This window comes from Nuphar pumila, chromosome 3 (assembly GCF_984573655.1).
Source record: "Nuphar pumila chromosome 3, dmNupPumi1.hap1.1, whole genome shotgun sequence".
NCBI lineage: Eukaryota > Viridiplantae > Streptophyta > Magnoliopsida > Nymphaeales > Nymphaeaceae > Nuphar > Nuphar pumila.
In genome coordinates, this window is record NC_143251.1 from 111,088,044 (window position 1) to 111,232,222 (window position 144,179).

The window sequence follows — 144,179 nt, forward strand, 5'->3', positions numbered from 1 at the left end:
CTTGGCAAGCCCAAGTGCAGTCCTCAGAGTTTCCAGTTGTTTTTCCTTTCTCGCAGCAATCTGGTGAGTCTGTGTATCAGATATCCTGGACAAAGTAATGCATCATTATTAGAAAATACACATTTTTTGCTGCTGCTCTTTTTTTTTAACAGGAGAAGCAAGCACAACTGCAGCATGTGTATATGTGTGTGTGAGCATCTGAGCAAACACACACGCATAATAGTATCCAGAATGTTCATGTGAACCACTGATAAGTAAAAAGATGGACTGAATATCAAATGAGATTCTAAAGATGTAAGACCATGAGTTACATGTTCCTGTCCACCACGGGGAGCAGGCAGCTCTAGGGGTAACAGCCACTTAAAACAAGAGAACAGTAAATAGATATACAAATCAAAGACAGAATGGATTTCTCGTAATAAAGTCAACAATTGTCGTATGCAGATCAATGTAAATTTCAATAGAAAGATGCAATTATCGAGAACAATATTCGTGGAAACACCTATAAAGCCCTCAAAGTGTGCTTCAAAGCAGGCCAAGGAGCACTAAGAAAACCTGGGAAGCATGACCCATGTGAAAAAGGTCATACTTTTCCCACAGATGATCCAAGGTTCCTGCTACATCTTTCCAGCTCCTAAAGACCCCACTAGTTCCCCCTATTGGCCAAGCTTCCTAAAGGCTTCTCAAGTGCTTCTACTTCCTAAATTGGGACTTTCCCTAGATGCCTCCCCCACTGCTTCCTGCTCAAGAAGCTACTATCAGAAAGAATCAATAGCTTTGAAAACAATAAGACAAAATCACGAATTGCACTTTGTTTGATCAGCACATGGTAGGGAAACAGACAAATAGAAGGATTTTCATCTGAATTCCTCCTGCAATTTATATCCCAGAAAATGGAGCAGGTAGAGAAAACGTTACATTTCACCACTATAAAATAACACATCTCCTTTGTGAGTTTCACAGGAAGGGACTGGGGAGAGAAACTTAAAAAATCTTTCTCTAGGCTTTCTCTAGTCAAGCAAGCAAAAAAAATTCACTAATCAACTTGCGTAATCTAAACAGATGGATAAAAACCAAACAAAAAAATGTTGAGACTCAAATAGAAATGAGAAGGTACAAAAACAATCCAATCTACAACATAAACAGGTCACTCATACGTAATTGAGTTCACAGAAAAAGAGAGCAAGAAGAAAGAAAGAAGCTTACTTTTTTGTGTCATAGATACTCAAATCTCCCCTTTCAAAAGCTGCAGCAGCAGCCGCTTCTAATCCCTTCCTCGTAGCCTCAATTTTCTCCAGAATCTCATCTTCCGTATACCCTTGATCAGCAAGAGTCTCCTCGAGCATGACCAACTTCAATTCAATCTCCCTCCTTCGATCATGCTCCAGAATCTCCTTATTCGCCTTTTTAACCCCACCGGTTCCCTGACCACTTTGAAATTCTTTTGTTTCAACCTTCATATTCTTCGGTCTGACAAAGAACTTGTTAGTCTGGATGTACCCATTTGTTCCTGACCCTCTGGGTGTCTGCAATCCTATTCCATTGTACATCTTGGACCAAATTAACCTATAAAAGTTAACCCCAGAGGTGTCAGAGAATCCTCAAAATTTGGTATTTCCAGTCTATACTAGAAGAAGGAATAAGTTCAGCATCAAATTTATCAAGAACCAAAACCGAACATTGTAAGCAGACAAAAAAGAGGGACGTTTGAACACACTTATTTTTTATAGCAGAAACCATGGTTACCAGAGTAAGAATCGGGGACAGAAGTGATGCATGAAACATGAAGCAAAGAAGCGACTGTTTGAAAATTGACTTAATGAAAGAAACCTGTAACATTAGGACCCATGAGGAGAAGCGACTACGAAGCAACAACAGAAACAATTAACGAAAAAAAAACTTTGCTTTTACCTAAACGCATCTTTAAGCCATTTGCCCACAAATACCTATCGGTACGTAAATTTTACAATAAGAAGTAATTTTACAAAGAAAAAAAGAACTTTCCCAACGTTGGAAGTGCATTTCCAACATCCGCAAAGGCTCAACTTCAGCTTAGTGAAAGAAGCTGAATATCTCCACGATTCAGAAGCATGCTTCCGAGGTTTTCAGAAGCTGCCAATAAGTCGGGGCAGATAACAGCGAAAGAAGAAGCCCAGAAAACTACGACCTGTAACACCAAAAGCGGATCCTAGTGTCAACAAAGAGAGGCGATATCCCAATGCGCTGAAAAGCATGCCGCGATTTAGCCGTGCGGCCAAAGAAGGCGACCATATCCCAAGCAGGAACCAACACAATCCATAAAACCCCAACTAGAAATATCTAGGGAAGAGGGAGCAACAGACGCTCATCTCGAAAGGAAATGAGATTCGCAAACACAAGAAACCCTCCACCACAAGACCGATCGACAAGGTGAAAACGGGTTCCTCTTTACTAATTAACAAGGAATGCAAAGGAAGAGGACTAAATCGAAGAAAATGGCTCTCAACTATGAAACCCCATCTACAAGGCAAACAAAAGTAGTTTCAATAAAATCCAGATAACCTAACCATACAAACTCACTCTAAAACCCTAGAAAACGAGAAATTTCCAACGAGGAAAAAACACATCCGAATCCCTAAAAGAAGGAATTCAAAGAAAAAATCAGAGAGAGATAGAGAGTACGTAAGAATCCTTAAAAATAGAAATTCGGGCAGATAATCGTTCGATTCCTCAAAGAAAAAAAAAACATTGAAAAGAAAAACAAAAGACGAGATTTACCCTACAGAGGGAGGTGCAAAAATCGTCGAATTCCTTCCAAAAGAAAACAGTAAAACCCTCAAAAAACAGCAATTTAGGGGGGGAATTCTCCCTCTTCCAAATCATAAAAAAAAATCATTAAAAAAGAAAAGATAAGAGATTGGACAGAAATTTCAGAGTAAATCAAAAGTAGGAAATTAAAATTAAAAATATATTTAATTCCGCGCTCACCTTCCTCGCTTTCCAGGGATGAGTCGAAGACCGCCGTTCGGGTGAGGGAGGGATTGTCTTTTATAGGGAATGATTTAGATGACGAAAACGCCTTCAGAGAATTAACCATATTACGTTTTTGTACTTTCTGACCCACTCATGCTGGACGTAGGGCTCACCCAGTCAGCAGCAATCTGGCTTGTTGGGTCCCTATGCTTGGTTTGACCACCCGAATGGCAGCGGGCTTGGGCAGAAGGTGCTGACCCATTCTTCTCAAGTTCGACTCTCATTGAGTAAGCGAGCGCCTTTAATTGGTGGGCTTCGTAAGGGCCCACCCGAGGTTTACGTTGCACGGAGGCAGGCCCATTAAGTGAACCGCTCTCCGTGAGGTTTCCTTGTCATAAACTAACAAAAAATTTCACGTCCAACACAACCTTGGTAATAATATTAAAACTTATGTATCAAACAAACAATGTTTTACCTGAAAAAAAAACGAGGAAAATGATATGTACTAAACATGCTTAAATTAACCAGAGGGGCTCCGCAAGGTTGGTAAGAGCTGTCAGTGAACGTCTCCGTGTGGTGGAACGTTGCATGTTCAAATCCCAGTGGTACCTTGAATAATAATGGGTGGGGTCTGCCTAACCCTAGCTTACCTTTAAAATATATATATATATATATATATATATATATATATATATATATTATAAATTTATTTTTTGTTTGTAATTGAAAATAGTCAACTTGCAATTTCTCACTCAATTTGCTTTCATAAAACACACCTTCCATGTAGCATATAGGTCGTTTTTTTTTTATTTGAATAATTGATAGCTTCAAATTTGTGATGATTAAGGCCATGTTTTTGGAAACAGTATTAAAGCAAAAATGAGAGAGACCATCATAATAGACATGAAAACTTGATAGGAGTGGAGTTGTCAACTATATGTACTTATGAGAAGGACAAGACAGAAGGTTTGTCCCCTCATTTCTTATATGGAAGCTCTCAAGTGCAATAGTGGTAGGAAATTCAAGAAAAATGACTATAATGTACGACAAAAATGATGTATTTTTAAAATATCTTATAAATTACCAAATCTGTCAAATAAACAATGTTGTAGGTTTTCATATTTTTGAATGTTTTTTACAATTTACTCCTCATAACTGCGAATTAACAATTTTTTGCAGGTCACGACGTTTATAGTGGATAGACCCACAAAACTCGTTAACAAAATCACACTTGTGGTTGAGATATTTTTCAAAAAGATTGCAAAATTTTAAAACACTTGTAAAAATCATGACGAGTTTCGCATGACACGTTGTCTAGTTCACTTATGTGAAATATCAAACGAATATAGCAAGGGTATTGTGAAATTCATTTTTCTTACAAAATTTCGTTCTATATAAACGAGGCTTCTTTTCTCAATCCCTTGTTTGCATTCAGATGCTTTATTTTTGTAACTTTAGGGTTTCTCTTGGTCTCCAACCAGTGGTCTCCGATCCTTTCGGCAATTTTTCGACAACATTCAGGCTTTACGAAAATCCCTCATCGATGGTGGTTCATCATCGACAGCAGTTCATCGACAGTGGTAAACCTAAAAAGCATGGGCGATACTTTATCTACAATGAGTTTTTCTGGTAAAAAAATGGGTGACACTTTATCGATGGTGAGTTTTTCGGTAAAAGCAAAATATAAGGCATTTTTATAAAATGCCTATAGTTATGTCATTTTCTGAAATTCAAGATATGTATGAGAACCCGTGTTTGAAAGAGTAACGGTGATTCATTAAGCTTTTAGGGCCCGTTTGAGTGCTGTGCAAAACTGGGGAGCTTTCCACTGAAACACAGCATTCGTTGTGCTTCTGTGGGGGGCACCATATCAAAAGCAAACGTGAACAAGACTCCCCTTTTCAACGACAACGTTTTCCGTTGGAGTGGGGCTCCGATTCATTTATCGTAGGACATTCCGCGCTGATTGCGGTGCTGAGCATCCTTTAACAACATTCAAACACACCCTTAAGTTTTCGCTGCGTTCTTTTCCTTGCATTTTTTTTTATGTGAGATCACCATCTCACATGAAGGATAACTTCTCGAATCAAGGCAATATTTTTGGCTTGATTGAAAGTGGAAAAAGGTGCCTGACCTCTTCTTTAACAAGTAGTGCAACCCAACCAAGGGGGCTCCACTTGTTTGGCAGGAGCAGTTAGTACACGTCAACTTGTGTTGGGACGTTGCAAGTTCGAATCCACATGGTATGGTTTGTATAACTGGTAGGGGTCTGCCTAACCACAGCTCAAAAAAACAGTACAATGGATTCATTGCATGAGTAATTTAGTATAGAATTTATGTTTAAGCTATAGGGGTACTTGGTTGGATAATGATTAATGCCCAACTCTATTTTAGTTAACGATTATTTGTTGACACATGATTGAGATATCACAAATTGATTCAATAAAATTGGTTAGAAGTTGGGTCTTCTGATTCCACCCTATCCAAGGGGATTGCGGTGATATCTAAGCCTTCTATGGAAAAGAAAAAAACTATTTTGCCAAGTAACTTTAGAAATTATGATGTTAAGTTAGTGGTTAGAGTTGTTCACAATGGCTGAACTCATTTGGTAGGGGTGACTTGTGAATGTCACCAAGTTGACCGGATGTCACAAGTTCGAAACCCACTGGTGATGCCTCTTAGCTAAGCTTGTTGTACTCACACCGGGCAGGGGGAACCTCAAGGGTTTTACCAATCAAAGGCCAGCCAATGTGAGTTTCGTGATGGGGGTTTCCCCTTTGATTATCAAAAAAAAAAGTTAGATGTTAGAGCCCAACCCATTAGCTTATATATGTAAACAATACAAGTACCAATGCCATGTATAAATAATAATTTATTATTTTAGAAGTATTTAGATGGAAAATGATTGTACTATAGAGATAATTTGACACGATTTTTTAAAAACCCTATAATTTCTAATATTCTCTTGATATCCAAACTTACAAATATTCAACATCGCTGGGACCTATTTACCTTTCGCAACTGCGAATTGATGACTTATTGCAATAAAATGGTACTGCCCATTGGCTAATGCAAACTCTTATTTAAATCTGAATCGCCTATTTTTTAATGCAGACCTCACGAACTCACATAAATTTATTTGTGATTTTTTGGTGAAACTAAAACCATTAAAATCACAAATATACTACTTTTTCGCATATACATCAACATTTTGCATAAATACATATGTGAACCTCCTCTTGCAAATATCAAACTTTTTTGCATATAATTAACGAAATTGCATAAATATGTGTGAAATGCCATAAAATGCTAAATTTGCATATACTTCATGATCTTGCATAACAATATTTGTGAATCTCCATATATCGTAAATATAGTACTTAAATATTTATGAATTTATGACAAATATATGATATTTATTATTTGTGTGAATTGTTTGAATCATATATAAACTTGTTGTGGTCCTCAACCTGCTTATTTTTGCATAATCTAGGGGTTTTTTTTAACCTGCTTTTCTTCGGCATCTTTTTTCGGCAACTATTTTTATGAAGCACTTTATCATTGTTGAACCATCGGTAATATGTTTTTTCAGTAAGTACAATGTTTCCTATTGTTTAACAGTTGAATCAAACAGTGTTCCCTTTTGTTAGATGGTGACTTGTATGATTAGGGGAGTTACTTATCCTTGCAAATAGTTTGTTAGTGTTTTGCAATACTTTTTTGATATCCCTTGTCTTCTTATTCTAGAATAATTTTAATTTGTTTATTAATACAATATGGCCAATAAGAAGACTGAGTCGAAGGGGTCCACACCCACATCATCTTTTAGTATTGTAGCACAACAACAAAAACCAACGAAGAACAACAAATTAGGTCATCCTTATAATTTTTCAACATGACTTAATGTGCAAAAGTGGGTAGAGAGGGAGTCGCATCAAAAGCCAAAGATGTGGGTGTCTTACATTTTTCAAAAAGAAAATACACCCTTTATAATCATATAAAGTTGTGCTCAAACAACAACAACAAAAAATCCTTCATTGTTGTACAAATAACAATTATAAATTTTGAAGTGGCACATATCCAAGGCAGCATGTGCAAAAAAAGTTGAGCAGTTTATGGGCACATTCTTGTCTCCCATCCAAAAAGCATCTAAGAAGGGTGAGGGCGACCCATTGGCTTACACTAAGGTTGTTGATAACCTCAATGCCTCGATAAATGAAGTTGGAAATGCAGTCACCTACAGTGACAGTGGTGAAAGGGCAGAGGAGGTACCTAACCAATGGGCTAAGGTTAATGTGGATCATCCTCATGAAGTGGATGTAAGTGAGAGTCATGTGGCTAGATCGGATGCTAACCATATTCAGGAATTTGATATTGGTCCTCATGCGAAGGAGAAAGTATAAGCTCTAACAAAAAGGTCATAGTGGGAAAAAAAGTTTGATGCTCGTGTACATGTATTTTGTTTATTTATTATTTTATAATAATCAGTTTCAATTTTGCATTCAATCATTGATTAAATTGTGACATATATATGCATTCAATCATGATTAGTTTAATGTCGCTACTATCCATGAATGCAATTGATTAGTTTGTCATGTATGTGTAGAACATGTAAAATTCATTGAAATTGACTAATTTCAGTACAATTAATTTTGATTATAGGATCCTCAGCCAATTGACCACCAATTCTACTAGAACCAAGCACACCAATGGTTTTTAACACTAACGGAGGAAGCGAAGAAAATGTTGGATTGAGTGCATTTTTGTAAATTTTGGGAGATCACACAATGAAACATCAATTACCCCCTCTTAGAGGTCGTTGTGCAGTTTTGAAATCCGACAACCAACACATTCCAGTTCAAAGATCTTGAGATGACCATCATGTTGGAGGACGTGAAACGAATCATCAAACTAAAGTACCATAGAAAGCCAGTAAGTGAACAACAGTGAAGAGATTTGAAGCACATATGTGCTATTTACTTGCAAGCAAATGATGATGTGTTCAAAGGTGAAATTATCACGTTTTCATGGCTTAGGAGCTACTATGAGTAAGGTGAAAAAGATGACGGTAAAACTATAATGTATTAAAGAAAAAGGGCGGTAGTAGGGAGAACATGTTAGTGAGAGTATTTTTGCTATACTTCTCCAGCTCATGCTTATTCATCGACATTGGTAGAAAGTTAATCCATGCATCGTATATTGAATTATTGGTGGAGTTGAATCACTTCGATCAGTATGCATATGAAGCAACCGCACTCTCACACCCGTATACAAGTTTGAATAGTACAAGCAGTGAAAGAAAAAAAAAATTAGGATATTAGTGTTGTTTGAGGTATTTATTAATTTATTGTGCTTAAACTTTTGATTTATACTCATACACTATACTTACATATTATGTATTAATCCTAAAATTTTGATAAATAGATATATACTATGTATTAATCTTTACTAATCATTGTTATGCAGGTTTGAATATGGAAACACATATCCATTAAAAGGCCCTAAATGTGTAATGTTGCCCATGAATTTGTATATGCCACAATGTTAAGTCAATTATGCAGCGAAGAGGGTTGTGATCGAAGATTGGTGGGTCCTCGCATGTTACGCGTCGAATGTGTTGCATTGCTTCACAGCTGACCAAGACAAACATAAGTATTGTTGTTGATATTTCCTATATTTTTTTAATAAATACATGTTTATAGGCATAAGCATAAAGAAAATATAGGTAAATTGGTACCCATATAAAGGTGCATTGGAGAAGAAGGAGAATATTGATGTGGTTGTAGGGGCAAAGTACGTCGCGAAGAAGAATATTTGGTTGCACAACATGAATGAAGTTGAGCATCAAATGGCCAACCGAGTCGTTTGGCAATTTGTGTTTGTTCAACAATCACTCAGTCGCCCTCGCACAGTTAGCAAATTTATGTTGCATTACATCAAGGATCAAATGAATGATTACCCCACGGTATTCCTCTCTGAACTTTAAGATTAGCTCAAGGGCGGCGAAGACATCAACTTGGAGTCCATGACATGTGCCACCAATGACAATTTTGTAGTGGCCCAGCAGGTTTTATATTTTTCATCCGCAAAGAGGGTCTTTGAGAGCGGCAGAAAGTCAGAGAAAAACCTAAAAAGGACCTTAAGTGGATTAGAGACAAAGTTGACTCTTGCACTTGAAGAAATCTGCATGTTGAAGGATATGACACATACTCAAGTTGATCTTCTCAAGAATGCAAACAAGGTCATCAAGGAGCTATGATTGTGCCAAATTGCCAATGACAACATCCTCGACAATAACTTCACGTGATTGTTTTTTTATGTATTTCAAGATCAACATTGTAACTCATTTATTGTATATAATGTCATTTGAATAAGATTTTCACTGATTATTTTTATGAATTTATATGTTTGTATGAATGAATTTTCATATAATATGCAAATGACATAATTAATATGTTTAGTTTGACCTTAATGTATATTGCATTATTTGCTTACATTCACTGTTATTTGGGCTATTATTATTAATGAGAAGCAGCTTCAAAGCATGTATCTTGCCCTAAAATAGTGAAATCGCCAAAATATCTACTTATTTGCATATACTTTAGTATCTCACATAAATTTAGCTATGCATATCTGCTAAAATCGCAGATATCCTACTTGTTCGCATATTCTTCACGAATTCGCATAAACATATTTGCATAAATCTTACTTTTTTACAAAAATCCTATTGTTCCACATATACTTTGTGAAATTGCATAAACATATATGCAAAACTCTATTTAAACTGAAACCACTAAAATCGCAAATCTCATACTTTTTCGTATATAATTCAAATGAATTCACATAACATATTTGTATAAATCTTATTTTTTTGCAAAAATCCAATTGTTTCTCATATACTCCATGAAATCAGATAAACATATATGTGAAACTCCACTTATACTGAAACCACAAAAATCTCATATATCGTATTTTTTTACATATAATTCAAATGAATTCACATTAATATTTTTGCAAAAATTCCTACTTTTTCAAAAAATCCTACTTGTTTGTATATACATCATGAATTTGCATAAACATATTTGCGAAAATCTTACTTTTTTTTGCAAAAATCATACTTATTCAAGAAAATCCTACTTTTTGCATAAACATATTTATAAATCAAAACAATACAAACATAACATATGTCTTTGCAATATTGCAAATATCTGCATTTACAACAACATTGTCCAAACCATAAAAAGCATCCTTAATTTACAGCGACATTGTCCATATCGTTCATACATGTGTGTGTAAATGTACAAACTATAAACAACATCCTTAATTTACACCAACATTGTCTATATCTAATATGTGTGTGCAAACATCCTTAATGTTTGAAGTTTATTATACAAAGTTATAATGCACACATAATTGTCCACTGCTCAGCTATCGGAACAGACTCTTCCAACACCTCTCTAATCGATATCTTTGCCTTTTCATTATCCTTTGTATCCTTGGATGCCATCTCTTTCATGTGATTATATAAGTTTCATATGATTCCTTATATCAGTGACATCTTACTGAAAATAACTCTTTATTAGCAAACAACTAACTGTAATGAAAATCTCAAAGAAGTGAACTGACATATAAACATATACATGTGTGAACTTCAATCTTTATTTTTTACTTAAGTACTCATATATTGTAATATCACATATTTGCACACTTAGTTAAATTTGAGATTTTTTGAAACATTGGCCAAGTATAGAAAAAAGAATGATAAAATCTTGATTTTAGGTCGATGCTTTTGAGTATGGGCTTAGTGATCATGCATACATTTTGCATTATTATTCATCTTATTTTATGCATGATCCAAGTTAAAATCGCTTTAAAACTCATTTTTATCATTAGTTTTGAGAAACCGCATTGAAATAAAATTTATCAGAAAATTGTGTTTTTCAAAGCTTGCTCTGCGTTTTTCAACATTTTATTTAGTTTAAGAATTTTAATTAGTATTTTTATTAGTTTAGAAAAGTTTAAGTAGAAGTTTTAATTAGTTTAGGAAGTTTGTCTAATGAAACATGTTTTTCAAAAGACCTTTTTGGAAATTACTGAAAAATCATTGAACCTTTTTTGAAAAACTTGTTTTAACCTAATATTATAATATAAATGGTATAGTTTAGGAGGGAGGAAACGTTTTTCCAGCAGCCCTCACACCCCCTCCATCTTTCCCCTCTCTTATCTCTCTCCCTTACTCTCTCTCTCTCCCTCTATTGTTGATTTCCCTTCCTCTCTTCTTCTCTCCTTCTTCTTTTTCCTCCTCCATTTCATCAAGCCTCAAACCCCTTCTTCATCGGCAGCCTCTTCCTCTTCGTCGGGATTGCGTGCACGCAGCTGGAATCTCCATCTTTCTCTTCTTGTCTCATTTATCTTCACGTAGTTTATAGCATTGTAGTCCATAATTTTATTTCATTTGATACATCTCTGCATTATGCATATAGATCTATCATCATCTAAAAACAAAACTAAAAAAATCAAAAAAACAAAAAAAAAACATACTATTTCTTTTATAGCTTTAGCGTCTTGTGATATTTTCAACAGCGTTTCTTTTTTCTTTTGTTTCAACATCTGTGATATGTAGGTACCAACGTCTTTTAATAATTAAGTTAGCATCATTTTCTGTTTTGAATTAGCAAAGGTTAGTTTGGTTTGATATTAAGTCATAGGTTATTAAGTGTAGTAGAGTACGGGTTTTCTGGGTATTGTTAGGTGTTATTGATTTGTGTGTTAATTAATGTCAATAAGGAAGGTAGTTTAACCGTTAGTCAATAGGTCAGTTAGATTAATTAATTTAATAGGTTAGCTAAATTTATATAGGTTAATTTGTTCAGTGTTTTTCTGTTCAACATGTTCTATTAGTTTTTGTTACAGCATTTTGTATTTTCTGATCAGTTTTTTTTACTATAGTTGCATCTTATAAAGTTTTATTTATTCGTTTTTTTTTTTTGTTAGCATATTTTGTCACTGCATGTTAATTTAAGTTCATTCATTTTGTATATAAGTGTAGCGTCTTTTGTTTTTTTTTGTTAGCATATTTTGTTTTGTTTCTTGTTAGCATGCTCCAATCACTTAGGTCAGTGTTATGTGTTACTTAAGTCATTGTTTATTCTTAGTTTTCATCTAGCCTTATATAGTTTATTTGACTAAGTATTATGCTTTGATATTCGTTATTAATAGTTAGCCCTACCTCACGTTTCTAAGCTATTATATTACATGTTGTTGACATGGGCAAGTTCTAGTATTGTAGCTAGCTTAAGTTGATGATGCTTGTTAGTAATTTATTTCCATTAGAATTCAGTCAATAGATAAATAGATTAGTATAGTTTGTGATTTATTCTGTAGTTAGATAATTGAGTTTTAAGAGAATGTGTTAGATGGTATACATCAGACTTAATGTTAGGGCTAACGTGTTTCATAGTTTAGTTTAGTTAATTTAAATCTTGTTTTTGCTGAATTTGTTTAGTCATTAATTAGTAAATTCTTGTTAGTTTCTTCCATACTGTTGTGTTCTTGTTTTTGTTTCTTGCAGGGGAAGCGTTTGGACGTGTGAGAGAAGCGATTTTGAGCCTTTGAAGAACCCTCTGAGGTTCCTAAAAGGTCCCCTCAAGGGACCCTCAAGCCCTCAAAAGTGCCCTCAAGGGAGCCCTCAGAAAAGCAAAAGTTCAAGAAAATATATAGTACCTCAAGAAGGGACAAGAAGACTCGAAACACTGAAGCCTTTTCTTTTCTTTTTAGATTAGGGTTTTATTTTATTTTATTAATTGGGTCTGTAATAAAACCATTTATTTATTGTGGTTAAGCCCTCTGCGTAGGGCAGTACTTTCTTAGTTATTTAATTATTTAATTAATTCTTTTATTTTTGGCAATAAAGAGTAGTTTAGCTTGTGTGTTTGAATACGAGTGTTTCTCGTTCTCTGAGATTGACTCGGACTCCACCACTCGTGCGAGCCGGTTTTTATATTTTTGGTGTCTGGCTTTCACTGAATTTTAATTAAAAATATTGTTTTAAAAAGGGTTTTCATAAAACTCACACCAAATTTTTGGCGTCGTTGCCGGGGAACGGCGAAATACGAGTATTCACTTTATTGCCTTGTGTTTATTCTCGTATTTTAGTTTGTTAGTTTAATTCAATTCTTTAATTAGGATTATTTAGTTGATTAATTAGGACTGATTAGTTTTCTTTTCGCATTTAGGCTTAGAACCGTGTGTGTGCATACCGTAAAGATGAACTTACTTTTTTGCACAACCCACCCACTAGGATCCTCTTAGAGGTGACTGTGTATGATTGGTACCGTGCACATAGATTTCATTTTTTTTTGCATAATCCATGCTGTTTGCAACTGCGTGGTATTTGTTTATTTCTCGTTTTTAGTATTTGTTTTTGTTAACTCGCTTTGTGGTTTGTGTGGTTTGGCCACTAGCGCGTTAGTTAGGTAGAAAGCATGTACTTAAGACGGTTGTTGCACCGGTCTATCTTGTGGTGCATGCAAGGGCGACGCTCGCTTAACCCCGAGCTTGTTTAGTTAGTTGAGGACCCCAAGTCCTTTATTAGGAGCGCCTGTCGATCCGGCCCCATGACCCAAGATGAACATTTGACCTGTCCTCTCAGGGAGTACTTCACTCCCAATACCTATACTCTGGCCTTCTTTATTGCGAGACCCGTTGTGGGAGCACCGCAGTTTGAGATAAAGGCCAACATTATACAAATGTTACCATTCTTCTATGGCCTGAACAACGAAGACCCCTACCATCATCTCGACGAATTCCTTGAGATCTGATCTACGGTGCGGATCAAAAATTTTGGGGATGACACATTGAGGTTAACGTTGTTCTTGTTCTCTCTCAAGGACAAAGCCAAACACTGACTAAAGGCTCTTGAGATGGTTCAGATTACCACTTGGGAAGGAATGCAACACGAATTTCTTAAAAAGTACTTTCCAATTAGTAAGACGAATCAATTTTGCAAAGTCATCACCAGTTTTTCTCAGATTGAGGGAGAACAATTTCACGAAACTTGGGAGAGGATGAGAGATCTTCTTCGCAAGTGTCCCCACCACCAGGTGCCTCGTTGACAACTGGTGTAATATTTTTACGATGGCCTGACTGAGAAGGATAGGCAAATGGTGGATTCATCGTGTGGGGCACTTTCATGCTCAAGAGTGAGGACGAGGTTTGGTCTCTGTTTGAGACCTTGAGTGAAAACACGATGCATCATGCCTTGTCTTCATGGATCGATAGGACCACATATGTGCCTAGTGCCCTTAAACACACCTAGAAGCCTCTAAGAAGGTTTTAGAAAGCCTATTAAAATAAAACTTTGAAAAGGTCAACTTGGATAATTTTAAAATTTTCAAAACTCTAAAGAGAGAAGAGAACCTATATGAGGCTGCACTCTCTTCTCCAGCCCATCTAAAAGGGGCTGGAGAAGGGGCGGCGTCACCCCTTAGAGCTCTACAAATAGATCAAAAAAAAAAAGAGAAAGAGAAATGAGAGGAAGAAGAAGAAGGCTACCTTCAATCATCTGTTGTTTTCAACCATCCATTAGTGTTCTTCTTTCGATCATTGCATAAGGTATGGGTTTCCTCTCTTGAATCAAGTGAGAAATCAAATATAGATAGGATTTTCATGCAATATTTTGATAAAAATCCATGAAAAAAAGTAAATATGAATGTTTACTCTAAAGTACATGAAGGAGGATTCATGGATCCTCTTCCATGAATGTGTTCTTGATTATTTTTATCTTTTCAAAAATAAAATTTTATACACATCTATTTTTATGCTAAAACAAAATTTATTTGATGATACAAATAGCTTGTTATGTGTTTACATTATAGTACTATCGATTTCCATGGATGATTCATGTTATGGAATGTCAGATGCATATAAAAATGTGATGAAACAATATTGCATGCATGTAGATTTTATTAAAAGTTTGTGTAATGGTGATGTAGTTGAGAAATCTGAATATGCATATGTTCTTGAATAGGCATATACATGTTAGCTAAATGTTCATGTTATGTTTCTGAACATGCATGTGTTTTTATTTGTTTTGGGAGCATACGTAGATATAATTGTGTGTAAGTATGCATATTTGAGCCATGATGTTGGTAAATGCATGTATGTACAGATTTGTAGAGGTTTATGGCATGTTCTATTAAGTTAAAGCATTCATTGTTCATACATCGTTTTTCTAAAAAAAGTTATTTTTCTTGGTGACCTTGCGGTCTGGTCGACGATGCTCGATTGGCCAGGTCTGACAGTGCCCTGATAGGCCTGCCACGCCCGGCTAGCCTGGCAAGGCCTGCCAGGCCCAGACCAGCCTCTAGGCAGGACTGGAACAGGCCTGGCAGTCTCTGATCTGGACCCTAGCCAACTGGGTTGGTTGGGTGTAGGACCTTTGAATATATATATATATATATATATATATATATATATATATATATATATATATATATATATATATATGTGTGTGTGTGTGTGTGTGTGTGTGTTTACACTCTTGGGTTGATAAATCTGTGTTTCAAATTTCACTAAATGTGTTAAATTTCCACATTTTGCTAAGTGTGGTTGTTTGATCCTTCAACATGCTAATGAGTGGAATGTATTTTCACATGCTTTAACTTGAGGTGACGTGCTAAGCAATATGCTAGTACGCGGTTTGTTTCAAGTGCATGTGCATGCATGGAATTGATGTGTGTTTATCATGCACGTAAATGCATAAGTGTCCACATGTTCTAATTAAGATAATTCATGCATGAAAGCATAAATTTAACATAAATATGTGCATTAAATGAAAACATGCATTTAACCTGATTATGTGAACTCATGCACATGCATACGAATATTATTATTTTATGCACATCTTTAAACTGACATATGTGAATGTGCATTGGGAAGCATGTGACATCATTGCATATATGGCATGCTGTTATGATTTTTGCATATGAATGCATCGATGATCAAAATGGATCATCATGGGTTGTGTGAGCCTTGAGCATGTGTTGCTCTTTGTTTTAGTTGTTTTATGCATTGCAAAAATCAAATGTGATATTATTATTGCACTGTTCTATATTGTCATGGGTTGTAGTCTCATTAAGAGGTTCACATGTTGATTTGAGAGCTTGTGTTATTAATTATGCATGTTGAATTATAATCTAAATAAGATGAATTAATAACAAGATAAAAGGAATTAAAGAATAATATAATCTACATTTTCTTGATATCCCTTCTATAGTATGAGAATCTTGGATATTGTAGTTTTGGAGATCCGTGAGATTACTAAAACTATGTATATGTTGTTGTTGCCCCTGAAACTGATATTGAGGTTCTTCTCTTGACCACGATTTTAGGAAGAATCCATCACTTTTCCTGAGGCTGGTGTGCATACGCAACTTTTGTTTTGGTTTACCAAGAAAGTGACATTTGTGAATTAGGATGTCCTTAGTGTTCCAACATTAGATTTGGATGTATAATGTTATGAAGGCTATTTAGGTTGAGGGTTAAGTTTGAAACTCAGTAATAAAATACAATTTGTGTGTTAAGTTACCCTAGGAACCCTACTTGACCTAGGAAATTCTTACCTGTTTAGAGTATCTGTGGGCAACGGTAATTAAGGAGAGAAATTTAAATTGCGTGTATTTAATAGGGACATGCATATGAAAAAAAACTCTGATAAAAGATAATAATTTATTCATGTATTGCACTGAAATCATGCATATTCCTGTTATACATTAGATCATGCATATTTACTTATTATTTTAAATGTGATATATTGGTGAATGCATGATAAATGTTTGTATTGCTTAATTTGTGGTATTAGTTGTTTATTAAATTGTCTATCATGCTTAATAATTGTGCCCTATTATATAAATAGTTGATTGAGTTATTAATTTGTTATAATTGCATCTCTCTAAAATATTGCATGCAGCTTATTTATGTTCTTTTTATTTATTTGTTTCATTAGAGAGATTCACACATAGAATTCTTTAAATTTTGTCACTCCTACTTTTATATTTTTCGTAGCCTCAGATGCCCAGTGTGGCGACTTGCATTGAGAGGAGCTACAAAAGGACTACATGACTGCTTGATAGATACCTTTAGACAGTGTGACTCTTCTTTTTAATTTATTTACATTTTATTTGCTTATGTCTAAGACTTTATGTGTTTTAATAAATAAAGTTTGTGCTTGGTTTGGATGATGGATATAAGATCCCTTGTGGTGGTGGTGGTTGTATTTAAATTGTAAGGGCCTCGGGTTTCTGAGAATATTTTTGAACTTGTTTAAAAAAAATTACCACTTTTTCACGGTTACGAGTTGGGCTTGTTACATATACTATATAACATATATACAACTGTCATATATATATATATATATATATATAATGAGGCAATACTAAGTAAAGAACATGTACACGTACAAAATGAGTTAACAAACGAATGCAAAGTAATTACACATTCTCTTATTGAAGAATACCCTCCATGGTCTGCATTGTTTAATCTTTGTAATAGTTAAATGCAAATTGCACTAAAAAAATGAACCTGCAACACATGTGCACAAAAAGAGATAACAAACATACATAACAAAGCAAGCATATTATTGAATAAATTATGTTATCATACTAGTTTTTTGAATTTTTATCTGTTAAATATGTGTTCAGCATGGAATTTTACATCCTATAGTCATTTTTCTTCATGTCAAAATTTTAAAGAACCCAGTGCTCATTGCCTCAGTTGAAAAAAATTAAGAACTATAATATAAATCTAGTTCAACGTCATTGTACACATGAAAAATTATTTATAAGTATGCAAAGTTGTAGCCAATGATACCTTGTCAGCGTAAAGGAAATGATAAAGCAAGTTGTTGCTCTTCAAGTAGTCAGTTGCCCCAATTTGTTACCTGTTAGTTGTGGCCATTTATTGTGAACAAGCAAAGTTTACCAATTTGTTTTTATTAATTGGCAGTAAAACAATATAAACATTATTTTTCAGACTCACAAAAAAATGTGGGGTAAGGTAAAGGGTCTTCAGCAAGTTGTCTATTTCTCTGTCCTCATTGTGGGATAGTTGGAGTATGTCTATGAATATTGCTAGATGCTACATAGTATATAAACCAATTGTAGTAACAAAAGAACAAACAAAATAACTTGCAAACGTAAAAAAAAAAGAAAAATGTGCAAAACTAACACTTATTTCACTTGCTAACATAGTTTTTTTGTCAAACTCATACTCTTTCAACTCTTCTGTGTTCTTTTGTATAATTTTTTCTTTCTCATTAACATGTTCTTAACAATAAAATAAATTGTATATGATTAAGATACATACATAGTACATCAAATATACACATATGATTCAGGATACTGATTATACCTGATGTACCATAATTTGTTCCTTGCTCTTTAAAACTCGAGGCAATTTGTTTCCCTTCATGCCACCAGAATGTGTATGACTGTACAACACAAACTGTCTAAGATATACACATAAAGAGGCAATTCATTAAACAATACTAGATATACACACAAAGAAGCACGTCATTAAACAATATTTGATATACACACAAATAAGTAAGTCATTAAACAACACTAGATATAGACACAAAGAACCAAGTCATTAAACAATATTTGATATATAAAAAAAGAAGCAAGTCATTAAACAACACTAGATATACATACTATTAGTCGTGCTTCTGCCTGTTGTGGCCAATATCATCACATACACTGCACTTGTATGGCATAATATCCTTGTGTTATGTTCTTTGTCTATTAACCTTAGGTTGCCCTGCTTTGCGAACTACTTTTCAACTATAAGAGTAGTTGGAGCGATGTGTGAGACTTTTTTAGTCATTGCGAATAATGAATATTGATTTTATCTTGCTCAATACGATTCAATTGTGAAGAACTTGTCACAATAATCGTCTGGTAGGTTGTCCTCATGTAAAATGGATGTGATCACATGCTTACATGGAATCTCGCTAACTTGCCATAATTTATAAGAGCACAAGTGCCTTTGAAGATCAACACTATAACTGTAAGATCAATCACAGGCTTCGTACCATTGTTGGAGGCAATGCACTGCTTGCACACGTATTTGTTTTATCTTTTTCTTCAGTTCCTCTAGCATTTCTTTTACCTTCGACACCACAATGCCTATCATATGTTACCCAATATTATTTATTTTCTCAAAAGGTTTCATCAATATGAGATGAAGCTTTTTAATAAGAGAAATTAGAGGCTTGTCACGTATGATGGGAATCCAAGAATTGAAGATCTCCACTATATTATATGTTAAGCAGTCATCTTTTTGTTGAAAAGTAACTGTTAGCCCAATGTTTTTGTTTCACATCAGTCATAATATAATCGTATGCATATTTGTTTTGTTCTTTCATTTAGACAAAATAATAATTACATTGTTCTTTATTGTTGCTCGAGTTGTACTCCACCAAAGTTCACTGAGTGGTGAACCATTTTTTTTGAAAAGTTCTCTATCAAATGCTTTATGTAAAATCCAACATGACATCTAGGCCATGTGTGAAAAACAATATATTTTAAACATTTATGCATATCTAAGATAACTGTCACTACTCCTTTATGTAAACTCATCGAATTATATGAAATTATGCTTTATACGCTATAAAAATCATGCCCATGAATCATTGGACTCGTTATCAATAACTGTAAATACTATAAACAATATCGCATCACAATGATCAATACTATGGGCCCACAATAATGTACCCATATATCTTTATTTTAGGAAAGTGTCATCTACCATAAAAACTGAAGGGCATCTTTTCAAAAACTCATCGATGTTTGGTCGGAAGGATAAGTACAAATACCAAAATCAATCTTTTTGATTAATTTTAATATACGCTAACGAATTTTGGTTAGCCTTCAACATATGATCCAAATAGGCAGAAAGCATCTTGAAGGACTCTTCAAATGAACCATATAATATCGCCTTAGTGTGTTTTCATCTACACCATGCTTGTTTGTAAGTAAACCTTCACACCTTCTTCGAGTTATTGTGCATGCGCTTGTAAATAATACTTGCAATCTACTTGGAAGGCACTTTCTCTATTACATGATTGCCTAGTGATCCACTACATGTATGCTTACTTTCATACTTATTCACTAAAAAGAAACATGCTTCATATACCTTTGTGCAATTAATCTTCCATGGGTAATCAACCGGCGTATGCAAATTCTTCTTCGTACATACGACAATAACCCTGTTATTGCAACTTTTAAAAAAAATTGCTTTATAGTTATTCCTGATCACATGATATTTCAAAAACTTACGGTAGTGCTGAAGATCATTAAACCTTTTGCCCAAAACAATTTCTCGATTGTTTGAGTTTTTTAGCCACTAAAATTGTTTAAAATCATTAAGTTTTTCATTATACAATTGGTCATATAAATCAGATGTCTTCTCTTAATTAAATTTTAATTACTCTTCAGTGTATGAGAACCCATTGAATGAGAACCTACTCAACCAATTCTTATTAGTATAAAAATATAAACAAGTTATATTGGTCAACAAATGTTTATATAATTATACAACATATCAAGGGTTAACATTCTCAACTCTTATGAACATGGTATACTCATCGTCATTGATATCATCTAATTCTTCACTGTCAACATGATCGTTGTTACTATTAATTGACTGCTCGATTGTATCAACTAAATCAAAATTTATCGTATCTATCACTTCATTTGCTTCTATGAATGTATCATTTTTGTATTTCCAATATTCAAGATTAACCATCAAAGTATCATATTCATTATCACACCTACATCTCAACCACAAATTACATCAAAATTATAATATATACCTAGCATTATTGTATGCTCGAGAAGGCTGCATGTCATTCAAATTATTGCGATGAATATGACTTGCACTAGTTTGCTCACACTGTTCTATATCCTTTGCAATGATCCATTGATCATATACAACATCAATATCATCCATTGTTTAAGATAGTTAAATAATTGGCAATGGACTCGACTCGATAGATGATGCATGAGATACATGAACATTATCCATGGGATTCACATCATTCCATTCATCAACTATTTATTTCATTCATCAACTACTCCTTGATTAACTTTGCATACATCCAAGTAAACATCACTACTAAATAACATTGATTCAACATCATCATCGTTCACAACATCTATCCATATTTCTTGGTTGTTTAAGTTTGAAAATTTACTATATCGAATGGTCAATAAGTCTTTTACATATCCAATTTTAAGAGATATCAAAGCTGTAAATTCCTTAAAAGTATTGTTTTTAGAGGCCACTATAATCTTTAATTAGTGTAATCAGACCATAGAGATATTAAATGAACGTGAGTTGGATCTGTTTGTACTTGTAAAACCTATAAATTTTGGATATTATAAATGAATAAAGAACTCATTTTTATCTCCAAATTTGAAATGTGTTTCTAGATTTTGAATTTCATTTATTGATATATTACATGTTTATTTGAGCATTTTTGACCAATCAGGGCATAATTTGTACTTATAGAACTATTTTGGGCTATAAATCACTATTTATATATAAATTATATTTAAATATATATTTTAATAAAGTTTATAAATTATTATAGTGTATTTGTGTGTTATGACGTTCTTGGTGATGTTTACAGGGTAATTTATTATTTTTGGCTAATCTTGGTATAATTGGTATCTTTTGAGTTTTTGGCATTTGTGATCGCACACGAAAGCTTCGTTGTATTGCTTGGGTAACGATCTTTGTGAACTTCAAAATCGCTCATTCTTTTGGATTTCGATTCATTATTCTTCATATTATTAATGTAAGTTTCCTTAACTAAACTTGTAGAGAGCATGTTTATGCACTAATCTCGTAAGCATGATCTTGTTGTGCTAAATACTTTATTGAATTGTAAATACAAGTTATGCACACATACCACACTTAGTTGTGGATATCTAGGGATGTTATAGTTGCCTATATGTTTAACTGACTTGAGTGCAGGATATACCAAAAATGTGATACTTATGCTAAGTATCAAAATGGCTATAAGTCAGTGTGCATTGAATGCAATGCAATGCTAAATACAAATAGGGTAAATGCTCATGGTAAGTACGTTGTGCGAATGTTTCACACAATAAATTTATTTTATTATGTGTAACACTTTCATGCTCACACACTTCACTTAGTTGTGGATATATAGGACTCTTGTGATTGTAGTTTGAAGATCATGTTTGTCATGATTATAGTTAGCAAAACATGAAGTGTGTTTGATGCAGGTACACTTGTGTATGAGTTTAAATGCCCATGCACTTATGAATGTATAATATGTACGCAATGTGTGCCATCATACTTTTGATTACTCATTCTATGTTGTTTTGGGTGTTTGTATGAATTTGATACATGATGCACATATAACTACTATGGATATGTGTAAGTCGTGTTCAATGCATATTCCGAATGTTATAAATTGTTTTAAACTTAAATGTCATATTTGCTTGAGAAAAATATGTGTATGATGTATGGTAGGATAATCAATGAGATTTTGACCTACCTTTATTATGCAAGTATAACTAATGTGATATATTGATTCATTTGGTGATTATATATATATATACTTTAATCCTTTGTGCATAACTCAAACTACGTAAGAGTTATATATGTCGAGATTTAATTGCTTCGTATTATGAAATGTGCATGCTCATGTATGCTTGCATAGAACTCATGTTTTGTTTATGCATGCTTCGAGGTTCAATTTATAAAATATAATGTTCCTTGTATCAATGATATGATGTGTAGGTTAATATTCTTCAGTATGATATGATTTACATATCATATGAAGTGATATATGATGTGATGCTTATTGATTGTATACATGTTTGTGCACGTGTTGGTGACTATCGACCCTGAGAGTGGTTAATTGTATAGATGCATGTATGACAATAGTCTTCACTTGATATGGTACCTGTTGATGAGTTGTTCCAAAAAAAAATTGCTGTGAGGGTGTGCATGATCAGATCAGGTAATTCGGCTAGAGCGATAAGTCTTTGTGAGAAAGTGAATTACCTAAGAGTGGGTAGCCCGCGAAGGCGATATATTTCTGTGAGGAAGTGCATTGTCAAAGACTAGGCAAACCATCTGTCAAGGGCGATAATTCCTTGTGTGGTTGTATATTTCCCAAACTAGACGATCCGATATAAATCTTGTAAATTTTTATTATGATTAAATAAAATGTTATGATGAATTGTGATGACCTTTTGAGTTGATTGAGATATCCAGTTATGAATCTATAGTTTTGGCTTTTCTGTTTTAGCATAATTATATGCTGAACTCATATGTGAGAATAAGATCCTTATTGATTTTAGATCTTGATATGAAGTTATGATTGTGATGCTTATGTTAGTGTATAGGTGAATGACACATCATGCCTATAAATGATTAGTTTTGACTTATTAGGTGAATAACACATCACACTTACAAAGTTTCATTGCAAATGACTGCATTATGATTGTCTGAGTGAATATATCACACATATTTATCATGAATATCTAACTAAATTACTTATTAAGTATGTGCATGTATTTTATGCTGGATGGTCAAATATGATTTGACCTATTGTTTATAAGAATTATGAATGCATACGAAAATGATGCAATGACCTGAATGTCTTAGATGCATGTATATATTTGAGCGATGACTTGTATGTCTTAAATGTATATGAATTATGCTTTATGACATGAGTTTATGTTGAATGAAATATTAAATGATATAATGCTTTTAACTATCTTATGTTTAAATGTTTGAATGGATGACTTATGAGATGTTTTCTTGTCTGTCACTTGATGATTGATAAATAATATATCATGTTTTTACCTTTGGATGCTTGATGTATTTTCTGTAAGTTTGAGTTTAGATTGCTCTACCAGACTTAAGCGAGTTTGACCCCGTTTTATGGGGGACAGGTAATGCAGGTAAAGTATGATGAGTAGTTTGAGCGAATGACTGATCAAGCAGCATCCTCGAGTGCTCACTCTTACCTTGCGATCTTGGTAGACATGATCTTTTTGTTTTAAGTACTTGATCATGTAAATACCGAATTATTGTTTTTATACTCTAATTTAAAATAGACATAAAACTTTTCATATTTCAGTCTTGGTTTGAAATGTGTATATCTCATATATTTTGAATTGATTGTTATCTTTAGTGTAACCTTACTCAAAGTCTTAATTATTTTTTAAAATCATTTCTACATTATAAGATCTGATTTATTTATACTTATCAAAAAAAAAAACAATCTTAAAATTTCAATATTTGAACAATAATTATGGTTAGAATTTTGGAGGTGTTACAATACCCTAATTATAGATTGTCATATTAAACAAAAATATGAATGGGGACACACACACACACACACATATATATATATTGTATGAAACTTTATGGGAAAGTCAATGACAAGGATGAAACCACAACTTCCTCGAAATCCAAAGCCAAATTACACGAGAATCGCTGCAAGGGTTCTACAGGGAAGTTCTTTGTAGATACAAATCAAAAGAAGAAACCTTAGGTAAAAAAATGAGTATATATGATTTGAGAACTATGAAAACATTAAGAAAATCATATATATTAATAAATTCATAAATATTTAAGTAGGATATTTGATATTTTATTATTTCCCTTTAACTGGAGGCTCACATATATAATTATGCAATTTGTGATGTATATGCAAAAAAGTAGGATATTTGCGAGTGAAAGTTCACAAATATATTATGTGAAATCGTGAAGTATATGCAAATTGGAATGATATTTGTGAATTTGATGGTTTTAGTTTCATTGAAAATTCGTAAATAAATTTATGCGAGTTTGAGAGGTCTGCATAAAAATACATGAGATTATGGAATTAAGTGGGAATTTGCACTAGCATATGGACAATACAATTTTATCGCAATAAACTATCAATTCGTAGTTGCAAAAGGGTAAAAAAATCCTAACAACGTTGGATATTTGCGATCTTGGACATTAGAAGAATATTATAAATTATAGGGTTTTTAGAAAATCATGTCAAATTATCCATACAGCTCTATCATTTTCAGTATTTTTTATTGCAATGCAACTCCACTTTTGGGTTCTTCGAGTTATAAATAAAAAAAGAAAAAGAAAACATTTGGTGACCATACATCTTAACATTTCTTCGTATAAATACCCAACACTTTTTTCAACTATTCCAAACAAGAGAAATATTTAGAAAAGAATTTTTTTTCTAAAATTTGCAATTTTTATGGGAAAGTTCCTCTACTTGGAAGAGTAGAGATTTTTTTTTTATCAAAAATTATTTTTGATTAGGGCAACCATTCACCCACAACACATCTCATCCCATGGGCTGGCTTCTGCCATCTTGTCTTCCTCATTTGAAGGTCTCTCTCTCTTTGAACGGGCTGATCGGTCTTCTCTCTCTTATTTTTTTTCATATTTTTCATTATGTCTTTTTGCATGCTAGACAAACAAGTGAACAATTTTCGTTTAAAAATTTAATCATATCAAAACTTCCGGTAGGCAAAATTTTATTATCATCTGAGAATTTTTCTTGCTTCCAAACATACCCTAAATAACGTTGGATGTATTTAATAGTCACTGTTTTACTCTTTTTATAATTTATAACAAAAACAATCTCGATGAGAAATACAGGTTTATATATTAAAATTTGTGTTTCTATAGCTTTCGTAACATTTTCAATAAAAACCACTTTTTTTACATATTAATATATCAAACAATATTTATTAAAGAAATTAAATAACGAAAAAAAAACGTGTGCCCTCGTGTCCTAGGTTTGAAAAATATGCGAACTTGCTTTTCCAACTAGTCACGGTTCATGTCCCTGTCGTTGTGGCACAGTAAATTTCCATACCCTTTTTTAAAGTGAAAATATCGGATATTGTTCGGAAGTTGGTAAGGTCAGACCCGAATTACTGATTCATCTGTTTTGAACCCGGGTTCTATATAGGATCCAATCTATCCACGATCGTATCAGACCCGACCCGTTGACAGGATTCCATATATAGCCCTTGTCCCATCTTGACTACTCTTGAGACTTCCCCCGTCGCCTTCTTCCGCACTGTCGCTCATCGCCATCGAGAATGACGAGCCGTTCGATCGTTACCTCCTTGCTCCTGATCGCTTTGATCGTGCAGGTGCTCGTTATTTCTGGATCTTCTAAATTCCCCAAAAAATCGCATTTTTCTTCGTTCTTTTCCAGCTTTCCTTAGACTTTACATATGCAAAATTCTATTTCTTCTTCCTTTGCTTGTTTCCCCTCTTTATCGTGTTCGTAGCTTGGTGATCACGTGGTATCCGACACAAAAATCACGTTATTGAGTTTATAGGATTATGGTTTAGGGTTTCATCTGGCAATTGTTGTCGTCGTTGGTGCTGCGCGGTTGAATTTTGTGTTTTGATCCCCCTTTTAGGTGAAATTTAGGGGTGAGAAGCAATCCCAAGAGTGACTGAGATCTAACGGGATCATGCGTTTTATGAAATGATAGTCGAACTATCTTCATCACAATCATCACCATCATCACAATCATCCATTGATTAACTGAAGAATTGGATGTTTAATTCTGTATTAAACTCCTCTAGCTGATGCTTCTAGTTGTTATCACGACCTTCGTTTTTTGTCAGATAAATTATCAATTAAGTAGTCATGGAGATAGCATCGGTTGTTGCGTGCACCTTAATTGCATCACCAAACGTGCTAAGAACCAAGATCTTGGTAATGCAAGACTATGTGACCACGTCTAATGCTCTGATATTAGCCTTGTTCCGGTATTCCACAAGCTAAATATGTACTGTATCATAATATGTTGCAGCATACTTATAAACCACTGTATTGTAAATTGTATAAAGGAGAAGCTAGTAAAAACAGAAAAACAAAGAAATTAGAAGAAAGTTCACTTTTTTGTTAGTTATTTATTTTGACCATATTAGGAGAAAAAGTCTGACCAATTTTGAGTAGAACCGAAAAAGGAAAAAAAATAAAGGATAGTTGTTTCTGTGTGTGTGCACGTGCACATGTGTCTCTGTGGAAGTATAACATGTCATACAAAACAGTCATGGTAATGTTTCCTGGCTCTGGGAATCATCCACTGCTTATGTTGTTTGATTCAACTATATATTCTTGTTTGTGTAGTGAAAGTGTATATTTTTTTAGTGGGATGTGTCTGCATGTGTATGGTGACTTGATATTGGTGCACTGAAAAGGGAGAACTAGGGATGGCAGTGGGGCGGGGCGGGGGACAAGGTTTCCACCCCCGCCCCGCCTCAAAATTTTATCCTCCACCCCCGCCCCGCCTCCGCGGCGGGGATGGATTTTATCCTCCACCCCCGCCTCCATCCCCGTTTCATACCCTTCATCCCCGGTCCAAACGGGGATGAGGCGGGGCGGGGCGGGGATATTGCAGGGAAAAGTGGTCGGGGCGGGGATTAGGCGGGGATCGTGGCGGGGACGGGGCGGGGCGGGGAAAAGTGCACGTCCACCCCCGCCCCGCCTCCGCGGCGGGGATGGATTTTATCCTCCACCCCCGCCTCCGGGGCGGGGATGGATTTTATCCTCCACCCCCGCCTCCATCCCCGTTTCATACCCTTCATCCCCGGTCCAAACGGGGCGAGGCGGGGCGGGGCCCCGCTTTCCCCCGGTCCACTGCCATCCCTAGGGAGAACCCAGTGTTGGTGAAGTTAAATCAGGCAAAGGCCGCCACTAGTTAAGGTTCACAGACATTCGAAAAACAAAACTTACCAATAGGGTCACAGTAACATTTCCCATCTTGGTAAACTTGAGAACAGTAACGTCTACAGTAGGAGTAGAGACAGATGTAGGTTTACAGTCAATTGGGGTGGATTTATCTCCGAATCTCCAGTTATATAAATGGAGCACTGGAATCAATGAGTCAAGTTGAAGAGTTACATGCTCTAGCTAATAAGAAAGGAGATGGAAATATTGGAGAATATGAGACAATGAAGCTAGTGACCTAGTGAACAACAAGACAGACATGCTTCTGTGGTTTTTTCTGTGAAAGGTGGAAAGTATGATCTTTTTTGTATGTGTGTGTATAATATATATATTGATTATTCTATGAATTATATATATATATATATATATATATATATATATGTATGTGTGTGTGTGTGTGTGTGTGTGTGTGTGTGTGTGTGATACAATCAATTTTTCTGTGAAAGCATATTTTGTTGATTATACTAAATATGTTATGAATAATCAAATATATATATATATATTCTGGTTATATATATTTTGTGAAAGCACGTGTAATTGTGTACTTGTCTGATGAAAACATCTTAATACCAAAAAAATCAAACATACTTTTATGTATATTTTGTATATATTTTTTATTTTTTAATTGGTGTACCGACTAGTCCTAGTCTCGACTAGTCTTTTTAGGTTACTGCTTTTGACTGCATTGATGACAATAGTGTTTGATCTTCAAATGGATTTGGGGTTGACATCGGCGACTGATATTTGCTATGTAGTCAAAATCTCTAGGCAGTGCCTAGTCAGTAGACACTAGACCCCTGAAAAGACTAGTTGATGACTAGGCGGGACTAGTCGGTACCCTAATTAAAATATACAAAGTATACAAAATATACAAAAAAATATGCTTAATTTTTCTAGTAATAATATGTTTTCATCACACAAGCACAAAATTACACATGCTTTCACAAAATATACATAACCAGAATGTACATAATTGCATGCACACATATATTCAATTATTCACAATATATTCAGTATAATCAACAAAATATGCTTTTAGCTGATTTTAACACACATATTTATCATATTTATAGCATAATAAAAAAATGTGTATATGTGTGTGTATTTATTTATTTGTTTATTTATACAAAAAATCATACTTTCAGCCTTTCATAGAAGCACAGTAACACAAGCATATATAAATAACATATTACGTAATTAGTAATACTAAACATGCTTTTAAGCATTTATATAAAATTTCATTAGAAACAAAGTAACACAAATGTAAAAAACATGATTAATTAAAATTAACTGTGCATGCTTTCAATGTTTCACAAAAAAAATCCCAAAAGCAAAGTAACACAAACACATATTCAAAACATAATCAATATATATATATATATAATTAACTAAGCATGTTTTCATCATTTCACAGAACAAATCACACACACACATATAATTATATATATACATATACAAATTACAAAAAATTAACATAATACATATAATAAGTTAATAACAATAAAATGACTATACTTCCTTCATGCCTAGTCCCGGGCAGCTTAGCTGCCGACTAGGTGCCCTGGTCGGTGCCTATTCGGAAAAATTAATACCTTTTAAGGTACCCATCTAGGATTTGCAAAGCCTAGTCCTTTTACTTATGCCAAGGCCGACTTGGTGAACTAGTCGGTTTCTAGTCAGCGTTTTTTACTGCATAGGGCGTTAGCAAACTGTATGACTATCACAGTTATCATGTTTACAACATAAGAAACACATGGATCTAAGATGACAATAACAAAATTGATGTTCAAGTGCCATATAAAGATTAGGGACTTGACATAGAAAGAATCGTCATATTCCCATTAGTAGTCTATGTCACATGGACACTTCCCCTAACGCGTGTGTCTCTTGTCAACACAACACTACACTAGACACCTCAAGACACTTTGTGGATACAATCAACCAATGTTTGGACATGGTCAACATTGTATCCTTAAATTCACAATGATCTGGAATCTGGATCCCTTTTCTGTAGTAAATTTCATTTTTTCTTTTAAAATTTGTCATTGGTTACAGGCATTTCAAATTTAGCTTAGGTTAGTTATTTAATATTTAATAATTATAGTGAACTAGTACTGTTCAAGAATCTGCACTTAAGAATATAGTCATGCTTCATTGTGTACATTGTACATTGTGCACACTTTACTTTTAACTTTTTGTTATTTTATTTGTATCTGATGGCCCACGTTCCCTGTGTTGTAGCTTTTACTGAACTCTTGTATTGTAACAAACGTGTCCTGTCCCATACCCACGTCCAAGTCTATGTGACATAGTCAATGATTAGGAGACAAATGAAACCATTACATAGCGCATATTACAATATTAAATAAAAAAGAATAAAAAGGCCAGCATAGCTCTAGGAAACAAATAGAAAGATCAAGCATATCCTACTCTATGATGATTCAACATAAGGACTAAACTGTTCCTTACTTGACAAGGTTATACAAAGTAAAGGGAAAGAAACATAGACAATCAGTTTCACATACACACTTGGTTGGTTTGATAACATCCAATTTATTCTTATTTGCTTATATCTTTTATTGATATTTTAATAACCGTCATACTATCTCAAAATTCAAACCTTCATAGGAAATTGCAACCTATTTACGCATTGGTTACCAGGCAGTTAATTATGTGCTTGCATCATAATATATTAAAATTTAGTACTTCGTAGTTAATATTATTTCAACTGATTTTGTCTGATGTTGTTCAGGTATTAGCAGCTGGAGTGTTAGGAGCTGGTTGGGGTAGTCGAAAGACTGGGAAATCTTCTGTTTTTTCCCTATTTAACCTTAAAGGAAAGAGCAAATTTTGGAATGAGGATGTAATTCATGGTGGTAAGCTATCTATGTGGATTTGCTTTTTCTTTTCTTTCCCCCTACATAACAGGTGTCATCGATCACTGTATTGATGGTTTGGTATTGTTCTAAAGGAATAATTGTGCATTGAACTGGTCTGGTAGATATAATAATGTCATAATCATGGAATTTATCACCTAATGTTTATACTTCTAGAATATGGTGAATATGATGATTTTTTTTCATTTTCCATCTACAAATGCAGCCTATAAAATATAACATAACATAGTCCAAGTGAACCTGCTAATGGTAAATGTATTGGAGAGTTCTAGGTATCTTACTATGTTTTGTTAGAAAATATTTGTGCTTGTTGTTTTAGGTTCTTGGTTATTACTATGTGGAATATGCATTCTATTGATGAAAATTCCGTTGGTGGATGACATCAAGTTCCAGTAGCTTGCTTTCACTAGTAATTTTCAAAACTCATAGATGCATGCATGTATATGTTCATGCTTGCACACATGTTTTCAAAGAAAAGGACAAGGTAATTGAGCATGAAGTTCTATGCCAAGTGACAGGACGAGATAATTGAGCATAAAAATCTATGCCAAGTGACAACTGTATGTCATCAATTCCAAATAAGACAGTTGCTGTAGTTTGCCAACTTTTGTTTGGATTGGTTTTGTTAAACTGATACTCTTGATGTTGCAGGTTTTGATGATCTGGAAAGTATGGAGTCTTCTAGCTCCAGCAAGATGGGTGTACTTAACTACACGAGAGCAGGTAAATGTTTGGGTTATAGAGTTTTGCTTAGTCCACTGGAAGTTTCATTGTCTAAATAAGTCACAGTTTTGTTTTTCGATAGCAAAATGTTTCTTTGAGGGCATAAATATAAGCAGCCTCTTCTACCCTTTTCAAATGAAACCAATTAAGTTCTTTAGAAAAATAAAAAGAAAGAAACTGGAAATGGGTTATCTTTCATTTGACTATTTTATGTTTGATACTTTGATCTGGCTAGTTCCATGCTATATGCCTTCTTTCTGCACTTGCATTCTTCTCCTGGGTCTTGAAAAGTGCTTCACAGAAGTGTTCTTTACTTACATTTGATGCTTTATGAATTGCACATAAAATATGATTGCTAGAATTACTTACAACAGTTAGCCTGTTGCAGCTGAGCTGTTTGCAATCAGAGTTATACCAGCATTTGCAATAAGGCTCAATAAATTTTAGTTCATTTTGTTCATGATCATTTGACTTCAACTTCCTTTGTCTCAGGAAGCATTGGAAACTATTTGAAGCTTTCAGAAGTTGAATCCTTGTACCTTCCAATCCCTGTCAATTTCATTTTCATAGGGTTCGATGGAAAGGGAAACCATGGTGAGTATCCATTATTGCAGTCATATAATATCTTGTCATCTTGATGATTTTTGTATTTTCTTACATGTTCTCTGTAACATTTAATTCCGTACTTTGGTTGTGGATAAATAGTGGCTATTCCATAACTGTAATCATTCTTCGGAGGCATTATAAATCTTTTGTTTTTTCAAGTATGACCTTGATGACATAAATATTTTTCAGAATTCAAGCTTGGTCCTGAAGAGCTAGAGAGGTGGTTTACCAAAATTGATCACATTTTTGAGCATACTCGAGTTCAACAGGTTGGGGAGCCTTTGAGACCATTTTCTAAGACCAGCCTAGATGGACAAGCAAGCCACCATCTTCCCCTTGTTAGTCATGTAAATTACAAGTAATTTGTCTATGACCTTCTTGCCTCTATATTTGGCCTTAGATATTATATTTGCCATGTTCTTTCATAACAGAATTGGTCTTACATCTGGTTGACCATTTGATATGATTGATTCACAACACTTTTACAGCTTCTCTGTGCATGCCATCCAAATGGGAGAGAAAGTTACTTCTGTGTTTGAGCATGCCATAGAAGTTCTGTCTCGCAAGGATGATGTATCGGATTCTCGGTAAACCAAGCAACATAACTGCCTTTGATAGATGCTAATCTAATTCCATATTTGCAGTCTGACTTTTGATATTCATCTAGTAGCTATAATAACTATTGCTTGCGACAGATTAAATGTGATGATTTGGTACTTATATGTATGAGTGTGCAATTGGCAATGCAGTTCCCAGAGTTTTCTGTTACTGCAATTAGATCCATGACTATATGCTTTTTCTTAAACTTTGTTAGTTTTTGTCAACCATCAGCATAGCCAGCATACTGTAATGAAATATGCTGAAATACAAAACAAAGGCCTCTCAGGGCTTACATGATCATTAACACGAAGTGAAGATGCACATACACAAGTCAAACTAAGGGACAAGTAGTCCCTTTATATACAAAAGGCTTAAAGCCATTGGGAGCTCCCAACAGTCATAAATGTGACCTTTGGGGCTCCCAAGTTCCCAACGACTATGGTCCCAATTGAAAAGAAGTCGTCATTATGTATATGTCTGACCCGATCCATTTATATAATGGATCGGGTCCAAATCCAATTAGTGTATAATGTAAATTAGCATGCTATTAAGGGGTATTTCTGTACCCTAGTTTTATACACTTAACACATTAATAGAATGAAAGGTGCAGCCACGATGGACTGACGCCCTTTCTCTGAAATCTCTCTTTCTCTCTCTCACTCGATGGCAGGCCTGTACAGAAGAACAAGGGCTCCCTTTTAACATGGTATCAGAGCCGCGTGACGTCTGAGAGTGAAGGGCTGCCTCGTTTTTCAGTCTATCAACTTGAAAGCCAACAGGTTCCCCTCTCTTTCTGTGAGAAACTCGACTACTGTGGAAACGTAAAGTGCAAGTGCGTGGATCTGCGTGGATCTAACCAAGTCTGGGTGTAAAAAGGTTGAACTCAGTTTCACGATGACAGGTTCCCCTCTTTTTCTGTGAGAAACTCAATCTCCACGTGAATCTGGAAACGTAAAGTGCAGGTTCCTCTTTCTTCCTGTGAAAAACTCGACCTCTGTGATTCTATTTGATTTTCTGTGATCCTCTTTCTTGCTGTGAGAAAACTCTATCTCTGTAGAGATGTAAATCTGTTTTTTTTTTTTTCAGATCACTGTGATTCCCTTTGATTTTCTACAATCTGCACTTCTGAAATTTCTGTTAATCTGTGATTCTTCTGTTAATCTCTGCTGATTTCGTTGGTTCTGAAATTATTTTTGTTTTTCTGACTGCCAAGTATCACCTGGTGCATCAGCTGTTAGCCGAGCCCTCTGCATCACCTGGAAATCACGTGAACTTGGTACTGGATTTTACTCAGCCGAGTGTCTTGTTAGCCGAGCCCTCTGCATCACCTGGAATTCACGTGAACTTGTTTTCTCTTTCTGTCACCTGTCAGCCGAGTGTCCTGTTAGCCGAACCCTCTGTTTTGTTTTTCATACCTAAGTGTCAGTTCAGATTTTCCCTCAAATGGATTTTACTCGTGCGCAATCATGTCTGTCCTCAAGTTTTCTCGGTCAACTAGTCTCTGAAAAACTGAATAACTTCAATTTCTTAACCTGGAAAAGACAGATCATCCCATTTATAAAGAGTCAGGACCTCTCTGGTCATCTGGATGGATCGGTTCCACCGCCTCCAGAATTCTTTTCGCAGGAAAAAGCAGACGATAAAGGAGAACAATCTGTTGTTCTCCACAAGAATCCAGAATATGTTGCTTGGATAAAAATGGATCAATCGCTAGTGGCATACATCACTTCAACTCTCTCACAGGAGGTTCTTATTGCTCTTCCTGATGATTTTTCGGCCAAGGAACTGTGGGATACGCTAGTTCAAACATATTCACAAATTTCTGAGGCAAGAATTATGTTTCTTAAGCGAGAGTTTCAAATGCTGAAGAAAGATTCCATGTCTATTATGAAATACCTGAATAAAATGAAAAGCATCACAGACCAGCTGGCTGTTGTTGGGTGTCTTGTCAGTGAAAAAGATAAAGTGCAACAAACCTTGAGTGGATTGGGGCCAGACTATCATGTTATGACGACAACCTTACTATGTTTACCAGAACTTCCAAAGTTTGAAGATCTTCGTGCAAAATTATTGCAATATGAGATGACTCTGAAAGGACCTTCTGAAGATTCTCATGGGCATTCAGGAACACAAGATGTGCTAGCTATGGGAATGAGTTATGGTCGAGGACGAGGAAGTTCTTTTCGAGGAAAAGGAGGCCAAGGGAGAAATACCTATGGAGGTCGTGGCATACTTCCAACACCCAATATCCAAGGACAAAGACCCATTCCCACCTGTTTCCTATGCAACAAGAGAGGGCACATTAAAACAAATTGTTGGTTTAATCCTCAAAACAAAGGGAAAGCTCCACAAGCAAAGGTTAGGAAGGATGGAGAAGTAAAAGAGTTGCTGTTGGCAGCCTTGGCAGGATTGAATATGAAGCAAAATGACAAAGGAATTTGGTAAGTCGACTCCGGAGCAACTACTCATGTCACGGGTGATGTAGGTAAACTCTTGACTCTTACTCCTTATGTTGGTAAGAATAGCATAGTCACAAGAGATAGATCTCATCACGCAATCTCACGTACTGGAAATCCCATTATACACATGTCAAAGTCTTCTCTTAAACTTCAAAGTATCATCTATGCACCTAATATTCAAAAGAACATTGTTTCTGTCTCAAAACTTGTTGATGATGCTAATGCTTCAGTTGAATTTACTCCCTCTTCTGTTTATGTCAAGAATCTTTGCACGAGGAAGACATTCGCTGAAGGAAAACGATGGGGCAATATGTACATCTTTCAAGAAGATCCTTCATTCATTCATTCCGACTATTCATCCTTAAAGCCTCACCAACGTCATTTTTTTGATCCTGATTTTATATTTACTATTTCTGAATGTAATAAGCCAAGACTTTGGCATAGTCGTCTTGGCCATTGTGGTTGCCATTTTATTGAAAAACTTGTCTCGAATAATCTCATTCCAAAGTTCAGTCTGACTTCAGAAGTCGTTGATACAAAGTGTTCTAGTTGTCATTTATGTAAAATTCATGTTTTACCATTTACTTCTATTAATAAAAGAGCTTCAAGGCCATTCGAGGTCATTTGTTCAGATGTCTGGGGTCCTGCCCCACTTACTTCTCTTTCTGGCAGTAAATACTATCTTATTTTCATTGATAGTTACTCACGTTATACTTGGATATTTTTTATAAAGCACAAATCAGAAGTCTTTGGATTGTTCCAGAGATTTCATTCTTTTGTTCAAAATCATTTTTCTACCAACATTCTCAATTTTCAGTGTGATGGAAAAGGTGAATTCTCCTCGAGTGACTTTGTTAGTTTCCTCCAACATAATGGGATAAAGAGAAGAGCGTCTTGCCTGCATACACCTCAACAAAATGAGATTGCTGAGAGGAAGCATCAACATATTGTTGAGACTGCAATGAGCATGATGCACAGGAGCAATCTCCCTGTATCATTATGGACTGAGGCTTTTCACTCCACAGTTCATGTGATAAATCGATTGCCCATGAGTATCTTATAAAATAAGTCATCATATTTCTCTCTTTTTGGCATACAACCTGATTATCATGAATTATGTGTGTTTGGGTCTGTTTGCTATGTTCACATTGCAGAAGACTACAAAGGGTACAAGTGCTATGATCCCCTGAGTAAGCGTGTCAAAATATCAAGGAATGTAATTTTCGATGAAATGAACTTTGATGATCAGGATGCTAATTCAACCCTTCATGCTGATAACTCAAGCCCCAACATTGATGTATACTACCCATGGTTAAATTCAGAACTCTTTTCCAATGGTAAAGTCGACTGTCCAGAAAATTGCAGTGAGAAGGAGACACATGAGGAATCAACCAATGAAACTCAAACGGAGGAGACTGTTACACATGACATGGAGCCAACAAGGTATAAGGGTATTGTGTACACCCGACGAGAGAAAGAGCCCTCATTCATTTCTTGTACGAGTACAGATCCATCTGGATCATCCGCTTCGCAGACGATGGATATCAGAAGATCCTCACAAATTCGACATCCGCTTGACAGGTGGGTAAGTTCTAAAAAATTTTCACTGGATTTTCAGTTGTTCTTGACATCCATAAGTAAAGAGGATGAGCCCCTTATGTTCTATTAAGTTGCGAGCTCTAGAAGATGGGTAGAAGCAATGAATGAAGAAATGGAGGCCTTACATGAATGTGGGACATGGGAGATTGTACCTAGACCACTAAACAGAAATATTGTTGGGTCAAAATGGGTGTACAAGATAAAGTATAAACCAGACGGGAGCATCGAAAGGTACAAGGCTAGGCTTGTAGCCAAGGGATTCACACAAGAGGAAGGCCAAGACTTTGATGAAACTTTCAGTCCTGTAGTTAAAATGGGGACCATTCACATTGTGTTGAGTCTAGCCATTAAACATGGATGAACATTGAGCCAGCTGGATGTAAAAAATGCATTTCAGCATGGGGATTTAAAAGAGAAGGTCTACATGGAACAACCCACTGGATATGCAGAACGAGACGCCAAAAAATATGTATGCAAGTTAAAGAGAGCACTCTATGGTTTGAAACAAGCTTCTCGTTCCTGGTTCGACAGTTTTTCTCTAGAAATACAATGGCATGGCTGTTAGTTTGGATCATGGATCCGACCTGCACCACATTCCAAGGATCCACCTCGGGATGCGTGGGCGGTGGCATGTTTGTAATTTAACTTTATTACTTGTGTAATGTTATACCCTGTATAACACTTATAAATAAGAAAAGAAAAGGAAAAACCCTATTGTCGCCGACTCCTCTCTTCTCTCTCTTCTCTCTTTACCTCATCTCTAACCCTTGCAGGTTGACATTTCTGACATGGTATCAGAGCACAGGCGCGAAAATCAATCATCTAGAAGGCCTCTAAAGACCAACACGTGCTGCTAAAGGACACATGTTTTATTTCTGTTCCTTTTTCCTTAATCAAATTTGCTTTTTTCCTCTTTTTCTTAATCCTCTTTCACGTCATTCCAGTTTCTCTTTCGATTCTTTTCATTTTCAGTATTTTCTGGTACGCACGTCTTAACATTCTGTTTTCAGTCTGTCGAATCTCTATTTTTCTCCCCAAAACATTTCTGTTCAATATTCTTCTGGTTCTCACGTCACTATTCCTCTGTGTAACGTGTGTGTTAATATCATTTTCTGTGTAACGTGTGTGCTGATATCATTTTTTGTGCAACGTGTGTGCTGATATTATTTTCAGCACACAACATTGCTGTTTTCCCTTCAATGCACTGTTAGTACAATCGACATTCAATAATTTTCTGGCTCGCACACCACTATTCTTCTGTGTAACGTGTGTGCTGATATTATTTTCAGCACACAACATTGCTGTTTTTCCCCTCAATACACTGTTGGTACAATTGGCATCTCATTCTTCATATAATCCATGGATTCCAAGTTGAATCCTAGTTTTCTTACCACCTCATGACCCACAAGTTATCTCATGATAACTACTTACTTTGGAAACGTCAGATTATGCCATTTATTTGCAGTCATGGTCTTTATGGGCATCTAGATGGGCGATCACCCGCCCCACCTACACATATCATGCAAGAAATAACATGTGAAGATAGGAAGATGAGTCAACTTCGAATCACCAATCCTGCTTATGACGTATGGATACAACGGGATCAGACATTAGTTGCTTACATAACTTCCACACTTTCTGATCGTGTTTTACAAACTATTTCTGATGATCACTCTGCTGCCGAGTTGTGGAATGGACTAGCTCTTTCTTTTTCTTAGGTTTCCGAATCTCGGGCTTTACAACTCAAGTGGCAATTTCAATCCATGCGAAAAGGAAACAAATCCATTACAGAGTTCATGGGGGATGTCAGAGTGATTACAGATCAGTTAGCTGCAATTGGAAGTCCTGTATCAGATAAGGATATGGTACAACAGGTATTAGGTAGCCTTGGACCTGAATATCACATGTTTTGCACGACACTCCAGGTTGTTTCAGTTCTTCCATGTTTTGATGATCTTAAATCTAAACTTTTGCAATATGAGGTCAGTTTAAATTAGAAACACGCGTCAGATGATGCCCATCCTGTGATGATGGCACATACGCCTATTCAAACATGAGTCTTATTTACTCCTCCTCGTCCCAATGGAACACCTATGAACAAAGGAGGATTACTACCTACACCAGGTGGAGGAGGTATTGGTTCAGGCAGTGTACCACGAGGGGGATGTGTTCCTACCTGTTTTCTGTGCAACAAGCGGGGACATGTTAAAGCACATTGCTGGTACAATCCTCAGAACCAGAACAAAACAGGGAGGTCAGATAGTAGGCCAGGGTAGAAGGCAACTCATCAGTTTGCTCGCACCTCTCAGGGACAGGTTCTTCCACAGGACGTACAAAATATCCTTATGACTACTTTCAATCAGATGAACTTGCGCCAAAATGATGAAGGTATATGGTATATTGATTCAGGGGCAGCAACACATGTTACTTCTGATGCAGGTAAATTTTCTCACTTGACTCCTTACACTGGAAATGACACTATAGTCATAGGAGATGGATCTCACCACCCCATCTCTCACACTGGAAATGTCTCCCTTTCTTTGCCTGAATCTCAATTACCCTTGTCAAATGTCTTACTCACACCTGCTATTTAAAAGAATATTCTATCTGTGTCAAAATTAGTTGATGAAACAAATTCTTCCGTTGAATTTACTCCTGTTTATCTTAAGGATCTTCACACCAAGAAGACGCTCGCTAAAGGTGACCGGCGCGGGAACATGTACGTCTTTAAAGAATCTCATGTGCCTTTAAAGACGTCGTCTTCCGTAGCCGTGGCTTCTTCTGCTTCTTCCTTCCCAACATTTTTGAGTCGATCTACAGATCATAATTCTTCATCTAGAGTCTTGAAACTTAATAAGCCAGACTTATGAGATCTTCGTTTGGGTCATTGTAGTCAAGTTTTTCTTGACAAGTTGTTTGCTAAAGGTTTAATACCCGCAGTCAGTTTAGAGTCAAAATGTCCAAGTTGTCACTTATGCAAAAGTCATGTACTTCCTTTTCATAGTATCAATAAAAGAGCAACAAAGCATTTTGAGATTATATGCTCAGATGTTTGGGGTCCTGCGCCCACTGCCTCTCTTTTTGGATCTCGATACTATGCACTCTTTCTTGACTCTTACACTCGTTTTAGTTGGATTTACTTCATGAAAAATAAACATGAAGTTTTCAAGTTGTTCAAACAGTTTCATGTACTAGTCCAAAACCAATTCAATACCAATGTTGTATATTTCCAGTGTGATGGGGGGGAGAATACATATCCCATGATTTTAGTGAATATTTGAAGGAGCATGGCATTACACGCAACATTTCTTGCCCTCATACCCCTCAACAAAATGGAGTAGCTGAGAGAAAACACAGGCATATTGTTGAGACAACCTTGAGCATGATGCACACTGTGGGTATTCCTTTCTCTCTTTGGACATAGGCTTTCCATACAACTGTTTACGTTATTAACAGGTTGCCCATGACCATCCTTGAAGATAATTCTCCGTATTTTGTTCTTTATAATTGTCATCCATCATATGAAGAACTACATCCTTTTGGTTGTGTATGTTATGTTCATATTGATCATTCATTGAGAAATAAGTTTCAAGACAGAGCTGTACAGTGCAAGTTTCTTGGGTATGCAAATGACTATAAGGGATACAGGTGTTATGATCCTCATACATGCAAAATTCGGGTATCTAGAAATGTTGTTTTTGATGATGAAAACTTTGACACTCTGGGTTCATCTTCCATAGATACACAGGATAGTTATGATCCTTGGCTCAGTGACTCACTTTTATATGACTTGTTGTCTTATGAGGATTCAGCTTTATCGATAGATAATGAACCTTATACTTTTGTTGTGGAACCACATACGGAAGACATTCCTCCTACAACAACATCCTCACGTTTTTCTGGTCTTGTTTATTCTCGTAGAGTTCATCCAGTTAATGATGAGACTCCTCTACGACATTCCACTCGGATTAGACACCTTATAGATCGATGGGTAAGTTATAAGAATTTCTCTTTGGATTTTCAAACATTTCTAACTAGAGTGTCCAAGGAAACAAAACCCTTCTCCTTTCATGAGGCTGTTCATTCCCGTGCCTGGGTAGAGGCGATGAATGAGGAAATGGAAGCATTGCATGAATGCAACACATGAGAAATTGTACCAAGGCCAAATAACAAGAATGTTGTAGGATCCAAATGGGTGTTCAAGATCAAGCACAAACCGGATGGTAGTGTTGAGCGCTATAAGGCTCGTCTGGTTGCACGAGGCTTCACACAGCAGTATGGGCATGACTACGATGAAACGTTCAGTCCGGTAGTAAAATTGGGCACCGTCAGGATTATCATTGCATTGGCATTATGATGTCTTCTTTTAAATCGTTGTAAATTTTGAAAAGATTTTTAAATGTAAAACATGTGAAAACCAGACATCAAATAATAAAAACTGGTTCTCACTAGTGGATGAGACCGGGTCGAACTCAGGGAACGAGAATATATTGTATTCAAACACACAAATCTAAACTATTCTTTCTTGCCGAATTATTGAATTGTAAAGTGTTCAAGAAAAGTAAAAACAACTAACTATTACAACAAATGAATACCCTTCGCAGAGGGCGTAAAGTGCAATATTTACAAACCCAATTAAAATTCCTAATTCTAAAAATAAAAGCAAAAAGACTTTATTCTTCGTACTTCGTGTCACGTAATTGCTTCCGCTCCAGTCTGTGCTATCCTGCACAATTCAAATGAACACGAGCAGTACCAGATATAGAAGTAAAACAATATTAAACTAGCTCAACACTAAAAACAATGAAAGATATCATCAATCAAAATTCAATGACAATTAAAACTATATTAACTAAAACAATTAACTAAATTTCAATTCACTAACACTTAAGTAACACAAGAAAATGCAATATAAAAAATACAGAAACTTAACGATATACTGAAAAGATGTAAATGAATTGAAATGTATTAAAAAAAACAGACAATGTATGTTAGGAAAGGCAAGAGGTTCAATAAAATGAAAAACAACCTACATTATTGAAGACAAACTGCAATAAAAAAAAACTATAAGGAAAATGAATAACAATTCAACTAAACAGAAAAAATTGAAAAACTAAAACAGGAATTAGAAATGAAAGAGACAGAAACTTAGCAAAATGCATTTATAAGGTGAAAAACAGGGAAACAACAAGTAAAAAAAATAAGAAACTTAGTAAACGGATAAAACAGAAAATGAAGACATTAGAAACAAAAACAAAATATTCAAAAAACAGATAAACTAAAATTACAAACATCGAACATGCTGAAAATACAAAACATAGAATATGCTGGAAATAAGAAATTACAAAACAGGAATTACAAAGAATGAAGCAAGCAGTAAGAAATTTCAGAAATGAATTAACACAGAAATTTAAAATGCAAAATAAGCAGCAATACACATATGAAATAAAAAAAAACGAGACTATAAAGCAACAGAATGACAAGCAGAAATTAAAATTCGGATGCACATAAATCCAAAACAAAAACCTACAGAAAATTAAATGGAAAACAATGAAAATCTGTGCTATGAATGAAGACAGGGTAAAAACAACAGAAAACAAATATCAGCCGATGAACAAAAACAAATAAGGAATTGGAGGTTCCACTGAGATTTTATTTTCGTTTTTTTTTTCAGTTTTTTTTTCTTTTTATTTCCGTTTTACAGATATAACAACAACCAGAAGATCTGAAGAAAAAGAATAAGAAGAAGAAGAAATCAGAATAAGAAGAGGAAGAAGAAGAAGAAGTAGAAGATGAATTAGATCGGAAGAAAAAGAAGAAGAAGAATCGGAGAGGATGAAGAAGAAGAACTGAAGAAGAAGAGGAGAAAGAAGAAGATCTGAAGGAGAAGAAGAAAAATAGTTTGGAAAACTTACCGTGAATCACCTGGAAGGATTAGAAGAGAAATCAGACTCCTCCCTCACGCCATCGCCCGACTGATAAGAGCCTCCACCGGATTGAAAGAAAGGGAAAGAGAAAGAGGGGAAGAAGATAGGGGAAAAGAGAGGGAAGAAGAATCCGGCGGTGGTTGAGAAGGTAGGAAAGAGAAGGAAAAGAGGGGGAAAGAAGATGGGGTTTGGCGTACAGGGTGAAGACGCTCCCCATTTCGTTTTTTCTGGGTTTTAAAAACAAGCAAACCGGTTCAAAACCGGTTTGCTGTTTGTTTTAACGAAATCCAAACCGGCTGGAACCGGTTTCCTTATTATAGTTTTAGTTTTCAGAAATGCAAACCGGTTCAAGCCGGTTTGTGTTATTTTTTTTTTCAGTTATTTTTCAATTTTCAAAAATTACAAACCATGTAATGGTTTGTTTTTATTAGTATTTTTTTTTCATTTTCAAAAATCAAGAAAACCGTATAAATCGGTTTGTTATGAAAATTTTCAAACACAAAACTATTTATTTATAAAGAAACTTCAAAAACTAATCTAACTATATATTTTTTTCTTTTCTAAAAAAAACAAACACTTAAAATGAATATAAAACTATTTTCTCTATTTTTTTATTTTTATTTTTAATTGCAAACTAAAACTAAACTACTTATGAATATAACAAAAACTAAAATATGTATAAAAATGTAAAAATAAAACTATTTTTCATGCATTTTCTATTTTTAAATCATTTTAGCACATTTACTCAAAAACTAACATAAAATTGGGTTTTTGAAACATTATTTCATAAAATCATGCATATTTAAATGTTAATAAACCCTGAATTATATGCATGATCACATTACAACATGGATGGTCACTCAGTCAACTTGATGTTAAAAATGCTTTTCTGCATGGTGAACTAAAGGAAGAAGTTTACATGGAACAACCACCTGGTTATAGCATGCATGATTCATCAAATTGGGTTTGTAAACTTCGACGCTCTCTTTATGGCCTGAAATAGGCTTCTCGATCTTGGTTTGAAAGTTTTTCCACGGAAATCCAGCATCATGGGTTCACTAAAAGTGTTCTAGACCATTCATTGTTCATATTCAAAAGTGATTCAGCCATTGTTTGGGTGCTTATATATGTTGATGACATCATTATTACCGGGAGTGATGAGGATCACATATCTTGGGTTAAGTCTATGCTGATGGCTAAATTCAAGATAAAAGACTTGGGTCCCTTGCGATATTTTCTGGGTGTGGAAGTTGATAGTCGACATGAGACTATTACATTGAGCCAACATAAGTACACCATTGATATTTTACTTGCTACAGGGATGGAGAATTGTAAACCAATTAGCACACCTTGCTTTCTAAATCATAAGCTAAGTGCTAAAGAAGGCATTACTTATCATGATCCTACTTTGTATCGTCGAGTTGTAGGGATGTTACAATACTTAACATTCACTAGGCCTGACATAGCATACTCTGTCAATCAGGCTTCACAGTTTATGCATGCTCCTACAGATGTACATATGGAAGGAGTAAAAAGGATCCTTCGGTATTTAAAGTGTACGATTGGAGATGGCTTGATGTATACCAAGGACACAACTTATATGTCAGGGCATCGACTATTCACCTACACAGACGCGGATTGGGCTGGTGATCCTGACGAGCGCAGATCAGTTTCGGGGTATTGCATTCTTATTGGCAATAATACTGTAACATGGAGTAGCAAGAAGCAAAAGGCAGTGGCGCGATCTAGTACTGAAGCAGAGTATCGTGCAATGGCAACAGGAACATCCGATGTTATATGGGTGAGACACCTACTGCAAGAATTACAAGAACCGTTCTCGTCCTCTATGCTTCTTTGCGATAATCACAGTGCTATTAATATTGCCTTCAATCCCATCCTTCATTGTCGCACAAAGCATATCGAGATCGATCAACACTTTGTTAGACAAAAGGTGGAAGAAAAAGAAATTGAACCTGCATATGTTCGGTCAGATATGCAAGTTGCTGACATCTTTACCAAGGGATTATCCACTCATCAGTTTTGGGCTCTCAAAGACAAGTAGAGTATGATCAAAGACCATACTCAACTTGAGGGAGGCTGTTAGTTTGGATCATGGATCCGACCCGCACCACATTCCAAGGATCCACCTCGGGATGTGTGGGCGGTGGCATGTTTGTAATTTAACTTTATTACTTGTGTAATGTTATACCCTGTATAACATTTATAAATAAGAAAAGAAAAGGAAAGACCCTATTGCCGCTGACTCTTCTCTTCTCTCTTTACCTCATCTCTAAGCCTTGCAGGTTGACATTTCTAACAATGGCTTCTCTCGGTCCCTTCTGGATCACTCATTATTTATTCACAATGAACAAGGAGTCACTACTCTTCTATTAATATATGTAGATGACATCATCATCACAGGGAACTGTAAAAGTCACATTGAGCAGGTGAAGAAGTTATTAAATTGGAGATTTAAGATGAAAGATTTGGGAGAGCTGCGAGGGTAGAAGTTGATAAAAGAAATGATACACTCACCCTTACTCAACACAAATACACGTTGGACATTCTCAGCAAAGCAGACATGACAGATTGTAAGCCGTTAACAACTCCAAGTGTCATTCATCAGAAACTGAGTTCAAAGGAAGGGGATATATATGGAGGTCCCACTAAGTATCGCAACTTAGTTGGCATGTTGCAATACCTGACTTTTACTAGACCTGACATAATATATTCGGTTAATCAGGTATCCCAGTTTATGCATGAACCTCGTATGTCACATATGGAGGCAGTCAAACGTATACTTCGTTACCTGAAGGGTACAGTTGGTGATGGGCTCGTATACAAGAAAAGAGACTTAGATCCAGGCGACGGCCATGAGATCGTCACTTATGCTGATGCTGATTGGGCGGGTGATCCAGACGAACGACGATCAGTATCCGGTTATTGCAGCTTCATTGGGCCAAACTTGGTATCCTGGAGTAGTAGAAAACAAAAGGCGGTTGCTAGATCAAGCACTGAGGCTGAATATAGATCGATGGCCACTGCCACGGCCGAGGCTACATGGATAAGACATCTCCTGACAGAAATGGGAGAACCGATTGCTCGGTCACTATTGCTGTGTGACAATCAAAGTGCCATCAACATGTCCTTCAATCCCATCCACGATAGTCGAGCAAAGCACATTGAAATAGATCAACATTTTATTAGAAAAAAGGTTGAAGACAAAGAGATTGAGCCCATGTATGTGCCAACTGAAGAACAAGTTGCTGACATCCTCACTAAAGGGTTGACAAAGGATAGATTTTGGTTTCTGAAAAACAAGTTGTTCATGGTTCAACACCATGCACAACTTGAGGGAGGCTGAAAAGAAGTCGTCATTATGTATATGTCTGACTCGATCCATTTATATAATGGATCGGGTCCAGATCCAATTAGTGTATAATGTAAATTAGCATGCTATTAAGGGGTATTTTTGTACCCTAGTTTTATACACTTAACACATTAATAAAATGAAAGGTGCAGCCACGATGGACTGATGCCCTTTCTCTGAAATCTCTCTCTCTCTCACTCGATGGCAGGCCTGTACAGAATAACAAGGGCTTCCTTTTAACACCAATGACCATAGAGCCCCTACAATATAAAAAGGGCAAAAAAAGAAAAACAAAAAATACAAAACTGTCCCTAGTGGACAGCATCTATTACAATAAGGGGAAAAGATGAAAAATACCCCTAAAGGGTATTTACCTATTACAATGGTAAATAAATAAATAAATAATATATATGTATATATATATATATGATACAATGATAAATGAATATATATATATATATACATTATATACATACATTATATACATACATCTTAACACCCCTCTCAAACTCACGGTGAGTAATCAAAAGTTTGTAAATACATGATAAACTACAGTGAGGATTCAAGTCTTCGAGTGTCTTCATTGATAATCGTCATCAAATGCCTTTATTGGCTATCTTTATCTTCATGATATGATTCATCAAAGATATTACTTTCTCAATCCATCTCATCTTTAGAGGATAAAAAGCAAAGAATTCCAACTACACAAAGGAAAATATCTTATCAAAATAGTTATAAAATTTCAAAACAAGTATATATATTTTTGAACAAGAATAACACTCAAGTATATTTTTTCAAACAAAGTAGCAATAATTTTTAAATGACCCACCTCTATTTTACTAGTTTCTAGATTTGATCGGATCAGATCGGATCCGATCCGTTTTATCCAAGTTGAAATGGATCTAGACACAGTTCAAGAACCATATTAACTAGGATCTGCTTCAGGTTGGGATTCATATGGATTTTCGATATGGATTTGGATCTTTGATCCAGATCTATGTCACAGGGACTCACCCAACTGGGTGCCACGGCTGCGTCGACGCGATGCGGGTGCGGCACCCGGTGCGGTCAACCTGTCGCACCCAGGGTCATTTATGTCCAACTTTTGGACTTTAACTTTATATATGTCACAGGACTCTTCAACTGGGTGCTGCACTCGTGTCTCATCCGCACCCGATGCGGTCAACCTGACCCTGGGTGCACTTAACACACCCAGGGTCATTTATGTCCAACTTTTGGATTATATATATATATATATATATATATATATATAAATTTGTTATATTTTTGCTACACCCCCGCACCCGAGTTTTTTGAAAGTGCCGCACTCCCGCACCCGCACCCATGTGACATAGATCCAGATCTAGATCTAAAATCCAAGTCCAACCAATTTAAAACTTTAAATTCAATCTAAATGTTAAATTGAGTAAGAATTCTGCCATGAGAGGACTTTCAGAGGGGAGAGACACCCTCTGAAATATTCTAAAAAACTTATTTAATCATTTAATATTAAATAATTAATAAAAATATTAATTAATTAAATTTCAAAATTTAATTTATTGGATAAGGTGAAATTCTATATGGAGTAGAACTCTACCTAGTTAGATGTTCTAGATAGATCCCAAATTAGTTAATAAAAATAAAATAAAATAAAATAAAATAAGATGATAAATAGGAGTAGTTAGAGAGAGATAGAGTTTTACATTTTGTAGAACTCTATCATCTATAGAAGGACTCTAGAGAGGACGTCGCCCTCTCTCTAGAAGACCCAAAAAAAAAATTATAAAAGGGTCTAACTCGTCTCTCTATAGATTTCATTTTCTAGAGAGGGAGAGGGAGAAGGAGAAAAAGAGGAAAGAAATAAAAGAAAGAAAAAGAAAAAAAAACAAGAAGAAGAAGAAGGAAAGGAGGATCTTTTCTGTTCCGATCGTCTGACGAAGATTTTCGGATCATTTTTCCGTCTTCGATCCAAGGTACGGGTTCCTCTCTAGGTTCGAACGGGGAAGAAATAAGTATACTCAATTTGTGCATATATATTTCATGGGAAAAGGGAAATCTGTTTTAAAAAAAGATATTTATATATAGAGTGGCGATTTTTTTATGTCTCTTTGGTTGTGTCAATTTTCCTAAAGCAGCCACTGCTGAAAATAGGGATGATCTTGATAGTAGTCGATTTCTTTGGTTGTGGAATTGATTCATGTTAATAGCCTTTTCTGCTTATGCATGCAAAGATACATTATACAATAACGATTTTAATTTCTATTTTGGTGTAGTGAAAATACATGTGGACATATTTATGTTTCAGGAAATTTTCTGTTCACGCACATAGACTATATATATATAGTTTTGCTGGCTGCATCACGGTCCTGGCTTGGGATCAGATCTGACCCCAAACCAGGCCTACCGCAAGCCCTGACTATATATATATATATATATATATATATATATATATATATATATATATATATATATATATATATATATGATTGACAATGCGAGGTCTCGTTTGGATCAGATCTGACCCAAACCAGACCTGTTGCAGATTTTCCAGCATGCTGTTTTCTTCTTTTGACTGCTGGTATGGTTGTATATCGGCCTAATTTTTTTTCTAGCATGCTGTTTTTCTCTTTTGACTGCTGGTAGGACTGTGCATCTTTTCCAGCATGACTGTTTTTTCTTCATGTAACTGTTGGTATGAATATGCATCAGATTTATCTTTCCAGCATGACTGTTTTTCTTCATGTAACTACTGGTATGAATATGCATCAGATTTATCTTTTCCAGCATGACTGTTTTTCTTCATGTAACTGCTGGTATGAATATGCATCAGATTTATATTTTTCAGCATGTTGTTTTCTTCGTGTAACTACTGGTATGAATATGCATCAGATTTATATTTTCCATTATGTTGTTTTCTTCATGTAACTGCTGGTATGAATATGCATCAGAATAAATTTTTTTAAGCATGCTGTTTTTCTCTGCGTGATCGTTGGCATAACTGTGCGTCAACTTTAATTTTTTTCAGCATGCTGTTTTGCTTCATTCGACTGCTGTTATGACGGTGTTTGATCAACTGTCAAACATACCTGTTATGCTGAAATTTTGTGGGTTCTTCTTGTGCTGGCTGATTGTTTTGGTGTATTGGTTCTCCAAAACCGAGTCAACAAAAAAATCAACTTTTGATCCATGTTAGCATCCTGTTTAAAATAACTTCTTCATGCTGTCGTAATTGGCTGATTTTTAATTGTTTCTCAATGCTTTCGAATGAGTTCTATTGGTGTTTTCGGTGGGCTGGTTATTGTAGGGCAGAACAATGCTGCACATTTATGTGCAACATTGTCCGCTGCATTTGGCTGCATGTTTCTGTATAAGAAACATGCTGCCAACAACATACTAATGCTGTCCTGTACATGTGTGGCAGCATAGTTATGAGTCTTATGACTCAGTTGGTATGTTTTTCTTCCCGAGCATTGTAGTATGGCCAGATTTATTGCGTATGAATGACAAAAGTATTTATTGGCTATGATATGCATTGGATTATCATGCTTGCAATTGCTTATGTCTTACACATGGAAACTCATGAAATTTATTACATGCATGATCATGTCCATATTTGAGAGTTTATGCATAAAATGAAACATGAAAAAGAAGGTATGTTGCAAGCATTTGTTCATATGCATATGCAAATTATTTTATATGTACATTCTTGTTGTGTGTGATTGAATGTGCATTGTGAGCATGTTTTGAACAATTATGTTTGTGCATGTTCATTAAGGATTTTGCATGAGATGCATTAGTGGTCAAATGTGAACCACTGTAGGCCGTGTGGGCCAGGTGCATGTGTTGCTCTAAGATTTGTTTTATGCATGGCAAAATTCATTCTTGAATTTATTGGCTTTTAAATTTAATTGCATTGTTAAATTATATCAGGCTTGGTCTTGTGTTGAGTTTTGCATACTGATTTGCAAAACGGTTCTTGTGTAAAGAACTTGATTTTGTTAAAAAGATAAAAGAGATAAAAAGTGTAATTAATTTTCTTCTTAGATGTCCCTTTCACAGTGTGGGAATCCTAGATAGCGGTTTTGGGGAAACCATGAGGATACTAAAACTCCATGTGCATTTGTGGCCCTAAATCTGTTGTGGTGGTTCGCCTTCCAGCCACGATTTTAGGGAGTTTTCAACCACTTTGCCTGGGGGTGGTATTGTGACACAATTGTTGTTATTGGTATACCAAGAAAGTAGCACCAGTGAATGTTGATTTTCCTGATGTCCCAACATTATATGTTGTTTTCTAATGTTCCGATGGATGGTGTTTTCTTGATATCGGTCAAGGAACAAGTGTTGAACCCAATAATAAAATATAAATTATGTATTAAGATACAACTGAGAACTTATCTTAAACTTCGAGAATTGTTGTGTCTGTTTTGAGTATCTGCGAGTTTAATTAAAAGTGAAACTAAAATTGTATGCATTTAATAGGGACATATATGCAAAAGAGAACTCTAGTAGTAACTTAATTTATTCATGCATCTTTACTGTTCTGCATTAGTTCATGCATTCTTACTTGTTTTGTCTTATGTGAGAAATTGTCATTGCATTACACTTGCTTTTAAATGCTTGAATGGTAAATAAATTATGAGATGATTGTTATATTTCTCTGAATATTTGCATTAATTTGATTTATGCTCTTTTCTTTTCTATTTGGATTTTTAGAGGAATTCGTACAAAGAATCTCTGGTTCTTACCCAATGTTTCAAATATTTTTCTCAGGACAATGTGGCTCTGGAATACATTCATTAGTTTATTTCTGTTCTATGACATTCATATTATTGATTAATAAAGTTGGTTATTCGTGGTTGATTCAATGTAAAGATCCCTTGTGGTTTGGTAGTTGTTAAGTCTGTGAGGCACCAGATCCTTGGGTTTTAGTTTTGGCAATTGTTTAAAAAAAATTCATTTTTCATGAGGATAAGTTGGGGTCGTTACAAAATTGGTATTAGAGCTAGACTACAAAATCTTGTATTGAACTATTTTGTGTACCAAATTATCTTTGTATAAGACAAGGTTGGTATTTGGCCTAGTGTCAGAAAGTCACGATTCACACTCTAGAAGCAGTCTTCATCACTAGTAAGAGCTACCTTGTACCTTTATCCTTAGTATTGTGAAATTGCTTAATTTTCATGTTGTTGACCGTAGGGATAACTTAATTTAATTCCTTATCTGTGAATTAAGAAATTTGATGTGATTATAAGATTATAATTTTTGCAGAAATCAATCCTAAGGGGGTAGGTTTTATTAGGGTATAAAATTATGATATTTTTCCATGTTTTAGATGTATACCCGTGCCCGTGCTTCGTCTTCTGGTGCTCATGCTGACTGGCAGGAGTAAAGGGATTTCATTGTGAATGCCCTTAACATTCTCGCAGCGACTGTGACCACACGCGTCTAGGCGCAGATAGCGCAACAGATAACGTGTGTTCATCCCGTCGAGGTCACTTCGAACCCCGACGTAGTCACGTTCGAGAAGTTCTTGAGGTTGGATCCGCCAACCTTCTTCGAAAAGGCTGACCCAGAGGCAACTGAGAGCTGGGTTGAGGAGATCGAGAGAGCGTTCTGCATCCTGCCAGTGTTCGAGGACAGACAAACTGATTTTGGCAGGTATGGACTGAAGGGCAATGCCAAGAAGTGGTGGGACACTCTACGATAGGTGAAGTACATAGGTGTGGAGGACATTCTTTAGGAGACGTTCAGGAAGGAGTTCCTGGATGCATACTTCCATGCTTATGCCCGAGAGCGTATGCAACAACAGTTCCTCGAGTTGGTTCAGGGGAACATGAGTTTGGTGGACTACACCACTAAATTTCGAAACTTGGAGCATTACTGCCCGAACCTGTTCGCTGATGATAAGGCGAGGGCGGCGAAGTACGTGCGTGGATTGAAGGACGGTCTTCAGGTTCGTGTGATGGTGAGTTGTCCTATGACTTTCAGCGACACTATCAAGTTTGCATCTATCTTGAATGAGGATTGAGAGCGGTTTAAGGGTGGATCACAGTAGAGGGGCGATAACAGGATTGACACCAGTGGCAGGGTGAGGAAGAACCCACCTGCGGGCGGCATGGCGAAGAGCCAGAGAACCCACCAAGGGCACCAACAGGGGGTCCAGTAGAGTCGATCCCAACAGAGGCAACGATAGGGGAAGGTCTAATCAGTGTCTCGGAGGTGCAACAAGAGCCATCCTCAGGGATGTTGTCCTCTCTTCAAGGGGATCTGCTACTAGTGTCAACAGCCTGAATACATCGCCTCTTATTGTCCGAACAACCCGGCAGTTCAGGGAGGACAACAATAGCAACAACAGCAGTAGCAACAACAGGCGCAGCGGAGGACGAACAACAGAGTATATGTTGCTACAGCTACCATGCAGGGCGATTAGGCCGACCTAATCGAAGGTATATTCGTAGTCGTTGACCACTATGCTCGTGTGGTGTTCGATTCGGGTGCTACCCATTCGTTTATTTCGTCTTTTTTTGCGGGTTTGCTTGACCTTGTTCCGTCTAGCCTAGAGAAGATTATCGATGTGATGTCTCCGATGGGTGTGTCTACTTGTTGTGGGAAGTATCTACCTGCAGTCTGAGTGGTCATCGAAGGGTATGAGTTACTGGACATGACCTTCTACGACATCATTCTAAAAAACAAAAACTAAAAGAGAAAAAAGAAAATATAAAAATAAATCTATCCTATTTAAAATAGTTGTTTCTAGAAACAACTATGTGAAAAGACCAAAATACCTTTATCGGGTATTGTACATATGTATATATATATATATATTAATATATAGGTGCTTTCATATATTTTAACGTATTGATAAGTGATTATAATTTTGGTCCTCAATAATTTAGTATTTAGTTTTTACCTTTGGAGATATGATCTTGTGAATATGGGTATTTGACTAGGGATGGCAGTGGACTAGGGGAAAGCGGAGCCCCGCCCCACCTCGCCCCGTTTGGACCGGGGATGAAGGGCATGAAACGGGGATGGAGGCGGGGATGAAGGTCAAAATTCATCCCCGTGCGGGGATGGACTTACACTTTCCCCCGCCCCGCCTCATCCCCGCCCCATCTCATCCCCGTTAATAAAATTACTAAAATATTTAAACCTAACTATAAAATTACAAGAAAACCATGTTAATATATACTAACTTACTAACCCTAATACTAACCCTAAATCGTTTGCAGCAGCAGCACCACATTCGTCGGCCCTCAACCCTCTCTCTCTGTCCACCATCGGCGACCATCATCGTCGGTGCCAGATTCGTCCACTAGCTTTGCAAGGGATGAGATCATATCAGGAGTGTATAATGGAAAGACTTTCAATCAGGTTGAGAACAAGGACAATGTGGTCATATCAGGAGGAATTTTGAGAATTTGAAGCATAGAGGACTCAGGAATAGCAGGATTTTGTACGCTGTTTTGGTCGATATCTATGGACAGTATGGGACCGACGAGTGTGTGGCAGCCATGAAAGCTGAAGGTTTCCCACCTTCTTCCTGTGTGTTTTGTGTTCTAGCAAATTCTTATGCTCAGTAGGTGTGTAAGCATCTCACACTTTGCCTGTGTTTATTATGTCTTCTATCACTATTATTTTCTTTAGTAATGAACACCACTTTTTTCTTTAATTTATTGTTGAAAGGTTTTTGCTATGACTGGATTAGCTTCCATATTTGCTTGATTGTTTGCATGTAATTCTCTCTTAGGTTTGTTGCAGAATGTCGTAACATTTATTTTTCAAAGTTCTAGGGCATAATTAAGGGTATGGATTTTACTTTGTTCAGAAACTGTATTCAAGTGTAGAATTTCAAAGCATGGCCATACATCTCGTATGTGAATTTTCTTGACGGAAAATCCTTGTGATATTTGACAAAATTTTCAGAAAAATATAGATAAAATCTTCACATAAATTTGAAAAATGTTATAGAAAATCAAAAACAAAAAACATGATATACGAATTTGTGATGAGATCCATGGCGGGGCGGGACGGGACGGGGGCGGGGAAGGGGATAATTTGTTTGAGACGGGGCGGGGGTGGAGGTCCAAAGTCCCCCCCGCCACTGGGATGGAGGTTAACTTTTTGAGACGGGGCGGGGGTAGAGACCTTGTCCCCCACCCCGGTCCACTGCCATCCCTATATTTAACTTATTGGATGTTTAAGAAATTATTTCAAAGCTATGTCACATAGGTGCAGGTGCGGCGATGCGGCACATTAAAAAAACTTGGGTGCGGGGATATATATATATATATATATATATATAATTTTTAACAGTTTTAAGTTAACACTATGTATATTTGTGTGCATTTATGTATTTGTATATATAATATAGATAAAAAATGGACTTGATTAGGGTTAACTGAATCTACTTTTGGATAGAAATGGACCTCAGTGTGGTTGAGTTCACCTAACACAAAGGAAGCTGTGTCCAAGTGTCGCACTCGCCTGAATGTGGGTGCGACGCGGGTGCGGTGCCCTGTTAGAAGAGTCCGTGTGACATAGTTTCAAAGTTATCTTAGTATTTTGTAGTTCTTGTTTGATGGGTTATCACATTTCTTAATTATTTAGAAATATTTTGATTTAAGTTTACTATTATATCTTTCTTTTAACTCTTGTTTCAATGATTATTAAAAATGTTTATGAAATATTTCTAAATAGTTTTTTTTTCTTTTCTCATCATTGTTTGAATTATTGTGATTTAAATAATTATTGTATTTTTTATATATTATATTTTTTGTGTTTTGGTATGTTTAACCATCCTCTTTCCATATGTATATATATCTAATATTATAATTATTTATTTTATTTTAATACCTATATACACACGCGCACATTGTGTCATTGCAAGAACTAAGAGAAGTCGTAGATTGAGCCAAAGTACTGTGGAGATTTGAAGATTAAAGTGCTTGGAATTCTAATGATGGTTGAAGTTTGAAGAAGCCTTGGAACTTGAGGATCTCATCTTAAAGATTATTTATAGAGGCATTTAAAGACCTTTTCTTATCTTATTTTTGCAAACTTTGGGGGAGGGTGTTAAGATAAATGTAATATTATGGTTTAGTTACCAAGGTATACTTAGGTATACTTATCATTGCTTCCTTTGTATTTGTTATTCTTTGTATCTTTTTGTTTTATACCTATTAGGTATTTAGTATTTAGATCAAGTATACTTAAATGTATACTTGTAATGTTAGAATATGTATTTTTTTATTTGTATTCATATGTTTATTTTTTAGTCATTATTTAATGAGTAATATTTTTGTAATTTTTATTTTTGTTCAAACTGTAACTGTTTTGACCAAGCTAGCCGTTAGGACTATGCTTAATGGCTAGTTGGAGGAGGTCCAACTAGCCACTAGGCTAGTCTCCTTTTCTCTCTCTCTCACTCCCTTTTATAAAGGGTGTGGATTGTGAAAATGTCTTCAAAGAGGCTATCTGTACAAAAGCACTAAGTTCTTGACGTGTGATGTGTGTACAAAGGCACAAGTAGAACACTTGAAAAAGTGTGCACAAAGGCACAAGATGAACACATACAATGAATCACAAATGCACAAAGACATAAAAATAAAAAGGAAATCTTTATTAAATGTGATTGAGCTTTTCCCAAAAAGCTTAAACTTTACAAAGGGGGTGAACCGCTATATATACATGTGAGGAGCCTTGGAGGGGCTCCATATAGATGTTGGAGCCCCTCCAACGGTCTGAATTCTGACCGTTGGAGGGGCCCAACGTCTATAGTGTGGGCCCCCCAATGGCTAAAATAAAGAAAGTTTTTAAAAAATAAAAAGGAAAATAATAAAAAAGGGAAAAAGAAATTACAAACATATTCAACATAGAATATGCATGAAAAAGAGGGAAAAACAATTTTACCCCCATTGGCTATTACAAGAGGAAAATTATATATATATATATATATATATAAATAGATAGATACATATACATATATATGTATATGTATCTCTCTCTCTCTCTATATAAATATATATGAGATACAATTTAACATGGATGTGTGTGTTTAAGTGAGAGAGGATGGATGTATATTGAGTGTAAGTGCACGAGTGTTGTAGTGAGGTTTTTCTTGTATATTTTTTGTGTTTATTTCTCATCAATAAAATGTTTAACTTTTTATATCTTGTTTCTTCTCTTGTATTTGCATGACTTATTGTATCTAGCCAAATGCATCTTTATAATGCATTTAGATTTTATCTATGTTATGTTTAGTTTCTTGTGTCTCTGGTTCGTACCATTTCGTGACAGGCATGCCATCCACATATTTTTTTTATGAAAGTGTTTCGTGATACATGTATATGATCTTTTATAATTTGAAATAACTGAAGCAGTCCAATCATTGATGATGCTTTCATATATTGTTGTATTAATTTTTTTCATGCTAATTTCATGACCACCTTTTATTACTAGCCCTTTCATTTTCTTTCTAGCTCTCTGAACTTCATTGGTCACTATCTCTGGATAAATTCTATTGAAGATACCATCTGGCTCAAGGAATTTTTGTTGGAATTCACTCACAGGGATGGTGCTGAAATTCCTTGGCAAGTAGATATGGATGTAATGGACTATTTCTTCACAAGTTTAGTTGACTACCTCGAACTTAAAAATGTTTATAACATATTTATCTTAAACCCCAAGCGCGATGCTAAACGTGGTCGCTATGGTTACAGGTAAGTACCTCTATGTCTGTTATATGTGAAGAATGGTGATGTACTCATACAAGTATGATTTAGCAAGTTGATGAATGAGAGTTTAGCTACGTGTTTGTCAAATTTACTGATGGCATTAAATCTTTGTATGCACAGAAGAGGATTATCAGAGTCAGAAATCAATCTCCTTAAGGAGGTGTGTTTTCATTATTTTCTTCTGCTTAAAGTTTTGATGGACAGTGAAATAGGTTTTATTAGATGGATTTATGATTTTTCAGATTTCTTGGTCTTGTTTATATTGTCCATGTTCATGACTGAACATGTCCCCTATTCCTGATTTCACTAAACTTGTCATCTAGAATACGGACTTGCGTACTAAGATTCTTCAGTCAGAAAGCTCAGAAGGAAATTCTTTTGGTAGGTCAATTTAGATATGGTATCCCCTTTGCTACAATGTTTGAGCAACTTGTCATATTTATGACGGTTTGGATACATGTTTCCTGTGCTAGCAGCTGTGATATTATTAGTTTAATAAGTGCTTTTTGTTTTCTAGATGTTGGTAAGGGGAAGAGGCCACTTTATGGAAAACATCCGATGCTTAAGTTTGCATGGACGACAACTGAAGACATCGACACTGTAGGTTTTCTCATTCTAGCTTGATTTTTGTGAGTTTTAGTAACTAGTTTTTCTTGATTTAATGGTTTGGTTGCTTATTATCTTTTATAGTGTCTGTGTTTGTTATTTATTTTTAGTTTTTCCTTATATAGTAAACAAAAATCTACCTTTGGTGTAACTTTAAATTGCCTTTCCCTTTAGTTTTTATCGGTGTGCTACTTGGTTAAGTCTCAAAGTTACTAGTGTGTAATAGAAGCGGAAGTACAAGAACAAGAACCACCAAGGGCATACAATAGCATAAACACAATGTGCACAAGCACAAGTCCACTATGGGACAATACAAAGAGCCAACAAAGGCTAAAGAGAGCACAAATTATAATAATAATCTTGTTATTAAACAAATGCTTAAGAGCCAAGCATTGCAGAATAAGGGGAGAACACACCCCTATATATACAACTAAAGAAGAGTAGAGGGGGACCATTGGGAGCTCCCAACGGTTATATTTTTGACTGTTGAGAGTCCACCCCAATGGCATTTTACAAAAAAGATACAACAACAACAACAACAACTACGCCTTCATCCCAAAACAATTGGGGTCAACGATATGAACAAAAAAAGAAATTCATTTTGGGTCTTCCACATGAATCCTTTTCCTCCAATCATTTCTATCCAATGCCATGTCCTTGGTGAGGTTCAAAGCATTCATATCCTTTCCTATCATCTCCATCCAAGTCTTCCTAGGCTTACCTCGACCTCTTTTAACTAATATATTTTCCCATTTCTCCAACCTTCTAACTGGAGCATCATTAGGCCTTCGCCGAATATGTCCAAACCACCGTAAACGATTCTCTCGCATCTTATTTTCAATGGGTGCAACACCTACCTTCTTACGTATCTCCTCGTTTCGAATCTTATCTTTTATTGTATTTCCACACATCCATCTAAGCATCCGCATCTCAACTACACTCATTTTTTGAATATGATGTCTCTTGGCAGCCCAACATTCCGTACCATATAGTAAAGCGGGTCTAATAGTCGTCCAATAAAACTTTCCCTTCAACCGCAATGGCATTCTACGATCGCACAACACTCCAGTTGCACTTTTCCATTTCATCCACCCAACCTTTATCCTATGATTTACATCTCCATCAATTTCTCCATACTTTTGAATGATGGATCCCAAATATTTGAAATAATCATTCACCGGTATTTCTTGCTCACCAAGCTTCACTACACTCCCATCACTACTTCGTTGCTTACTAAACCGACATTCCATATATTCAGTCTTACTCTTACTCAACTTAAAACCTCTAGCTTCCAATGTCTGTCTCCATAATTCTAACTTAGCATTAACCCCAGCTCTAGACTCATCAATCAAAACAATATCATCAGCAAACAACATACACCACGGTACATTTTCTTGAATTGATCTCGTAAGCTCATCCATCACTATCGCAAATAGGAAAGGGCTTAAAGCAGATCCTTGATGTAACCCAACCGTTATCGGAAAATTGGTTGTCACCCCTCCACAAGTGCAGACATTGGTTACTACTCCTTCATACATATCTTTAATTATACTAATGTACTTGAGAGAAACACCTTTCTACAACAACAACTACGCCTTCATCCCAAAACAATTGGGGTCAGCGATACAACAACAACAACTACGCCTTCATCCCAAAACAATTGGGGTCAGCGATATGAACAAAAAAAGAAATTCATTTTGGGTCTTCCACATGAATCCTTTTCCTCCAATCATTTCTATCCAAATACATGTCCTCGGTGTGGTTCAAAGCATTCATATCCTTTCCTATCATCTCCATCCAAGTCTTCCTAGGCCTACCCCGACCTCTTTTAACTAATATATTTTCCCATTTCTCCAACCTTCTAACTGGAGCATCATTAGGCCTTCGCCGAATATGTCCAAACCACCTTAAACGATTCTCTCGCATCTTATTTTACAAAAAAGATATAAAAAAAAAAGAAAGAAAGAAACTATTTATTACAATTTTATTACATATTGTGAAAAGATAAAAATACCCCTATAGGGCATTTAAATAAAAGTATATATGTATGTATATATAGATATATATGCATATGTATACATATATTTTAACACTCTTCTCAAACTTACGATGAAAAAACCAAAAGTTTGTTAAGGAGAAACATAAAACAAGGTGTAAGAAGAGCTTTGGTGAAAAAATCCGCAAGCTGATACTCTGATGTGACATACGAAAACATAATAGTTCCTCTCAGATATTCATCTCTGACATAACGACAATCCATCTCAATGTGTTTGGTATGCTCATGGAAGGTGTGGTTGCTTGCAATGTAGATTATACTCTTATTATCACAACACAACTTCGAAGAAGTTGAGATGATTACTCCTATATCTTTGAGAAGACTTTGTAATCATACAAGTTTCATTGTTGTCGTGGCCATTGCCTGACATTCAACTTCGGTTGAGGACAATGATACCTTTTACTTTTGCTGTTTTTTGCATCTCCACGAAATTAGAGAATCTCCTAAAAACACATAAAAACTTGTAGCTGAGATTCTATCATTAAGATTTCCTCCCCAATTAACATTTCTATAAGCAAGTAAATCTAGAGAAGATGAGAATAAGAAAAACCCTTTTGTTATAGTATTCTTGATGTATCCGATAATTCTTAACACAACACTCATGTGCATAGTGGTTGGAGTATGCTGAAATTGACTGACAGAATGAATTGCATGAGCTATATCCTATGTCACATGGGTGCGGGTGCGACACGGGTGCGGCACAATTTTAAAATTTTTGGACACGGGAACTCGGCTATATATATATATATTATTTTTTAAAAAAGTGCACATACACAACACAGTCTGTGTCTGTGTCTGTGTCTGTGTTTGTGTCTGTGCACAATTATTATTATTATTTTTTAGAAAAGTGCACAGACACAACACAGTCTATGACTGTGCACAGTCACAGCCACAACACAGTCCACCGTGCACAACACTGTGACTCTTTTTATATTTTTTTAAATAAAAAATATAAAAAAATCATTTTTTAGGGACAAATGGGCATTTTTGGACTCGGTCAAAGTTGACCGAGTCCAAATGTGGACGGACTCGGCCTCGACTCATTGACCGAGTTCGACTCGGCGTTGACCGAGTCCAGGCCGAGTCCGAAGCCGCACTCGTGTCCGCACCTGTGTCGGGGCGTGTCGACTCGGGTGCGGCACCTCCCTAGCCGAGTCCGTGTGACTTAGGCTATATCTGGTCTGGTGATGGATAAGTAGGTAAGTACCCCAATTAGTTGACGATAGCGTGTAGGGTTTTTAAGAAGAGTTCCATCTTCAAGTCGTAACTTAGCATTGATCACTTCTGGGGTTTCTACTTTCTTGTTATCTAAAATGCCAGACTTAGCGCAAATGTCAGTAATAAGCTTCATTTGAGACAAAATGTATCCCCTAGGAGAGTAGGCAACTTCGATGCCTAGAAAATATCTTAAAAAACCCAAGTAAGACATGTCAAAATTCTCTTTTAAAATATTTTTATTATCACTAACTCTCTGTTGGTCACTCCCAGTGATTATCGTATTATCTACACAAGGTAGAAGTATGGCTATTTTAGTACCTGTACTTTTAACAAAAGTGCAGTGTCAGTATAACAAGTATAAAAACTCAAAAAAACATGACACTACTAAATCTATCATACCAGGCCTTTAGGGTCTGTTTAAGACCATACAAGGCCTTCTTAAGTCTGAGAATTTTATCATTTTTAGTATTAATCTCGGTGGAGGGTTCATACAGACCTTCTCATTTAATTCCTCGTTAAAAAAAATATTTTTTACATCAAATTGATATATGGGCCATTTTTGAATGGATGCAACTGCCATGAGGGTCCTGACACTAGTCATCCTAGGTACTAGTGCAAATGTTTTCCCATAGTCAATCTCATATTCTTGTGAATATCCTTTGGTGACTAACTTAGCTTTATATCTTTCTTTTTAGGGTTTCATCACTCTTGGTTTTAACCTTAAAAACCCATCTACATCCTATAACTTTTATTCCTACGGGTAATGAAGTTATTTATCAAGTTTTAGCCTTTTTGAGAGCATCTAATTCTACATTAATTGCTTCAACCCAATGTGAAAGATTTTTAGCATCATTGTAGTGTGATGGTTCATAGTAGGAATGTAAGGCTATTAAACATGCTCTATAAGTTGGTGTCAAAGTATCATATGATACAAACCTATTAGGTGGGATAGAGACACAATTGGATCTCCTAAGTGAGGTTTCTTCTATAGAAGAATCATGCGTATATTTTTCTAAAGCACTTGGAGGATTCCTTTGCACATGCCGGGTACACGCTTGTATTGGTTTATCAATAATATTACCATTACTTGATGGTGATTCGACATTCTCAATATTAGAATGCCCATCATTATCACCATTATCACTCAAGGAATTATCATTTGAAGAAACATCACAAGATGTTAATTCTTCTTATGGTAAGAAATCAAATAAGAAGTTATAAATCACTTCCTCTTTTTCCTTAGTTATCTCAAATCCATTTTCATTTTTTGAAAAAGTCAATCCTTAGAAACATAAAGTTTGTTATTTTTGAAGTCAAAACATCTAAAGCCTTTTTTGTTTTCTTTGTAACCCATGAAGATACATTCAATGACTTTTGGAGATAATTTATCTCTTTTGTGGAAGAATACAAAACATTTGCAACGAAAAATTCTTAAACGTTTATAATCAGGGGTTCTTACAAATGGTTTTTTATATGGAGAAACATTTTGTAGGGATGATGAGGGCATTCTATTTATCAAATAAGTTGATATTAGAATGGCCTCGACCCAAAATTTTTTTGGAATGTTTTTAGAGATAAATAGGATTTTAGCGGTTTCCATATTATGTCTATGTTTTCTTTCGGCTAGCCCATTTTGTTGAGTTCTTGAACAAAATTTTTGGTGACAAATCCCATTTTGTTTTAAATAATTTTGAAATTCATTGGAAAGGTATTCACCACCTGAGTCGAATCTAAGGATGAAAATATTGTTTTGAAATTGATTTTTAATAATCATATAGAATTTTTTAAAATAAGAAAATACACTGGATTTGAGATTAAGAAAGTAAATCCACATGTACCTAGTGAACTCATCAATAAATGTAACATAATATGAGTAAAATCATCAATATTATAATGCCCATCATTATCACCATTATCACTCAAGGAATTATCATTCGAAGAAACATCACAAGAGGTTAATTCTTCTTGTGGTAAGAAATCAAATATGAAGTTATAATTCACTTCCTCTTTTTCCTTAGTTATCTCAAATCTATTTTCATTTTTTGAAAAAGTCAATCCTTAGAATCATAAAGTTTGTTATTTTTGAAGTCAAAATATCTAAAGCCTTTTTTGTTTTCTCCATAACCCCATGAAGATACATTCAATGCTTTTTTGAGATAATTTATCTCTTTTATGCAAGAGTACAAAATATTTGCAACCAAAAATTCTTAAACGTTTATAATCGGGGGTTCTTACAAATAGTTTTTTATATGGAGAAACATTTTGTAGGGATGATGAGAGCATTCTATTTATCAAATAAGTTGATGTTAGAACGACCTCGGCCCAAGAACTCTTTGGAATGTTTTTATTGATAAGTTATTTATCAAATATTTATTTATTGATTTTAGTGGTTTCTATATTATGTCTGTGTTTTCTTTCTGCTAGCCCATTTTGTTGAGTTCTTGGACAAAATTTTTGATGACAAATCCCATTTTATTTTAAATAATTTTGAAATTCATTGAAAAAGTATTAACCACCCAAGTCGGATCTAAGGATGAAAATATTGTTTTGAAATTGATTTTTAATAATCATATAGAATTCTTTAAAATAAGAAAATACATCGGATTTGAGATTAAGTAAATTTACACATACCTAGTAAAATCATCAATAAATGTAACATAGTATGAGTATACTCCTTTTGATATGATCGGAGAAGACCCCCAAACATTCGAGTGCATTAATTCAAAAGGTATTTTAGAGACAAATGATCTATTTGGAAATGAAATAACTTTCCTTTTTCCAAAAATACAATCCTTGCAAATTAAATCTTTCTCATTACAAAAATTTTCCCCAAAAGGAAAAAGATACATCGTTAAATAGCTTGGATGTCCAAGTCTTTTATGCCAAGTTTCAATGTCTTTATCTTGAACATAATTACAAAATGATTTTGACGAGAGATTTAAAGAATCCATAAAGTAGGGATCTACTCTCCTATGACCTTGCCCAATCCGCTTCCCAAACCGAAAATCCTGCACGAATCAACCCTTAAATGAGATGGAGATTTCATACCCTGAGAAATTGAAAATGATTGAAATTTAATTTAGTATAACTCTATTTTTTGGAACACAAATTTTGAGGGGAGATTTAAAGAATCCATGAAGTAAAGATCTCCTCTTCTGTAGCCTTATCCAATCCACTTTTCGGACCGGAGATCCTGTACGAAACAACCCTTAAATGAGAAGGAGATTTCACACCCATGATCAGATATTTGAGAAACTGAAAAAATATTTAAATTTAATTTTGGAACAACTCTAATTTTTGGAACACAAAATTTTTGAGAGGAATTTAAAGTTCCTATACTTTTAATTTGCAAGGATGTTCCATTGGCAATGAAAACATGTGAAGTTTTTGAATTAGTGCACAACTCAGACAATTTTCATGTGAAGTCATATGAAAAGAAGCTCCCGAGTCAAGGATCCATAAACACATATCGGGAGGAGAGGATGATGCTATCACGACTCTCGAAGTTGATAAAAATTTAAGTAGTTGGAGTGCATTCAATAGTTGAGTAAGTGAAAAGTGTCTCCTCTTCCAATGAATTCTTCTCTTTGGTGTAGTTTCTTTATTGGAAGTATCATTGAGTTTGGGACAATTAGGCCTTTTGTGTACCGATTCATGGCAATGGTGGAAAATAGCTTTCCTATAGTCACTATTATAGTTATTTTGCCTCCCAAAGTAAGGAGGCTATAAGATTTCACATGATTGCCCGGTTTAGAGACGACCAATACTTCATCTCTCCCTTTAACCATACCAAGACGGGTTTCTTTTTGGCAACCGCTGTCACAAAATTGTGCGGATTCTAATACACTTCAGGATAATCTCCAAAACTCAAAACATTATACATTTGATCAACAAACTTGAGAATTAAAGGATACACATCAAAATATAAATAAATATTTTTATTCATAAAGGACATGAAAAAAATACAAAGTAAAATTGCATTCAAGCCTCTATGCAATACTTTATAGAATAATAATACACAACCTTAATACTACCCATCACTCTCTCAACCTTATACATTCACACACACCCTTTATTTATAGAGGAGAAAAGGATGAAGAAGTAAAGGAGATAAGGAGAGGAAGTGTAATGACCTTAACTGACCCTTGTAAAAATAGTAGATTTTTTTTAAACATTTGCGGAAATCACTCCCAAGGATCCATGGCGTATCACAGATTTAATATACCAAACCACAAACCATACAGTGCATTGAATCAAACTGGAGTAATAAATCAAATTTTATTTATTAAATCAATAAGTAGTCATAGAACATAAGAGTTGACTATATCAAAATCCATGCTATCTGTCAGAACTCAGGCACCAGTCACAAGTCTCGCAGTCTCCAGCTAGATAGTTCAAGACATCATTGAGCATCTGCGCATGTAAAATAGTTTTAAGAAAACGGGTAAGAATCGAAGTCCTCGTATGAATTCCTTTAAAAATCCAAACAGTAAAGGAAATAGCATAAACAAATTCATGTATAAATTTTAGAGGAATATCACAAACAATAGCTTACCACAATTATCTTACTATTCAATCCTTCAACCAAATATCATGCAACAACCAAATATAAATATCAGCATGAACTGATGCTGAACAATAAAATATGCATGATTAAATGCACATGCATGAATAACTTATCAAGTTATGTATTGGAGTTGCTTTTTGCATGCATTTCCTATTAAATGCATACAAATTTAATTTTTACTTTTCCTTAAACCTACAAATACTTAAAATGGGCACAATTTCCAAAGTTAAGTTAGATTTTCAGTCGTAGCTTAACATATAATTTGTATTTTATTACTGAATTTTACACTTGTTCCTTGACCGATATCAAGAATCCTCACCTTCTATCGGAACATTATGAATCCTCACCTAATGCTGGGACATTAATGAAAATTCTCAACTATTGCCGCCACTTTCTTGGTATACCAATAACTACAACTGAGTCAACACCACCACCTCAGGCAAAGTAGCTGAAATCTTTCTAAAATCGTGGCCGGGAGGTGAACCGTCGTATCGGGTTTAAGGGCACAATCACACACAGAGTTTTAGTATCCTCACGGTCTCTCATGACCGCCGTCCAATATTCTCACACTGTGGAAGGGACATTAAGGAAGAGATTAATTATATTGTTTGGTCTCTTTTACCATTTCAACACAATTTCAAGTTCTTTACGCAAGAACCGTTTTGCAAATTCACTTGCAAAACAAACAATTTCGGGCTTTAACCCATCACAATTTAACAATGTAATTAAATTTGAAAAACAAAAAAATTTCAGAAATAAATTTTGCAATGCATAAATAAAATCAACAATATTTGGAGCAACACATTCTCTTGGCCTACACGACCTGTAGTGGTTCACATCTGATCACTCACATATCTCAAAAGTGATTTATGTAAAGTGCAAAATTTTAGTGAACATGCAACATACACACACACTTTCCAAACATGTTCACAATGCACATTCAAAACACAAAAAAATGCACATTAAGCCAAGTACATACACATGTGAATATAAGCTTGCAGACCATATTATTCATAATTAGATCCATGCATATGATCACAGTCATGCAAACATGAAATTATTTTCAAATTCATGCGTAGGATATGCACCATTGCAAACTGATCAATTTAAGATCAGATTTATGTATCAGCTCATAAAATGCGTATTCCAATCATAAACATGTACATGACCATTTTCATGTACGTAAATCGGCTTTGCAGAAAATTTTCAAGTGTCGATTAGATTTATGTACATACTCAAATCACGTACACAAATCGGTAAAACAGAAAATATCATTGTGCTGGTCATGTACATGATTAGATTGATCTACATGTATCGACCATCAGAAAACTAGCCACACTTGTTCCAATTCATGTACATGATTAGAATTATGTACATGTATCGACGATATCAAGAGATGTGCAATCCATGGATCAGATTCATGTACCTGAATCAACCACTCAAAAAAACAAACATATCACAGCTGGTCTGATGCCAGACAAGAATGTACACATAAACCGCAGCTGGTCTGATCCATGTACATGATTAGCATCATATACATGGGTCAGCCAGACTAAAAAACCAAGCCTCATTGGCTTTACAAAATTCGGCAATGTTGGCACATATCTTGAGATCAACATTGTTCATAAACTATGCAAGAATCTTGGCGTGATTACTTTTCCAATCCTCTACCTTAGTTTGATGATCTTGAATAGCTTTCATATGTGCATCACCTTATAAGGCTTTCTCTTGATCTCCTTTTTTCTTGGTGAGTTTAAGTTGCGGCTTTGTGATGGTGCTTGTCACATATCCCCAAAGTTTTTTTTGTCCTTTGAGGTTATTTTTCATTGTGGATGCCCACACAATGTAGTTGGATCCATTGAGCTTGAAGGATAGGTCAATCTTTTGTTTATGCTCCATCTTGAGTGGTAAAAGAGAGAGGGAGAACGAGAACAAAGTAAGTAGAAGGAAATGTCCATTTGAGTCACCACGAACACCATGAACACTTGATGATGTTTTCACACGATTACCAACACTTAGTGGCCACTATCTACAAGACCAAGAGCACTATTGCTCTGATACCATGTAATAAAGTAAGCGGAAGTACAAGAACAAGAGCCAAGAAGGTCATACAATAGCACAAACGCAATGTACACAAGCACAAGTCCACTATGGGACAATACAAAGAGCCAACAAATGCTAAAGAGAGCACAAAATATAAAAATAATCTCTTTATTGAACAAATGCTTAAGCACCAAGCATTGAAGAATAAGGGGGAATACACCCCTATATATAGAACTAAAGGAGAGTAGATGGGGACCTCCCAACGGTCATATTTGACCGTTGGAAGTTCCAACGACTATTGTCAATTTGACCATAGAGCCCCCAATGGCATTTTACAAAAAAGATAATAAAAAACAAAAATAAAAAAAGAACTGTTTATTACACATTGTAAAAAAACAAATACCCCTATAGGGCATTTACCTATATAACTAAATATATGTATGTATATATAGATATGTACATGTATACATATATTTTAACAGAGTGATGGGAAAAAATTAGAATGATGGCACTGCAGTATCTTGTTGAGTGATTATGTTAAAACCTATGTTGGTGCAGGTTGAATGGTCAAATGTCTTTTCAGATGTTGTAAAAGATGTCGAGAAATTATACCAAGGAAATGATGCTGCTTCCATAGTTTACAACATTGGTCAAAGGGTACTAATGTTTCCATTTTTGAGTTTCAGATATTGCTGATTTATGAAAATGTGATGGTTAACATATTGCCCTGAATCTGGTCATATTTGTTTGCTAGATATTAAATGGTAAAAATGAGGATATGAAGCTTCTCTTTGAGAAGGAACTCAAATCTGGAGAATTTAGTGGTCTTCATCCTGAATGTCTCACTGACACATGGATAGGGAGAGATAGGTTTGTGATATCCTGTAAGATTGCATACTGTGCATTTAATCAAAGTTTCTGTGGTTTCTGCATTGTGATTCTTTTTTTTCCTACTATTATTTATTATGTTTGCTATCTGTGCCAGATGGGCATTTATCGATTTGAGTGCTGGTCCTTTTGCATGGGGTCCTGCTGTTGGTGGGCAGGGTGTTCGTACAGACCTTAGTTTGCCAAATGTTGGGAAAACTGTTGGTGCTGTCGCAGGTAATTATGTTGACATAATGTTTGGTTTTGATTGAAACACTGTTTTTTGTGTTGGTAGTTCTGTTAGCTTATCAGTATCAATTTTCGATGTAGAATGGAAACAATGTTTACAAAAATGTTTGGTGCTAATAAATTGGTGTAACATTAGTTTGTTCCTTCTAGAATATACCTTCAGAAAAGACTTCTGAGTGACATACTATTGAGCATGTTGTTCCTGTTTTTGTGGATCTGTATTCCCTCTGAGTTGTTTCTCTCCATCTTACTACAAAGATAAAAAGAAGTGGTGTAACTAGCTGAATTCTACAGTAAGACCGCATGCCTTTGTTGGCAATATGCACATACTGATAAATATAACACTTCTGCAAAATACTGCTGTGAAATTAAAGAATCCAACTTGTTCTGGGCTGCTTTGTGTGTTTCAAGTGACATTGCCAGGATATAGGTTGTTTATAGAAATCAGATTGCCCACATAGCCATGTAAACTTGAAACTTTACACTATTTTTGTAATGAGATCAAGAACTTCTCACACACCTCAAGCAAGAGGTAAATACAATTACAAACCCACAGAAAGGGGTAAAAAACACAATAGCCAGCCACTTAGGGCTTAGAGAAGTAAACACAAACACAATAGCCAGTTAGGTCCCTAGAGAATCACAACATAAAAAATAAGGTCTTTATTGAGAACTAAATGCACACAAAATGCATTGGATTACAAGGGGCTCAAGGCCCATATTTATATACAAAAAGAGGGAGTGAGACTCCCAAGATATGGCTGTTGGGAGCTCCCTACCGGCTAGAAATCTTTTCTAGCTGTTGAGAGCTCCCAACAACTATAAATCTGTTGTATTGTCAAGAACAAAAATGCCCTTGACAATATAACAATGTACAAAAAACTAAATAAATAAATAAAAAAGGCTCCCTAATGGGCGACACCTATTACTGGCCAAAAGACCAAAAATATCTCTGGACTGTGATACATATTACAGTCACACACACACACACACACACACACACACACACACACACACATATATATATATATATATATATATATATATATATATATATATATATATATATATATATATATATATATATATATATATATATATATATATATATTCTAACACCCTCCTCAAACTCACGGAATGACAACCGAGAGTTTGCCAAGAAGAGAGTGGAATCTAGGAGATGGTAGCACTTTGGTGAAAAAGTCTGCCAGTTGATACTTAGATGGCACATATGGTAAAGTGATGGTCTTCTCCAGGAATTGTTTATGGACATAATGACAATCCATTTAGATATGCTTGGTTTGCTCATGACATGTATGATTGCTTGCAATATAAACAACACTCTTGTTATCACAACATAATCTTAAGGGTACAAATATAAAATCCCTAGGTCTTCAAGTAACTGTCGCAACCACACCAATTCAGAAGTCGTAGTGGTCATGACACCATATTTGGCTTCTGTGGGGGATAGAGACACTTTTTGTTGTTTCTTGCATCTCCAAGATATCAAGGAATCACCTAAAAAAAATACAAAACCCAGTGGTTGAGCGATGATCAATTACATCTCCTCCTCAATAAGAGTCAATATATGCAATAACATCTAATGGGGATGCAGATAATAAAAGTAAACCATGATTAATAATATTTTTAACATATCTAACTATTCTCATTACAACACTCATATATACTATAGTAGGAGAATACTAAAACTGACTAGCAATATAAATAGCATGAGAAATATTAGGACAAGTAATAGAAAGGTAAGTTAAGGTGTCAATCATTTGGCGATATGGAGTTGAATTTTTCAGAGGTTCTCCATCATCTTTCTTTATTTTTGCATTGATGACCTATGGCGTGTCCACTCGCTTTTCATCCGTAAGACCTAACCTTTCAACTATCTCAGCTGCATACTTAGTCTGAGACAAAAAATTCCCTCGAGGTGAGTAAGCAACTTCTATCCCAAGAAAATATCGAAGAAAACCAAGATCTATCATATCAAAGTTCTATTTGAGAACATCCTTGATATGACTAACTCCATGTTTATCACATCCTGTGATAATCATATCATCTATATAGAGAAGTAAAATAACTATACCTACATCAGAGGACTTAACAAACAAGCCAATATTAGTATAACAAGATCTAAATCTTAGTTGAACCATATTATCACTAAAACGCTCATACCAAGCCTTAGGAGCTTGTTTTAGACCATACAAAGCCTTTCACAATCGAAGAACTTTTCCATGTGCCAAACCTAACCTAGGTGGAGGTTCCATATAAGCTTCTTTATTAAATGTTTCATTTTCAAATGCATTTTTAACATCCATTTGAAAGATAAACAAATTTTTAATAGATGCTATGATGATGAGAGTTCGAACTATGGTCATTCTAGCTACTAGGGCAAAGGTTTCCTCATAATCTATTCCATATTCTTGACTATACCCTTCAGCTATTAGCCAAGCTTTATACTTTTCTAGTGATAATCACTTTTGGTTTTAATTTTATAGATCCATCTACACCCTATGGTTTTCTTTCCTATAGGTAATGATTGAATCTCCTAAGTTTTAACCCTTTCTAAGGTTTCTAATTCATTATTCATGGTTTTAATTCGTTCATGATGATTTTTGACCTCATTATAGGAGGAGGGTTTAACATAGGAGTGTATGGCCATAAGATAGGCTCTATAGTGGGGTTCAAAGGACTCATTGGAAAAATGAAAGCCATTTTTTATCAAGAGAGAACTTTTGTTACTTTTAAACCACTTGAGTTAATACATTTTGATGTATGGGGTCCTGCTCCGGTTGCTTCAAAATTATTATGTGATATTTGTGGATGATTATTCCCATTTCTCTTGGATTTACTTTCTTAGGCACAAATATGAAGCATTTGAAACTTTCAAAAACTTTTATAACTTTGTAACAAATCTTCTTCAAACTAATATCTTTATTTTTCGATCTGATTTAGGAGGAGAATTTATGTCAAAAGACTTTGATTTTTTTTTGAAAAATCGCGGTATTGTTCATTAAGGGTCTTGTGCTAATATGCTTCAACAAAATAGTTTGACCAAAAGGAAACATAGGCACATATTGGAAACCACTAGAGCATTACTAATTTCTGAACATATTCCAAAATATTTTTAGGCTAAAGCTACACTTATCGTTGTCTACCTCATAAATAGACTACCTCATCCAAGCTTTAGAACCTTTCACCCTATGAAAAACATTATAAAACTCCTCCAGATTATTTCAGATTAAGAACTTTTGGATGCAAATGCTTTGTTCTTGCAAATAAAAATGATAAACTTTCTCCAAGAGCTATTCCTTGTATTTTCCTTGGATATAATGAAAACCAAAAAAAGATTTATACATTTCAAGAAATGTTACTTTCATGGAACAAGAAAGTTTTTTTGATAAAATTGTGCCTAACAAAGAAAATGGTTATTTATTTATGGAGATTACTCCTAATTTAATTGTCCAATAATACTATTTGTGTTATGAATGATAAAACTCAATCTGATATTCAATGTGGTGAGACCCATGACATAGTTGACCAACCTACTATGATTCAATATAGCGGAATAAGAAAGGATAATGATCATTCAAATGCATTAGAAAAATACTCCAACATAGAGAACTAAGACTCTAACCTTCTTAGAAAATCTGATAGGACACATAGACCCCTTGATAGATTCGTATCTCATGAATCCTTTACTCTTCACTACATAGCCTGTCTTGCCAAGATTTTCTCCTATTTTGAACCCTCTACTTACAACCAAGCCAAAGACTCCTGAATGGAGACATGCTATGAGTGAAGAAATAAAAGCTTTAGAAAGTTCCAAAACTTGGGATGTGATAGATGTACCATATGGGAAGAAAACAATAGGTTGTAGATGGGTATTCAAGGTCAAAAGCAAAAGTGATGGAAATTTAAAAATATAGAAGGCTAGATTAGTGGCTAAGGGTTACTCACAGGAATATGAAATAGAATATGATGAAACATTTGCCCCTAACTAAGATGACTATTGTTAGAACACTTATAGCAGTAGCCGCTATTAGGTGTTAACCAGTCTACCAAATGGATGTCACAAATGCTTTTCTTAATGGGAAATTGAAAAAAGAAGTTTATATGGATCCACCACTTGAATATGAGGTTTTTATTGGTAAAGTGCTTCACCTGAAGAAAACATTGTATGGTCTTAAGCAAGTTTCAAAAGTTTGGTATGATCGTTTTAGCTTTGTTATGCTTAAACTTGGCTTTACTCACATTGCTTTGTTTATTAAGAAGTCTAATGCAGGTGTCGTTATTCTAGTTCTCTATGTTGATGACAAGATCATAACTAGAGGAGACAAACATGGAGTATGTTTTATTAAACGTGTTCTTAAGCAAAATTTTGAAATAATTGAATTAGATTTTTTGACGTATTTTTTGGGGATTGAAGTAGCTTACTCTCCTCGTGGTTATATACTGACTCAATCTAAGTTTGCTTCTAAGATTATTGATAGGTCTGAAATCACTGATGAAAAAAAAAGTAGACACCCTTGAAATAATAAATGCCAAAACGAAGATTGATGATTGGACTCCCTTGGATGACCCTACGCCGTATCGTCAGATGATTGGTGCCCTAACTTATTTGATTATTACTAGACTTGACATCTCTCATGCAGAAATGAAATGGGGATCTTCGAAACACGAGCTTAGATTCACAAGGGCAAGCGTCAAGAATGACACTAAAGCATAACCCTTAAAAAGGGTATAACTGGAAACAAAATAAAAATAAAAATGTATTCTTTATTGATATGAAAAACCAATTGCTTAAGAAGCATTGTAATAAAATACAAGAGGGGTTGCACCCCTTTATATACACAGTTGAAAGATGACTCAATAGAGCGGTTGGACTGGTGTCAGTCCAACAGCTCTGGACAGGACTTGACTAGCAACAGTCATTCTAGTTCAAACTGAACTAGATGACATAAAGACAAAAAATAAAAATAATGGAAAAAAATTACAGAAAAGAACGAAATGAAAAATATATTTTATATATATATATAATAATATAATATTATTATATATATGCACAATTTTACATTTTAACACTCCCCCTCAAACTTACGGTACAATGAGTGAAAGTTTGTCTAAGAGAAAGTGAAATCGGGGAGTAGCGAGAGGCTTTGCAAAGAAGTCTGCTAACTGATATTCTGAAGTGACATATGGCAGATCAATTATCCCGTGTAGATATTCCTCTCTGACGTAGTCACAATCCATTTCGATGTGTTTGGTGCGTTCGTGGAATGTTCTGTTATTGGCAATGTAGATCGCACTTTTGTTGTCACAACACATTTGTGAAGCCTTTGTTGCTTCAACTCCCATGTCAGCAAGCAGTCGTCGGAGCCAAACTACTTCCATGGTCGTGGTTGCCATGGCTCTGTATTCAGCTTCGGTGGATGAGAGAGATACCTTCTGTTGCTTTTTACATCTCCACAAGATCAATGATTCCCCTAAAAAGACACAAAAGCCAGTGGTTGAGTGTCTGTTATTGGGATCACCTCCCTAATCAACATCAATATGTGCAATTAAATCAAGAGAAGATGAGGAAGATAAGAAAAGTCCTCGTGAAAGAGCGGACTTGATGTATCTGATAATACGCATGACTGCTCCCGTATGAACAGAAGTAGGAGCATGTTGAAATTGACTTGCTGTGTGAACAACATGTGCTATATCTGGTCTGGTAATGGATAGATAGGAAAGTGCCCCGACAAGCTGTCTGTAAGGAGTAGGGTCTGCAAGAAGTTCTCCATCATCAATCTTCATTTTAACATTAACAACTTTTGGAGTGTCAACTTTCTTATCATCAATAATACCAGACCTGAAAACAATATCAAAAGCCAATTTAGTCTAAGATAATAAATATCTTCTAGGAGAATAAGCAACTTCAATGCCTAAAAAATATCTTAACAAGCCCAAACCAGTCATTTCAAAATGAGATTTAAGAAGTGTTTTGATTATTTTGACTCTCTGTTTATCGCTTCCGGTGATGATTATATCATCCACATAGAGAAGAAGCACAATGATCCCTCCATCAGAATTCTTAATAAACAAAGCAGTGCCAGTTAAACAAAATTGAAAACCAATATCAATCATAACATGACTAAACCTATCATACCAAGCTTTTGGTGCTTGTTTAAGTCCGTAAAGAGTTTTTTATAAGCGAAGGACTTTACCCTTAAGAATACTTAGACCAGGAGGGGGTTCTATGTATACTTCTTCAACTAGCTTTCCATTTAAAAAAGCATTTTTGACATCCATTTGAAAAATAAACCATTTTTTGATATAAGCTAAGACAATTAAGGTTCAGACAATTGTCATACGAGCCACTGGAGCAAAGGTTTCTTCATAATCAATCCCATATTCTTGGGCATAACCTTTGGCTACTAAACGGGCTTTATATCTTTCAAGAGTACCATCACTCTTGGTTTTAATTTTATAAACCCATCGACATCTTATTGGTTCATATAGTACGGAATGTTGGGCTGCCAAGAGACATCATATTCAAAAAATGAGTGTAGCTGAGATGCGTATGCTGAGATGGATGGTGGAAATACAATAAAAGATAAGATTCGGAACGAGGAGATACGTAAGAAGGTAGGCGTTGCACCCATTGAAAATACGATGAGAGAGAATCGTTTACGGTGGTTTGGACATATTCGACGAAGGCCTAATGATGCTCCAGTTAGAAGGATGGAGAAATGGGAAAATATATTAGTTAAAAGAGGTCGGGGTAGGCCTAGGAAGACATGGATGGAGGTGATAAGAAAGGATATGAATGCTTTGAACCTCATCGAGGACATGGCATTGGATAGAAATGAATGGAGGAGAAGGATTCATGTGGAAGACCCATAATGATTTTCTTTGTTGGTTCATATCGCCGACCCCAATTGTTTTGGGATGAAGGCGTAGTTGTTGTTGTTGTATCGACATCCTATAGTTTTCTTCCCTGGAGGAAGATCTTGAATATTCCATATAGAAGCCTTTTCAAGTGCATCTAATTCAGCTTTCATGGCTTCTATCCATTTGATATCATTTTTTGCTTGAAAATATGCGGATGGTTCTTCATATGAGTGAATTAATGCAATAACCGCCCTATATGTAGGTAAGAAAGACTCGTATGATACAATCTTTCCTGGAGGCCTCGAGACTCGGGATGATTGTCTAGTTGGAATGTTAGAATATTTTTCAAGTGCACATGGAGGATTAGACTCTTGTCTATCTCTGTGAACTTCTTCATTTTCAACATTAAGATCAATAATTCTTTGATCATCATCAAAGTTACAGTCAAGGTCATATTCATCTGATGTTGATGTTAGATCTAGCAAAAAGAAGTACTCAGTGACGTCTTTTAATTTTCTAAAATCAAATAACCTCTCATTTTCAAGAAAGGAAACATTTCTAGACACATATAATCTATTATTTTTTAAGTCAAAACATCTATTTCAGCATATCCTAAAAAGGCACAGGGAATCGCACGAGGGAAAAGTTTATCATTTTTGTTAGTAAATATAAAACATTTGCACCCAAATATTCTTAGTCTAGAGTAGTCTGAAAAAATGTTCATAAGTTTTTCAATGGGAGTGATATTTTGTAACGAAGAAGATGGCATCCTATTAATGAGATAGGTGACAGTTAAGGCACCTTCTGCCCAAAAGTCTTTCGGGACTTGATTTGCTATTAATAAAGTCCTAGTGGTTGTTAAAATATGTGTATTATCGTCATTTGTAATCTCGTATATATTTATATTCATATATATATATATATATAGATATACATATATATATATGTATATGTATATCTATATATATATGAATATAAATATATATTCTTTATTCACCCAAAAGGGTATTTCTGTAAATTCCTGTTTTGCGCATATTCCACTTTGGAATATTGCTTGTAATTTTCCATTTTTATTTTTTATTTTTCTTCTTTTTTCCCTTTTTAGTTTTCGGCTTTTGTGCCACATAGGGAGGCTCCCCAAAGAGTCGTTGGGGAGCCTCCAACGGTCACATATGTGACCGTTGGGGGCTCCCCCCCAACGACTCTCTTGGGAGCCCCCTTTGTGGCTCCTTTTCTTGCTTATAAATAGGGGCTCTCCCCTTTGTATTTTTTCACTTCTTGAGGGAGCTTATGCTCCATTGTAATGGGGTTTTTACCCCTTGTCCATTGTTTCTTCAATGATATGCAACTTATGACTTTATGTCATATTTTTCCCTTTTTATGGGTTTTATGGGTTAGCACATTATGTGCTTGTGTTGTTTCCCTTTAATGGGTATATTTGCACTTCACGTGCATAAGTATGGGTTCATTATTGAACCCAGTGTATTCCAACTCACTTTCTAATAGTGGTTTCTATAATATGGCGATGTTTTTGTTCTGGTAGTCCATTTTGTTGAGGTGTATAAGGACAAAATCTTTGATGTGTGATGCCATGCAATTTAAGATAATTTTGAGAATCTGTGGATAAAAACTCTCCCCTGAATCTGTGCGAAAAATAGTAATATCATTTTGAAACTTGTTTTTAACCATATTATGAAAAGTTTGAAAGTATAAAAATACTTCAGACTTATGTTTGAGAAAGTAAATCCACGTATGTCGAGAAAAATCATCGGCAAAAATAATATAGTAAACAAATCCTCCTTTAGAAATTACTGGTGCAGGACCCCAAACATCCGAGTGTATTAATTCTAGTGGTCTTGAAGAGAAAAAGGTTCTGTTCTGAAATGGTAATCTTTTCATTTTGCCGAGAATACAATCTTTACAATCAAATGATTCAGAGTTACAAAATTTTCCTAGATTTGGAAAATGTTGGATTTTGGCTATGTATGGGTGACCAAGTCTCTTATGCCACAGTTCCAACTCTATTTTTTTGAATATTATAACAAAAAACTTTCTTCAGCATTTCCAAAAAATCCATGTAATAGAGTCCTCCTTCTCTATGGCCTTCCCCAATCAACTTGCCTGACTAGCGATCCTGTACCCCAACAACCATGAGAAGAAAATGAAATATTACACCCATAATCAGAAATTTGAGATATCGATAAAAGATTTAAATTTAATTTAGGAACATGTCTAATTTCTGGAATAGAATTTTTTTTTGTTTTATAAATTTTTTCAAATTTTTCTATTCCTTCTATTTCAAGAGAAGTCCCATCAGTAGTAAAGACCTTTGATACACTTGTTTTATTTTTAACACATTTGGATAGACTTTGATTATTTGGGGTCATATGAAAAGATGCACCAGAGTCAAGGAGTCAAGAAATTTTACCTGGATCAGAAAAAGATGAGGTTGTTGCGTTGGTTGAAGCTTCAGATGAGGAAGATATACCTTTGATGAGAGACTGAAGAATCTCTATTAGTTGGGCCAGGGAAATTGGTGCATCCTGATCTTTAGTCTCCGATCCAACAATTGCAGCTCTTTTTTCTCTCAGCTCCTTAAGTTTGGGACATTGTGGCCTGTAGTGTCCCGGTTCATGACAGTGATGACAAATAACTTTCTTCTTATCATAGTCACCATTTTGTCGGTTAAAGTGAGGAAGCCTATATGATCAAACATGATTTACTGGTCTAGACATAGCTAAAACAGAATCATCTTTAATTGTTAAAGAACCTTTCCGGAGACGATTTTCTTTCATTGTTAACTATTCAATAGTTTCAACAATAGAATGAAATTTTCCCCGGTGAAGTAGGGCCGATTTAGTGGTTTCGAATTCCGGCCTTAATCCAGTGATAAACTGGTAAAAATGTTCGGCATCGAGTTGTTTCTGACGAAGCTCGATGTCTTCGGCACAATGCCACTTTGGTTCTAAAAGGGAAAGTTCTTCCCAAAGTTCGGACAACCCTTTGTAATATTCACGAATAGTTTTGTCTCCTTGTGTCATCATTCGAACTTTTTCTTGGAGGTTGCACACGTGTGCAATATCTTTAAGGGAGTACATATTTTTAAGGTATTCAACATGATCAAATTTGGCAAGACTTGAGCATTTTTTAATGTCAACGCTATTAATAAGCCATGACATTATCTTCGCATGAGATATTCTTCATTCTTTCCATTTTTTCTCGTATGAGGTAATAGTCTTGATTTTCTCTTCTTCCGATAGAGGGGCCTCTTTATCTCGTTCCTTTTTAGTAAGAGATAGCTTAAGTTCCGAATCGAAACCATCAACAATCCCCCATAGGCCTTTTCCCCATATATGGTGCTTCATGATTGAAGCCCATGTTACATAGTTCGTATCGCTTAGTTTCATAGGCATGATGGTGACTTTATCATTGTCATCCATCGATTACAAGGAGAGAGAAAATAGGGATATAAGAGAAACAAGAAGGAAAATGAAAAAGAAAGAAGAAAAAACAATACAACAAGATGTTAAATCTTCCCCAATGAAGTGATAAAACACTTCTCTTCAAGTGGCGAACACTTTTGCAAACGGGCACAGAAACCGAGGCAGCTTTTCCTCAAGATTTAGTACTTCCGCGGCTCTGATACCATGAAATGGGGATCTTCAAAACACGAGCTTAGATTCACAAGGGCAAGTGTCAAGAATGACACTTAAGCATAACCCTTAAAAAGGGTATAACTGGAAACAAAATAAAAATAAAAATGTATTCTTTATTAATATAAAAAATCTATTGCTTAAGAAGCATTGGAATAAAATACAAGAGGGGCTGCACCCCTTTATATACACAGTTGAAAGAGGACTCAATAGAGCTGTTGGACACAGTCCAACAGCTGTTGGATTGGTGTCAGTCCAACAACTCTATTGCTAGTCAAGTCTGGACAGGACTTGACTAGCAACAGTCATTCTAGTTCAAACTGAACTAGATGACATAAAGACAAAAAATAAAAATAATGGAAAAAAATTACAGAAAAGAAAAAAATGGAAAATATATATATATATATATATATATAATATTATTATATATATGTACAGTTTTACATTTTAACACAGTACACACAATCAACCAGTTTCAGCATTCTCCTACTTTTGTTCATATCAGTGCTGCTATGCGAATGATTAGATATTTAAGAAACTCTGTTTCTAAAGGACTCCTATTATCTTTCTCCTTGATTTAATTGCATATTTTGATTCTGATTGGGGATGAGATCCCAATGATAGGCGCTCAACCACTGGTTTATGTGTTTTTTTAGGTGACTCGCTGGTGTCTTGGAAGTTTAAGAAGCAGTAGAAGGTTTCCTTGTCATCAACTGAAGTTGAGTATCGTGCCATGACCACCACGACGTCCGAAATTATATGGTTGAGACGATTGCTTGAAGACACTGGAGTGATGATAAAGACCTTCTTGAGGTTGTGTTGTGATAATAAAAGCGCTATATACATATAAGAACGGAGCATCACCAAGAGTAATAAGGGGAAGATAGGGAAGATGAGAGAAGGGAAAATAGGACTGCAACCAAAACATATTCCACGCAGCCCATTGTGGGTCGTGGATGGCTATATATCAATAACGTTAAACTGTTATAAAAATACCCCCATTCAATATACATGAAAATGCAAATTAGGGGCAATAAAAGAAAGATAACAGTAATAAAGCACATGACTAATACAAGCATTATAAAGATGTCATCATGGGTCCGAATCAGAATCTGGATCCAGACCTGAATTCTCACGTTCCAATAGCCTCCCTCAAGTTGTGCATGGACAACTTGCTCTTCAAGTACCAAAATCTATGCTTGCTCAATTCTTTTATGAATAAATTGGCCACTTGATCCTGAGTTCCAATGAATTGTGTTGTGATTTCACCACTTTCAATCTTGCTTCTGATAAAGTGCTGATCGATCTCAATATGTTTAGTTCTTCTGTGTTGATTAGGATTGATTGAGATCCTAATGGCACTTCGATTATCACAAATCAATATTGAACTTAACACTTGATTCAAATCAGATAGTAGATGAAGTTGCTGCCATGGATCTATATTCTGCCTTGGTATTGGAACGAGCTGGCTTTCTGCTTTTTACTACTTGATACTAAATTCTATCCAATAAAAACACAATATCTAGAAACAGATATTCTCTCATCTTCTCTCATTTGGGTCTCCAGCCCAATCTTCTTATGAAAAGGCCATTACTGTCAATTTGTTGTCATTGTTATCATTTCTACGATAACAAAGCCCATCTCCAACAGAATACTTGTGTTGAGTTAATTTCAAGGAATCTTCTTTTCTGTGTACTTCAACACCGAAGAAATACTTGAGATTTCCCAAGTCTTTCATTTTAAATTTCCGACTCAACACTTTCTTGACCTAATGAATATACTCCTTAGAATCCCCTGCAACTATGATGTCATTAACATAAATGAGTAAAATGGTTATCCAGTTTTGGCCTTTGTAAATAGAGTGATCTAGATGGGATATGCAAATACCATGTTTTTGAATTTTTAGGAAGAAGCTTTCGAACCATGATCTAAGCGCTTGTTTTAACCCATATATGGCCCTGTTAAGCTTACATACATAATTAATTGGATCCTTTTCTCTGTACTCTTGAGGTTGCTTTATGTATACTTCTTCTTGGAGATCACCATCTTGAAACACATTTTTGACGTCTAATTGACTTAAGAACTACGTCACATGGGTGCGGGGATTCAACACTTCCAAAAAACCCGGGTGCGGCAGGGGCAAAAATGTAAATATATATAAGGGGGGGTCCGGGGGTTCCCCTCGGCGCGAGTCCCGCTGCGTGGTCAGCGGGCGGGGGTCCAGGCCCCCCCCCCCAAGAATTTTTTTAAAATTCCGCAGCCCATTTCATAGGGCAAAATTTAAAAAAAAATCCAAAAAATGGACCGAAATGACCCTGGGTGCGGTCAACGCACCCAGGGTCAGGTTGACTACACCCGGTGCCGCACCCGCGTTCTGCTAGCCAAATCCCTGTGACATAACTTAAGAACCAACCATGATCCATTGCCAAAGAATACAATTCTAATGATCCCCATTTTTACCACTGGACTAAATGTTTCTTCATAATCCTGCCCTTATTCTTGAGTGAATCCTTTTGCAACTAGCCTTGCCTTGTACTTTTCAATGTTGCCATTTGGTTTATATTTTATTTTGAAAACCACTCAGAACTAACCACATTCTTTCCTACAGGCCTTCTCACAATATCCCACGTTTTACATTCATATAGTGCTTGCATTTTCTCGTTCATTGTCTCAATCCATTTAATAGATTTTGCAGCTTGACTATATGATTTTGGTTTTTCATTTTTTATGACAGCAGTTATGAAAACTTGATGTTCAATACTAAATTTTTCATAACTTACCCAAGATCTTCTAACAGTTTGAACACTTTGAATGTCTAATGCAGTAGTGTTTATACACAGTACCTTTAAATCTTGTTCCAAATTGTTTCATGTTGTTGACCGATCCTTGCGTGTTCATACACAATACCTTTAGATATCCTGTCCATCATATCTGAGCTGATGACTGTCTGCTCTGTCACATTCTGCTCCTCTACTTGGCCTTTTGAGTCATTGAGCTTATCTTCACCTTCATTATTTTCTGATGTCATCTCCATAGGAAATAAACTGTCATCTAACCAGGGCTGATATGACTGATTGGATTGCAATCTAACATTGCCTTGAATGTTGTCCCCTTTCTTACTGAAATTTTGTTCATCAAAAATAACATTTCTTGAAATGTGAATTCACTTATTTTCAACATCATAGCATTGGTACCCCTTATAATCATTAGCATATCCAACGAACTTGCAAATATACTGTAACACCCCAATTTTTATAACCCGAAATTGGTGGAATTTTTTTTTTTTTTGAAATACATTTAAATCTTTTAGCAGTTAACAGCGGAAAAACACATTGGGCATAAAACTTGGCGTGCTACTTCAGATGAATGCTTGCAAACATATACTTATGGAATTTAAACTTTAACAACTAATTAACTATGCATGAAATAAAATTCAAGTTTCACAATATCCAAAATTAATCACATTTGTCCTTGAATTGAATTAAATTAAAATCAGAGTTCAGAATTCATGAAGCAGAGGAAAGGTAGGCTCAGTCCCCGTCGCAACCTTCCGCCTTCGCACGTAAGTACCTACTCATTACCTGAAAATTTTTAAACCATATAGGGTCAGACAACATGTCTAAGTAGAGTAATTATGCTAAACTTGTAAGACAATAACAAGACAAGGATTTCAATAGAAATTTCATGGTTTAACATTTAATTTAACTTAAACAATCATACAACAAATCATGCATGTTTAGAATTTTCATATTTAACAGAAAGACATAAATTCATACATTCAAGATACAAAATGCATGAACCATTAAAATGCATGACTTACCATATGCAGAAGCTCTTTCAATGCATGCATATTTTCTTATCTTTAGTTATATTTTCTTAATTAGATGATGCATGTGATGCCAAATTAATGCACACACCATTTAAGTTATCACTTCTTAGCCCTGCTGATACGACACAGGCAGACATTCTCAGATCAAGACCATGACACAGGACGTGTTTTACATACAGGGGTGGCTTTAGCCTGGCCAGGTCCATTCACTAAGACGGGATGAGGGACGTTAATACGAGAGAGATTCCCAACACCTTTCAACCCGATGCATCAGTTTTTCCTCATGAGTACAATAACCTCTACGCTGCAGTCTAATGCAGAGGTTTTTCCCCTAAAATCGTGGGAGGGGAGGAGCAACCTTCCGTGCCCGTAACAGAACTTGTCCCACGAAGTTTTGTATCACCTGCTACTCTCCAAGCAAGTATCTTGAGTTTAATGTCACATGATTACTTGATTTCAGTCATACTTTTGATGCAACATCAAACTTAAACCACTTTATGGTCATGAATGCATTCTTATAAAGCATTGGACAAGGACATATAATTAAACTTGTAACAGACATTTGAGCACATGCGTAACATAAACATCTTATTCATTTTCACACATCATAATGCATATGCATGTACATGGCCAATGCAACAAGGAGAATATATATGAACATCCATATCAATGAAACAATCATATCATCACGATATCATGGACATACATATAGTCAACACATTTTTAGAATTTAAAACATAAACTTGTATTCATTGGACCTTTTGATCCTAAATCTTTCATGTGTAACCTTCCATTTATAATTCATGCCATAATCATATAAGATTGCATAAAATCAGACCTGCATAATCATTCACATAATGCATACTAATTCTATAAAGAAATTAAATAAAAACATATATACTATGTACCCTTTGAGCCTTGATTTATGAATTTGCCCTAATTTTTCCAATTTCATAACTCTGTCCGACTGGTACAGAGCTCACAGAAAATTTTTGGCTCCTTGAACAGAGCTGAAATTTTTACAGTATATAGGAATTGTTGTCAGCTATCCGTAGCCGCAAACCGTTTGTAAAAACTCTTTCGTATGAGGGAGTTATGCATGTTTTACTACAGACCTATCAGTTTTTGTTTCGACTGTCACAGAGACGTGCTCGGTCCATGAACAGAGCCCAAATTTCTACAGTAGATGCACAATGGAGCTAGCTTTCCAACGCAACAATCCGTTCATCAAAACTTATCCGGACGAGGGAGAAACGACCATTTTACTGAACGGAGGTCAAGTGGAAAACCTAGAATTCCGAGATTTGCATTTGGGTGAATCAAACCGAGTCACCCGAATCCCAAGAAAAATTAAAAGAAATAGGGAATACGCATGAAATAAAATTCCGAAAATTCTAAAATATTCACAGTAGATGAAACACTTCATAATCTATCAATCCAAACTAATATTTGCATAAAAAACATGGAATAAATCAAATACAAATATATTTTACGAATCTATTTCTAAGAAACCGATTTTTATAATAAACCCGATTTCAAAAATGGTTTTCTTTAGGGGAAAATGTGTTTTTGCCATGGATCATTAAATCTGAGTCAAACCCACGGTTAGGAGGGTTTGATTATGATCTAAACTCATGAAAAAGCATCAAAATCCATGCCAAGAACTCCGTTCTTGCAAGAAAAGCATAGAAACCCTACCTTTTGTTGAAAAAAATGTATTTCTTGATGGATGAACAGCCCTTTTTAATCGATCCACCAATCAACCCTTTCTTCCAGCAAGATGAGGACCTTAGATCTCCTCACCACACCCCTTGAGGTCTGGATCTTGCACTCAAGAACCAAAAGAAACCCTAAAAGAAGAGAATAGGGAAGGGAAAGAGAGGAGAGAGAGAAGAGGGTTTTTGGGGGAGAGAGAAGCTCTCCTTTTTTTTTCCAGCACAAATGAGGAGGGCAAGGGCTATGGGAGGGTTTTATAACCCTTCTTAAATTAGGTTATGTGCTGGAATTAATTCCAGCCCTTGATCTCATTAATGAAATTCATTTGGAGCCCTTGATCTCCACTTTGACTTTTCAAACTTTAAATAACCTTGAAAATCACTATACCTTTATTTTCAATTTGAATTTGAAGTAAGATGCCACATAGGATGGGATGGTCCACCTATGGGCTCCTACTAAACTAATAAAAAATGGATTTTAATGTATACAAAAGAAAACTATTATATTAAACTATTATTGATAAATCATAAAATTCCAATTAAAAACCGTTTTTGTTTTATATAACCACAACTCATGTGAAAATGTAAAGGAATTGAATATAAGTTAATTTCATCTTATTAAGCATATTAATATGTATATTTTTAAAATCTACTTTTGTTAATTTACTTTATTTAAATAATTTTACTTAAAAGAAAAATCAACATTTTCTTTTTAAGTAAAATGTTTTCAATTAGACATCACTTAGAATTTTCTCAGATATCCAAACCATGTAGGGTTTATATTTACTACAATTCAATATAATTAAACCCCTTAATCCTTACGAATATACTCAAACATTAATTTTTTTTTAAAGAAATTAGGATTTTATATTGACACGAAATTCAAGACATTTCACAATGCTATAGAAAAGAACTTAGAAATTTTCGGATATTACATATACGCTTTTCTGTCAAAACTTAGTTCTCAAAGATGTGTCAATATGAACATAACAAATACATTCATACGCCTTTAGAAAGCCATAGTTAGGATGCTGCCCAAACAAACAGTTCGTAATACGGTGATTTATGTTGAAGAATTTTCATTGGTAACATATTAATCATATGGATAACTGTATGGAATGCTTTAGTCCACAAATATAAAGGAACACATCCCTCATGCATCATAGTGAGGGCACTTTCTAAAATATGTTTGTGCTTCCTCTCAGCAAGGCCATTTTGCTGAGGAGTCCGGGGACAAGTTACTCTTCGATTAATTCCGTTTTCTTTAAGTTATTCAATAAAATCATTTGAAGAGTACCCGCCTCCACCATCACACTCGAAACTAAGGATAGACAATGAAAACTGATTGCAAACAAAAGCATGAAAATTCATAAATATTTTGAAAACTTCATGCTTATGTTTCATCAGGAATAATTATCTATGAAGGTAACATAATAACGACTTCCAGAAGAAGAAACATTGGGAGCTGGTCCCCATACATCAGAATGAACAATATCAAATAATTTACAAGCTCTTTTATTAGAAGTAAACAGGAGTACATGTTAAACTATATTACCGAAATCTTGTAATCTTATATATTTTATATATATATATATATATATATATATATATATATATATATATATATATATATAAAGGATGATACATATACATATATAATATATATGTATATGTATCTATCCACTTATATATATAAAATATATATTTTTCATTATTTTAGTCATAGGGGTAGTTTAGTCATTTCCTCAATTTTATGCACATTCATTTATCGTGGTATAAAACTTATGAGTCATACTATGAAACTTTGGGAGAGGGTGATTGAGTCTAGGTTGAGGAAGATTGTCATGATATCGGAGAATCAATTTGGTTTTATGCCTGGAAGATCAACTATGGAAGCTATACATCTTCTTAGACAACTTATTGAGAGAAATAGAGAGAGGAACAAAGATTTGCATATGGTTTTTATTGATTTGGAGAAGGCTTACGATAGAGTACCTAGGGACGTTCTCTGGTGGACAATGATGAAGAAAAGTGTTTCTCTCAAGTACATTAGTGTAATTAAAGATATGTATGAAGGAGTAGTAACCAATGTCCGCACTTGTGGAGGGGTAACAACCAATTTTCCTATAACGGTTGGGTTACATCAAGGATCTGCTTTAAGCCCTTTCCTATTTGCTATAGTGATGGATGAGCTTACGAGATCAATTCAAGAAAATGTGCCGTGGTGTATGTTGTTTGCTGATGATATTGTTTTGATTGATGAGTCTAGAGCTGGGGTTAATGCTAAGTTAGAATTATGGAGACAGACATTGGAAGCTAGAGGTTTTAAGTTGAGTAAGAGTAAGACAGAATACATGGAATGTCGATTTAGTAAGCAACGAAGTAGTGATGGGAGTGTAGTGAAGCTTGGTGAGCACGAAATACCGGTGGATGATTCTTTCAAATATTTGGGATCTATCATTCAAAAGTATGGAGAAATTGATGGAGATGTAAATCATAGGATAAAGGTTGGGTGGATGAAATGGAAGAGTGCAACTAGAGTGTTGTGCGATCGTAGAATGCCATTGCGGTTGAAGGAAAAGTTTTATAGGACGACTATTAGGCCCGCTTTACTATATAGTACGGAATGTTGGGCTGCCAAGAGACATCATATTCAAAAAATGAGTGTAGCTGAGATGCGTATGCTGAGATGGATGTGTGGAAATACAATAAAAGATAAGATTCAGAACGAGGAGATACGTAAGAAGGTAGGCGTTGCACCCATTGAAAATAAGATGAGCGAGAATCGTTTACGGTGGTTTGAACATATTCGACGAAGTTCTAATGATGCTCTAGTTAGAAGGATGGAGAAATGGGAAAATATATTAGTTAAAAGAGGTCGGGGTAGGCCTAGGAAGACATGGATGGAGGTGATAAGAAAGGATATGAATGCTTTGAACCTCATCGAGGACATGGCATTGGATAGAAATGAATGGAAGAGAAGGATTCATGTGGAAGACCCATAATGATTTTCTTTGTTGGTTCATATCGCCGACCCCAATTGTTTTGGGATGAAGGCGTAGTTGTTGTTGTTGTTGTCATTTTCGTGAATGTGATTGTATTTATTTTTTCTTTCTTTTTGTTTTTACTTTTTTTGTTTTTTATTTTTACCAAAAGATACCTTGGGGGCCCACTCAAATAGACGTTGGGCCCCTCCAACGGTCACATTTGTGACCGTTGGAGGGACTCCAACGTCTATGAGTGGAGCCCCTCCAAGGCTCCTTTTTGGTGGCCCCTTATAAATAGGGGTTCTCTCCTTGTAATTCCTTAAGGCTTTGGGTCAAAGCCTATGTGTGATCTAATAAAGCTTTCCATTCTTTTATGCATTAGTGCATTTGTGAGATATTGTGGGTAGTGCCTTTGTGCACAAGTATTCTAAGTGTTCTTATTGTGCATTAGTGCACATGTTTTCCATCAAGAACATTGTGTCTTGATCATAGTATCTTTTTGAAGATACTTTTACAGTACATGACTCTTTGAAACTTGACAAACTAGGATATATTTTATTTGACTCGTAACTCAAACTGGACAAAGGAACTAAACCATCATAAACAAGTTTCTCAATATTACAATGTGCTAGGCGAATGTGCCAGACTCTTGGTCTTTTGGACTCTGACTCATTGACAAAACAAGAAGATAAAGAGCTTCTAGATTTTTTTGCAGGTTTGCCCTGAACTTGAAGTAGAGGATTCTCCTTCAGCGAGCATCCTCTTTATGTGAGGTCCTTCACATAAACAAAAGGAGTAAAAACGATGCAAAAATTTGTATCATCAACAAGTTTAGAAACAAACACAAAATTCTTTTTTATATTAGGAACTACAAACACATTCGAAAAATACAGATTATAATCAGACATAGGAATGACAACTTTTTCAGTGTGAGTGATGGGGTGGCGAGTCCCATCTCCAGTAATGACTATCCCTACCAAAATAAGGATTCAAAACTTTAAATTTACTCATCTCTGGTTATATGATTGGCTGATCTGGAATCAACTTTCCACCTTCCTTGGTGATTCTGCTTTAAGTTCATCCCTGCTATGGCAGCCAAAAGAAGTTGTTTATCCACTGGTAACTATACTTGGTGCCCTGATCTTTCAGATGAACTTGATGCATTCTTTGCTTGAGAGTTTGCTTCCCTGGAATATCTCGAGTCATCTTTATACCAACAGTTAGCTTTATTATGACTCAGCTTCTTGCATATATAACATGGGATCCTTCTATCTAAGTAAGGAATAGGAGGAGTATTAGGAAGTGAAAGTAGTCCACGACCTTCGTGATTTCCTCCTCTGCCTCGTCCTCCTCTCATACCTCCTCTTCATCTTCCAAATTGGGTTTTTGACGTAAGCACCTAATGATTATCTGAAGGACCTGATGAACTTTCAGTTGTACCTCTCAAGCTCATTTCAAATTGAAGAAGCTTTAGCCGCAAGGCTTCGAATGTAGGGAGAGTATCTAAACAAGATAAAGTGGTATAAAAAATACTATATTCAGGTCCGTTTAGGGCCTGCTGCGCCTTGTCCTTATCGGGGACCTCACATCCGCTTATCAGGGATCTCATATCCGATCATGATATGTAATTTCTTTCATCTTATTAAGGTACTTCATAATGGACATAGAGCCCTTCTTAAGATTCATAAATTCTTTCTTTAAAAACATCAACCTTGCCTTTGAAACTTGGGAGTATGTCTGCACAAGCTTGCCCCATAGTTCCATAGTTGTGTTGTCATAAGGGATGCTGGCCAAAACTTCTTGTGATAACGTAGGCATAATATAAGCAACTAGTGCTTGATCACGTTTCATTCAAGTAACAAAATCCGGATTTCGAATATGCACTGTGGCAACCACAACCCTTTTTTCATCCTTTTCTTCCCACAAAATGAACTCTGGTGGGATCTTGACTGATCCATCCATGTGTCCACAGAGATCTTGACTACGAATAAAGGGGGTTATTTGACATTTCCATGTCAACAAAATTGACGTAGTCAAAGAAAGATAGCCGAGAGAACAAATGAAGATAACAAATCTATGTATGAATATTTCAAGGAAAGTAGAAATTGCTGTCGACACCCACATGTCTGATTGCGATTTTTTTTTTTGCATATCAGCGATGATTACAAATAATAAATGTCATAAAAAACAAACAGGTAAGATGATGATAAAACAAATACGAAAAAATTTATAACGGAAATAATGAAACTTTTGGCATAATGAGAAACATTTGATTCAGATATGAATAAAATTGACACCGAAAGATTAGATTCAGATAAATAAAATACTGATTTTTTTTTGAGGAACATAATAAATCCAAATCAATATTGGGTTTCCCTTTAAAAAAAACTGACGTCCTTTGAATAAGATCTTAATGGCGTCAATATAGAAAAAATCAAGAAAACTCGATTTTGAATTTACAATGATAAAAAAAATATATGAGTAGGGTTTCTCTGAAGAAAATAAATAATAAAATATAGAGAGAAAGATGTAGAAGAAAGAAGGTATTAGAAAAAGAGAAGAGATACGAGATGAGAGAGAACAAGAAACGAAGGAAGAGCCAAGTATTTATTTGGACTTACTATGGTGGAAGATCGAGACCCAATCACCACTTTGATACCATGTAAGAACTGAGGATCACTGAGAGCAAAGGAGGAAGTGAGAGAAGATGAGAGAAGGGAAAATAGGGTTGTAGCCAAAATAGATTCCATGCAGCCCATTGTGCGTCATGGATGGCTATATATCAATAACGTCAAACTGTTACAAAAATACCCCCATTCAATATGCATGAGAATACAAATAACATAGGGGCAATAAAGAAAAGATAAAAATAATAAAAACATAACTATTACAAGCATTATAAAGACGTCATCATGGATCTGGATCCAGACACGAAACCTTACGTTCAAATAATACATAAGTGGTAACCACATTTTCCATGAAAGAAATAAACACATCGATTGCCATTATGTTTGTGAAGAATATCTCAAGAAGAATATCACCTTGTCATATGTAGCATCTAAATTCCAGCTAGCGGATTTTTTCACGAAGGCCCTTCCCTCTCCTCGTTTTCACTTCTTATTAGCTATGTCACATGGGTGCGAGTGCGGGTGCGGGGGTGCGTCACTTTAAAAAAGCTTGGGTGCGGGGGTGCGGCAAAAATATAAAAAATTATATATATATATAAAGTCTAAAAGTTGGACATAAATCACCCTGAGTGTGTTGACTGCACCCAGGATCAGGTTGACCGCATCGGGTGCGGGTGCGGGTGCGGCACCTAGTTGAAGAGTCCTTGTGACATAGCTTATTAGACAAACTTTCGGTGATTGCGCCGTAAGTTTGAGGGGGAGTGTTAACTTATAATATATGTAAAGATATATATTTTATTTTTTTGTTTCCGGTTGTAGACTGAAATATCCATGATGGATATTTCAGTCACTTCACATATGTAATAGGTGTCAGCCCTCTAGGGGCTGACTAGTCTTTTATATTTTTCTGTTTCTGGATGGGTATTTCAGTCATTTCACATATGTAATAGGTGTCAGCCCTCTAGGGGGTGACTGGTCTTTTATATTTTGTCTTTTTACCTTTTGTATTTGTCTTTTTCTCCTTTTGTAACACAGCTGTTGGCTGATCCAACAGACCAACCCATGTTAGTCTATTTAAAGGGGTCTCCCCTCTTTGTTATAAATGCTTTTCTAAGCATATTGCTGAAATATATTGAGATTATGCTCAAGTGTTTTTGCTCTCTTGTAACAGTGAATGTATGTTTGGATATTGACCCATAAGTGGTCTTTTGTGTATACTCTGAGTGTTTGCAACAGCCCATAAGTGGCTTCTATTGTAAAAGATTTTGTATTTCGTGACAGAATTTATACGTGCATTTTGCTATAATTTCCTGTGCAATTCTTGTTTACTATCATTCTTGGACGTTCTTGGTGCTTCTTGAGAATTTTTGGGCACTTGGCCTCGCTGATCAAGAAGTTGGAACGTAAATTTGGGGGACACTAGTTTAGACACACAGTTGTGTGTAGCGCACAGGCTGACGCATGCGTCCGACCGCCTATAGCGCCTTAGTGGCACTATTCTGGCAAATCACCGGCATATTTTGTCAATGTTTTGTGGATTTATGTTGGCAACAACCCTGTTGTCGTGTTATTGGTGAACTGAACGCACGTAGGAGGTGTTCTAGAGTAGGAAACACCGGTTACACCCTTATGCAGCCTGTGCCCGTGTGCTCTGAACCTCCCCGTGTGCGGATAGCCCTTGTGCATACAACAACTCCGCAGGCCACCTGTGGCTGAGCCCTTTTGAGGCCCCTTACCCTACGTGGCTGATTGGTGTTGACTATCCCAACAGGTGGTCAGTACCGTCGGTGAGTCCTCTGTTGCGACCCAAAGTGAAATGCCTTTGCCGAGAGATGCAACAACCATAGGGCACAGTCACAACAGACTTATAAGTCTGCAGAAGCTTAGTGCCGCATGAGTGATCATGCGGCAAGACACTCTCAGAGGGTGGGTACTCAGTGCAGCATGCTAGCTCAGCGCTTAGTCACCAAACGGGTGATAGGGAAACCCGCAGGGTTTGCCAACATAAGGCGCCGGGCGGGATGACCAGGTGCAACGCACAGGAGCGTCAGCTTGGGGACTACCTGCGCAAGTGGCCAACACACTTTACCGCCAACATCTTGCCACTTCAACCCCTTAGTCAGCAAGGTTTAAACAACTTGGCATTTGCGCAAAACAGACTTGCCACATCAGAATGTCCAAGTTCAGCGTATGGGAGCCTTGGGCGCCACTTCAGCAGATCAGATTCAATGAATGTGCGCCTTGGTCAGTTGGGACCACTTGTGACAGTTAGAAAACATGTGGTATATACAGTCTGGTTTGTGGTTTTGTTCAGCCTATAAATAAGGCTTCATTTCCATTAAATTGTATTTTTTGAAATCATTTGAATAGAATTGGACTTCGGTCTTTTGAAAGAGAGAAATCTCTTTGGTGCCTTGTGCATTCGGTTCCCTTAATCAAGGAAATTTGGGATTGATGCTTAACATTCATCCTTGGGCCAATTCCATTTAGTTTCAAGCTAACTGAGTTGGATTCGGCCTTGATCAAACGCTTCGAGCCTAGATCGGATCCATCGCACGTTCGGCGAATTGCGGATTCATTCAGAGCTTCCATTGTAGTGAAAAACGTAAAGATCACAGTGTTAACCTTCATGCAAAGGTGAGTACTTGATGTCTTTTGCTCTTTTAGTTATCTTCTGATTCAACGCATATACTAATGCAATCTCCATTGCACGTGCTGACATTGAGGTGAATGAACGTTGACGACTGCCGCTCGGGAGAACTCACTCTGCTCCATGCAGAGGTCTTCTTAGTCTACTAAGGTGAAGGGAGGTTTTCCGGCTCAGATCGCCTCGCAGAGACATCTTCTATTGAACACACTCTTTGAGCTGAGTAGCGCACAGTCAGGGCTAACACAGGCCCAGGATCACCGCCAGAGACCTTGCGCATACTGCTAGTGCGCAACTCTTTCGTGCAGCGCAGCACAATGCTCACGCATGTCTGTCGCCACACACTCATGCAATCCGTGCACGCATTGCTTCTTGCGATGCACACACACAATGTGCAGCCGCACTTCATCTTTGTGCCGATGTCGCAACGCGCATCTTCATCCGCGTGCATTCTGTAACACGCACTTCCAACACACTGTGCCAGCTACGTGCACTTATGCCGCACAACCTCGTGCGACATTTGCCGCACCTCGCCTGCATCGCGCCTTCCTGCCACACCGCACGAGGGACTTCATCTCCGCCGTTACTTGCGTCATACTCCTTAGCCACACCACAGTAGTGTGCATCCGACGCAAGATCAAGATTGCAGTCAACTGCTGTCGCAGTGAGCTCGCTTGCAATCCTGTGAACCTCCCTCAGCTGATTCTCTTATGATCTGCCTGTTGTGTGGCAAAATATTGTGTAAGGCTGAGTGAAGCCTAAGAGGCAGCAGCCTCCCTAGTAGAGTGTGTGCGAGAAGTGTTTATCTTACTTTGTTTTGAGAGCTTGTAACCTAGCTACGGGCTAAGACGAAACCCCCTTCCTACCTTGTAATAGTGTAGTGTTTATTGATGACTCAAACATAAGCACACACTTCACAAGTAGCGCCACAAACGAGATCCTGAAAGAAAGAAGAGCATAGAAATATAGATCTACAATATCAATCGTCCGCGCTAAAGGATTTGAGAGACCTCGATCAAGGTCTTTTGCCTTCGAAAATGGATCCTAAATCTAAGGTCCTACCAAGTGGTATCAAAGCTAAAGAGGACCAAAGAAGCGGTATCTAAGCTAAAGGAGACCGCGAAAGCGCTAACAAAGCTAAAAAGAACTCTACAATAGTGCTATCAAGTCTGAGAAAAATTATGAAGTGGTATCAAGTCATTATGCCGAAGAAGGAAATCCTACTTCACTTTTGAAGTAATTTTTAGGATTCTTCGGCGTTAATTTCGGCTATCTCTGGTGAAGTCCGGATAATTGCTACAAATGCTGAAGAAATACGAGTTATTTCATCCTGCTTAAGATGATTTATAATCATCGATCAGAAAAGATTAGCCTCAACGAATTCTGAAATTGCAACATTCAGTCACTTGATTATGAGTTCCGGCTAACTTCGTCATCATTGTGTAACATTGTCCATCAGTTTCTAGCAAAGTGTCTATGTCAATAACACTCTTTGTTGTGCTGAGAAAAGAAAGTATTTGAAGGTTGTCCTCAGCTGATCAGTCGTTTGTTATAGAAAGTGGTGCAAAGTTGCCCACTGTGTCAGAGTATCCAGTCTATCTACATAGCTATGGGACAGTTTACAGGCGGCTAACTCCGGCAGGTCACCATTCAGTCATCTGAGTTCAGATTGCAGTGAAATTTGACAGGTTGCTTAACTTCTATATGGTGCATCCAACACACCTATTACCTCTAACAAAGCACCTACAGGCAGATCTGTAGATCAGACCGAACAGTTGCATTCAGTCACAAACTTCTGACTATTCCTGCTGTGCACAAACTGAACAAGCCTTTATGGATTCGGCAGATTCACTAAAGCTGATGAAAAATAAAATAGCAAAGCTAGAAAATATTTGCTATAAGTTTCCTCAAGAATACGAGGAAGACATGGATGTCTTGGCTCGGGTGAATGTTCAGTTAAGTAGAGAAAAAACTGAATTCAACAACCTCCATTTAACTGAGAAGATTGACAAACGCCAAGTCTTTATTTCTACACTGCTGAACTTAGTAGAGCAATATGCTCACATGTGCGAAACAAAATCAATGTCTCTATGCAATTGTGAAGGAACAAATGGAAGGTGCATAAAATACTTATGTAAGGCTGTACCTACAAGACATTGAAGAGGCACTAGAGAGACTCGATTGGGAGTTAACAGGAGCGACAATTTTTGAATTTAAACTAGTGGTCCAAATATATATCAGAAGTTGCAAAAGGTTGATAAGGATGACATCAAATTATGAGTTGGAATGGCTGACATTGCAGTGCAATTGGTTAAGTAGATCCAGACCTTCACTAATAAGTGAAGAAGAGTTTCTAGTGTACGCAGACTTAGCCACATTCTTCCAAGAAGAGGAGAATGATTTTCATTCCTCACCCGTGCTTGAGCCGGTTGTACAAGTCAACCCATGCAGTTGTAGAGAACTTCAACATGGGGTCACGAAGCAAAATGGCATAGACTTCTTCGATGAAAGGGAGTCTAGTAAAGACGACATTCTGGTTGGAGTTGTCACTTGTGGGTTAGCTATCCAAAAGGGCAAATGCAGCAGGAAAGAAAACGATGAGCTTAAAGAGTTCAGGGGTTACCTTTGAATGCATTTCTAATTCAGAAGCAAAGTGTCGGAAAAAGATTACTTAGGCTTAAATTTAAAGGCGCCAAAGCAATGTATACGAATAGGGGGCTGAAAGCATGAATCAACAACCATATCCTATCAAGTAGACAGTAACAATATGCAACCTTGTTTAAATGGGATGGTTCAAAAAGCAGGAAATTCAAGCGCGCAAATCCAGCGGATAATGATAGGCCGACACGTGACGACTGCTAAGAAATGACCAATTGGCCAAAGGCAAACCAGGGCACTAATGCAGGAATGAGACAAGTTTTCTTTTGATCCAGGAGGACACATACTTGTCGAGTTCAGTGTTTTGGTTATAGGTAGGGTAGTAGACTCAAGAATAACAGAGCGCAACGAATCCGCGAACCGGAACAGTGAGACCAGCTCCAAGTGTATCGCAACAACGTCCTCATTCTGTGTGCTTGAGTAGGCAAAAAACAGAAGCACATTTCTGCGTTAGAAAGCGAAGTTAAAGTTGCAAAATTTCTCACAGCTGTGTTGCGTACCTTTGCCCGTTACAAAATTGTGCATATCCTTTGCACCACAATCACACTATGTGCGCAAATTACTACTTACACTCGTCTGTTAGTACAACACAGACTGGTGCGTTCCTTACAGTGTGTTTTCCTGCGCCACACGCCTCAGCCAATGCATTTTTCTGCGACAACCAACATTAAGTGCTTCAACACACTATATTGTTCCGCTCCTCAACAATGAACAAGACAGTATGTCGCTTGTGCAGCACGACAACACAAGATGAAAGCACAATGTTCTTCCTTGCCGACCGCATGCAATACCTTAGTCACATTCTGCAGTGCGTATGATTGAGCAACACACCTTTTACTTAACTATGTATTATTGTCGGCTCACATCTGAATAGGTAAGTCGCAATTCTACAAGGCGATCACTATAAGCGAAGTAGACCGACAAACAAACTCACAGACATAAGCGATTTAGTGAGGGAAAATAAGAACTTACAGCGGTTCTCCTTTGAGGACAAAGGTAAGGGAAGCAGTGGTGGAATGTTGCGACCCAAAGTGAAATGCCTTTGCCGAGAGACGCAACAACCATAGGGCACAGTCACAACAGACTTATAAGTCTGCAGAAGCTTAGTGCTGTATGAGTGATCATGCGGCAAGACACTCTTAGACGGTGGGTACTCAGCGCAGCATGCTAGCTCAACGCTTAGTCACCAAACTGGTGATAGGGTAACCCGTAGGGTTTGCCAACGTAAGGTGCCAGGCGGGATGACCAGGTGCAATGCACAAGAGCGTCAACTTGGGGACTACCTGCGCAAGTGGCCAACACACTTTACCGCCAACATCTTGCCACTTCAACCCCTTAGTCAGCAAGGTTTAAACAGCTTGGCATTTGCGAAAAACAGACTTGCCACATCATAATGTCCAGGTTCAGCTTATAGGAGCCTTGGGCACCACTTCTGTAGATCAGATTCAATGAATGTGCGCCTTGGTCAGTTGGGACCACTTGTGACAGTTAGAAAACATCTGTGATGGTGTATACAATCTGGTTTGTGGTTTTGTTCAGCCTATAAATAAGGCTTCATTTCCATTGAATTGTATTTTTTGAAATCATTTGAATAGAATTGGACTTCGGTCTTTTGGAAGAGAGAAATCTCTTTGGTGCCTTGTGCATTCGGTTCCCTTAATCAAGAAAATTTGGGATTGATGCTCAACATTCATCCTTGGGCCAATTCCAGTTAGTTTCAAGCTAGCCGAGTTGGATTCATCCTTGATCAAGCGCTTTGAGCCTAGATCGGGTCCATCGCACGTCCGACGAATTGCGGATTCATTCGGAGCTTCCATTGCAGTGAAGACGTCAAGATCACATTGCTAACCTTCATGCAAAGGTGAGTACTTGACGCCTCTTGCTCTTTCAGTGATCTTCCGGTTCAACGCATATACTAATGCAATCTCCATTGCATGTGTTGACACTTGAGGTGAATGAACGTTGATGACTGCCGCTCAGGAGAACTCACTTTGCTCCCTGCAGAGGTCTTCCTAGTCTGCTAAGGTGAAGGGAGGTTTTCCGACTCAGATCGCCTCGCAGAGACGTTTTCTGCCGAATGCACTCTTTCAGCTAAGCAACTCACAATCAAGGATAACACAGGCCCAGGATCACCGACAGAGACCTTGCGCATACTGCTAGTGTGCAACTCTTTCGTGCAGCGCAGCACAGTGCTCATGCACGTCTGTCGCCGCACACTCGTGCAATTCGTGCACACATCATTTCCTACGACACGCACACAATTTGCAGCCACGCTTCATCTGTGCGTCGATCTCACAACGCACATCTTCATCCGCGCGCATTCTGTAATGCGCACTTCCAATGCACTGCGCCAGCTACGTGCACTTATGCCGCAGAGCCTCGTGCGACATCTGCCGCACCTCACCTGCAACGCGCCTTCCTGCCACACCGCACGCGTGACTTCGTCTGCTCCGTTACCTACGTCATACTCCTTAGCCGCACCATAGTAGTGTGCGTCTGACGCAAGATCAAGATTGCAGTCAACCGCTGCCGCAGTGAGCTCGCTTGCAATCCTGTGAACCTCCCTCAGCTGATTCTCTTGTGATCTGCCTGTTGTGTGGCAGAATATTGTGTAAGGCTGAGTGAAGCCTAAGAGGCAGCAGCCTCCCTAGTAGAGTGTGTGCGAGAAGTGTTTATCTTACTTTGTTTTGAGAGCTTGTAACCTAGCTACGGGCTAGACGAAACCCCCTTCCTACCTTGTAATAGTGTAGTGTTTAGTGAAGACTCAAACACAAGCACACACTTCACAAGTGGCACCACAAACAAGATCCCGAAAGAAAGAAGAGCATAGAAATATAGCTCTACAATATCAATCTTCCGCACTAAAGGATTTGAGAGACCTCGATCAAGGTCTTTTGCCTTCAAAAATGGATCTTAAATCTAAGGTCCCACCACCTCCTAAGGCGTGCACGAGTATGACAGCATGTGCAGTCAACAGCCGCCCACAGGCCCAGGATCGACCATGCGCTAGCCGTGCTCCACATCACATGCCCATTTGATGCACACATCAGTTCATGCTTCAGGCGCATGTCATACGCATATTCACAGACCCAGCACATGTAGAAGTGTGTGCGTTAGCATCAGGCCTGTCACAGTGCCTGTGCGTGTGCCACAGCACACAGCCTGCGCACGGCCACAGGCGTGCGACATGCTGGATGAACCAAAATTTGCACACTCACTCTGATTCCTGTGTGCGTTTTGATTGAAATTTTGTCCACCGTTGGATTATTGTATGAGAGCCTACGAGCTCAAATTCGAGATCTATCTGAGGTTTGTACGTAGGGTTTGCATTCCCCGCAACAGTAACTTGTAAAACTAGCTTGACGCTAGACGAAACCCCACTCAAGCCTTGTATTTTCTATTTTTCCTGGTTTTCTCGGTCACTTGTGAGACTGGACCTGTTCGCTCACATTCCACGTGCGCCAAGTACACGAGCATGAGCTTGTGATGTCCTTACCCATTTTGGCCTTTGTTTGAGCATTCTGTGTGCACACATATTGAGGATAACACACACGAGCCGATGACTCTCCCTATCGGTCCTAGCACAGTCCCACCATGTCCCTATGTGTGTATTTATAGAATAAAATACAGAGTTATAATAGGACTGTTATACAGCAGTTTGTGTTTAAGTAAAACTGGTCCAGCACAATGACCAAAATACCTTCAGCTGGGACGCCACCTAGAGTCCTAATTATGATAGGACTGGTTCTGGTGTGATCAGAATACCCTGTCTATACTCTTCACGTCTCTTTAACAATGTCTTCATTGTGAAATTAAGAAGAGAAGTATCTGGAGAATAGTCTCGCAATTCTATTAGCTTGGATAAATAAATGTCACAAGAAGGAATCCAACTTGTAAGAAATGCAAAAACAAAGACTAACCTAACTTTTAAATGTTGACTGTATTAAAAGAATAAACCATCCAAACATGATGGAAACAGAAAAACAAAAACAAAAATGATCTAAATTAACCTTTGGCAATATGAAAAAAACAGAAAGAACTAAAACGTAAGCAGAAAAAGTAAGACACACTCCCTCTTCAGGCATTACGCTTGCTTGTTACACAACCAAGCATGTTTTTGACATTCACAAATATGGCACATGCAAATACCTATCTTGATTATCTTTGTTTAGAGTGTGTGTTTCATTCTGGATCTTACAGACAGAATTCAACATGCCAAATTGATGAGATTACAGTGATGAACTAGGGATTGCTAAATAATGTCAGTCTTCATGTGTCTTGCATAGAAAAGTCAATCGTGAACTAAAAAAAAGACAAAATTTCCCCTGCTACTATGTCACATGGACACTTCACTTAGCGTGTGTATCCTGTGTTGACATGACACGACACTTGGGCACTTTGTGGACACTACAGGACACTTCAGGATACAGCCAAACCTGTTTCACACACAATCTACATTGTGTCATTAACTTTATCTATTTCCTCCTATGATCTTATTTAGTTATTTTCTGTTCAGTTCTTTTAAAATTTGTCATCAATTACATTACGTTTCAATTTCAACTTAGTTTGATCATTTGATGTTCCTAATTATTGTGATTTAGAATTGTTTTTTATACACACATGCATACATGTGTGTGTATATGATCATGTCCCCTTGTCCTAATTTTTTAAAATGATCATATTGTACCAAACATATCTGCATCATGTCCTGTTCCTGATCAGTATCCATGTGACATGGCCCTACTGTAAAAAATGACAAAGATATATGTTATTTTCAGATGTATTAGTACAAATGGCACAGCACTGTCCCACTCAAGTGGATCATCACTTATCCAACTGGGTGATTCCTCTAGGCCTGATCAACTAGATGTAATCCACGCAATATAAGCTTTCTTACACAGTCCCACCTTGCCAAAATTCTCAATGTTTTCACCAATTAGATACTCCGTGCTGGCGGTCTAGTCTGAAGCAGTTCTTGGAATTCTGGATCTGCTTCCCAAGCCTAACCAACCCAATGTGGGCCTGGCAGCCACTATTTGTAGTCCAACCTAGTGGATTATCTGGGGAGCTGCTCAAACTTCATGGTGCTCGGTTAACAATTGAAGAAGTGGAGAAGCATAGGGGAGGGAGGAGATATTTGAGCCTATGATAGCATGGAATGACTTATAAACAGAGATAGAAACAAATACAGCCTCCCCTGCCTTTGAAAAGGTGGATAATTTTTGTTTATTTTTAATGAAATTGATATAGAGATAAAATATGATAGAGGTTTAGGTTGTTTAAAAACATAAATAGATAAATAGTATTTAACTATTTGTAAGTAATCCAAAGACTATTTTTTCATTGGTTACATTTCAGAAAGTCTCGGTACATGACATATTAGTTCTGTTTTTCTAGTTTGAAATTTAAACATCTTGCAGTTAAACTTTGTTGTCATTGATTACAATTCCGAAAAAGTTTCAAGAATTTGATAGTGCCAGATTCATCGCTGACATGGAGTGGATTGATTGGGGTCACTCTATTGAAACTCAATTTGTGGTCAAAGAATCCTTGTCATTTAATGGAAATATAAAAACCTCAGGTTTGTTTACATGATTGTCTCAGTTTGACTGTGAGGAACTTTATCATATGATTCTCGTAGAAAAGTGGAAAACTGCAGATACTTACTATAAACAATGTGAAGGTCCTATTTGGACTGGCAGCTAGACACATGTAACTTGAATCATTTACATGTTACACTGCCTGGTGCCTAATATTCTGCTAATTTTTTAATCTGCTGCTGTATGGTCTTTTGTTGTTAGTCAGTTTCTTATACTTTTCTTGCATTGGCCTTCAGAGATAACTGAAGTAGAAGCTGAAAATAAACTACAAGATGCAATTCAGGAGAGATTTGCTGTATTTGGTGATGTACGTTCATACATTATGTAAATATTTGTTGAATATTGTAGCACTCTTGTAGTTTTGTTATTTTCTTGTGTGGTTTGTACTTTGTACTGCTATTGGTGGAACATGTTTTTCCGTGTAATTGAAAGCCCATGACAGTAGTTTGTTGAAGCCCACCCTGCCACTGTTTATGGCTTTTGTTATATTTCTTGTCTATGAACAATTTCTATATTGTTTATTTATTTGCAAACTCTTGTATGGCTTAAAGAAAAATGTTTTGCTTCTCTATTACTTGGTATCATTGCTATTTGAAATTCTTAAATTCTCTTGGTTGTCACATAAATTGCATCAGTTCTTTGGGTTAGGAAGTGAAGGAACCTTGTTTTTTTTTTTTAAATTTTTTTGTTTATGTTGCATAATTGATGACTACTACACTAGGATCATGTGTAAAAACTGACGCAAATTTGGTTTTATTCTAATATGATGCAGCAAGATCATCAATCCATTGACATCCTTTTAGCGGAGATTGATATATATGAGCTGTTTGCATTCAGACACTGCAAGGGAAGAAAAAACAAGCTTGCCCTCTGTGAAGGTATCACTGTTCCTCACTTTTAACCCACAGGCTAGATTTCCATGGAAGTTTCAAATCACCAAACCAATGCTTATTGTGGCAGTTTCTGACATTATAAATTCAGTAGATTTCATCATTTTATAAGTTTCTGTAAGAATTGTTAATAAAATCTTTGAATATATTCATACTTATTGAACAGTATACAATTCTCCATGTGTGAATCTTGAAATAAGTATGCACAAACCACACAGTATACCTGACTTAGTGAAGTACTTCATTTCGATGTAATTCACAGAAAAAGATAAATATTTTCTCCATCTCTTAAAAGCGTTCATGAGGTGTTTCTATCAATTGCATGCTTGGTTTCTTCTTCTTTTTCCCTTTTGCGTAAAAGGTCAGGAGGCTTTGAAGTTTGAACAGAAATTATTATCTGGTTTTTGAAAATATAGAGGCAAAAACTAAAGCTATTTCTGAGGGCATCATTTGCTTGTTCAATAAACTGGCCATCAAAAGGCAATATTTTTTGTTACATTTGCAGGAGAATTGTGGTCTTGATTTGACATAAGGGGTTTCCAGATCACATCTTAACTACTCATCCAACATGATCTTACTGTGAAACTCTGAAGAAATGTGTAGATAGACAACATATAGGTCCTGCCATTTGACATTAAATTGTTGATATTTAAGCATGATAACTTCTCGAAGGATTCCTTTATTCATTCGTTGTTTAGATAAAATCATTACTTTGCATATTGGCTAACAATTTTCCCTTTGTCCTGATCCTATTGTTGAAAATATAATCTATTGAACAAGTGTGGCAAACGTGTGAAAATATAACAACTGTTAAATGTTTTTCATAGAAGCCATATTTTCTGAAGCAGAAACATTTTTTTTGTTTAAAGCCAAGTATTCCTAGAGTTCATTTTGGTAACCTTCAACAGAGATGGAAACATCAAATTTATAATTGTTATATGTACTTGTGATATTATGAGAACCAAGGTTTTCTGATCAGGATTAAATGGAATTGGAAATGGGCACATCTCTTTGTCTTCAGTTGCATTTTGTGTAAATTTGATTGTCAGAACACTTTCTGATCAAAATGAGACTCTGGCAAAGAGACCATTGTTTCATCTCGCCTAAAGGAAAGCTTTGAGCCTACTTTTAAGAGAGCTATCAAAACTGAAACAGTACATGTCTCCATCAGTGATTTTCCACATGTATGATATCCTGAAGTTTCTTGATAGGTTTTAGACTGTCACATAGGTGCGGGTGCGGCACTTTTAAAAAACTTGGGTGTGGGTATATATATACAAGGCTCGGTAGGCCTGACCCACCCTGCCCCCGACCCTTCTCGAGCCTCATCCTATCCTCTCTCTCTCTCTCTCTCTCTCTCTTGGCGATGGCGGAGCGTGGTGGAGGAGGTCCTCTCTTGTTCTTCCCCGCTCTTTCTCGTTCTTCTCGATTGAGGGGAGAGAGGGGAAGTCTCTCTCTCTCTCTCTCATTCTTCTCGATTGAGGGGGGAGAGAGGAGAAGTCTGTGTGTGTGTGCCTGCTGAGCCCGAACCGAGCTCGGTCCATTGTGCAGAGCCCTTACGAGCTAATGAGCCGAGCCGGGTCAGGCTCGGTACCCTACACGAGCTGGGTTCTAGCAAGGTCGGTCCAGGATCAGGTTGAGCTCGAACCTGACTCGTGACCGAGTCCATTTTGGACAAAGATAACCCTGGGTGCGTGTTGACTGCATCCAGGGTTTATTGACTGCACCCGGTGCCGCACCCGCACCCGCGTCGACGCGACAACCTATTTGGTGAGTCCATGTTGCAGGTTTTAGATTGATTGGAGAATGCTAAAAATTCTTTTGAAGAATTGAGTTCTGGGGAGAGGCAAGAAATAGATGAATGTTTGGAAGCTATTGACAAAGCAAACCTGTTGTACCTGTAGCATTTTTTTTTGAGAGGCAATAAAAGATAGCATGGGAGATGTTGAAGACATTTAGAACTCTCTTTTTTCTACATCTACTCAGACAAAAGTGTTAGTTTGGATCATGGATCCGACCCACACCACATTCCAAGGATCCACCTCGGGATGCGTGGGCGGTGGCATATTTGTAATTTAATTTTATTACTTGTGTAATATTATACCCTGTACAACACTTATAAATAACAAGAGAAAAGGGAAAACCCTATTGCCGCCGACTCCCCTCTTCTCTCTTTTCTCTCTTTACCTCATGTTTAACTCTTGCAGGTTGATATTTCTGACATGGTATCAGAGCACAGACACGAAAATCAATCATCTAGAAGGCCTATAAGGACCAGCACGTGCTTCTAAAGGACGTAGGATTTATTTCTGTCTCTTTTCATTAATCAGATTTATTTTTTTCTCTTTTCCTTAATCATTTTTCACGTCATTCTAGTTTCTCTTTTGATTCTTTTCATTTTCAATATTTTTCTGGTACGCACGTCTTAATATTCTGTTTCAGTCTGCCGAATCTCTGTTTTTCTCCTCAAAATATTTCTGTTTAATATTTTTTTGGTTCACACGTCACTATTCCTCTGTGTAACGTGTGTGCTGATATTATTTTCAGCACACAACATTGTTGTTTTTCCCTCGATACACTGTTAGTACAGTCGACATTCAATATTTTTCTGGTTCGCACGTCACTATTCTTCTGTGTAACGTGTGTGCTGATATTATTTTCAGCACACAACATTGTTGTTTTTCCCTCAATACACTGTTAGTACAGTTGGCATCTCATTCTTTATATAATCCATGGATTCCAAGTTGAACCCTAGTTTTCTTACTCACCTCATGACCCACAAGTTATCCCATGATAACTATTTACTTTGGAAGCGTCAGATTGTGCCTTTTATTCGCAGTCATGGTCTTTATGGGCATCTAGATGGGCGATCACCCGCCCCACCTACACATATCATGCAAGAAATAACAGGTGAAGATGGGAAGGTGAGTCGACTTCGAACCACCAATCCTGCTTATGACATATGGGTACAACGGGATCAGACATTAGTTGCTTACATAACTTCCACACTTTCTGATCGTGTTTTACAAACTATTTCTGATGATCAATCTGCTGCCGAGTTGTGGAATGGACTAGCTCATTCTTTTTCTCAGGTTTCCGAATCTCGGGCTTTGCAACTCAAGTGACAATTCCAATCCATGCGAAAAGGAAACAAATCTATTACAGAGTTCATGGGGGATGTCAGGGTGATTAGAGATCAGTTAGCTGCCATTGGAAGTCCTGTATCAGATAAGGATATGGTACAACAGGTATTAGGTAGCCTTGGACCTGAATATCGCATGTTTTGCACGACACTCCAGGTTGTCTCAGTTCTTCCATGTTTTGATGATCTTCAATCTAAGCTTTTGCAATATGAGGTCAGTTTAAATCAGGAACACACGTCAGATGATGCTCATCCTGTGATGATGGCACATACGCCTATTCAAACAGGAGTCTTATTTACTCCTCGTCCCAATGGAACACCTATGAACAAAGGAGGATTACTACCTACACCAGGTGGAGCAGGTATTGGTTTAGGCAGTGTACCACAAGGGGGACGTGTTCCTACTTGTTTTCTATGCAACAAGCGGGGACATGTTAAAGCAAATTGCTGGTACAATCCTCAGAACCTGAACAAAACAGGGAGGCCAGATAGTAGGCCCGGGCAGAAGGCAACTCATCAGTTTGCACGCACTCCTCAGGGACAGGTTCTTCCACAAGACGTACAAAGTATCCTTATGACTACTTTCAATCAGATGAACTTGCGCCAAAATGATGAAGGTATATGGTATATTGATTCAGGGGCAGCAACACATGTTACTTCTGATGTAGGTAAATTTTCTCACTTGACTCCTTACACTGGAAATGGCACTATAGTCATAGGAGATGAATCTCACCACCCCATCTCTCACACTGGAAATGTCTCCCTTTCTTTGCCTGAATCTCAATTACCCTTGTCAAATGTCTTACTCACACCTGCTATTCAAAAGAATATTCTATCTGTGTCAAAATTAGTTGATGAAACAAATTCTTCTGTTGAATTTACTCATGTTTATCTTAAGGATCTTCACACCAAGAAGACGCTCGCTAAAGGTGAACGGCGCGGGAACATGTACGTCTTTGAAGAATCTCATGTGCCTTTGAAGACGTCGTCTTTCGTAGTCGTGGCTTCTTCAGCTTCTTCCTTTCCAACATTTTTGAGTCGATCTACAGATCATAGTTCTTCATCTAGAGTCTTGAAACTTAATAAGCCAGACTTATGGCATCTTCGTTTGGGTCATTGTAGTCAAGTTTTTCTTGACAAGTTGTCTGCTAAAGGTTTAATACCCGCAGTCAGTTTAGAGTCAAAATGTCCAAGTTGTCACTTATGCAAAAGTCATGTACTTCCTTTTCATAGTATCAATAAAAGAGCAACAAAGCCTTTTGAGATTATATGCTCAAATGTTTGGGGTCCTGCGCCCACTGCCTCTCTTTCTGGATCTCGATACTATGCACTCTTTCTTGATTCTTACACTCGATTTAGTTGGATTTACTTCATGAAAAACAAACATGAAGTTTTCAAGTTGTTCAAACAGTTTCATGCACTAGTCCAAAACCAATTCAATACCAATGTTGTATATTTCCAGTGTGATGGGGGGAGAATACATATCCCATGATTTTAGTGAATATTTGAAGGAGCATGGCATTACACGCAACATTTCTTGCCCTCATACCCCTCAACAAAATGGAGTAGCTGAGAGAAAACACAGGCATATTGTTGAGACAACCTTGAGCATGATGCACACTGTGGGTATTCCTTTCTCTCTTTGGACAGAGGCTTTCCATACAACTGTTTACGTTATTAACAGGTTGCCCATGACCATCCTTGAAGATAATTCTCCGTATTTTGTTCTTTATAATTGTCATCCATCATATGAAGAACTACATCCTTTTGGTTGTGTATGTTATGTTCATATTGATCATTCATTGAGAAATAAGTTTTAAGACAGAGCTGTACAGTGCAAGTTTCTTGGGTATGCAGATGACTATAAGGGATACAGGTGTTATGATCCTCATACATGCAAAATTCGGGTATCTAGAAACATTGTTTTTGATAATGAAAATTTTGACACTCTAGGTTCATCTTCCACAGATACACAGGATAGTTATGATCCTTGGCTCAGTGACTCACTTTTATATGACTCGTTGCCTTATGAGGATTCATCTTTATCGACAGACAATGAACCTTATACTTTCGATGTGGAACCGCATATGGAAGACATTCCTCCTACAACAACATACTCACGTTTTTTTGGTCTTGTTTATTCTCGTAGAGTTCATCCAGTCAATGATGAGACTCCTCTACGACGTTTCACTCGGATTAGACATCCTATAGATCGCTGGGTAAGTTATAACAATTTCTCTTTGGATTTTCAAACATTTCTAACTAGAGTGTCCAAAGAAACAGAACCCTCCTCTTTTGATGAGGCTGTACATTCCCGTGCCTGGGTAGAGGTGATGAATGAGGAAATGGAATCATTGCATGAATGCAATACATGGGAAATTGTACCAAGGCCAGATAACAAGAATGTTGTAGGATCCAAATGGGTGTACAAGATCAAGCACAAACCGGATGACAGTGTTGAGCGCTATAAGACTCGTCTGGTTGCACGAGGCTTCACACAGCAATATGGGCAGTACTACGATGAAACGTTCGGCCTAGTAGTAAAATTGGGCACCGTCAGGATTATTATTGCATTGGCGTTACAACATGGATGGTCACTCAGTCAACTTGATGTTAAAAATGCTTTTCTGCATGGTGAACTAATGAAAGAAGTTTACATGGAGCAGCCACCTGGTTATAGCATGCATGATTCATCAAATTGGCTATGTAAACTTCGACTCTCTCTTTATGGCTTGAAACAAGCTTCTCGATCTTGGTTTGAAAGTTTTTCCACGGAAATCCAGCATCATGGGTTCACTAAAAGTGTTCTAGACCATTTATTGTTCATATTCAAAAGTGATTCAGCTATTGTTTGGGTGCTTATATATGTTGATGACATCATTATTACCGGGAGTGATGAGGATCACATATCTTGGGTTAAGTCTATGCTGATGACTAAATTCAAGATGAAAGACTTGGGTCCCTTGCGATATTTTTTGGGTGTGAAAGTTGATAGTCGACATGAGACTATTACATTGAGCCAACATAAGTACACTATTGATATTTTACTTGCTACAAGGATGGAGAATTGTAAACCAATTAGCACACCTTGCTTTCTAAATCATAAGCTAAGTGCTAAAGAAGGCACTACTTATCATGATCCTACATTGTATCGTCGAGTTGTAGGGATGTTACAATACTTAACATTCACTAGGCCTGACATAGCATACTCTGTCAATCAGGCTTCACAGTTTATGCATGCTCCTACAGATGTACATATGGAAGGAGTAAAAAGGATCCTTCGGTATTTAAAGGGTACGATTGGAGATGGCTTGATGTATACCAAGGACACAGCTGATACATCAGGACATCGACTATTCACCTACACAGACGCGGATTGGGCTGGTGATCCTGACAAGCGCAGATCAATTTCGGGGTATTGCATTCTTATCGGCAATAATTGTGTAACATGGAGTAGCAAGAAGCAAAAGGCAGTGACACGATCTAGTACTGAAGCAGAGTATCGTGCAATGGCAGCAGGAACAACCGATGTTACATGGGTGAGACACCTACTGCAAGAATTACAAGAACCGATCTCGTCCTCTATGCTTCTTTGTGATAATCAGACTTTATTGTCGCACGAAGTATATCGAGATCGATCAACACTTTGTTAGACAAAAGGTGGAAGAAAAAGAAATTGAACCTGCATATGTTCGGTCAGATATGCAAGTTGCTGACATCTTTACCAAGGGATTATCCACTCATCAGTTTTGGGCTCTCAAAGACAAGTAGAGTATGATCAAAGACCATACTCAACTTGAGGGAGGCTGTTAGTTTGGATCATGGGTCCGACCCGCACCACATTCCAAGGATCCACCTCGGGATGTGTGGGCGGTGGCATATTTGTAATTTAATTTTATTACTTGTGTAATATTATACCCTTTACAACACTTATAATTAACAAGAGAAAAGGGAAAACCCTATTGTCACCGACTCCCCTCTTCTCTCTTTACCTCATTTTTAACTCTTGCAGGTTGATATTTCTGACAAAAAGTGCATAAAAGCTTATGCATCCATGCCTTGGTTCTCTAGATTAATAGGCCCATCTTTGATCCGGGTTGACATGTGAACGTCTAGGTGAAGGATATAAACTTCTAAAATCTAATATCTGGTATCTTTTGCTTTTTTACCTTTTGTTGGGAATAGGTGGTTTTAAGTTAAGTTATTTTATATTAGAGGCTATTTGAAATTATTTTTCCATAAAGGGCTTAGATGTAATTAGTCTTTTTAGCCTCTCTCTATTTAACATAGAGAGAAGCCCTAATGAAAGGTGAACGTGTTTTCTCTGTGCAGCCATCTCTCACTCTCACTCTCTCACTCTCTTCTATCTTTCCCTCTATCTCTCTTTCTCTACCTAGGGTTTGGTGAATCATATCAACATGGTATCAAAGCCAGCGATCGTGGGAGATTGATTGATTGTTATCAATCTATCGTGGGAGCGTGATCGAAAGGCATCTGTAAATAAGGTCAGCTGGTTAGGTTTAGGTGTAAGATCTGATGACAGATCTGGAGATCTGTCATCAGATCTAAGGAAGCAAAACATACTCCCCTTACCGTGATCCCCTGCCGTGAGTTCCCTGTTGCCGAGTTTTATTTCTGCCGAGATTTCCTGCCGTGATTCATTGCTGAGTATATCTCTGCCGTGATGCCTTGATTGCCTTTGCCTGCACTGTATCGTGACTTGGTTGGCTGGAAAGCAAGTTCCGTGCTATGTCGTGATTGGTTGTTGGTCTTTGTTCGCTGTTGATGGTGAGTAGTTGTTTGGGTTTCGTTTTCTGCTGTGATGCAGTGATCCCTGCATTGTATCGTGATTTGGTTGGCTGGAAATCACGGGTCGTGAGTTGGTTGGCCCAAGTTCCCTACTGTATCATGATCTGGTTGGTTGGAAAGTGTGTTGTGAAAGCAGCAGGTTTCTTTTTTTTTTGTGCAGCAGGCGTGATTCCCTGCAGTGTGATTAAAGCACAGTCGATCGTGGAGGCTTTCTTGATCGTGATCAAACTTTGATCCAATGATTTTTTTAATCAGGTGATTAAAATTTTTTGTTTGCAAATGTTGGTAGTTCCTGCCGTGATTCTGCAACTGTTTGATTGCTGTTGGTGAGTTCTCGTGACTACCTACACTGTGAGTTCTCGTGACTCTCGTGACATCTTACGCTGGAAGTTTGATTGTTGTTGGTGTGGGAAAATAGGTTGTTTGTGGAATTTTTTTTAAGGATTCTGTGTTGAGTATTGCTACTGGTTGTCTTAGTGGCTGATGTGTGATATTCTGATCAATAGACACATCTTTATCGTGTTGGATGTGTGATCTTGATGTGCAAGCTATAGCCATTCACGGTTGAGGTGGAAGGTGCTGGTCAAGTTTCTTTACAAATTTTTTTTGGATCCGAATAGTCGCAGGTCGTGTTTCTCAGATTTTATTGGTGAAGACAAAACTTGATATAGTCGAGTTCGTAGTTGATTGTGGGTGTGCGCGTGTGCGCGTGTGGCTGCTCCTTCTTTTGTGAATCCAGCCAATTAGTTTATATTATGGCTCAAGTGGTTAAATAAGATGCAGATTCCTCCAATGAGTATGTAACTCTTAGCAGGGCTGAATATGACAAGCTTCTTGCTTTACGATCATCCACTTCGAAGTCTTCTGTTGCGGAGGTTGTGTGCTCGGCAGGTGATGGCCTATCTGGTCAAGGTGATAGGTGGATCATTAATTCTGGAGCCTCTGGTCACTTGTGCGGAAATTCGAGTAATATTTTGAGTTTAAAACCTGTGACTGGTCAAAAAGGGATACGTCTTGCTGATGGTAGTTCTTCCCCAATTGTAGGGCAGGGAAGCATGTCTATTACCCCCACTCTTCAATTGTCGCATGTTCTTCATGCTCCCTCGTTTCCACCGAATTTACTATCCGTCAGTCGAATGACAAAAGATTTGAATTGTAGAGTGATTTTTGATCCTATGGGGTGCACCTTTCAGGACTTGCTGACGGGGAGAAAGATTGGTGGCGGCTATGAGGAAGGTGGTCTATATTACCTACACCAACCAGAAGTTTCGGCCTATTCTGCTGGTACATCATCCTCAAGTCCTCTATTGTGGCATCATCGTTTGGGTCACCTTCCAGTGACCAAACTTCGTCGTGTCATTCCTCATATACCTCCCTCAGTTTCTTTTCAGTGTGAAACATGTCAATTGGGAAAACATTGTCGAAGCTCTTTCCCCTCTAGTCAGAGTCCGTCAAGTCAAGGATTGTTTGATCTTCTTCATGTCGATGTGTGGGGTCCAAGTAGGATTCCGAATAGGTCTCAGTGTCGTTATTATCTAGTTATTGTTGATGACTTCTCAAGGTTATCGTGGGTGTTCCTGTTAAAAGATCGGTCTCAAGGTCCTGTCATTCTTAAATCTTTAATTGCCGAGATAAAAACTCAATTTGATGTATGTGTTAAAATTGTTCGCACTGATAATGCTCTTGAGTTCAAATCCAAAGACTTACTTCAATTCTATTCTGGTAATGGGATTCAACCTCAATTTACATGCTCCCATACCTCCCAGCAAAATGGGGTGGCTGAGAGGAAACATAGACAAATCCTTAATGTTGCTCGGTGCCTTATGATTCAATCCAATATGCCTGCTTCATACTGGGGCGATGCGGTTCTGGCAGCCGGTTTTCTGATAAATCGCATGCCGTCAAGCTCTGTAGAAGACCAGATCTCTATTCAAATTCTCCATCCAGAGGCTCCTCTCTTCCCTATCCCTCCTAAAGTTTTTGGATGTGTGTGTTTTGTGCATAAGCTGGGTCCGGATCGAGATAAGCTTGCTGCGCAGTCTATTAAATGTGTTTTCCTTGGGTATCCTAAGAACCAAAAAGGATATCGTTGCTACGACCCTATATCTCATAAAGAGTATGTTAGTGCGGACGTTACCTTCTTTGAGTCTATTCCGTATTTTTCAAGTACTACTCCCAGACTACAGGCGAGCCTTGGTGATGTCCTTTCTCTGCCGATTCCTCCCTTTCCGTTAGAGTCGCTTCCTCCTCAGTCCTTGGTCCAAGTGTCGGGTGTGTCTCGCTTCTGAAACCCTCCCATAGTCTACACGCACAGAGTGCCTCCTATCTCCATGCCGCCATCACCTCCTTCTCCTCAGGTAAGTATTTCTGAGCAAACTGTTGCCCCTACATCTGATGCTGATCTTCCCATTGCTCTGCGCAAGGGAAAGAGACAGTCACTCTTTACCCCATCACGCAATTTGTATCAGAAGCTAATCTTGGGGCATCTATGAAGAATTTTATTTCTGCTTTGTCTGCCTCGTCTGTTCCGCTTCATCACAGTCAAGCTCTAGTCGACTCCAATTGGATGCAGGCTATGCGTGATGAGATGGATGCCCTATGGTCTCGTGGCACTTGGGACTTGGTTGATCCTCCCACAGATACAGATATTGTAGGCTGCAAATGGGTATATAGTATTAAATATAACTCGGATGGGTCGATTGAACGGTACAAAGCCCGGTTGGTTGCAAAAGGCTACACTCAGACTTATGGGGTTGACTTTTTTGAAACTTTCTCCCCAGTTGCTCGTCTTGGCACTATTCGTCTCGTTCTTTCTGTTGTTGTGCACCATGGATGACCCTTGTTTCAGTTCGATGTCAAGAATGCCTTTTTGTATGGGGATTTGCATGAAACTGTCTACATGCAACAACCCCCAGGCTTCGAGGTTCAGGGGGAGTGTCAGAAGGTGTGCAAGTTGAAGAAGGCTATTTATGGCCTGAAGCAGAGTCCGCGGGCATGGTTTCACAAATTGTTTGAGGTAATGTCGAACTTTGGATTTGTCAGGTCAGCTTCAGATCATTCCTTGTTTATCAAGAAAACCAATACTGGAATTGTTGTTATGGTGGTATATGTCGATGACATCATATTAACAGGGAGCAGTGCCCAAGATATTTCTGCAACAAAAGATCACCTTCAGAAGCACTTTGTTACTAAAGATCTTGGTCACCTTCGATATTTTCTGGGTATCGAGGTTGCAAGAAACAGAGAGGGCTTAGTGTTGTCTCAAAGAAAGTATGTGTTGGACTTATCAAAAGAGACCGGAATGCTAGGAGCTAAGCCAACTAATATTCCAATGGATCCCAAAACTCACATGTTCGATGAGAAGTCTGACTATGTGGATAGTGCCAGCTTTAGATCCTTGGTGGGTAAGTTGCTATATGTGACTGTTACTAGACCTGACATTTCATTAGCCGTGAGTAAAATCAGTCAATTCATGGACAAACCTACAAAAGTTCACTGGGATGCAGCTATGATGGTTCTTCGGTATTTAAAGTCATCTCCTGGTAAAGGTCTGTTGTTTAAACAGAATCCATCTTTGGATGTGGTTGCTTACACTGGCGCAGATTACACAGGATTTGTCGAAGATAGGAAGTCAATATCTGGATTTTGTGTGTTTGTAGGAGGAAATCTTGTTACCTGGAGGAGTAAGAAACAAACCGTTGTAGCCAGGTCGAGTGTCGAATCTGAATACCGAGCAATGGCCCAGACTGCAGCTGAGATTATGTGGGTAAAATCAGTCTTGACCGAGCTTCAGGAGAAAATATCCCTTCCTATGTTGATGAAGTGTGATAATAGGGCTGCTATATATATTGCCAACAACCCAGTGTTTCATGAAAGGACTAAACATATTGAAGTTGACTGTCACTATGTTCGTGACCTGGTTCAAGCTGGGTTTATCTGCACCGATCATGTATCTTCCGAAGATCAAGTAGCGGATGTTTTTACCAAAGCCCTGGCAAGACCTAATTTCTCAAAATGTTGTGACAAGTTGAGCATGATTGATATCTATGCTCCAGCTTGAGGGGGAGTGTTGAGAATAGGTGGTTTTAAGTTAAGTTATTTTATATTAGAGGCTATTTGAAATTATTTTTCCATAAAGGGCTTAGATGTAATTAGTCTTTTTAGCCTCTCTCTATTTAACATAGAGAGAAGCCCTAATGAAAGGTGAACGTGTTTTCTCTGTGCAGCCATGTCTCCCTCTCACTCTCTCACTCTCTCTTCTATCTTTCCCTCTATCTCTCTTTCTCTACCTAGGGTTTGGTGAATCATATCAACACCTTTATTATATCAACAGGTTACTGCTTGTCTCTCTTAGATATGACTAATTTTTTTGAATAATTTTGATTTTTGTTGTTTTCACACAGTATGCTTAAGATAAGAGTTCTGTAATTTTTGATGAGCTTTGTCCCATCAAATAGGATGTCTGACTTCTTGTAAAATATGAATGTTAATTTAGAACTTGATGAGAGGATGCACGACCTGAAAAATGAGCTGCAGGCTTTTGAAGGTGAGGAATATGATGAGAACCATAAGAAAAAAGCTGTTGAGGCATTAAGACGAATGGAGAATTGGAATTTATTTAGTGATACACCAGAGGTACTCCATGTTTCCTTTTCACTAGATATTAAAATTTTATTGTCTCTATGGTTTTTTCTCTTTTCTTTGAACAAATGTCCCTACGGTTATAAGCGTATCTATGCTCCCTGCATGACATTCTTTTTCTGCATTGAAGGAGTTTCACAATTACACTGTTGCAAGAGATACTTTTCTTGCTCATCTAGGAGCTACACTGTGGGGATCTATGAGACATGTCATTTCACCTTCAACCGCTGATGGGGCATATCATCACTATGAGAAGATATCTTTTCAACTCTTTTTTATCACCCAGGAGGTATTCTTCTGCTGTGTTACTTCATGCATGTTCATGCACCCACTTGCGTTCATAGGCAACCCTCTTCTTGATGACCTTTTGCATCCTTTTCTTGCAGAAAGTACCAAGGATTGATAAACTTCCTGTAGATCTCAACTCTATCACGAATGGTCTCTCATCTTTGTTGTTGCCTTCTCAAACTGCTCAGTTTAGTCCACACATGTAAGTACTGAGTTGTTTGTGCTATTTTTAGTAAAAAGTTCAATAATGTTTTTTAAGTTATTTGGGGGTTGCAAGTGGTCGCTTTATTTGTTAAGTTTCCCTATCTTAGTCAAAGGATCTTGGTTTTGAGTACTGATTTTACCATTATTTTTTCATTTAAGCAACACCATTCTGTGTATCAATATTCATAATTCTGCCTGTTTGACAATAGCAAGTATGAGAGTACTTGCTCTCAGCGAAAGTTTCGACTGATTGAGCGTGGTTAGGTGGGGTAAGTGTTGAGGACTCGAGCCCGAATCATTTTGGTTTTACACAAAATGCTGGTCTCCAAAGCTAATTTCCAGGTTGATCCGTGGCCTAAAGTGCTTGGACATGTTTCTCTTGGCACGAGGACCCTTCAAACTTTATGTCACAAACATGGAGAAAGCTAGAGAGGTTGCTTGCATTTACAAAAACTTATTGAACTGTACTTATTCTGTAACTCGGCAGGCTGACTCTCTCAGAGGAGCCTGCTTTAGCAATGGCTTTCTCGGTTGCACGACGTGCAGCTGCTGTCCCATTGTTGCTCGTGAATGCAACCTACAGATCAACAGTTATATCCTATCTTGACTCCTTGATTCTTCAGCATCAGTTGAGGAGTTTAAGCGAACATGGTTCATTTAAAGGTTCCTGCCACCACACAAATCTTTTTTTCTAGTGACGTGTGTCTCTTGCTTCCTTGAATGACATTAGCATGCTTCCATTTGTGCAGGGAGACATCCCTATAGCAGAACTACTCTGGAAGTTCCCATTTTCTGGTTTATACACACTGATCCAATCTTAGTGGACAAGTACCATCAAGCCAAGGCGCTTTCTGATATGGTCATTGTTGTCCAGTCAAGTTCTTCATCTTTTGAGAGCCATCTTCAGTGTAATGGACAGTCACTTTTGTGGGATTTAAGGTTGGAATACTGTTACTTGCAAGAAATAAAAAATTTCTCTTCTTTACCAAAGTTATTTTAAAAGTTGGCACATGTTCCTGTAGCTTGTTTGTGTTTCAACAGAATGCCTGTTAAAGCTGCCTTGGCTGCTACTGCTGAACATCTAGCTGGATTGCTCCCTCTTCACCTGGTTTACGGTCATGCTCATGAAAATGCAATGGAGGTAAAACATCTTTTAATTGCTGTTCTAAAAAATTAGGATGTGGGAAAGGGGTTTGTTGATCATTGTTTCTCCATTAGCAGCTTGCTATTGTAACATTTTTAATGCCATCTTGTGTAGGATTGGATTTGGTCTGTTGGATGCAATCCCTATTCCATTACTTCTCAAGGTTGGCTTACCTCACAATTCCAATCTGATACAATTGTTAGGAGCTACATCGTGACTGCCCTGGATGAGTCACTACAACTCATGAACGAAGCCATTCGTCTCCTTATAATGGAGAGGACAAGTATCCTTCTGTAACTTGTAAACTAGCTTCTAAGGGCTCATGCATTTGTGTGGTTAGCTGGATACATGTGGCATTCTTTCTTGGTTGTTACCATCTATGGAGGAGTTTTTGGTTCACCAAATCTTGTAAGATTGGGCAACACAGCTTTCAGCCTCTAAGATAGGTATCATTTGCAAATGTGATGATGGTTCCTAGGATCATAATTACCAATTATTCTGATGGCAATATCATCGCAAGGTAAAATAGCAAACATAAAAAAGGAAAAATGTTTCTTCTACTATTTACGTAATTGTTAAGTGCTATGAACATATGTGAACCTTCAGCTTAATATATATGCTCTTTTGAAAACAAAGCAGCCTAACATGAAATATGGCAGGTTAGCACTTAGCACCATATTTAAAAAAAAATGAATTTGGACATAATAAGGGGTTGCACTTCTGGGCTTCAAAAAGGGCATATCAAGCTACTGTGTGAACAAGATGCACACGGGGATGTGTTAGTGAAAAAGAAAACTCTTCTCACCCTCTTTGCAAGAACTGGTCTTTCATAAGACTTTCCTTAATAAAGAGCAGCTGCCCAAACCTTTAAGCTGTTCAAATCTCAGGAGCAGAACCTGATACACAAGTATAATTCTGTTGTTAGCTTCTGGAGACGAGTAAGTGTACTTTAGGACTTCTGAACTCAATCTTTTTGTGGTTTTTACTTTCTTCAGTATGACATTGTTTTTTGTCTGACTGCAGATTGCAACTGCTACTGGCGATCTACGGTACAGGGATGCAGTGAATCTCATCTCTCTACTCGAGGATGCATCCAAAGGGTGAGCTACGAGTCCTTGCTTTCCATATGCCTCCAAAAGTTACTAAAAGGGTGCACTTGCAGTACCTTGCCTTATACTCTAAAAACGGTTTCTGTATTTCTGCCCTTTTGAAATTTTGCCACCTTCTTGAAAGCTTACATTTTACCTCCTGTTTGTGGTCATTTATAGTATCAGTATCTGATGGGAACTATCGAAAATAGCTTCGAGCTTCATACAGTTGTTTCTCTAGAAGGTGACGGCTGTTTCTCGCTGGCCGATCAAACTTAACCAGTTGCTAGAGTGAGGATATATTTGCAACATTAAGTGAGCAATATAGTGTGGTGCTTGACGGTCAAGTGGCTAGAACTGTAAAGCTTTGACAAATCCTGAGCTCTAGATCGCTTGATTTCCAATTCAAATTATGAAAAAAATATACAGCTGTTTCTTTCTTTTCGACTAAAATATAACTGGTGCTCATTGATATGTTTGGACTAATATTAATTGATCTAGCTATTGAAGTTGGATTAAAGTTATAACCTAACATAGGACAGGATCCCAGCCGAGTTGCATGAACACAACTGGAACAGACTTGTCCTTTTGCATCTGTGAAAGAGGAAAGTGTGACGATGCTGGATGTGGACTTAGCCTTGTGTACATAAACATGGAAGACCTTGTACCGGATACTACTCCCTACTTTATCCTACCTTTATTGGAAATTCTCTCTGTCACACACACTTGACTTAGCATGTGTATCCCGTGTTGACACCACACGACATGACACGATGCTCGGACAGTTCACAGACATGACACATCATGGACATAGTGCCAGTTTCACATACAACCAACATTTTGTCATTAACTTTATCTATCATTTATGATCTTATTTACTTATTTTGTATTCATTGAGTTTTTCTTTTAAAATTTTTCATCAATTACATCACATTTCAATTTCAACTTATTTTCATTATTTGATGTTTCTAACTATAGTGATTTAAAATTGTTGTTTTTTACATACATATGTCTATGTGTGTGTACGACCGTGTCCCTGTGTCCTAATTTTTTAAAATTATCACGTTGTACCAAGCATATCCACATTGTCCCTCTCCCACATCTGTATCCATGGGACAGGAAATTGTTTGGTTGGCCAAAGTCAAATGTTTTTACCATGTCAGTATAAAATTCATGAAATGGAGTTGATGTATGAATTCCTTGATTGAAAAATTGAAATTATCGTTGCCATTTGGAAACTTGGTGTAGTGTCAGAAACTTGGAATTTTTTAGCTCCATTGTCAGTTTTATGCTGTTTAAGAGATTCTTTCTGCAGGTTCATGGAGACAGCAAATGCTACTATTGCAGCATTACATCCCATCCACTGCACGAAGCAACATAAGGTGCATATTGAAGTGGATGCATCCACAGTCCCTGCATTTTTAGTTCTCTTGGTTGTGCTCTGGTTCGTTCTTAGGCCCAGGAAGCCCAAGGCAAAGATCAACTGAAGTCAGCTTCGAGAACAGGGTGAAGTTTTAAGCTTGGGATGTGATCAACGGTGATCCCATGATCTGAAAAGTTTGCATTCTATCTCATGTACTCGTTATCATCTTCTGAGGCATGGTTCTCACCCTCAATGTGGCCAGCTGTTATGCTTGAAGACATTGATCCATATTTTGCAAATACTTGATCATGTGCTGCAACTGTATGGATGATTATAACAGTTGGTACGGGAAAGATTTTGACATTTTTGTAAAAGCATTCTGTGCATCAAATTCTACACCAAAATGTGAATGTCAGAAAAAACCTTTTTTATTTTTTTTCCATCTTGTGAAACTTTGCAGTGAGGTGGTACTAATTCGCCCTGCTATTTCATCAAATGTCTGGATGCAGCAGTTATAGTTTCCTCCATACGGTCATGAATGTCTTGGTACTGTCTCACGTATGAAAGTGCAACAGTAGTTTTCGGAATTCCTTTTGTTCATTTTGTTAACTCCCAAACATGCATTAAAGTTTTTTTATTTTTGGATAATCCAAGGGAAAAATTGCCCCATAACTGTCGGGCGTTGGCTGGCCTCCGGTTGGTAAAACCCTTAAGGTCCCTCCTGTAACGCCTCAAAATTTTAATTCAAAAATACAAGATTTTTTTTAACGCATTAATTTCAATATATTATGATGCAATGAGCTTACCATTAGCTATTCTTTAACCATACCAAGTCTTAGCCTCTTAGTACCAAACTACAAAAAACAAAATTAATTTTACTATATTACATAAAGAAAATTCTTTAACAAACAATGAAAATATAATTTTTTTTTGTTAAAACCTTAGGCATATTATAGATCATTCAATTAACACAAGACTGAATCAAATATCTTGAAATTCGTTATTCAAATTAATTCAATCCTCAATAAATAAAAGTCATCAAAGTAGATCAAGTTCAAATGAATTATAAATATTTTCAAAAATGCAATCACGGGAATTGAAAATAATTGGCTTTTGACACCGTCCGCAACATTCTGTCATCACTTCGGTTTTTCAATTAGTACTTATATATTTAATAATTAAAGTCAGACTTATCAAGTCTCATTAGAAAAATACTAACAATGTATATTCCTACAATATTTGTATACATAGAAACATAAAACCATTTCACATACGTGCAATGAGGAAACAATTATTTCATTAAGAACATATTATCAAATATAAGGTGCCACAATTCAACTCATATGCAAATATCATATTCATGCATGACCATTTAATAAAAAGCATGCACTTACCAGTATAAGTGAAACTTGAATTTCTTTTATTTGAGTTTTCTTACTTAAATAATGCATACAATGCTTAAACTATGTGCACAATATAGAATTGTTTTGACATCCAATATTTGTAGGTACTAACATAGATCAATCCTAGATTAGAAGCAAAGCCTCAAAGGTATATTCAATTAATTTGTGACTTATTAACCTGATTTTGCACCCGTCACCAGTGCTGAGTGAGGGACAAACTTTATCGAGAGAGAGAGAGATCTCAATACCTCTAACCTGATGTATCAAACTTTCTTCAGCTGAAGTACATACATACTACCCCGTGATTGTAGTGGTAGTCAATTCTCCTATTTTCATGATGGGGAAAAAGCAACCTTTCGTACTTGAGATAAACTTTTCATGAAACCAGAAGTACCATTTACCCTCTTATTGTAAGCCCAAGAAAATTAATATACATGTTACTTTTTATTTAATTAATTCTCTTTCCATGCATGCATAAGCGCAATTGACCATTTTTTTATCATTACCCTCCAATTTAAGCATAAGAATGTATCAATCATGTTAACCAGTTACAAGGTTATCAACCTCTAATTTGAGCACATGCATGCATAAATCCATACATTATCAATTTGTATGGAAAGTAATCATGCACAAACATTTCAATACTATGCATAAGCATATCACATTATCAATAATGCATGATACAATAGTCATTTAATACAAGCCATGCAATTACAATTTACATTATGCATACAATTTATTTTAACGATGTACAAAAATTTATAGCATATGGGCCAATACATGATCCACGTACAAGCATAATCATATAACCCCTATAGGCCCACACACTATACTCTAATGGTACGTGTGTCCATCTGGTCAAGCTCTTGGACCTATACTTGTTCAACTGATCCCATGTCTGAACCATGACATGAATACAAACAAGAGTTTTCATTCGAAACTGCATAGACAAAATTTATCAGTCAGTGTAAATTCTGCCATGCTCAGAATACAAAGAATAAAAATATAAAATTTTTACATTAGATGCACGTGTGTTAGCTATCTACAACAAAAAACTTAGGTCCAATCTCATTACTTATCAAGGAGAAATAAATCTTTGACTAAAACTGGTTTTCTGTTCACAGAACAAACTTATCCAGTTTGACTTTATTAAAAAACCATTAGCCCACGAATTCACAAAATGAAATAAATTTTATAAATTTTACTGTAGTTAGATGAGTATGTCTGACAAAAAATTTAATAGAAATCAAGTCTAAACTCAATCCTAGTTGAGAATTAAACTTCACACACTACAACCTATTCATGTTCTTAGACAGACTGTGTTCCAGAAATTTCAATATCTAAGACAGACTTTCATGATTTTTAATTCATATACCGTAATGAATCTATGCACAAGATTTTTATTGTGTATTCATTACATAAACCAATATACATAAAAATATTGTCCATAAACTTAAAACAAATGGAAGAAATAAAATAAACAAAAATATGCAGTCATTATAGAATTTTTGTCAAGACATAAATTCTATTATGACTTGCAGATGTCGTATCTCCTAATCTAGACATCAAATAAACTCAATTTTATTTTTGGGATTGCTCCTACATAACTAAAATATATCTCTAAAATTTTAGATTTTTTAAACTCATCACTTTAGAGAACCATGCATTTCTTTCAGACTGGTTGGAATAGAAATCACAGAACAATGCATTTTTAATAAGCACATAAATAAATACATATTTTTCATAAAAAGAACACTATAAACATGTATTTCATGATTTTGATTTAATATAAACATATCATATGCACATCTTAATATGTTGATTTCACATACATCAAATTCATAATACAAATAACATGCAAGATTAGATGTATTTTTATAAGAAAACTTAATTTTGTCAAAAAGAGATTCATGCATTGAAATTAATTTTTGCAATAATGACTTTGAATTTTAAAGCATTCATGCACATGTACTAATAGATTTAACATGAATTTAATATATTACATATAGTTCAAATAACAATATAAGTCCATACCATTAAAAATATTTTTAAGAAAACAAATACTTTAGTTTCTCCAAAACTGATTTTCACCGAAAATTGTTTTGGAGCGTTGATACATTATAATCAATATCATATCAGTTTTATGTATTATAGATGACTAATGTATGCATATTAATATGCATATGTGGATCTTCATGCACATGTATATTGGCACTATGCACACACAGTTTGTATGCCCCTACATCAAAAGTCAAAAAATGAAACCGAAAACCAAAACTATAGGGAGTTCCTCATCTTTGATGACCACATCCTTTTAGTTGCACCAACAACAGAGATACAACTACACCAGCTCCAGACCTCTAAGAGATTCCAAGAGGGCGTAAAATAGGGAGGAAGACAAGACAAGGGAAAGCGAAAATAAGGGGAGAAAGAACTGTAATGGGGGGGGTCTCCTTTTATAACCCTAAACTGCTCTCAAACCCAAAAGGTAAGTCTCCTTCCCTTTCCATATTCTCTAATTTCATATTTAATTATCTCTTAAAATCTTAGGCTAAATTGACTTCTTAAGTTATTTAGGAAACTTTTGAAATATCTAAGCTCATAGCCTTATTTTGAATTTAGGAAGCTTTTTAGTTTTTTTTTTTTACTTTTATTTAAGTATAGGCATTAGTCAATTAAGAGGGGCCTACAAGGAGAGCGTCCCACCCTTAGAACTTCATTTACTTAAATAAATTTCAAATTTCATTTTTATTTTCCCAAATCCCCTAGCTAATTAGCTTATGTCTTAATTTAGGAAACTAACTTGGTCTTTTGACTTTAATTTAAAGTAGAGGTTTCTAGGAAAATTAGAAAATAGAGAAATAGGAGATATTTTGCCAAGTAGGATGAACCCACATAAGGGGGGCGCCCCCCTCTTGGAATCCTACTTGATTAATTAAACCAAATTTAAATCCCTAATTTCATTTCAATTAAATTTCTTAATTAAGTTTTGATTATTTTCTTTATTGAATCAAAATCCAATTTATATTCAAATTCATTTAAGTAAATCCACATTCAATCCAAATCCAAATTAACTTCTAAATTAGATCCAAATTTGAATCCCATATCCAAATTCAATTAAGTTCTAAATGCAAATTCACCTTTAATTAAAATCTCATATCCAAATTCAATTAACTTTCAGGCAATTTCTCACGATGTCATCACGATTTTTTCATAAATCTCATGATATTTGTCACTATGACCATAGGCAACAATTCTCCATAAAGAGGAATCTAGTGGATCTTGTTTATGTGAATGATGAAAAGTAAACAATGTTTGGAAAGCTAGACATGCTTGCTTTTTATTGGAAATTTTGATTTCTTCAAAAATGGTGTGGTTCGTAGTACCTTACAATTCTCATGTTCTAAACGTCTAAGAATTCTCGTAAGTGAGAATTTCTTTCGACCAACAAGTTCTACTAAAACACACTCTTGATTTTTAGTTCAAAATTGTATCTTGACCCAAGCGTGTTTTATTTGAGTTCTATCATGGGCCAATGGTGCTCGTTGTGTTGCTTTCTTTGATTATCTTTTTTGTAAAAAAAAGTAAAATGTAATTTACATATATATGCTTAACATATGAATTTTTTTATTTTTAGATACCTCAGTTTAAAAATATTTATGCAAGCATTTAATTTTTTCATAAATTGCTCAAATTATTGTTTTTAAAGTTAATTAGATAAACACAACATTTTCAGAAATTGCTCATATGATCGTTTGTGTTACTTTTATTTTTAACATTACTTATCTCCCTTTATTAATCTGTATGAGTCTGAATCAAAGGGTTTGGTGAGAGTAGAGATGCACACGAGACAGGTTCAAGCCGAGCTTGGGCTAGCTCAGCTTGAGAAGAAGAATTGGTTGTTCAAGTTTGGCTTGAGCTGTGAACACCTTTATAAAATGGTTTTCAACTTTTTTTGAAATGTTTCAAAAGCCTTTTTGAAAGAAAAGTTTTCATTTTTTTTTTGAAATGTGTATCAAAAGCCTTTCCGAAAGAAAGAAAAGCGGTGGCATTAGAACCCAAGATACTTCTAAAGAAGTCCAACTTACCCATTAGGGTAAGACCTATCTTTGTGTGTATGTAAAGAAAATGAACATACATATATAAAATCTAATTTCTTTATATAACTACACAATGTGAGCTTAATCAAGCTTACCAAATCTATTCGAGCTAGACTGCTTGTTCAAGCTCGACTCATTTATTTTTTTGAACGAGTTCGAGCTGAGCCTAAGCTAACTCGGCTCATTATGCATCCCTAGGTGAGAAATCCAATTTCAATCATGCACATAACATATCCAAACCCTACACTACATGCACATAGTCTTAAATTAAATTAAGATGATATCTTTCTCATAAAGAAGAACATGGTAAGCAGCCCCATCCATATGGTTGGACTCTTAGATAAGTAAAGTTTAACTTAAGGTTTTATTACGAGAACAAATAAAATTAGCAGAAATTGACCGTATTGTATGGTAAAAATAACGTATTTTCCTAAAAACCCCATAATTTGCCAAAATCAGCTTGATAACCAAAATCGTAAATAGACAATTTTGTTAAGATCTTTTTACCATTCACATGTGTGAAACTCATGAAGTTTGTGCGATATGTCGATCTGCTCGTCGGGTATCACAAACTCTCACTTAAAAGTAGGTCCACACATTTTTTTTTGTAAATATCATGAAGTTTGTATAATAATATTTATGAACATCCTTTTAAACCCAAACCTCAAAACTTCTCAAATACCTAACAAAGTGAGCATATATATCCTCTTAATATGTGAAGTTTTTCCAAATATGCAAAGTTCTTCTCAAATATGCAAATTTCTTCCCAAATATATGGATTTTCTTCCAAATATGTGAATTTCCTCTCAAGAGATCTTCAAATACATATTGATCTACAATTTTTTTTGGCATGCGAACCTGCATAACTTCGCATGCTTTGTTGAATAATATATAAAGTCATTTTTGTTCATTTTGTTTCTCTTATTTATTTAGTTTAGAAAAGAACCATAACCCTTGTACCTCTAAAACCCTAAACATTTTTTCTCTCCCCTTATAGCAAGTCTCGTGAGAATTTTTTGTTGCATTTCGATGAGGTTGCAGTATCATCATTTTCATTGACTTTCCCGGTTAGGTTGAAAGCTGAGATTCATATAAACAATATATATGTATATTATTATATTTCATTCCAAACTTTTTTTTTGTAGATATGAACATTTAATAGCCCTATGTTTAGTTGTTGTTATGGATGTTTTTTTATATTTCTTAAGTTTATTTAATATTTGTCACTAAATTTACTGTTTAGGTTTATTATGTTTAGTTTCTTTTCATAGATATATATTTGTTTGTGTTGTAATTGATTTATATTTTTTTGTTTGTTCTTTAGTTAATATTTGATGTTTTTGTGTTGGTATAATGGGACTAGGGTTTACTGTGCACAACTATTGAATAGTGATTGAGTTATTGTGGGTAGTTGGTTTTCATAGTGGTTGTTGTAGGTAGTTGTGTTAATTACATGTATGAAGTGTATATAGACGACTTTCTCTCACATGCTATTTTTATTAGATGAATGATATGTTGTGTGGTTGTGTAGACAGTTAATGATAGACTCTGAAATGGTTAGAATACACTATTGTAACATTGATCAACCTACTTAGAGATCTATAATTGTCTCAAAAAAATAGTAGCTATGAAAAATTTATGGCTTTGATGTCTCATAAAACTGGATATATAGAAGAGTCAATGATCCTTCGATACAATTTTTCTTCGAACCTAGAAAGTCAATATATATTGATGGGTGTGTTGAATGATGATGATGTGAAATCAATGTTATTTCGTGGTGATGTTTACTTAGTTTCTCACAAATTTAAAGAATAAGCGGAGAATGTGCATCTATCTAAGGCACCATCTATCGAGCTCAGCCTTTAAGTGATCATCCCGTTGTCCTAAACATTTAGCTCAAGCATGAGGAAGGCATGTAGTTGCCCGAATCAATTAGAGATATAGATGTTCGACGTGCAGACAATGAAGAACAAACAATTGATGTTGTACATGATCAAAAGATCACTATAAAAAATATTAAATCACGTGGGAAAACTAGTGCCAGCGATCTTTATCGTAGTAATTTGAATGACATTCAGCCTTTCTGGACAGATGACAAAGCTAAATAAAAGTTGTTGGACTTTGTAATTTATGCTTGTAATTTATGATGGATGTGAAGTTTTTATGGTTAATCTTGAATATTAAAAATGCAAGAATGTATTGCACAATCGAACAATCAATTAGTGGTAGCAGCTATCACGTCGATGGTGGAGAATCAGATGATATCGATGATGATGACTATACTATGTCGACTAACAATTGCATTTGTTCAGTTAGTAGTTGTAGTTGCTCGTAAGGAACACCAATGATGTGGATCTCAATCTATGGATTCAGGCAAGGACGTATAATTAACAATGTATAATCATGTTTATTTTTTGAATTTATGAAATAAATGCAATGTATGAGCAGATTCAGTTTTGTATGAATGAATACAATGTATGAGCAAGTTCATTTTTTGAATGAATGCAATGAATGCAATGTATGAGCGGATTCAATTTTGAATGAATGAATGCAATGTATGAGCGGATTCAATTTTGAATGAATGAATGCAATGTATGAGCAAATTTCATTTTTTGAATGAATGAAATAAATGCAATATATGAGCATGCTTATTTTTTTAATGAATGCAATGTCTGAGTATATTCATTTTTTTAATGAATGAAATAAATGCAATGTATGAACATGTTTATTTTTTTGAATGAATGAAATGAATACAATGTATGAGCAAGTTTATTTATTTTTAATGAAAGAAATGAAATGTAATGTATGATCTGTAAATTATGTTTTGTAAGTGAAGGATATTTCTTAAACAGTTAAATTGTAAACTTGCGAGGATAAAGAAGTTCACATAAAATATAGGTAAACAATGACAAATATTTACGAAGATGAGGAAGTCTGCATAAAATATAGGCAAACAATGATAGCTATTTGCAAGGATAATAAAGTTTGCATAAAATATAGGCAAATAATGATCAATATTTGCGAGGATGAAAAAGTTCACACAAAATATAGGTTAATTATGACCAATATTTGTGACGATGAGAAAGTCTGTAAGATATATGCAAACTTAGTCCAATATTTGCATAAAATATACGCGGAATTCATCCACTGTTTGTGAAGTTATGTGGTTCAGTTTAACTTCATATATGTTTTCACAAAATTCGCACATATAGAATGAAGTTCGCATAAATATATCTATGAACTTTTTATAATTAAAATATGTCAAAAGTTCATAAATAGTGTACATGAGATTCACAAATTTATTAAAGACTTAAATGCGAACCTCCCTATATTTTTGCAAAAGTCCCTACCAACATTAATTGTGATGCTTCAATTTTTACAATGATGCTTCAATAGTAAAAAGCGATGGTTCACATTTTAGGATTTGTTTTTGCCTTTAAAAGTAGACAGTGGAGAAAATTTTTGAAAAACAAGGGGAGGATGTCATGGCTGAGGTGAATAAGATTTTAGAGAAGATAGGTGGAGATGCTGAGGTGGTGAATGGTGTTGATGTTCCTCAGCAAAAGGAGGCTCCAATTGTAGAGAGTCAGCGAAGGAAACAATTTTGCCTTAATCATTTATTTAAGAGAAGAGAGGGTCTTAATCATTTATTTAAGAGAAGAGAGGGTCTGCTGACAAAAATAGTAATCAAACTGGCCTTAAGAAGCCAAAAAATGAACCTAAATTGCTATGTGGAGCTATGTTTGACTAAAAATGAGCCATTGAAGAAACAAGTGCATGCATCGAGTCAGATTATAGGATTCACAAGCTCAAGAGTCGGGTTGCAGAAGAGGCAGTTTTACCTCAATCATTTGCTCGAGAGAATAGAGGGTCTACGAATAAAAACAATAACTTGACTAGCATTAAGAATCCAAATGATGACCCTCTTGATGTTGAGTCTTTCCTTATTTTATTAATTAATGACCTTGTGCGACATAGTTTGCTGAACCTTCTAATGTTGAGATATGTAGTGTGAATGTTTGCAACATGTTTATTTATGAATGAATGAAATGAATATATGTATGCACATGCTTATTTTTGAATGTCTGGAATGAATATATCTGTATGAACATATTCATTTTTGAATGAATGAAATTAATATAATGAATATATGTATGACCACATTTGGTATAAATAAATTGAATGGAGTTGTATCACACCCTCTGACTAAAAGGTAAATTCACATAATTTTTTTATGGACCTCACAAAGTTTGCGTAAAAAATAGGCAAAATGACCAATATTTGGGAGGATGAGGAAGTCTACATATATTTTATATGGACTTCCTCATCCTCGCAAATAGTGGTCATTTTTTGCCTATATTTTATGCAAACTTCGTGATGTCTTCTTGATGAAATATATGAGGTTATTCTCATCCTCACATAAAATATGTGCAGACTTGTTTGCATTCATTTCATTCTTTTAAAGAATGAAGGCACTCATATATTGCATTCATTCTATTCTTTCACAAAATGAAGTTGCTACATTATAATCATTTTATTCTTTTACAAAATGAAGTTGCTCCTACATTGCAATCTTCTACATTGCATTCATTTTATTCTTTCACAAAATGAAGCTACTCATACATTGCATTCATGTCATTCTTTCATAAAATAAATGAATAGTAATACATTACATTTATTCAATTCTTTTACAAAATGAAGTCGCTTATACATTGCATTCATTCTATTGTTTTACAAGAATGATGCTTCTTACTGGCTCTTTGATGGAGAGAAAACAAAGTATGTGTAAAGGTACCTCCATCCCTTGGGTCTCAAGAATGATGTATATCACTGCATCTTGATGAGAATGACTTTTCATATGATCAACTGCAACACTCACAAACAACTTGCAGATGCATAATTTCCTATTCCACCCATTCCATAAGATACATAATTTCTTATTTTACCCATTCCATAAGATGCGCTTACCGAAAAAAACTTGTCAATGATTTTTTGTCGATGAAGTGTCATTAATCTTCTCACTGCCGATGTTTGGCCTTGAAAAATTGTCATAATTTTTCACTAGTTGGAGATCATAAAACCTTAGTTTCTATAAAACCCTAACTTTGCTTTTATACTATTCTTGTACAAAAAATTGCATATTTTATAAAATCACATATCTAATTGTGCAGAGAGACGCAAATATGTTATATTCTGAAATTCCTTATATTTGCAACACAAAATAAGTGTTTTCTAAAAAAAATCATATTTTATAGGTACTATATATGTGATTTTATTAAGGTATTTATGAAGTTACGATCATAAGGAGGTTCACAAAACTTTTTTTTCATGCTTCATGAAGACTACAAAAAAATATGTACAAACATACATTTAAGTGGGCATTAAAGAAAAAAGAAATGAGGTTCACACAATCTCCCATGACTTAAGTATAAAATATGTGATTCTACTAAGGTATTTGCGATTTTATGATTAAATAGAAAAGATCACATAAATAATATAATGTTTTGTCTGCTTTTTGAGGTCTGAAAAAATTATGTAGACCTCCTTTTAAGTAGGAATTTGTGATACCTGACGAGCGGAGTGATATATCACATGAACTTCATGAGTTTCGCACATGCGAAAGGTAAAAAGGTCCTAACGAAGTTGACTATTTTTGCTTTTGGTCATTAGGCAAATTTTGGCAAGTTATGGGGTTTTTAGAGAAACACATCATTTTTATCGTATGGTAAGTCATTTTCCATAAAATTAATGCATGCATGCATGCAATATAAAATACTTTTTCTTAAAGATGTATATGAAAAATAAAGCAAACAACTGCCCTTTAGATTACTTGTATTTGAAAAGGAAGGTTTTGAAAACATTTACCAAGCATCTAACAGTTGAAAGAAAGTGATTTGAGTAGTAGAATAGCACAAGATCCACAAAATTCAGCCACAAATTCATGACCAAGTATTGATTCTCTATGCATCTGCTGTAGAGAGTCTTATGTATGCTCAGGTGTGTATACATTCAAATATAGCATACAATGTTAGTATGTTAGACATATATCTTAGTAACCCAGGTATGGATCATTGAAAAGCAGCCAAACGGGTTATACAGTATTTGTAGAGAACAAAAGGTTACATACTCACATACAGTAAGTCAGATCAGTTGGAGATCATTAGGTATTCTGATTCTGACTTTGCTAGATGCCAAGACAGTCGCAGATCGATGTCATGTTATATTTGTCTCTTGGCCAGGGGAGCTATTTCCTTGAGGAGTGCCAAGCAAACACTCATTGCTTCTTCTATTATGACAATAGAGTTCGTAGTGGCATCCAATCATGAAATATGGTTACACAATTTTGTCATTGAGGTGCAGATTTTGGATAATGTCAAGAGATCGTTAAAGTTATTTTGTGGCAATAATTTAACAATACTATATTCCAATAACAATAAGAGCTCATCAAAATAAAAAAATATTGATATTAAGTTTTTTGTTGTTAAAGAAAGAATGCAGAATGGTCAGATATCGATAGAATATATTGGCACATACTTCATGATTGTGGATTCGCTTACCAAAGGTTTGTCACCCAAGGTCTTTCACGAGCATACTGCTCAAATGGGTGTCTTATCATTTTATGATATGCTGGTTTAGTGAGAGTTTGTATTTAGATGTTTTATGATATAATAAAGTTCTTCAATATAAAGTTACAGTTTCAATTTTATTATGTACTCATTTTTTTGTGATCTCACTAAAGTCTAAGGAAGGACTGGTTGAAAATAGGCATGCTTGATCACATTGCATGCAATTTCTATGCTTCACATCCATATTTGATTCATGTCATTTGGTTATGTTAATATATGTGATCATTGATGAGTCCAATTACATTATTTGTAATGAAGACCGCTTTGGTTCTATATAGACATGATCAATGGACCAGATTGGTAGAGATGTCAATTGATAAGATAATGTTTTTGAGCTCATAAGGTTATAATGTGTGATTTTAAGGTTATGTATGTCGCCCAAGTGGGAGATTGTTGGGAAAAATCGTGTGAGCCTACATACGTTAAACCACACATTATAGACTGTTTCAGGTTAAGGCTCAATTTATGTGATCCAATTCGGTTTGACCATATGATATCTCATATGGTAAGATAAACTGTGTGAAGAGACTTGTTCTGTTTATAATTTTGTAATGGGCTAAATTGGAGACAAACTCCTAATTGGATACAAATTAGGTTATAGTCCCCAAACCTTATATAATGGCCCTCTCTTTGAAGCTTCTCATAACCATCGAGAGATCCAGTCACTCTCATAAGGTTTAGATAAAGGATCATACTCGTCAAAGATCTACCGAAGCGCAAATGGATTCAGATATGCTTTCACATCAAGTTTTAGTTTCGTTTTCAATGATTTAGCGAGAACATGTTTGACGGTCCTTTTAGTTTTCGGTGGATTTACAAATCCAACAGGAGTCGAGTATACCTCGAGTCAGGGAGAACCTGAAGGGTTTCACCGGTGTTTCCACGAGTGTTCAATACCGCATTAGCTAGAAAAACAAATTGTCCATGAAAGGTCCCATATTATTTCACATGATCTAAATGTAAACTAGAGCATAAAATTTCATTTTCTCAAAAAATAAAAAAAATAGTTGCCATTTCATGTTGAATATGGGCAAGAAATTAATTGTAAGCTTGATCTGACAGCAGGGTCCTGATCTTAAAAATGCTATGCAAAGTTTGTCCTTACCAAGGAGGGACAGTTTTCTCTAGCCTTGTGTGTAACACCCCCAAATTTCAAACTTGCGAACCTTTTCAGAAAAACAGGCAAGAGACTAGAAATATCTCTTTCCTTTAGAGTTGTTTTATAAAATCAGCAGAAGATTTTTCTTTTGATAAATCATAAGGCAAGCTGACAACTTTGGGCACGTTAGCTAAAAGAACCAAAACTCACAAGACTCAGATATCCCAAGGAAAATCCAATACAAACCCATAGCGTCCAGGACGCGAGCTAAAAGCAGAAAGAAGAAGTCTTGAAGTCATCTTACAATCGCGCCATCGCCCGTAGTGTACCTAATCATCACCTATACCTATAGAATGAGTTAATTTTGCGAAAAACTAGTAGGTACACAAGAGAGACTATAAGAAACTGAATTAAGTACATTTAATTCAGTAGGTTACGCAGTTTAAAGCAGATCTGCAGTCAAACAGGTAAGCAATGCAAGCATGTAAATAGTGCAAACGCGTAAGTAGTGCAAATGCATAAGTAGTGCAAACAGTAAGCAATTCACAGCAAGCAAGCAATTTAAAGCAAGTAAGCAGTGCAACTGACAAACACAATATATGATTCAATTGATCGTAGACTGTGAACCACCACACGACTAGCTTGTTCTCGTTCCTAGAACGAGGTCTCCGCATCTAATCACCATCAGGACATCGTTTGTCGCCCACTACTTCTAACAAACGCTTTGTCCTGAACAACCTTAATCTATTCTCATCTCTCAAAGTCTTACGCGGCTAACTGTCATCGGTTATGACTCACTAAGGCATCATACTCTCTCAGAAAAGCTCACCCTTCCGTAGAAGGTCCAAAACATGATCACTAACTCAAATCGCTAACGATCTGATTCTCACACCTGAGTGATGCATGTAATCATGCTAAAACAGAAAGCTGAAACTATGAATTCATAGTTGGCTATCACAAACAATCTCAGAAGATCATCACCGCTCACCATAAATTTTTTTATGGTAAGCAAAAACACAAGATCCACGTCGGATCGTTCGGTCCGAGAGATATACGACCGGACAAGGAATTACCGCCCTAGAGGGTATACCTGATCTTGGACCCTACACTTCCTCACAGGAGTTCGCCGTCTTTGCGGCTACCCGTTCGTGGACAGTGTACATCCTCACAGAGATCTCCCACTCTAGCTGGGTCACCTGATCTGGGAAATATATAACCTCAAAGCGAAACCTTTGGGAGACCGGTCCCTAACAAATGCTATATCCAATGAAAATCATTGCGATACACGCATCATCACAAATGACCGCTCTCAGGGTCGATAGCCACTAATACAAACAACAAGATCAACGCCAGATCACCTGGTCTGAGAAATGTATAACCTCACAAGGAATTCTGCCCAAGATGGTATACTTGGTCTTGGACCATACCCTTCCTCATAGGATTTCACCGCCTTTGCGGCTACCCGTTCGTGGACAGTGTACATCCTCACAGAGAATCTACCACTCTAGCTGGGTACCTGGTCTTGATCATACACACCCTCGCAGATAATTCTTTGGAGATCAGGTGCTCGACAGACACCCCACTCAGTGATACATGCATCAATAATCGACTGCTCTGAACCATTGACTGCCTCGGGGTCGGTAGCCACAATATGGGCACAAGCATGCATATCAACAATATGCATTGTATCACTTCACATAGAAGCATATAATCCTACACATCGTGTTATTGCCACAAGGAATATTGCAATCCTCAAATAGGCCCTCAAAGCATGTGTAAACAACACATGAGAACGCGCAGATATGGCAATCCAGTTGATTCTATAGGTGAAGGGTAACTAACTCTACCCGTCAGCCAAACAAAACAACTGAATAAGACAAGCACTCATAACAATGCTCGTAAAACATATAATTACCATAAAATGGCTCAGTCCATCAACAAGTAATTAAATTAATCGTAAGGCATAAAGCATTGCATCACAAGCCATTCATAAAGAATCATACGGCAGCAATTATATCACAATATGTAAGCAGCTTATAAGACAAGCGGTCACATCAATCCTAATTGCCACCAGTTCATAGAGTACGAGCTGTATGTAATCACATCAATCATAAGAGATGCAAGCCAACAAGTGCTACGCTACAATAAGCACCAAACAGTTTAACCAAGGGATAAAGCAAGTCACATGCTAATATGTAGCAACTGGCATACTGCTATTATTATAAGCATTTAACTAGTATGAGAAGCTCCTTATTACTCCACAAAGAATTGCGTAAGCAGTTTAACCAACTAGAGTAACGCTTTGACAGGCGTGCACAGCTCAACGAGTAGCATACTGAACTATCGAGCAAGCAAGCAAATTAGTAGTGTAAGTGAATCCGTAGTGCAAGCGAAGCAGTAGTGCAAGCGAATCTTACGACCCAACGACCAGTGTGAACAAACTTTATGTTTCGATAATTACTAGCCTGCGGGTACGCGCAGGCAAAACGTAGAAACAACTGAGACTAGTCCAGGCATCTGTTATTCTATGTATTTTCAATAACCCGAATATCTAGTTGAGTTCGCTCCAAAGGGACGACTTTAGCTGAAAGAGGATTCCCCAAAGGAGGCAGTGCCACAGATGCATCCAACTTCTGCAGAAGTATTGAGCTAACTAATGTAGCTCCTTTACCCTAACTCCAATGACTGGGGAGGGCAGATCAAATGCCCGTGGGGTGGTTGTTAACAACCTGTCCATTGGAGTTTGTACTGCTCTGTCCTCTCCCTTGACAGACACATAGAAGCGAATAGGTACGTTAGAGGTTGCTTAACTAATGATCCATTCTATGCTGTGGTCTTTAAACCACTCGAGCATGTTGCCTGTGAAGGCGAATGTGAGGCCATTTATGTGATTACAACATTTTTCATTTAGCGGTATTCGAGGTCGCACGACCATCTCATCCGATCATCGCAGTACTAGACGTGTCGTGCACGACTACAAGTACTCTAGGATGAAGGGGGGTATAGCTCCTCAATAGAAGCCTCAACAGGAGTGTTTCACAAAGATGTAAAGTTTATCAACTTTACTTTATCTTTTGAAACAACAGTACCTTGTACCAACATTATGCATGTGATTATCTTGAATCACATCCGCTATCGGGGTATCTACATGCATCGCATGACTCGATACCGGCCTCGATAGATAGGATATAAGTTTCTCAACAGAACACCCGCTAAGAAGTTCGCTCGAACCCCCAATTCGGGATTACCCGAGATATGCCAAAAAGGTGAGCAGAATCAGCCAGTCACATCCTTCCAAATGCTTCGATTTGGAGCAGTCTTTGATGCTTTTGCGTAGCTCCCTAAAATCTCAAGTCGACTCTGCAAGACTGCGCACACGAAAAGCTAGGATCCTTACGAGGTATCCCTCTCATTAGACGAAGGTGTATCACCAGCTCTCGGCTGAACTCTTGTCGCAAGAGGGAGTGATAGATGAATCTTGCATCCTCCACGAGGAAGCCTCAAACGCGTATGCAATGAGCGAGAACCTGAGCGTCATCTGCAATAGCAAGGCAGTAACAACACATATGCAAAAGCAAGAGCTTGACGCAAAGCGCGACAGCAAGGTAAAGGCGGTAAGCAGGAGTGCAACGCAAAACCTTTACGCGATGCGCAACGGCAAAATAAAGACTGTAAGCAGGAGTGCAACACAAAACCTTTGCACGATGCGCAACAGCAAAGTAAAGAACAAGGATTGCGAAACCGCGTCCTTGAGTTAAATGTGTATTCATATAAATATATATGATATGTATATGAATATATATTTATTTAATTATCCTTTTTAGTTAATTAAACTTAATTCAATTGTCCAAGTCTTTTGTGCAATCTTCCCCTACCTTTGAGAGTTGCAAGCTTGCTGGCGTCTACGAGTATAAGCGATGGACGACTCAGGTCGCGGAGCGCGAGCAGGATCCGTTACACAAGCTGCAAAAGTAACAATCTTAGCAATCTAATACCAAAAACAGAAGGTCAGGGGCACTGCCGCCGTCCCGACGTAAGGGAAGCAGAGGCAGGAGCATCGTGCACATGTGCACCTGCTATAAGCGCAAGAAGCAGGGGCAAGGGCTGCGAGCCCCTGCTAACTTGCTGTCAGCGGACTCCGAGGAGGCAGGGGGTTGCAACCCTGTTCTCATAAAGCAAGGGCAGGCAGGGTTGCGCCCCTGCCTGACAAAACAGAAGAGAGGCAGGGTCAAAGCCCCTGCCTATCAACCAAGAACGGAGGCCTGCCTGATGCCAAGGAAAAGCGAGGCGAGGGGGCTTGCCCCAGCCTACCGAAAAACAGCGAAGAGGCATAGGGAGGGCTCGGCCCCCTCTCCTGCCGCAACAAGTAGTAGGGAGGGGCTCGACCCCCTCCCCCGTCAAAACAACGAGCAGGGAGGGGGCTCAGCCCCTCCCCTGCCAACACAAAGAGCAGGGAGGGAGCTCAGCCCATCCCCTGCCAACACAAAGAGCAGGGAGGGGGCTCAGCCCCTCCCCTGTCATAACACGAGACAGGGAGGGGGCTCAACCCCTCCCCTGCCATGATAGGGAGCAAGGAGCAGGGACGAGGGGCTCGAACCCTCCTCTGCCATAACAGAAGCAGGGAGGGGTCGTGCCCCTCCCCTGCCGAACAGAGGGAACAGAGAGGAGGGGGGCGAGCCCCTCGTCTGCCGTAACAGGAGGCAGGGAGGAGGGCTCAGCCCCTCCCCTGCCTTGACAGAGGAAACAGAGAGGAGGGGAGGCGAGCCCCTCCTCTGCCGTAATAGGAGGCAGGGAGGAGGGATCGGCCCCTCCCCTACCTTGACAGAGGAAACAGAGGAGGGAAGGCGAGCCCCTCCTCTGCCGTAACAGGAGGCAGGGAGGAGGGATCGGCCCCTCCCCTACCTTGACAGAGGAAACAGAGGAGGGAAGGCGAGCCCCTCCTCTGCCGTAACAGGAGGCAGGGAGGAGGGCTTGGCCCCTCCCCTGCTAAGAGTGGGCAAAGGGAGGGGGTTCGACCCCTCCCGTGACCCCACGGGGAGTAAGGATTAGGGAGGGGGGCTCAACCCCTCCCCTCCTAATAGTGGCATAGGGAGGGGGGCTCGACCCCTCCCTTATCAAACACATCGCAGGGAGGGGGCTTTGCCCCTCCCTTGTGATTTAGGGCAGCAGGGAGGCAGCTAGAACCCCTCCCTGCGCAACAGAAAGATGAGGGAGAAAGGGAGGGGATCGAGGAAGAGACGAGAGAGCCAAGAGGGGCAACGAAGAAGAGAAGAAATGGGGGAGCGTTCCTGAAGGTCGCCGGCGGTAGCAGCGTCGGCGTCGAAGGGGGGTCGCAGGTGGCGGCAACAGACGAGCGAGGGACAGTGAGGGAGAGAGAGTCCAGAGAGCGTAGAAGGGGAGGTTTCGAGAACCTCCCTCACCTCCCTTGCCTCGTGACCTTAAAAGGCACGGGATAGGCGGTCGGGGTGCCCGACCGTCTGTCCCCTCTTTGGATCTGGGTCGGGTCCAGATCTGGATCTGACCTGATCCAAACATTTTTTTTGCCGTTTATTACATCGTGGCCCAAACCAGCAACTAAACCTGGTTAAGAACTGCATATGGCCCAAAGTCATGCAGAAGCTTGGCTGGGTCAACAAACCCTAAAAGGAGATCACAAAGTTGTGCTTTTCCTACTTAAATAAACTGTTGATTTTGGTCCTAATTGGTCATAGACTTAAACCTGGTTTGTAAGATAGACAACTAAATCCAACTCTAAATCGACCAATGAAGCTGCTCCTAATCTAAACTTCTACACAGTTTTAAGCTAAAGAAAAAGCTTGATTTCTGTGTCGCCGATCACCACACAAAGAAACTTTTCAGTTTTTTAATCACATGAATTGGATATTACCAACACTTTTGAATATTGCACCATAGTCCACAGACAAACTTTCTTTATGTTACATATCCACATAATGGAAAAAAATTGCCCCAGCTTACTAATATTAAAAAAACAAAAACAAAAAACAAGGAGAAAAAAGCCACTGCATCAGCAACTTTATTGCCGATAATTACACAAGACCACTAAATTCCACCACATGCTACTAAAGAAAACCTGAACTTCAACATGAGAGATGACATAAAATTCTCCATCAAAAAGATCTGCGATTCAAAATCTCTCTCCCTCAACATCATCATCATCATTTATAGCATCCTAAAAGGAAGAAAAAAAAAGAAACTAATTTTAACACATTTACATGGCAAAAAAGTATTGAAGAAAATACATACCATTATGATACTGCATGTATGAATTGAGAGGTATATGAACCAAAGACGCTGAAGATGTCATTGAAATGGAAGATTGATGGTGGCATGCCAGCTATCGAGCTATCTCTTGCCCTCTATTTATAAGATCAACCTAAAGAAACGGATAGCTACCTTATACAATAACCACTTTCTCAATTAAGTTTGCATATAATGTATAAAACGATTTGGTTTCCAGGTATCATGGCCATGCAAAATTAACAGAGAACATTAAAAAAAAGGCACGGTTCCACGTTTTTGTGGCTGTTGATCAGTGTGACAAATATCGCGAGATTTATGAAAATCTCGCGATAATATTGTGAGAAATTGCCTGAAAGTTTAAAACGGCAATTTCTCATGAGATTTACAAAATATCGCGAGATTTATGAAAAAACATAAATACCGTGATTTAAACGCGATATTTACGTTTTAAACGGCTATTTATCGCGAAAAAACTCGCGAGATAGAACCGCCACGTTGTAAAAAAGTAAAACCGCCCATCAATTTCCCCCAAACCAAGGGTTTTTGCCAAAAGCGGTTCAAAAAACCACTAGTAAGCTCACCTATAAGAGCCAATTTTTTTTGTTGCTAAGAATTACTATATACCATGTAAGTAACAATTTTTTTTTGTTGGAAAACTCTATGAAGAGGGGCAAACAAATTTTTAATGACACTATTACAACACATGGTAGAGGTGTCATTTTAAAATAAGTTATAAATCATGTAATTTTTAGCACCTGTAACCCTTACCTCTACTTTTGTAATATTTAGAAACTACAAAAGTCAATTTTAATAATTTTAAAAAAGAAAAGATTAAATGTGTCTTTTTTAAAGAGTTGACTATATTTTAATAATTTAAAAAAGGAAAGGTTAAGGAGTTAACTGGAGTCAGGTGATACAAAAAGAAACTCAATCCGTCATGTCATGTGAGAAAAGGGAAGCTTTTAAGTTTTAGGCGTTAACTCCAATATTTGAAAACTGAGGTGGCTATGTGTAAATCCTCCCTACTTTAGCTGCCTATATGTAAATTACCAAAGCAAACGACTGGGCATCATCAACAAAAAAGGAAAAAGAGGCAGTAAAAAAAAACGTAAATATTGAAAAGGAAATAAAACTTCACGCTGTCACCGTCTATTTTTGGCGCTTAAAACGCTCATGGACTCAATTTTTGTTTTACATAAAAGGTCCAGCTCATGTGGTGGGCCCATATTGGATCCTAAACATGGTCCACGGTCCAGACTCCATGCTCTTCAAGCAAGCCTTTGATTAACGTTCTTAATCTTTTTACCATAGGGATGTGGGTCCCCAAGAAGTTGACTTGGCTCTCATAGACTCGTGTAGTCAATATAAAAAGGTATGGAGATTGTCCCCACTCCCCCACCAAGTTGGTTGGTGATCAAAGTTTGGGTCTGATCTTGACTTCCCTAATAGGGTCCCATGTGAACCGGGGCACAGGATGGTTCATATCCGAGGTTTTGGACTTTTGACTCAACTACAATAGTTCGATCCAGGTCTGACCCAGCTTCGTTCTGTACAGGGAGGAGACCTATATATATATATATATATATATATATAGGTCGTTGGCCAGTTCAAACCTGGATCCGATTCGGCTGGCCAGGTGAGTAAAAACTTTTTAAAAAATTAGCCAGCTCGTAATGAGCTTGGGTTCCGCTTGGCTCTTGACGAGCTCGAGTATACCCTTAACGAGCCGAGTCTGAACAGCCCAAGCTCGGCTCGTTTACCAGCCCTAACTAGGCATTCGGATTGGATTAAACTTGTGGTAATTTATCTTGGTCCATCCTTCAAATTGCTCAAAAGAGAAAGGGTCCTGTTTTTAGAACCTTTTACGAGGAGTTGTTTACAAATATCTAAAATTTCCGGGCACCACTGAGAAAAGGAAGTAATAAAGGGTGTAACCCAACGAATAATTAAGGAGAGCGTTTACAATTGGCAACTACTAATCTCTCTCTCTCCATATATTTATGGGGGAACCCTCTTGGATTCTGCGGAATCTGTGCGTGAGTGTGAGTGTGAGTGTCTTAGCCCCCCTTCACATAAAAGAGGTAACCTTTTTCTTCGTTTTGTTGCTTGGGTATTTATTTTTTTATTTTTTTATTTTTTTTTTGTTATTTGGGTGATCTGTTTCGTATGATGAAGTCGTTTGTGGTTTCATTCTATTCTGATTCGATGTTTCTTCTCTTTTACTTGTTGGGTTTTGATTTGGTGGGTAGTTTTTTTTTGTATCTTCTTTTATTTATTGTATTCTTGGGTGTTTGGGATTTGGGGTGCTTGATTTATTTATTTATTTTTATTGGTTTTAATTCGTTTTTTAACATTTTTGTGTGAAGGTTTTAATGGCGATACAATCGTTTTTCTTTATAATATTTTTGTTTGTTAGGTTGATCGTTGATTTTTTTTTTTTGCTTTTTTTCTTTATAATATTTTTGTTTGTTAGGTTGATCGTTGCTTTTTTTTTTTGCTTTTTTATGTTTAAAGCATTGAGATATAATTGAAGAGGTATGACAATACCCAACCTAGACCCTAAACCATTGTTTTATTTTAGTCTCAGCTTGTCCAATAAAATTCCTCTTTACTGGTTCAGTTCATTTTCCTTTCCCAAAATACGTGTTTTTTTGAACCAAATATTCCTTTCTTGAAATAGAAAGCGTATATGGTGTTTTGAAAAATTTGTAATATTTGAAGAAATTTTGTTTGTTCAAATTGAGAGTTTTCAAAGTCTTTCTTCTTCTTGGTAGGTTGAAATATTTCGGATTTTTCTGCTTTTTTAGTGTTTTTTTCTAGAAGTTTGCTTGTTAGATTGTAAAATTTTTGATTTTTGAAGATTTTTTGTTCAAAAAGAGAGTTTTTAAAATCCTTATGTCTCTTAGCAGTTTGAAATATATGGAATTGTCCTCACAGTTCTCTTTTTACCTTGGTCTTGCTCATGGTTAGTTTGCTCTCTCTCTCTCTCTGCCTCATTTTTTTTGGTTTTGAGCACCCCCTGATCTGTGTTGTGCTATTGTTCTTGTTATTAGTGGGTTAAGTTCATTGTTTCTGTGGCATCTTTCCTGTGTTTATCATCTTTGTGATCTTGATATGAGATTCACGACACTTGTGGAGTTCTTCTCAATAATATTTACATCCTTATGAGACATCTTTTTTCCTTTACCGTTTTTTCTCCCATATTTATGGTTTTTTTCATTATGTTGCATTTCTTTTTATGATTTTTTTCAATGGTTACCTGATTTTCCTTTTCTCCTTATTCATAGAATAGCAGGTTCGAATATCAGTGGTCATGAAATGATCAGGTTGCTTTTGTTTTATGGTCATGACATGCTCTGTTTGTAGATGCTAATAATATGTAAACCATGTCAACCTTCATGATTGGATACAGAATTGCGTTGTTTTAGTTTCTATTTGATGTTTTATGTTCCTGATATTTTGGAGTTCCAAAATATTTTCATACTTTCTAACTGGTATTTTTCAGAAGGACCCAGAAAAAAGCTAATGAAAATAGTTGAATATGGTGTTTTCAGCATATGACTTTATGGCTATGTCACATGGATATGACTGTAGATATGGGGGTATGGCCATTCTTATGAACTATTCAACATGACTTGCATGTAAGGGGATGTGGAACAGAAGTCAAAATGGAGTATCCGTGTGACATTGCTTTATAGGCATGTGCAAGTTTGCACTGAAATGCTGATTGAAATACATATTTCTATAATGTGAGAAATCAATGAGATAGATTTTATCAGAATTCCAATTTTGTTCTAGTATTTTTATTACATGAAATTATTTTTCTCATCTTAACACTTTTCTCGTGATTTGAAAGTTTATTTCCAGCACTTTTCTAGAACAACGAACCTATTTAAATTCCGTCAAATATTTTCGTTGTTTGCCAATGTTTTGTACTGTTTATATTTTTGTATCCTGCATGAAATAAAAACGTGTGATTTTTTGTAGCTAAAACATATGTGCATTTGTCTTAAGAGAAATGTTCAGTATTTTATTTTTATTATCTTTCTCCTAGGACAAGCATATCATAGATGGATGACTAATTGTGTATGCTGCTATGCACATTATTGCCTCGTATTTCTGTAGCCACAGCCATGCCTTTGACAGACTTGTTATTTTGAGAATGGATCTTGTCCTTCTGTGTCTGCTCTCCGAGCTGCTAGAGGACAATATTATTTTAAACAGAGATATTCTCTTGACAAGCTTACTCTTACCGTATTGTATTACAAAATGTTGTTGACAGAGTTTATCTGGTATCTTTTCTGTGCACTAAAGCCACTCTTTTTTTTTTACCTTGTTTCCAAGGCGTGGTGCTAAAAACTGTGGCATAATGGCTCTAAATCCTGCACCTATTGCTATTTCAATGGCATTAGTTGGCTCTCTTTCATTCATATTTGGAGTAGTTGCAGAGAACAAGAAGGTTTTCCTTTTCTGGACTTATGGTTCTTTAGTGCTAACCAATTATTTTGTTTTGCTATCTTGCTTCTTATTACACACTGTTGCTTGGAAAGTGGAAACTACAGTAACTTCAAGTGTTTGATATCCAAATGGCTCTATGCTTGTTGATGATTTTTAACTTTTAGGCTATTTAGCAAATAATGCATCTTAGTTAGAAATTAAATTTAGGTGGCATTATGGTGAGTTGGATCATGCATTCAGCTTCGTTAAAATTATTCTATGAAAATATGTTCTCAAGTTATGCCACAACTATTCTAGCTTTGGTTGAAGTTCAAAAAAAATAATGTCATAGTGTCAAAATATTCGATGAAAAGTGTGTTCTTAAGTTATTTTTCTAGTGCAAGATGCAGCAACTATTCTAGCTTTGGTTGAAGTTCAACAAGGATAATTTCACATTGTCATGTATCCCCTTACCTCTCACTATAAAACATGAAGGTAGCATCTTTAAGTGAGGCAGCTAAGCATTGTAATGAAATACAAAAAAATATGCACAAATACAAAGCCACAATAGGCAATACACAATAGCCACCAAGGAAAAATACAAAGATCACTAGTGATACACAAAGAACAAGCCACTAAATGGCTGAGAAACACATAAAAAATAAATAATATTTATTGATAAAATACTAAAGAAAACATTGAACAAATGTGGGAAGAGACCCACATATATATGAGAAAGAGGGAGAGAGGCTAGCCCAACTAGCCTTTGGGATAGTCCAATGGCTAGTTTGACTAGCCCAATGGCTAATTGGGCTAGTCTCAACAGTACAAAAAAATGTCTATACTGCCCCTAATGGGCAATGCCTATTACATAGGTAAGAGCAAAAATGAAAAGACAAAACTTTCCCTAATGGATAATACTTATTACAAATAAAAAAAATTACTTATATTACAATATATAAAATATACATATATTTAATGCATTTAACACCCCCCCTTATGGGAAAATGACTGACAATTTGTTAAGAAGAAAAGAGAAGTTAGCCGATGGCAAAGCTTTAGTGAAAAAATCGGCAATTTCATATGCTGATGTCACACAAGGTTCATCTCTATGTGCTTTGTCTGCTCGTGGAAGTTGTGATTGCTTGCAATGTAGATGATATTTTTATTATCACACCACATCTTCGTAGGTGTAGAGATGTTGATACCTATGTCTTTTAGAAGATTTTTCAGTCATACAATTTTTATGGTATGCAATGCTTAACTTCGGTGAAGGAAAGCGATACTTTCTGTTGCTTCTTGCACTTGAAAATGAGGGAGTCACTAAAAAAATGTAATATCCTATTATAGAAATACGATCATTAGGGTTCTGTCTCTAATCTGAATCGATATAAGCAATTAAATTTAAACAAGAGGAAAATGAGAGGATGCATGACATGACTGCACTCATGTGAACTGAAGTGGATGCATGCTGAAACTGACTGACGTTATGTACGACATATGTTATGTCAGGTCGAGTGATAGACAAGTATGCAAGCAATCCAATTAGTTGTCTGTAAGGCGTGAGATCCTCTAAGGGAGTTTCATCATTGACCTTCATTTTAGCATTGATGACTTCAAGAGTATCCACAGCCTTTTCATCTGCCAACCCAGACCTAGCAACAATCTCATATGCCAATTTCATTTGAGACAAAACATACTCTCAAGGGGAGTAGGCAACTTCAATACCTACAAAATAACTTAGAAAACCAAGATCGGACATATCAATTTTTTATGAACATTTTTAATAAA

General features: G+C 36.6%; 3 protein-coding genes across 3 annotated transcripts in view; 2 read left to right on the forward strand and 1 right to left on the reverse strand.

Annotated features, from left to right (window-relative positions):
• LOC149843294 (uncharacterized) overlaps nucleotides 1–3,214 on the reverse strand; it is a 6,779-nt gene extending 3,565 nt beyond the window's left edge. The window contains exons 1-4 of the mRNA XM_090000874.1: nucleotides 3,126–3,214; nucleotides 2,968–3,024; nucleotides 1,207–1,566; nucleotides 1–85 (exon numbers count right to left, since the gene is read on the reverse strand). The exon at nucleotides 1–85 is cut by the window's left edge and continues 2,320 nt beyond it. Coding sequence (XP_089857000.1) covers nucleotides 1–85; nucleotides 1,207–1,566; nucleotides 2,968–3,024; nucleotides 3,126–3,214 — 591 coding nt within the window. The remainder of the gene's footprint in view (nucleotides 86–1,206; nucleotides 1,567–2,967; nucleotides 3,025–3,125) is intronic.
• Nucleotides 3,215–26,075: 22,861 nt separating this feature from the next.
• Nucleotides 26,076–118,892, forward strand: LOC149843295 (uncharacterized). Its single transcript, XM_089999706.1, has 25 exons — nucleotides 26,076–26,174; nucleotides 30,522–30,645; nucleotides 31,318–31,389; nucleotides 31,882–31,983; nucleotides 32,185–32,353; nucleotides 32,484–32,582; nucleotides 56,522–56,671; nucleotides 56,807–56,846; nucleotides 57,010–57,067; nucleotides 57,204–57,286; nucleotides 67,735–67,833; nucleotides 67,931–68,046; nucleotides 68,162–68,280; nucleotides 101,130–101,200; nucleotides 101,666–101,771; nucleotides 114,230–114,369; nucleotides 114,506–114,664; nucleotides 114,762–114,865; nucleotides 115,355–115,530; nucleotides 115,617–115,806; nucleotides 115,909–116,008; nucleotides 116,126–116,294; nucleotides 116,867–116,949; nucleotides 117,035–117,111; nucleotides 118,415–118,892. The coding sequence occupies exons 1-25, from the start codon at nucleotides 26,121–26,123 to the stop codon at nucleotides 118,584–118,586; spliced, it is 2,832 nt and encodes a 943-aa protein (XP_089855832.1). The 5' UTR covers nucleotides 26,076–26,120; the 3' UTR covers nucleotides 118,587–118,892.
• A 21,060-nt stretch (nucleotides 118,893–139,952) lies between these two features.
• Nucleotides 139,953–144,179, forward strand: part of LOC149843296 (uncharacterized) — a 23,981-nt gene continuing 19,754 nt past the window's right edge. Inside the window, exons 1-2 of the mRNA XM_089999707.1 lie at nucleotides 139,953–140,032; nucleotides 142,296–142,410. Coding sequence (XP_089855833.1) covers nucleotides 142,321–142,410 — 90 coding nt within the window. The 5' untranslated portion in view covers nucleotides 139,953–140,032; nucleotides 142,296–142,320. The remainder of the gene's footprint in view (nucleotides 140,033–142,295; nucleotides 142,411–144,179) is intronic.

Coding starts and splice junctions, on each gene's coding strand:
- LOC149843295 (XM_089999706.1), top strand. CDS start 26,121: ATGACGAGCCGTTCGATCGTTACCTCCTTGCTCCTGATCGCTTTGATC. Junction 115,807..115,908: donor TCACTTTTGTGGGATTTAAG/GTTGGAATACTG, acceptor GTGTTTCAACAG/AATGCCTGTTAAAGCTGCCT. Junction 116,009..116,125: donor CTCATGAAAATGCAATGGAG/GTAAAACATCTT, acceptor CATCTTGTGTAG/GATTGGATTTGGTCTGTTGG.